Below are 144,179 nucleotides of genomic sequence, written 5' to 3'. Positions count from 1 at the left end.
TGGAGAGGGTACAGCAAAGGGCCACAAAGATGATTAGGGGCCTGGAGGATCTCTCTTACAAGGAAAGGCTGAGAGACTTGGGTCTTTTTAGTCTTGAGAAGAGAAGACTTAGGCGGGATCTAATCAATGCATACAAATACTTAAAGGGAGGGTGTCAGGAGGATGGGGCTGGTCTTTTCTCGGTAGTGCCCAGTGACAGAACTGGAGGAAATGGGCACAAACTTGAGTGTAAGAAGTTCCACCTAAACATGGGGAGGAACTTCTTTACTGTGAGAGTGGTAGAGCACTGGAACAGGCTGCCCAGAGAGGTTGTGGAGTCTCCCTTCTCTGGAGACATTCAAAACCCGCCTGGAAAAGTTCCTGTGCAACCTGCTCTAGGTGTACCCACTTTGGTGGGGGGGGTGGACTAGGTGATCTCCAGAGGTCACTTCCAACCCCATATGATTCTATGATTTTATGATTCTATCTCAAACTGAGAAAATTGTAATCTGCTGTCTTCATCCTCCACATTTCTCCCTCTCAATTTACCTTCTACAGTCACATAATACAAAACACACCCCTGAAAAGAATCATCCACTGACTTCAGAAATCTTCATAATGGGCTTAACCTTCCAAGATTTGAAAATTACAACAGGGTTTAAAGATAATCTTGACCACAATGTAAGTTTTCGTAGGAGAAATATCCTTTATTTTCTTCACTGCTGTGGTTTAACCCCAGCCAGCAGCTAAGCACCACACAGCCACTTGATCACTCCCCCTAGCTGGGATGGGGAAGAGAATCAGAAGAGTGAAAGTGGTGAAAAACTCGTGGGCTGAGATAAAGACAGTTTAATAGGTAGAGAAAAAGCTGTGCACACAAGCAAAGCAAAACAAGGAATTCATTCACTACATCAAGCAGTGATATGTTAGTTTGGAGGATTAATCAAAGATTGATTTTCCAAGTTCATCACAAAACTGGAAAAAAAGTTTATGGTGGTTTTTTTTTTTCTTCATTTCGATGGTAATCACTTTCTGGATAGTTCTGAATCATCTCTGCTCAAGGCTGACTTTTAAAATGAAAAATCACATGGCACAAGAGCATCATCCTGGAGGTGGCTTTCTGAATCATCTGGCCCCATTTCCCTGCTACTGCTAAATAACACATTGGTGTGAAAGTGCGACAACGGCAAAACATCTTTGTCCCTGTGATGACTGAGTATTCACTTTCCCCTCTGTTTTGAAAGGAATAGGGGAGGAATGAGCATACCTAAGGAATACCAGAAACAGCAACACCAATGATTTTTCTTAAGAACCACTTTTTTTGTAGTAATCATTTGAATATACAGGTTGAACATGTGGGTACCATGTCCACAGAAAAGAAAAGCTGACAGGCAGTTGCCTTTCTTTCTATAGAAACAGGTAACATGAGTTTTAGATTCAGTGGATCTTTTTGTATGTGTTTGTTACAGTCCAGGAAAATGTCCTTTATCAACTACTAGCTTTTAAAGAAAGGAAGTAAATATACTGGTTTCTCAACAAATAAAATATTTTCCTCTTTATCATCCAAAAAAAACAACTCAGATTGAAGACATGAAGGCATTTGACTCAGACCTTTTTTTCTTCCTGATGACTTTTGGTTTTTACAGGTTACTTAATCTGCTACAACCTGAAAAATCAATATCTTCATATTTTACCTTAGCTACCCAGTGCTTTCCTCTATATATCTTCCTGTCAGATAGAAGGCTGAGAAGGTGATAAAGAATCTTGAACTTGGATTAGTACATTTCACAATGTAGACGTGTTATAGAAAAAATGACACACCAGGTCAATCACTCTCCTGCAGAGAATTGAACTGCATTTAATTTTGAATTTGGCAAGATCTTGAGCTGACCAGTGTGGTGGTAGAAACTACAGCGTTCCCACTTTTGTACTTGAATGAAAAAAGTTAACCAAAATAAGAAAACTGTTTATTGAACTTCATTGCAGATAGATTTATATTTTAAGTAATTGAACAGAGATTCAGAAGTAATGGAAAAGTAATGATCACAGTATGTGATCTGGCCCATGTGATTGTGCAAGAGTTTCCTTTGTCTTTCCATCCCTCCTCCTAAATTACAAAAGCAGTAACAATAGCCACTGAAGGGAAAGCGTGCCAGAACATCTTCTCAGACTACTCTGTGCTTTTTGTACAGGTTTTATCTGTGTCTGGTAACCTAATGACATTGTCTGTTATATTTTGAAAGTGCAAGTGCTGTGTTCCAGAGAATATATATGATCGCCACAATCTTAGGATCAACAAGAAGAGATCTGAATGTTTAAACTTATGTAGTTTCAAGAATCTATCAAACGGGCCATAATTTTAAGTGATGAGGGAACTTATGTTCAATGCTAGCACATAAAATAATAGCAGGTATGGGTATCTAAAGAATATCACAGAATACATTAATATGGTGTATTACTATAGCTATGTTGCTATAAAGTGTATTAAGGACCAAAACAATCTATTAAAGCTTGATAGAAATAATTATTTAGGTTCACTTCCTGTCACTTAGCTCAACAATGTTTGAGGTGAGGATTGGATATAAATCCAAGTTATTTGCTTGTTACTTACTTTCCCAGTTTGTATAGAATCTACCAGTAGGACTGCTATTTCCCAAAAGTATTTTCATTCTAATGAATTTTATTTTTGTTCTCATCACTGCAGTAAATCTTTCCTTATTTTCAATAGCAGTCAGTGATCTGTTCCAAAACCTTTTTTCCTGAAATGTGAGAGCTTTTTAATATCTTTGCTATGTCTTTCTCAGCCTCTGTGATTTAGTAAATACAGAACTCCTCTTAGCAAATTAAGCACCTCTGAATAGTCATTTTCAATCATAGGAATCACCATTTTTTCATGGATATATAAAGGTTATACACAGTTCTTACTGTGGAAGCCTGAAGTAGAGGCCACACATAGTAGAGAAGTTAAGATGTTCATGCTTGGTTATCTTAACATTAATAGTCACTGAAATATTTGTTAATGTTCAGCCCTTCTGAAATCTGGTCACTTTTATTAATTGCCTGACTATTGATTTAGTTTACTATAGATTTGGTATTGATTTTAGTTGAGCGTCGCCCCTGAAGTGGGTTATTCATACCAACTGGCTTAAAGATGACATGCCTACCTGTGGCAAATTTTGCATTGGCTGAAACTGCCTACAACTTCAAATCTAAATCTGTAAATCTAGAAGTACTCCCATAACAGGTAATTACTCACAGTACTTATTTGGACAAACAGCTACTGTTATTTTTCTTTCTGAGGCTTTTCTTTGTTTTTAAAAATATTCAGCATTTTAAATGCTTCAGTGAATATTCTAGGGAAATGATTGACAACTCTGTGTTAGTCCTGTGTTAATCTATAGATGTTAATAATTAGTATTCAGAATTTACAAAGTGGTTTTGTGGCATGTACAGGAGAGAAGGCAATTGATTCCTTTGCTGGGTGATCAGAGATTTCTAGTAACTGCTAGATGAACTCTATGCATATGGTAACACTTCAAATATTCAATTTTAGCCATCCAGCTTCCATGTGCAATCTCATACCCACAAATAGTCACAAACTGGAACTCAACTGTAGTATTGTTTTGCTCTTTTTAATGTCTAGAAATTTTAAGTAGGATTTATCAAAATTACAAAATTAAAAATATTTCCTGTAATCTGCAGTACATTCACACATTGATAGCATATTTCAGATAAAAATACGCTTATGTAATTAGTATTTAAAAATTATCTCTGGAGAGAGTTTATTGCCTTTTAGCAACTGCTGACCTCTCCAGAAGATTTGTGCATAGTTATATTTGTATCTCTGTGTAGGTAGCAATCTTGAAAAAGCCTACAAGATTTTAATGAGTAATTTTAGAAGCAATGGAGAAAAATTATGTTCTAAAGATTTTTTAATCCTGTGAATCACAACTATAATCAGTACCTGTAACTTATTTATTGTGCCAAAGTTCTTTTTTAAAAAAGATTATGTATTTTCCTTCCATTTGTATAAATTTTTTTATCTCTATTCTTTATACTCAAATATCATGGCTTGGCTTTTTTCTACATCCCCAAACTAAAATTAGAATTGCCACCTTTGTGGTCCAGCCAAGTGACCAAGAGCTTTGTAGAATCATCCATCACCTAAAAACATTGAAAAATATTTTTAAAAAATGTTCAGGTTGTATCATAAACCTGCTTTAACAGGATATTGCTTTGTTAATACTTTTGAAAGAAATTGTTTTTCTTATGTAATTTTAGATGCAGCTCCACACTATAGAGATGCTGCACTTTTGCCTTCCTCTGAAATGCAAGTTTGAAGGCTCTTTATTTTTTAAGTATTTTTAGTTTTTTTTAAAGAAGAATATCTCTTTCCTACGAAGCAATCAATAAGTGCTACTGTGGAAATGCAGCCAAATGAGGTTACTTCTGTTTTAAGGACTTTTTTTATGTTTTACAGGTATATTGTGCCTTTTCATGACATAATCAGTTGTTCTAAATGACATTTTTATAGCTGTTTATTTGGATTCTATGTTTATATTTTTATGCATTTAATTTTTTTCCATATTTTGTTTTTCTCTTTCAATTATAAATGATTGTCATTTTAATATAATTTGAGACAGAAAAATATCAAAATGTTAACATCTTTTATCTAACAATCTCAAACTTTTTTTTAAGTATTAATGAATGCTACTTCACAACATTTTTCTGGTATTGGTAATCCTTGTCATTTCAAAGCATTTAACAGACTGGAAAATAGATGTACAGTAGTATTAAGCAACTTGCTGAAGATTAAACAATGACTTGCAAAGCTACTTTTATGTGAGTAGGAGGAGCACAGCTAGATATACTTCCTCTGTGTGTGTGAAGGGAGCAATTTATGTGTCAGATGGGTACAGGATTGACAGTGTGCTTTTTTTGTCTGTAGTCTTTAATGGGTGTCTGTAAACCACAGGTGGTTGGTAGACTGCAGCCTGGCATCCATGAATTCAGGGTATGTTTACACCACAGGCACTGGAATGACTGAAGCTTGCATTTGCAGATGTAAATTTGAATTACCTGGCTGGGACACTAAACAGCAGTATAGCCATGGCAACAAGGAGCTCAGCACAACTGTCTATGCAGATGCTGAGCAGGTTTATAGATGGTGCTCTGTCCTGTGGTGTGGACAGCTGGAAAATGTGAAGATTTGACCAAAACTATTGCATTTCTATCTACATTGGGAGCAGTCCTTTCCTGGACTGCAGACAAAAGGACCTTTGGGGACTGTCCTCTAGCTCTTAGACTTTTTGCTCTGGAGAGACCCAGAAGCTGCACCCTTCTGAAACTCCCACCTAGCTACAATGAACTGTAGCAAGACTACAACAAAGTGTTCTGGTTTACCTTGCCCACCACTTTCATATTTAGACATCACCATGAGCAATATTATAAAGATACTCCACTGAACAAGTGCTAAATATACTGACACTAAGTCAAGAAGCAGCACCATGGTGCATCAGCATAGATACAAGCTATTTCTTGAATCATTTTCTTGTCTTTCCCTCTACATGTAAATTTTTCATTTTGAGATCCAATTGTAATGCTAAAATGTTTTCTTCTCTTGATTTTAAGAGTATTTGAATCAAGTCTGAATCAAAGTAAGAATAACGATCATTGTAGTTTCAACAAGAAATACACTGAGAAGCAAACAGCAGCACACGGATGGGTGGACATCCATGTTCTTATTATGACTTCTGATGTCTGGCAAACTGTAATTATGGAGGACATGCTAATTATTTCGATAGGAGGAATTATCTTATTTCTGTTTGTTATACAACTTTCCAGAGATCCATGGTCTGACATTCTCTTACGTGCTGAAATCAAGATCCAACCTTGACACTGTGAAATCTAAATACTGGAGGTTTTGCCATTCATTTTTACAATTGTTCTGAAGAGAGAAACATACAAAAGTAACAAATATGTTTGTTCAGAAAGACTTAAAAGAGGATACAGATCATTGGGAAATACTGCCTTGTGATTCAGTACATAATTATGATGCTGTCCTACAGAAATGGATGGTGATGGAAGTGAAAAAGTGGCTGTAGGACAAAGTAGTCATGTACTGAAATGAAGATTTATGGCTCCCATTCACCTATACTTATTTTCTGGCAGAACTGCTCTAGCTGCAGCACCTGTTTGCCTAGGACAGGTACACATTCAGGTGGAAGTGCATGCTGTCTTCTCAAACTCTTCCCTTTACACCACTTTCCTGCATCTAAAATTTGTGCCTGCTGTTAAAGGAAGAAAAAAATATCTGTTTGCACAAGGATCTTTCCTCTTAACAGCATATGGATACTAATTCCGACTTTTGCTCCTTATTTTCATATTAAAAGCAGGCTAGTATGTCTCTTAGTACTTGATCAACAGCAGCTGGAGCAGCTATCAATACACTGAAAATCTATAAAAGAAAAATTCCTCTGAAAGGCTTTCATCATTACCCTGGTCTTAATTTTTGTGTTTTTGCAGAGTTGTTAGCATATTTATCTGTGAGAGACTGCAAGTCAAGTCAATTAAGAAATTGAACAACAGTTCAAAACCCAGAGGTTTTCTTGAAAGAAAAGTTGAATTATTTCTGCCTTCTGGTCCTGTAAATGGGATGTCTAGGGATGACTGAAAGGATGGGCGACTAGACACAGGCACTGCAATGGACAGACTCTGTTATGTAAACCAGGGAGACTGCTCCACAAAGGTAGGAATTCATGGCATGTTGCCATGAACCCTTTGAGCATTATGCATTGGTAGTGCAGGGAGAGTAGAGCTGTGAAAATAAGTTAATTTTTTATTTTTGAATCATCAGAATATTCTAATGCTAGTCTAAAGGACTGCATAAATGTTGCACATTTCTTAAATATACAGTGTATATTATATGAGTTGCTCAGTGAATTAAGAACAGATAAAGCTGCTTCAGGCTTTAATATAAATTCTGTTTAAAACTTAAACCTCAGATGCAGTCAATCTAACTTTATGTATTAAGTGAAGTACTTCACAAAGGACCCTCATCACCCTAGGCTATCCCTCTAATCAGTGCACTTCCACATGATGAGTGTGATGGCCTGAATTACCTGGAGGAAGTGCTTTCTTCTCTCCACTGACTCTAGAGAGACCCTGTGGGAGCCAAGCATCTCAATTAAGTGCCTACAGTTAGATGAGAGCAACTTAAACTTGAATGTACCAAAAATTTGCATATGTCTTGGATGCTTAGTGGATAACTGATTTCCGCATCCTCTTCAGACATCTTTTTAAGACAGGGACAGGGTAAACTTCCCATACCTTTATATAGAGCAAAACAAGATGCCTCCTCAGATTTCACAATGATAATCTATTTTTGTCCTGGAGCCAGTCAGTACCAGGTAATGAAATTCTAAATGGTGGAGGTAGATGCGTTTTCCATTTTCATGGTATGATGTAGTATCGGTTAAAACTGCATTACACATGGCTTTTGATGAAGACTTTCATATGGCAATATTTCCCCATTTTGTGTTTCTCAAGCTTTGCAGTTCCAACATTTTTCTTCCAATAATTGCATTTCCTTGATGGGAGGATTTGTGATCTACATCTGCTACTGTAAATGGGATGTCTAGGGATGACTGAAAGGATGGGCGACTAGACACAGGCACTGCAATGGACAGACTCTGTTATGTAAACCAGGGAGACTGCTCCACAAAGGTAGGAATTCATGGCATGTTGCCATGAACCCTTTGAGCATTATGCATTGGTAGTGCAGGGAGAGTAGAGCTGTGAAAATAAGTTAATTTTTTATTTTTGAATCATCAGAATATTCTAATGCTAGTCTAAAGGACTGCATAAATGTTGCACATTTCTTAAATATACAGTGTATATTATATGAGTTGCTCAGTGAATTAAGAACAGATAAAGCTGCTTCAGGCTTTAATATAAATTCTGTTTAAAACTTAAACCTCAGATGCAGTCAATCTAACTTTATGTATTAAGTGAAGTACTTCACAAAGGACCCTCATCACCCTAGGCTATCCCTCTAATCAGTGCACTTCCACATGATGAGTGTGATGGCCTGAATTACCTGGAGGAAGTGCTTTCTTCTCTCCACTGACTCTAGAGAGACCCTGTGGGAGCCAAGCATCTCAATTAAGTGCCTACAGTTAGATGAGAGCAACTTAAACTTGAATGTACCAAAAATTTGCATATGTCTTGGATGCTTAGTGGATAACTGATTTCCGCATCCTCTTCAGACATCTTTTTAAGACAGGGACAGGGTAAACTTCCCATACCTTTATATAGAGCAAAACAAGATGCCTCCTCAGATTTCTATTTTTGTCCTGGAGCCAGTCAGTACCAGGTAATGAAATTCTAAATGGTGGAGGTAGATGCGTTTTCCATTTTCATGGTATGATGTAGTATCGGTTAAAACTGCATTACACATGGCTTTTGATGAAGACTTTCATATGGCAATATTTCCCCATTTTGTGTTTCTCAAGCTTTGCAGTTCCAACATTTTTCTTCCAATAATTGCATTTCCTTGATGGGAGGATTTGTGATCTACATCTGCTATCAGTATTTTCCACTGTACTAGGTAGTTTCTGCCTTTGTCTTCAAGAATTCAAAGAACAGCTTAATCTATGTCCTATTTTGGGAGGGCTTATTCCATTTTTGATAGTTCCTTGATGAACTGTTAGACAGTGCATGTGGTACTGGCCAGAAGTACATCAACTAATTATTTTATTTTAATTATCTAATTTCAGCACTTTGAGCTCCAGTTCAACCCTAAAATTAGAAATTTGAGGGGAAATATCTTAATTGGCTGGTTCAAAACTAAATTATATGTTCAGTTGGCCCTAATTAGTTTCCAAATTTGACAAAGCTTCAGGTTTCTTTCTATTTTAGCTGAAATAATTTAGTCTTTCCTGTATTCTGGAGGCAAAAGCTTTTCCTTATTCTACTTTTTAAACAATATGTGTGTGCATCTGCACAGCTGTGTTCTCCTACAGCCAAAAAGTGCGAGCATTGCTTTCTATATGATTTCTCCCACTTCTTGGGTCATTCTTTGACTATTTGTACCAAGCTTCACTCACCTTCTGTGGAAGCATTTCTGAACATACATGCATATGCACTGAAAACACTGCTAAAAACACACTCAGAGTTCCATAAGTACAAGGGGCAAGCCAGGTGGGGTGCATAATTCCACAGAAATATCAACAATGAAACACAGTTTGTGGACAAACAGTCATATCGTCCTGTAATTTCTGTTTTGTTCAATAAAATTCTACTCTGTGCTCTGTGTTCTTGGAGACTTGAGTATCTAGAGAAATGCTGATGATACCCTTACTGAATTAAGTTTCTCAAAGCTGAAGCAAGTTTGTTTTAATGTGAAGAATGAACAGATTTTTAGCTAATTGTTGTTTCACTAGAACTATTTTTTCATCATATCTTTTCATCATTTTTTCAAGGAAATAAGAATTATGGAATTAGCCTTATTTTTTTTTAGATTCAAGGCACTCTCTTCCATTGGAAATTAGGGGAAAATAGGAAATATATTATAACCTGGATAATATAAAGAGTCTGTTTCAATTAAATAGATTAAAAGAGTAATTTTTAACAACTCCTAGGGCAGACTGTAGTGTGTTTGCAGTTCATCTAAATAAGCCTTGATCTGGTAAACATGGTACATTTTTTTTCCCATTGAATTCAGTGCTTATAAATAAGAAATTATTCCTGTCATCTAATTGAAGTTTATAAAAATCATATCACTTTCTACTGAATTAATCTTGTCAAGCTTTTTATTTTTCTTCCCAAAAACTCAGTTTCTAGGGTTTCTATCAAAATTAGAAAATAATGATCATTATGTAGCAGAAGTAACAACGAAAGGCAACAGAGAGGGAGAAGAAATTAAATTCACTTAAATAACTATTAAAATCAAAGAATGTCCCATTTGCTGTGGAAACACTCACAGGCCAGGAGCTTCTAAAGGCAAGTCAGATACTTGAACCCAAACATAAGAAATTTATACACATATGTGAACGGGATAAACTCTGTTCAGAACAGACTTGCAACCAAGTCCTGATCCAGACTTCTCCTACCATTTGTGTTAAAACACTCGAGCAGATTTTTCAGCTCTAACACATGGCTACATAAAATACTCATTTACACTAAGTTCATGTTTCTATAATCATTTGAGATCAACTCCCAGCCCATCTTCCAGCCATCATCACAGGCATAAAGGGAGAAAAGCCACTTTTTTTGTCTTGAGTAAATAGATTTTCCCAGAATGCAGAAGAGCCATGAAGGTTAGTCCTGGAAATAACTAAGCAATATGGAAAGTGAAATACAGTGATACAAAATCTCATAGGAGATGAAGAACTTCTCTTGCTTACTGCAGTTGATAAGTGCCCAGAGAGTAAGATGATAAATACAAAACAAGAACCTAAACAATAGAGTAAATATACATGTAATATCATTCAAATGTGATGGATTTAGTAATTAACAACATATACTTCATTTATTTTAAATCATGTAGTAAAATTCTGAGGAAGCATATTTGAATAAAGCATACCATTTTGGCTCTGTGATTAATCAATGTAGTCAGTTTTGTGTATTTGGTAAAAAGGATATTGGTAAAATATTCACAGCCAAAATGAAATCAAATATCTTTGAATCCTTTTGTTTTGCTTACATATGCTATAACAGAAAGCTCATGTAAGATAGGAAAACAATTGATTTTAGAGAATAGCTCGACATCTTTCAAAGGATGCTTAGATAAGAGAAATTAAATATCATGTTTTGGAGGAATATAGTGATCAGCGCAGAAACACTAAATGGGGAGAAATCCTTATTTATCTTTATCTGTAAAGATTTTGAACATTTGCCGGGACCTTAGTCTTGGGAGCTAAGTACTCTCTCAGAGCTGAAATAACATGCTTCAGACCTGATCCAAGCCTGACTGAAAATAGCTGCTATTGAATTTGTATAGAACTTTTAAATAAGGTACATGTTGAAAAGAAGGTGAATACAGTGATTACTCTTTCTTTATTCATTGACTACCAGTCTTTCCACCTCTTGCAGATGTAGATATTTGCTCTTTTCAGTGGATAATATTCTGCCAAACAAACCTCAGTATCAGAATTCCCGCTTCTTTTCCTCTACCAAAAATACTGGGAAGACTTTTAAAAGCAGTGAAAATGGGATCTGTGTGCTCAGTGTTGGACTGCAGTCCATGTCTGAAGAAACTAGTCTCTGAAAGTGCCAAAAAAGCACAAAGTTTCTGCGCTTCTCCATATGAAATATGGATTTTAATATGTATTTTAGACATATAGTTAAGTTCAATGAGGTTCAGAGAGGTGATTTGTCCTGAGTTATATCAATAGGTAAGACAAAATAAATCCTTAATATTTTGATCTTGTAACTCCTCCCTTTTGCTACTCTGTTGTGGCAAAACATGGAGTTAGATAATGAAAGTAGGAATGGAGACAGAGCAATAAAATCCAGGGAAGCCGCTATTGGACTATTTGTTTTCCAGAGGCACATAAATTCTTTCAAGAGCTGCCTTAAGCAAGTTAAAATAAAATGCAAGTAGTTGAGTCCTAACGGTGAAGGATTCTTAAATCTGTGTCCTATGTACTGGCAGTATGGGACCCTGGAGACAGGTATTTTCACTAAGGCCATTTTCCATACTTTTTTCTCTCGAAAAGACACTTTGAAAGTTCTTAAATATTTACAGTGTTTTGACAATGTAGATTTCATCTTCTGTTATATTTACACACATATTACGGAGTAGTATAACTACTATAGACTGGACTGTAACTAGTATAAACTAGAGCTGACTGGAAACAGTCAAGGTTTGCTTATTGTATGTGGAAGCAGAGACACACCCTAATTAGATTAAATTTTAAGTAGAAACTTTATTGTTTGGTTTCTTTAAAAGGTTTGAAAATGTCTGCATATGGAAGGACTAAGACAAGAAGTATCAATAATTATAACTATTTAGCAGAGGAGGCCTGGTTTTGATATGAAAAATAGGAATGTGGAGAAAAGGAGAGGAAGAGAAAAGAAGTCATCAAAGGAAAGACAATTTAAAAATAATCCCTCAAATTTTATGTTTTCCAGACTATCAGAATATTTTCTGAAAAACCACGTTTGAAAAAGACAATGTAGTTCTGCAGCAGAGAGCAATAAAGACTCTGTACTTTCTATGCGAACATCACTCAAAGCTTGTTCCCAATCACATAATTAGGTAGTTGCCATGAAAGCGTTCTGACCCTTATTTGCATTACCAGCCCTTGAGACTTATTTAGCTTCATTTTGAAATTTATGTGTTCGCACTCAAATCAATTAGTTGGATTATTGCAAGATTTTCTAATTAGAAAAAGACCTTGGAAACTTTTCTTTTTAAGCTGCTTTCTTAGATATTGCTTGGATACCTCTTCAAAGAACTTTTTAGACTCTAAAAATAAAATAAAAAATTAAGAAATAGAAGGATAAGAACTCTGAAAGTTTTTATTCAAAGCAGTAAGTGAACTCCTCAATCAATGCAGGACACAGACAAGAAGAATAGCATGAAACACACTGGGGAGTACTGCTGCTAATTGTCTAGAGATCTAGTACTACAATGAGCCAAGACTGCTTGAAGAGAACTGAGAAAAATATCTGAGCCATTAGCTGTGTATAGAAGAAAAGAAAAATTACATGATACATGAAACTGAAACTGAAATTTCTCAATGTTAGCTTGCCCAAAATGTGTGAAAGGAGAGAAAAAAACTTAGCCAGAAACCTGAGCTTTTTATGTTATGGTATAATTCGATTCTCCTGCAAAGTTATCTCACAGAGATTTTTTTGCAAATGGGTTTGTTCACTGTTCTGCTCTATTGGTGCAAATGTCACTTTCATTGAGCCTCCTTTAGACCACATAGTCACTGTACAGGGTTGCTTAGAAACATGGCCATGTACAGTTATATTCAAAATAAGTAGTTGAAACACTAAATGAGATCAGAATTTTGTTGCAGTAATATCAACATCTCGTATCAATTACTAGCAAAAATCTGCAATTTTTGACACAGTTATTGTAGGTTATGTTGCATAAAATGTAAAGGAAATGTTCACTTTTATTGACAAAAATATTTTAAAAATAGTTATCTTCAAAAATATTAGTGAAAACTTCCATTTACCAAACTATGATTTTCATTAAATCAGTACTTTTCTGACAAAAATAAAAAATAAATTATACCATTTTAAATCCCTTCACCAGCTGTTTTTTCAGATAGTCTTCATGTGTTTCAATATCATAGGCCCTGATTTGCAGATGTTGCAGCCTACTAAAATGAATGTTTTCTGTCTCAGAAAAAAAGTGAAAAGAGTAGTGAAGACAGAGGGGAACTCCAAAATGTATAAGTTAAAAAGGCATGGACTAAGGACTAGACATGTTCTTTTACAACAGTGGCTTCTGGTACAACAGATTGTATCACTAATATTGGAGAGATACCTACAACATGCATCATCAATTGTGATTAAGTTACTAAAACTAGAGACAATTATCTCAGTCACTTTCCTGTGGCTACTTTTAGAATTATCCATTGACAGTAGTTTAATTAGAGCGGTGCGCTAGACTTCTAGGAATGTCTGATTTTAGGGAGATACCACATTTCATGTGTAAACTTCTCTGTCAGTAGAGAATAAAATATTTGAGCTAGGGTTTTATTCTTTTCTGCCAGTGACAGTGATATAATCTTTCAAATTAATGAAAACTTATAAAGGAAGCATATGAAGATATTTGCCTTTAGTCAACCATAACTGTAGTACTAATCTGGATAAAATATTAGAAACGTTACAGATATTTTACTATAGTAAATAAACACATCTCTTGTGTTTCATTTGTGCCTCCTGTTCACTCTATGGTGTGCATGGTTAAGATCAGGCCAGAAAGAAATACCGAAAGGTCTTTGGACAGTGTCTGTAATTTAGACATTGCATTTCCAAGCTTAGGAGTAATCTAAGTCAAATCAGATGAAAAAGGTTTTTAGTGAAAAGACAACATTATGAACCTTATTTGTGTACCTCCAAAACAGCAAACTGCAGACAAAAACATAGTGCTAATTCTAATGATACAATCTTCCAGCAACAGATTGCCAGATACATCTGTAAATCCATGTGGGAATTTTGTTTCAAATGACAACATGCTTGAGATTTTCTTTTTCTTTTATTCTTTATAAATATTTCCTGTTTTAAGCTTCTATTGCATCATGATGTGGGATAAGGAAGTAGATGCCACTTAAATGAGATATTAATGGCAGATTTCAGTCGGCTATATGTATTAGAGAACTAAACATAGCCTAGAAGGCACAAGGAACATTGCTTTAAGTCACTGCCAGACTTAAATGACAGGGATAAATTTGCTGCACATATTCAGTCATGAATCAGTAGAGTGCCAGCATTCAAACTGGAAAGACTTATGAGCTTTTTTCCCAATAGTAGAAAGTTTATGAGAAATGAAAGTTTTCCTGTTGAGGCTCATTAATTTCTCTCTTTTTAAACATTCAGCAATCACCTTGGTGATGTTGATAGTTAACTAAAGATCTACTGGTTTGCCTCAAGATTTTTGGTCTTTCCTTGGAAATTTTAAGTAATTCCTGGAGTTTATTACAGAGGTTTCCCTTGTTAACACACATTTACCACAATATTTGTAATATGGGGAAGGGGTTGCCAGTCCTAAGATATTTCTGAAGAATCAGTCAAATCTAAAAGGGGTGTATACAAGGGAGAGTTCAAAACTTCCATCTATATTAGATGAGGATAGTAATAAAGTTCGCAGAAGAAGTTAAAAAAAAAGCAGTTTATGGCAAAAGTGGATGTTCCTATTAAGCAGAGTGCTAGCACTGAAACCCCGTGGAAACAAGCTTGTATTCGACTTTGGAAACAGAATAGACCTAAGACTGCAGAACAACGCTGGAATTGTTTCTTGGGGAGGTAGTGAGAAGACTCTCTTCCAGTGCAGTTCTAAGTTAAAAGACTTGGAATGCTTCTAGGTCCATTTTTTAATTTGTGTTTCCAGCTTTGCCTTGTCTGTGGAAAGCATGCAAATTAACTATTATGAATAACATGTTATAAACTTTTGTAGAAGAATATAAACATAATCCAGTTATTTGCAAAGCTGACATTAATACGATACTGTTGTTTAGTGTTCTTCAGTGTAGCATATGAAGAGTCAGCCATGTTGTCAGGTTCAGGCACATATGGGTTAATGGCCAAATGCTGATGTGTGTGGGAAGGCAATAAAAGATGACTTCTTTTTGTGTATAGCATAACTGTTATTTTAAATACCGGACTGGTAGTTGCATTGTACAAGGTAAATGCTCTCAAGTTTTCCTTGCCCATTTTAGCAGTCTCCTTCTCCAGAAGATAATCTGATTGGATTTTATTCATCTGAAGTATTTCTTAACCCTTCTGGGAGAGGACAGGGGTGCAGTTTTTTTATAAAATCATACAGAAAGGACAGACTCTGATTCACTCAAAGACATCACTGGAGAAAGCTTGCCCCAGTTGGTGCCAATGGCCCTTGTAATGGAGATGGTCCATCTGGTCCAGTGTTCATCTAGTTCAGAAAACGTTGGTAAGAATCAAGAACATGGCAACCCCAGGCACAGATACATGTTGGGCACAAATACAGAATGGCTAGAGAGAAGCCCTGAGGAGAAGGACGTGGGAGTGCTCATGGATGAGAAGCTCAACATGAGCCGTCAGTGCACACTGGCAGCCCAGAAAGCCAACCGCATCCTGGCCTGCATCAAGAGAAGCGTGGCCAGCAGGTCGTGAGAGGTGATTCTGCCCCTCTACTCTGCGCTTGTGAGACCCCACCTGGAGTACTGTGTCCGGCTTTGGAGTCCTCAACACAGGAAGGACATGGTTCCAACAGGAATGTGTCCAGCGGAGGGCCACGGAGATGATCAGAGGGATGGAGCACCTCTCCTATGAAGACAGGCTGAGAGACCTGGGTTTGTTGAGCCTGACTAGTCTGGTTTTAAGGGATGTGAGGTATTTGACCTAGCTGCTGCTCCAAAATGCAAAGTTCTTCTGGTACTTCTGTATCTTATCTCTCAGCCCCATACCAATACCTCAGACACTTTGGGGCATCTCAAGTGACACCAGATGTTAAGCAATTGAATCTCACCTCATTGTAGGTTTTTTCTGTTGTATGCATTTATCAATCCAAACTTTATTTAACCTTGAATGAAACAAGCTTTTCAACTTAAGTTTTTTTTCATAATCAATATTTTGCATGGCAAATATTGAATCTATTAATAGAAGGGTAATGCAGCAATGTTTATGAAATCCATGCATAGATTGATTAATACATTAACATTTTTACAAAAAGGTGATGAAAAGAAGGGAAGATAATAAATGTCTGATGAAAATGCTCAGCTGCAAAAATCAGTGTGATTATTTCAACTTCATTAGATTATTGTTTTTCTTCGTTTGCTTAGTACCCATATACCCAAATAATTTAAGTGCAAATTTTGTTTCTGATTAATAAGTGAAGTATTTAAATAGCTTAAATTATATTCTTTGCTTGCCTCTTATGAAAGCAAGGTAGAAAGAAAGGTCATCTGAAAGAACTATTTTTTTTTTTTCTTTTAGGGAAACTTAAAATGTGGTAAAACATTTGAACTTTGAGAGAAAAGAGAGAACTGAAAAGTTTTGGGAAAATACCATAGAAAGAAAAATATCATACACTGTGTGGACTGTATAGAAAATTAATATCTGCACTCAGTGTATTTGTCATTAACAGTACAGCTCCAGAGGTAGATGGATCTCTCGGCTGGATCTTGCCTAATAAATTCTGCTGTAGTAAAAAAACTTTAGAAAATAACATGTGTATTTGACCTATACCGAATGTTCTTCTTTTTTATTAGCTAAACAATCTTAAGGCCCTCAAGGTTTGCTTTGCAGCTGTAGGTACCTGTATACTTTTATTTGTGTTCATGGTCTCATTAAAGTTAAGTCATAATTTAGCTTCAGAAAAGCCACTGAAATGGGTGATGTTACACCTTAAATTGTTATGATCACAGTCTAAAATAAACTCACAGAAAACAACTGGGATTATAGCTTTCATTTTCTAATCAAAGAAATTTGACACATCTGGTGCTGATTATTATATCAGCAAATATAATTATATTTTCTTAAAGTTAAGTGAAAAACAGTACCAGAATTATAATGCCACAGTCATAAAAATGTACTTTTCCATTTTCTTAATGAAAGTCACCTTGTACTAGGTAAGAATAGGAGTAAGCTACCAATTGATACTTGAGTTGTTTCTACTAAAAAGAGACTCATTATGTAAAATCATCTGCCGGGAACTGCATAGCACAGTGGCTGCACTTAAAATGTTGCTCTTGAACTGAAAGATTTTACTGTTTTGAGAAATATTTCCTCAATTCTCTCAATTTGCCAAGGCCCAAATGTGGAGAAGAATGTGTAATAAAAAATGAAAGTGAGACATATAAAACAATTAGAAACACAAGAAACATAAAACACTGAGAATTGTTAGCTTTGTACAAATAACACCATCTTGTCACCTCAGTCTCATGAAGCTTTATTTCTGCTGTGAAGAATTCTCTGCAGTGAATGTTAAGGGACATCAAATTGGCCAAGACCAGAATAATTTTGAGAATGCAATGGGAGATGTGATATGTGTAAGACATTTTTTCATTAAGTTGAAAAAAATAATAGAGATAAAACTGCTTAGACCAGATAAATAAAGAACTTATATGTCCACTTTTAAAAAAAATAATCTCTCTTGTTTTCCTCAGAATTGTTCCAAAGATGTGGCAGTCCAGCCTCCTTTCATGGCTTCAGTGTTTGAAGAAAAAGCCCAGTCTAAATAATGCACTACCATGTATCAGCCACAGAAAATTCTTTGATCTGACAATGTAATTTTTAAGATAAAGATTATTCAGAACTTCTGCATGCTTCCACATTCTTGGCTCTGAAGGATGATCACAATGCTACAAATAAAAGTACAACATTAATGCAATTTAATATAAACTTCTCTGGAAAGTTATCAAAGAGCCATGCTGTGGATGCTGTGAAATGTATGTCACTCTAATTAGATTTGTCAAATATTGAAGTTTGACTCAAACAGTTTGCAAGTATTGTCAAGTGTCCAGGCTAGAGAGTAACTCAGAGCAGTGAAAGGCAGATGAGAGCCAGCATCAAGCAGCTGCAGCCTGGCTTACATGCAAGCAGGATGCTCAGATCTACTAATAGAATTGGACCACCAGGTCGGTTTGCTGGTCACTTCCATCCCTATCCGATGAGAAGGCGCATGTGCTGTACTGCAGGGACCTACTCATTTGTCGTGACACAGACTTTCCACATCAGCAGTTCATCCATATTTGGGCAGGACTAATGCTGTTTGTGTTTCAGTCCAGGCGGAACTGGTAAACATAACTTTGCCAGATTTGAGGAGAGCTTGCTACCCTGAAGATGTCTCCACCACACCAATAATCATTCCAATTCAGAAATATGTCCCTAAAGACCAAAAAATCAGTCTGATTGGTATAAAGTTTTCTTTGACTTTGAAATAGTGTTGAAAGAACAGGGGAATGAATTCTTTCAGTAGGAAATGAACCATGCACTTATCAATAGTTGATCACTCCATTATAGGAAAGGGAAAGTATTTTACTCAAGGAAATAAGGTGCTGTTGTCATGAAAATTTGTGGTTTTGATAACCATTTTACTTGTCTAAAAAGGGAGCACTAGACCATGTACCCTGAGTTACTGTGCCCATTTTATAAAGTAAATGCATCCTCATTGGATGTAATGATGTAAATGTATGAAAGAACAGAAACGGAGAAGAAAATATCTTCAACTTTACAAGCATGAGAGATCCCAATTTGGATGTTCAAGATAAGGGTTTATGAAGCCTAAAAAGCTAAGTGCTAAGTGTGTAAGGAAATAAAGTGGCACAGCTGCATGAACACCTCAAATAACTTGAGGAAATGTCCTTAATTACCGGTGTTGAAGAGAGACAGTTATAACCCAAGGATTTTGGCATTCTTTCACTTGGATGTAGAAGAATATTGGCTGTTGGTATTTTTTGCCTTGATTTTAATTGTGTGTAATGGTTTGTGGCCACAGAACTATTTTTTAATGTAGTAGTAACAACTGTTTGAGCTGTCCAAAGTACTTCGGAACAGTTCTGTTTTCTTCTCTTCACTCTGTGGAGATACATACATACACACACACTTTCATACATGTATATACGTATGGATATAGATACATACCAACATATACTTTTTTTTACTGGAACACAGATGTTGTACAAAACTTGGAAAGTGTGATATCGTCAGGAAGGAAAAAGCTTCTAAGTTGATTGAGAACCCAAGATACAGCAAAAATAGCAGAACATGTTGTGAGTAGGCACAATGTATCCTTATACATATATATAGTAAATATCAGTAAATACTAGAACAGTGAATACTAGAACAGCTTGCAATAGCTATAAGAAAACCTCAAAACTTCAACTCCTAAACTTTCTTCATATGTAGCCTTTTACTGTGGTCTGTGCGTGCTGTGTTGTAACTTTAACCTTCTATAATACATTTTCTATTTGTAACACATGGGCTTCCTGATAGAATTGTTCCTGACTTCTGATTTTACTGTGAGCCATAATGTGTCTGGTGCTTCTTCAGAGATGTCAATGATATAGTTATGGGACTTTATGAATCTCATTCTCTGGAGGTATTCAAAACCCACCTGGATGCATTCCTGTCCAGCCTGCTCTAGGTGAACCTGCTTTGGCAGGGAGATTGGACTAGATGATCTCTGAAGGTCCCTTCCCCTTCAGCCCCTACAATTCTGTGATTCTGTGACTTATTTCTTCCAGTAAAAACAGATTCTTCATTCCCTCCACAAAACATAAAGTTTCTGGACCCTCCTGAATGCATTGTCTAAATATGTGGCAGAACCAATCAACTAAGAAACCTAAGGGAATATATTCCCTTTTCCATAGATTTTCTTGTCAATAGGGAAGTGTGTGTGCATGTGTACAGTTGCAAGTTTCAGAAGATCACCAATAATCATGGCCATAAGGCTGTCCCTGTATGCTAGACAGCTTTAATGATATGATTTGAAGTCATCTTCTAGTGACTTCTCTAGCATTCATTCAGTTTCTTATCAGAACCTCAAGAGTAAACTCTGCCTACAGAAAGGTAGCTTACATTGCTATGGAAAATCTATCTGCATGTATCTCAGTGCATGTGTCAGTATCTACTTGCCCATGTACCTCTCTTTGTTCTGCAGGCATTATCTACTTAGAAAATAAGTATTGGGAGGGTTTGCACCAAGGATCAACAAAGTCAATAAGAGGCAACCCATAATTTTAATGGTATCCTTTATGTTACATATACATAATAATTATTTATTCACTAATTGGAAACCATTTAAACTTGTTAAACAGCAAAGAATTCTAGAGGACTGCAATACTGCTGATGATGGAGTTTGTTGATGCCTTGATCCCTGTGTTGATGTTTAATCAATGAAGTCTTATAAGCCTTTCATGCACCGAAGACTGCTGTTCATGCTCTTCAGGTTTCTTATGACATCTTACCATTTCACTGATTTACAGAAAATCAGCGCATCAAGCCCTCAATCCATATGCAGTTGTGAGCATCCCATATTTAGTCAGCTTTCTGGGTGAGAATATACCCCTCCACATCCTTTTTTGGGGATTTGTATCATCATTATTGATTCCTTACTTGGGATTATAATATGATATAAAATTATATTTCATATTGGTGTATCAGTAAGAAATATTGACAAATAATTCTTAACATTTTTTCTGATTTACATCATGCCATGAAAGGAAAAGGAGGATGTTTTTATTTCCATTTCTTTGTATCCTCCTCATCGACATCAAAACACCTTGTCAAAGGAACTGGAATAGGAAAGAGTACAGCAAAGCTTTTAGTTCTTGATGCCTTAAGGAGAGTGGATTAAGTGAATTTTCCCTTGCCACCTCATTATCATCACAACCCCTTTTAGACCCTGGCTGTCAGCTACTTGTGATGTGCATCGGTTGTCCTATGCTGAAGCTAGTCCTTATCTTCTAACGTAGCATTAGGTTTAATTTTATCAGATGTTTGGAATTTCAGATCTCTCTTTGATCTCTAAAACAACTTTTTGAAGAGGTGATAAAACTAATGAATTGCAAATCACCTTTGATAGTTCTGAGATTTTAGTACAGGTATTAGGAAGGATAACACAATACTCCACAGGAAGTTGAAGCTTTTTGAAAACCACTACAAAGCTTCTTATTAAGAGTAAAGTTCCCAGAGAAGACCTGGGAAACTAATGTTTACATTCAGTTGCTCTTGGAAATGGTATGAAGAGACATAGATTTCTAACATTACAATGTTTTTATCATGAACGTATACTTCTGGGCCCTGAGGGCATTTCAGGACCAACTATCCCTGTCCCCTTTCCCCTGGAGCTTCGCAAATCCTGCCCATGAACCAGGACCCCATCTCAGCCCTCTGAGGATGTGAGTCCCTGCCCCTGTGATGCCACATCTGGTCCAGTCTCCAGCTCCCCACAGCTCTGCCCCGCCCAGCTGTGGGCCCCACTGAGCCAGGCCCACCTGTGGGCCCACATCCCAGCCTGAGCTTGGCCTGGCCCCATCCCCAGGGAGATGCCCAGTGCTTGGAGCTGCAGCTGTCCCAGTGCCCTCTGGGTTCCCTGCTCCTGCCTAGGGTGGTGGGAAATATATTTTCAATGGCTTTAAAATTTGTCAGTTGGTCAAGTTTTTAGATCAACAGCTGAAAAAGCTATGAGAGAAGTGCGTAAAAGCAGAGCTAACATGTCCAAGGGGAGAGGAGAAAACTTTTCTAATTCTTGCATTGTTGCCAGACTGACAAAAACATCTTGGAAAAATCAATATTAAAACCTGAGGTTTCTGCAGGGAGGGGACACTGCACAGCACAGAGAGAGTTCTGCAGAGATCTTTTGGAAGGAAACAAACTGTTCTGTCATACAGCAGGTGGCTTTAGCTCAGTAATCTTTTGGACATGTTAACACAAAATTTTACTGATCTATTATATTCTCTCTCCAGAGACTGCTTTCCAAATTATCTCTTCTTTACAGTGTTTTCTCCAGGTCATTTATGCTTTTTCCTCAGCTACTTGAGCATCATCTGCAAAGCTTGGACTGATTGTATTGATGTTTGTCAATTAAACTTAGGATGATCCCAGAGTATATTTTTTTTCATTTGGTGACATGGTAAGGCCTTCGTGCCTTCATCATTATCTTGAAATAAAATTTAAATTACAGAACAGTACCCTAGATTTGGCATTTCCTGGTTTTGATGTTCAACACCTCAACACTTTTTTTGTATTCAGTTTGAATTTCACACCGCGTTTTATACTAACCCAGTGATTCAGTCTACTAAATTTGTTTCCAGTTTTTAATTATGTGTGTTCTAGATCAGTCCAAACATTGTTCAGCTAATTTTTACAAAGAAAAGTATATTTTTTTCTCACTTTTAGCTTTCTGTTTTCATTATTTTTTCTTAGTATGAGAAAAGTAGTTCTTGAGTACTTAAGCCTGTCATCTAATCCACAGTAAATAGAGAAAATATTCTTAGAGCTAATCAAAAGCAATAGAGAGACACACCTGGCTTTTTAGAGGCCTTTTATTGTAGTCCTGTGTTTCTCCCCCCTTGAATATGTTTAGACTTACAGCCATAGGTCCCCAAGTAGCATTTCAGTCTTGCAGATCAAACACTGTGATGTTCAGACCAAACTAACTAAAGATGAACATCTTATTGAGGTGAGACACATCTGTCTGTGCAGACTTGGACTGTTAATCTCCCTGCTACCTCTTGTGTACCTAGGGCATCACCCACCCCTCAGACAGAGCTCAAAGAGAGCCTGTGATGAACATTTTTCAGCCGACCTGGCTGCTATAATTTAATTTGCATCTTCTAAGGACTTCATATCTCTTAGAAGTGGCTGTTGGCATTGGAGAGAAGTGGAAAGTGGAAGCAGGAGGTTTGATGAGCAGATTGACCAGTTCCATCATCGCAATAAGTGCTTTACAAATGTACTTAGCAACTCCAGTGGTGCTGCAGAGAGCCACAGGAAAAGGATGTTCACCTTGGAAGAACAGAAAAGTATCTATAAATATCTAATGAGCTCACATGTGGTTTCTCAGACCATAGGATATCATGCTGCTCCTCAGCAGTCCTTTAGCCTTCAAAGTTTTTACTCTGTTCAGTTCAGAGGTGCAAACAATATCTCTTCAAAAGCTCTGGTTTGTCTTGCAAGAGCAGAAACAATAGAGATAGAGGGCTCTACAGCTGACACTACTTCAGGAATAGACAGAAAACTCCGACTCACAGGGAAGCACTGGCCCCTTGGAGAAGACAGTGTCCTCTACAGTCTTACAAGCAACTCCTGTCCAACAGTCAACGTCTTTTTCCTCTGACTGCAAAGGGGTCCGTAAAGAGCAGTATCTATTTTATTTGCTGGTTCCTCCCTTGTGTGCCATGTTTCTTAAAGAGAAACAGGTCAAGTGGACTGCTATAGGCAGAGGTGCAGATGGGAGTTGTTCTCCCATGGGACCAACCAAGGATGCAAAAGGGAAAGAACATTCCAGGGATGCTCTAGAAGAGATGCACACCTTCTCCCAAGGAACCAGAGGGATTTTGTGGGGTTTGGTGCCACACAGAAAACTATTAAACAGACTGAAATTGCTCCTGGAAGGAAAAAAAGTCTTCATTGACACAGTGAATGTTATAAAACATTTTTATTTCTGTTTCATGTGACATAGTCATTTTGGAATTTCTCTGTCTAAAGAGTGAAGTGTTCTATTTATATTTCAAGAACTCCAGTCTTTTTTTAAGTTTAAAGGCCTCTTGCTCTTTTGGAGTGGGTTGTGGTGTTTTTGTATTAGAAGTACTAGAAATATCGACCTCAAAGCTTTGACTGACTAAAAATCCTGTTAAAGTTACCAAGGCAGAAATGGAGCTGTGACCCCAGTGCAAGACTACTGGGAGTGAACCTGGCCTCTTTTTGCCCTTTTTTTTTGAAATGGTAGTGGCACAGAAGGGGACAGCTTCTGCCACTAGATCAGAACCAAAGGATAGATGTTACACACTTGACATTTCCAGAGCACAAAGAACCTTTAAAAAAAATCCATTTTGCACCATTTATTTTTCATGCTTTTCTATTTTTGCAATATATCCCTTGTTTTCTGCTAATATTGCCCACCAGCCTCGTCCTTCAGAAGTCTATGCATTGGTCACCTCTTTCTTAGATATATGAATAGCTACTCAATTAGCAGCTCCTGCCTCTGGTGAGCTTAGTGGGCCGGTGGGCTATTTCTTATATACCTGCATTTTATACTTGGGAAAACTAGGTCTTAGGGCTGTTTGAAGTTAGCTATCCCTGGTGAAGGCCCCAGTGGGATTCCTAACTTTCACTAATGCCTGCTTCTTCCTCCTGGCTGAGTGTTTGTACCTCTTCCTTGTCTGGATCTTCGAGAGTGGTAGATTTTAAAAGTTATATATTTTGGAAAATGAAGAAGGATAACAGGTCTTGCAGGAGATATCCCAAAGGGTTCCTAGACTGAAAGGTTTTGCCATTGGAGTTTGAGGTCTCCAGAGACCTGATGTCTTAGAGGTACCTGCCTACCTCTACCTGCAGTACCTTGGAGGTGCTGATTGAAGGACTCATTTTCAGGTATCTTGGAGGCGCTTGACAGAAATGAGGAGTGAGCATGAAGGGAGATGATGGCAGTCTCCTGTGAACAGAAGAGAGAAAATGCTTTTCACAGCATTCAGGAACGCAGAAGAGGCACAAAGGGGAATGTGTATGTACAGGAGGACAGGTGGGACACACTCCATTTGCTGAATCCAGACAATTTTGAATAGTGGTTGCAAAAACAGCTGCTGAACAATTTGTTTTGGCTGAGACATGAGCTGAAGTTGTGCTAGTACATGACTTTGGTGCTTGTCAAGGGTGTCAATCAATCCTGCATTAGTGTTACAGATGACCATCAAATTCATGGGATAGATCTGTCAGCTGACACTTATGTACAGTGTCCCGTTAGCTATGCAGAGCCTGCTAGAAATTCTGTATTTTCAGTTTAATTAATGTCTGGCCCAGCTCTTGGCTTACTGCTCTGTGGGGAAAATAAGTACCATCTCTGTTCAGTTGCAGACTACCTTCATGAATTTGCACATGGTCTGGTTTGTGTGGACAGGCTGTTCGTCCATGGAGAGTGACTAAGGTGGGAACTCAAGACAGTGGTCATGAGTCTCCTCTGCTTCCCATATGTTTGTGGCTCCTCCCTGATCCCTAGCCTATGCTCCAGCTTTTTCCTGCATCTGCATAGTTGCTAGCTCTCTATTCTAATGTCCCTGTCCCCCATCCTGATTATCTAGCCTCATCTCAACACCTGTCGTAATATTAATAGCTATTGTAGAACAAACTAAAAACTCAAGAACTCTCTCAAGAACAAGTGACAAGGGACTAAAGGCTTTTATATAGACATGTGAGTGCTACCCTGTGCATTACAGACCTGCCTCTAGGTTCAAACATGTTGCTGCAGGCTTTCTGCACTCTCATTTAGGACATCTGGCTCTTGGTGGTCATGGTATTTTTCTATTTTCACCAAGACAGGAAACTGAGATTATGACCAATGCATTACGTATATCTCACTGAATTTCACTGAATTTCACAGAATTTTTAGAGTTGGAAGGGACCATAGAGATCATCCAGTCTGACTCCCCTGCTGAAGCAGGATTGCCTAGAGCATGTCAGAGCATGTTACTCAGGACTGCATCCAGGTGGGTCTTGAAAATCTCCAAAGAAGGGGACTCCACAACATCCCTGGGCAGCCTGTTTCAGGGCTCTGTTGCCCTCACCGTGAAGATTTTTCTCATATTTGAGTGGTACCTCCTATGTTCCAACTTGTGCCCGTTGCCCCTCGTCCTCTCATTGGCAGCCACTGAAAAGAGTCTGGTTCCCTCCCCCTTCAAACTACCCTTCAGATACTATTAAGCATTGTTAAGGTCTCCCCTCAGCCTTCTCTTCTCCAGACTAAAGAGTCCCAGCTCTCTCAGCCTTTCTTCATAAGGGAGATGTTCCAATCCTTGAATCATCTTCGTTGCCCTTTGCTGGACTCTTTCCAGTAGTTCCCTGTCCCTCTTGAATTGGAGAGTCCAGAACTGGACACAGTATTCCAGTTGTGGCCTCACCAGTGCAGAGTAGAGGGGGAGAATGACTTCCCTCGCCCTACTGGCCACACTCTTCCCTATGCAGCCTGGGACTCTGTTGGATCTCATTAGAAGTTCAAAGAGCCAAAGTACATTATTGTCTGCGAAGAAAACTGCTTATGACTACCAAAATGCAAATGTGCCAAAACTCTCTCCAGCTCTTATTGAACCAAGTCTGTGTTTTAGATTTGTCAGGAATGGCTTATCTGCAAGCACAGACTGTACCTAGTGATTTTACCCACTCAGCTGGAGGCAATTATATTTAGTGGAAAGAATAATGTTTGGAACAGCGCTCTTTACAAGTGCTTTATTTTCATACATTTCAGCTCTCTGATCTTATTGTTTAGTCCTTGAAATCAAACAATGAGAAGCTTGAGAGGCCAAGTCAAAACAAATCGGTGATGACAGAACATTAGTCTCTGTCAGTGTACACAGGTGGGACAGAAAATCAGAAAACTGAGAGCTTTCAGAGACAAGAGAAGCTTATGCAATAAAGGGCACTTTCAGAGTCTACTGTCACCACCTTTATAAAGTTTTGTAGGTCGTATTCATTACCAGCTTGGAAATGAGAGAAGTAGCAAGATTACATATTCCTATGTAATAACCAATGAGTGTGTTAGGTGTAAAAGAGTTGCTATGCAAAGGACTGCATAGTCTAGCCTTTTGCTGAAATTTCTGTGACATAATTTTACACTCTTCTGTCTTTCCATCTATTCAGTTACTCATCCACTATTTTGCATAGTTTTGCCAAATATATCTTGTAGTTATTCCATAATGACTGATGTAATGATTTATACATCTATATCTATGTAAATATAGATCTGTCACTTGCCTTCAAAAGGATGATTTGCAGAAAGAAGAGAATCTCTTGTTTAGCCAGTTGTCAGTTGGTTTTTTTTTTACTTAAACCCAATTTGTATTGTGGTGATCTGAATCTGGATTTCTGTTGGGGTGCACTACTTTACCCACAGAGGTTAGATTGTGACTTCTCAAACATGAGACAGTAATTTAAACTATTGAACTAACTGCTTGGTTCTCAGCGTACAACTTCAGTATTCATTTAGGGATGATCAAAACCACATCTGAATTTATTTTAGATAAAGTCTTCTGTATATATTTACTACCTAAGAAAATGGGTGAAGTATTTGAAATCTGTCAGCTGATGATGCTTGAATATGACTGTGTTATGCACCAAAATGCCAAATATGCAGTGCACATACAATTTTCTGATAGTCTGTAACAAAACATCATTCTTTTGGTGAACTTAAAAACTTGCATTGCCAAAATACATTGCCATTGAAGTGACATTCAGGTCTATCACATAACTTCAAAGACAAGTCTAACTGGAGGATATATTTGACTGTACAGTAAGGAAGAACAGATATGGTAAAATAAACAAGCCTTGTCACATTACATTTTCCAGAAGTAAATCATGATAATGAAGGCTTGCCTTTCCTGTGCTCATTCACAGGAAATAGTTCACTTGGAGAGGTAGTCATCAACTGTGAATACCTAAATATATAAATGAATAAACAATTTCTTTTTGATCTGTGTAAGATAAAGGAGGATTTTCCATACCTGCTATTGCTACTTTCACTGTTAATAAAAGTCTCTCTGACTCACTGTTGAGGTGGAAAGAGTAAATGTTCAGGACACGATTTCAGCTAATAGTCTTAGAAAACGTTCTGTTTCTTTGATAGAAAAAGAGCTGGATGATGCTACTCATTTTGTACTTATGCAGCAATAGGTAAGCTCTACAAGAATTGGTAAGATCTCTCTGCTCTGAGCTGTCAGATACGAGTTTTACAGTCACATGTTTTCCCCTATGTTTAAACTATAGTCTGCAGTAGGACATTAATATGACTTGCACTGAATTCCCTCTATCTTTTTTTTATTTGCAAAACTGTTTGTTTCTTTAAAAAGCTAATTTTCGGGGTGTGGTTTAGCCACAAATGTACTGAAGTTAACCTAATTCTACTCTCACCCACATCAGTGTTAAATCATTTAAAAAAGAAAAAAACGTGCCCATATTTTAAGTTTTTCTTCTTAGATAATATTCCTATTCATGAAGATCAGTGCATGTTATATCAGTTAATAAATCAAAGATGTCTGACCAAATGGGATCCATGACTTAACCTTATTTTCTGCAAGATGTTTTTGCCAAACCTCTAAATTCAGTTGAGAAAGGGACATGCCACATTTTGTCTATAAGTGCCCAGGATTATCCTGGGCAATTAATCTAATTTTCTGGAGATGGCATAGCGCCTCTTCCCTGTGGTCATGTACCATACCAACAGAAGTAGATGGCCCTCACCTTCCAGCCATGAACACAGCACAGGGAAATTAAAACCAATATGAGGTGCTTGCCCACATGACTAAATATACTTGCATTGGCTGTTTTTCTGGACTTTTTCCTTTCATAAATAGTTTTTGATTTAAAAAAGAAAAAGTTTTGAAAAATGTCCCACTATTGGATTCTTTTGCTGTAGTCTTTTTCTCATTTTGGCCTAATCAAGATGAGAATAAAAGGTGTACATTTAATTTTTACAATCTGACAAAACAAAGTTCAGTAATAGATTCCAGAAAAGCTGCATATATTTGAAGTTGCCAAACCCACCATTTTTAACAGTAATCTTGGGGTTTTCTTTTTTTTGGTGTTTTTAATTTTGAGGTGGATTATCTATTTTGTTGGGTTGTTTAAATGGAAGAAGATGGAGCTTAACAGAAAACATACATTCTGAGTACTCAGTTATCATATGGTCAACATTAGTCTCCCCTTGAATACAGCTCTGGAAACAACAGAACATGCAAATATTTTCTGATTTCTGTTGCTGCATATCTATACTAATGGCCAGCATCCTGGATGATGGTTTTAAAATAGATATCCTTATAGCGTGTACATTCTTGTTTATTCAATTTTTGAAGTGACCTTAAATACGAATGGAAGTGATCAACTTTATTAGGACAGATAAAAAACGAGATCTGTACACCACAGTGCATCAATATACAAGTCACAGATCTGTAATCGCCAAGAGGAAGACCAATATAGCTCTCAGCAAAAAGATAAATAAGTTAGATCTGAGCAGAGAAAATGCAGTCTGTGAAAGTCACAGAAGTTTCAGAACTATTCTGTATGTTTTCAGGGACAGCACCTGGCACCTGAAGTGCTCTGCCACTGCTGCTGATACAGCATCACAGCAGCAACACATTGCTTTCCTTCGTTTCCAAATATATTTATGGGAGAGCCCTGGAAGTCCCATAATTGGTAATGTGGTGTTTCTGTAGAGATAACAATGTTCTCATATTTAGAGAAGAGATCCACTTATATTTACCCAGTAATACCTACCCAGTATGGTAATCTATTAGGTAGGCTAGTCCTTTTAACTAACATACTTCATCCTGTGCTGAACCAGTGACAGAAAAATGATGGAACAGAGAAAGGTACTTGCAGAAGAAAGTAATGAAAAGAGCTGTTTCACAAGAGAAAGGACTTGTATACAGTAGCAGACAGAAATGAAGAGACAACAGCAGTAGCAGAACTGTTTGTTCATTATTATAATACCTCATGCCAGTACTGTGGAAAATAGAAAGTCATGGAAGAATAGAAATAATAATCCAAAAGATACAGAAAATCAGCCATTGCTCTACTAGAAAACAGAATTGAGAGGATTTTTTATTAAATTACCTTTTGTTGGTAATTTAATTGGTAAATTTTGTTGGTTTGGTGGAGACTGCTAATGCAGAAGTCAGATTATTAGCTGTGGAGAACACACAGAAAGTGTGAAATTATTGACTTTAAGTAAAATTTCACTTTAATATTAAACTTTTAAGAAGATTAGTCAAATGTACAGCTATTGCCATTGCTTCAATTAAAAGCATACATTAGAATAATTAAATTAATGCTTCACTAAAATAAGTTACAGTAAGGACAGGCATTCCACATTGAAAGAACAGTTAACACCACATTTGCTAAAAGCCATATGTGGGGAAAATCATATGCACTTAGATACTGTATTTAGTTGTTATGTATCACAGTTTATGTAAGCAATATAGCCTCTCAGTGTTAGGCCAACAACAGATATATGTTTATTTATATCACTGTTGGAGCCAGAATCTTTTCACATAATGAATTAATCTTTTTTTTTCTTTTTAATCAATAGTGGAGTGAAAACAAAACTTGAAACCTCAACAGTGATGTAAATTGAAACTGTCTTGGGCCAGCTTTTGTGATAATCAAACAGTAACAGGGTACACATGCTACAACTTTAGAAACAAGTGATGAAAACACTTCAGCATTTAGAAACTTTAAGATTCTTATTAAATCCTAGGTGCCAAATCAATAACATGAAGGAGATTAATGGGGATTAGATTAATGAGGAAGAGGAAGCAGAAATGTGTTAAAATGAAAAAAAAATGAAATTTCTACCTAAAATGTAGTTGTTCTTTTGGAACTTATCGATGACAGAACAGGCTCAGCCAAGGGATGTGTTCATTATCAGCTCCACTTCTTTGTTAAACATAGAAAGTATTGCCATCTTTCTACGCTGCTTGTGATAAAATTCTTTACTGATACAGTGACGATGACCTTAGGTACTCTTTTTAAAGAGGACATAAGTTTCATTAGTATCACTGAACAACTGCAGGAGTCTTAATTTTCGGTCACCTGTAACTGCACACTTTTTATAGGTAAAACATCCTATCAGTATTGTCCTGCTTTGACATAAAACAGAGCCAATTTTCTGTTCAGCAATTTTAATTTTTAGCTAAGCCTCTTCTAACTAATGAAACTCTCTGAAATTAACAGCATATTGTCCAGGCACTGTTCTTTCTCAAATTAAGGGCAGGAAAGATTTGAGTTGTTGAGTTGGGTGGGGTTTTTTTGTTGTCGTTTGGAGGGAGGGTGAAGAAGTTGTCCTTCTTTTGTCTTGAGAGGGAAATAGTCTAATGATTAATAACAGTATTCTAAATTTCTTTCACTCTTACTCTGGCATGTTTACTTTGGAGAAGAGGAGGTTGAGGGGAGACCTCATTGCCCTCTACATCTACCGGAAAGGAGGTTGTAGAGAGGTGGGTGTTGGCCTGTTCTCTCAAGTGAATAATGACAGAGCCAGAGGAAATGGTCTGAAGTTGCAGCAGGGGAGGTTTAGATTAGAAATTAGGAAGAATTACTTTACTGAGAGAGTGGTCAGGCACTGGAACAGCCTGCCCAGGGAGGTGGTGGAGTCACCATCCCTGGAGAAACGTGTAGATGTGGCACTTCAGGGGATGCTCTAATGCCTGAGGTTGTTGGGTTTTGTCTGTCTGTGGGTGGGTGTGGTGTGGTGGGGGTTTTTGGTGGTTTTTTTTGTTGTGGTTTTGGGGTGTTTGTGATTTGGTGGGGGTTTTTTTGTGGTTGGACTCGATGATCTCAAAGGTCACTTCTAACCATGAATATTCTGTGATTCTGTGATTCATGGTTATGTATCCTTTTGATGACCGTCCATATGATTTAATAGTTCCCTTCCTTCCCTGGTACTCACTTCAGGAGATATTTATAGTTAGGAATGATTCCTCATTCAGTTTTCTTCCAAATAATTTAAGCAGCTCAAACCCTCTGGACTCTTCCTGCAAGAGTCAATGAATAATACATTTAAGTTTTAAGATTTTTTTTTACATGTAAGTGGGATTTTTTCATACATATAAGGTCCTATAGAAATAATAAGTAGAAATGCTTGAGCTCTTTTAAGTTTGCAAGCTGCAATGAGTTAATTTTAATCTTTTCTGCTTTGGAATATAAAAATAATGTTTGTGTTCTCTTTTGACTTTTTTTTTAAATATATGCTCCTTTTTTTGGAGGGGTTCAATATATGTTTCCCCCTGGAATTCAGGCAATGTTATAAGGTGTAGAGATCTGATTGGAAGGGTAGCATGGGAAAAAGAACTGGAGGGGAGAGGGGCCCAAGAAAGCTGGTTAGTATTCAAGGAGATGGACGTCAGACAAAATAGCCAGAAGGCCTGCGTGGATGAACAAGGAACTGCTGGACAAGCTCAGGACCAAAAATGAGGCCTATAGAGAGTGGAAACAGGGATGGATAGACTGGGCAGATTATAGAGAAACTGTCTGAGTGGTTGGGAACCAGATCAGGCAAGCGAAAGCTTAGACAGAACTAAATCTAGCTAGGGGCATCAAAGACAATAAGAAAAACTTCTATAGATATGTCAGGGATAAAGGCAAGATAAGGGAAGTTGTGGGCCCTCTCCAGAAGGAAATGGGAGACTTGGCCACCCAGGATATGGATAAGGCTGAGCTACTGAATGACTTTTTCACCTCAGTCTTCACCAGCAAGGGCTCCAACCACACCACCCAAGTCACTGAAGGCAAAAACAGGAGCTCTGAGAATGAAGAACTGCCCACAGGAGAAGATCAGGTTCGTGACCTCTTAAGGAACCTGAAGGTGCATAAGTCCAAGGGACCTGACAAAATCCATCCACGGGTCCTGAGGGAGCTGGTGGACGAAGTTGCTAAGCCTCTTTCTATCATATTTGAGAAATCGTGGCAGTCGGAGCGAAGTTCCCGCTGACTGGAAATAGGGGAACATAACTCCGACATTAAAGAAAAGGAAAAAAAGAAGACCGAGGGAACTATAGGCTAGTCAGTCTCACCTTTGTGCCTGGCATCTCTCCAGGATTCTCCTCCTGGAATCTCTGCTGAGGCACATGGGAAATAAGGACGTGATTGGAGACAGCCAACATGGCTTCACCAAGGGCAAATTGTGGCCTTGACAAATTTGGTGGCCTTTTATGATACTGCCACAGACCTGGTGGACAAGGGCAGAGCAACAGACGTCATCTACCTGGACTGATGCAAAGCATTTGACACTATTGGCACGACATCCTGGTCTCAAAATTGGAAACTCATGGATTCGATGGATCAACCACTCGGTGGATAAGGAAATGGCTGGATTGTGAGACCCCACCTGGAGTACTGTGTCCAGCTTTGGAGTCCTCAACATAGAAAGGACATGGATCTGTTGGAACGGGTCCAGTGGAGGGCCACGAAGATGATCATAGGGATGGAGCACCTCTCCTATGAAGGCAGGCTGAGAGAGCTGGGGTTGTTGAGCCTGGAGAAGAGAAGGCTCCGGGGAGATCTCATAGCAGCCTACCAATATCTGAAGGGGGCCTACAGGAGAGCTGGAGAGGGACTCTTTGTCAGCAAGTGTAGTGACAGCAAGTGTTCAAGGCCAGGCTGGATGGGGCTTTGAGCAACGTGCTCTAGTGGGAGGTGTCTGCCCATGACAGGGGGATTGGAACTAGATGATCTTTAAGGTCCCTTCCAACCCAAACCATTCTATGATTCTATGGTTCTATGAAATAAACAAAATGAACCTTTTAAAAAGATTGAAATTCAAACAAATGCACATGGGTGATTTCTGCTGGAGCAGATGAAAACAATTCTCTGTGCATGAGTTACTCGGCTATTGAAGAAGGTCTTTTGCTAGTATTTGGATATATTATGACTTACAAATTGTTTGTTTCTTTTCTTTTGAAGTGGATGCAATAAAAATTATCCTTGAATTTTGCCTGGGGCTTTCATATTTCTGGCACAGGGTTTGTCCAGCTACAGCTGTAATAAAAAGGAAAGCCTATTAGTATTTTTCTTGCAACCGAAGATCAATTGCTAATTACTAAAGATTACACTATCAGCTGCCTTAATTGCCATATTGATTTTTTTGAAAGGTACTTAATAAGAAATATAAATGTATAGGTTATCTAAATAAGTGTTTACACTCCCAAACTAGCAATTCCCAGATGCTGATGTTTAATAATTGCAAACATTAATCTAGATTGCCTGTGAAATCACCACAGTAATAAGATTAATTTTAAATGTCTCAGAAATGATGGAGGCAAAACAACACAAAACAACCTACTCAAAATTACTCTTATTCCTAATATTTGGAAGCTTTATTATTTTTAGTTCTGCAAATGCATTAGCTGTTACTGAATCTATTTTTAAAGATGCACACTGGATTAGAAATATCTAATACTTACTACAAGTAGGACAACACCTGTGTTCTTCCATAGAATTTGATTTACTTATTATCTCTGGAGTAGTGTAGCTCAGCCTAACTGTCCCAATCTTCTTTCAAATGTGAAATTCAGATGAAAACATTTTTAAGCCCTTAATTTACTTTGATTATAGAGGAATATTCATGGTTTGGAAGTAGTATTTCTCTTCTAGCATGTCAATAGGGAATGAATTACTTTGGAAAGTGATCCCTTTGAATTCTTGTTAGAAGGGGAGGTAGCCCTCAAGGCCCTAATTTAAACTACAGTATCACTAAACTAAATGCTGCACAAAATATTTAGTCACAAATAGCACTGTCCCAGAGAACTGGCACTTTATGAGCCTTGTTACATATTTTTATCTTTTAAAAAAAATTCTGTCTCTACAGGATCTCATTGCTTCCAATGGGTGTTCAATAAAATGATGAACAGCAATAAGAAATGTATGATAGAAACCTGCTATTTCAGTATTATTTAGTTCAGCTGACTCATCTGAACTTTAATTACCATTGGCTCCATTGCTATTGCAAGCAGGTAAACTCGAAAGTGTATTTCAAGTTATACATAACTTTTTCTTTTGTCTTATTCTAAAATACATATTTTTCAGTTAGAAAAAAACCCCTTCAGTACTATACTAAGAAAAAACTCCAAGCCACTAGTAATCATCCCATTAGAATAACACAAAATTAATTAGTCTAAAAAATGGTACAAACATGAAAGATTTGGATTAGTGTAGGTTTTTTTTTGCTTCTGAGACAGAAAGTTTCATTTTCTTAGCCTTTTTTGTATTACTGTGTAAGGCTGACTATATCTGTATTGTCTTTGTTTAATTTATTATTTGATTTAATTAATTTTGTTAATATGGATTTAAAGAACTGCCCAAACACTTTGAGCCTGTATACACAAAAGAACAGATAAATATAAAATAATTAAGAAAGACTGCATTTTTTCCCCAGTAACCCATTACTGAAAGATAGGTTGTCTGACCATATACTGTGGAAGTGTTAATAACATAAGCAACATGCAAAAAATAAAGAAAATGTTTGCCTATTCCTTGGTAACTAGCACCAGTCAGAATGTAGTCTCTTGCCAGCAATTTGTCAAGGAGTTCTGATGCTCATTAAATCATATAAATAACAGGGTACATTGGAATATTTTTTCTTTCATAGTAGAATCAAACAAAAGGGAATAGGTTTTTTGGTGCAAAGATTTCAAACAGCTCTGCAAGTACTTGGATTTTTATGTGCCATTGTAGTATTCCACTGGGAACTATAGTTTGTGTATCTTGCCCAATTATTTTCTACAGGCCTGGTTTTCCATGAGTGTATTTTCTGTGCTATACCATGGCACCTCTCTCCATGAAAGCAGGCAATAATTTCAAAAGCCACAGCGTGTCATGAAAAATAATGATTCAGTGCAGAGAAAAGATGGCAATAAGGTCTGTGTGGTTCCCATAAAGTAAGTAAATGAGGTTTACGATTTGAAGATTATGTCAATATTTTCCATGGAAAGAAGACAGTGATCCACACCAGCAAAAGCAATTCTGAGAAAGCCAGCTTTTGTGTGGAGGAACAAAACACCAAGCCAAACCAGAGAAATCCAGAGAGGACTCATGAAAAACTTCAACCACTCCAAGAAAACAAAGAGGACACTTGACCATTCACTGTTTTCTGGGATTAGAAACAGTTCATTGTCTCAGTTCTATTTAAGCAGCTTAATTTAATGTGGCATAAAAACGTTGAGCCAAAAGCAAGACACTTAAAAGAAGCATACACTAAGCTTTGATGGCTGCACTAAGAAAGAAAGTGCTGTATTTCTGCAGGAGACCTAGAACAACCTTGGAGTGACTGGGGAAAAGCTGTCCATCACAGTTATTTGAGTAGACAGGTATAGGGAGTTACAGTAAGAAAGTACATCAAAACAAATAAGAGACTTCTGTTTTATTGTCCACAAGTGATTTCATTCTCACCTGTATTTTGGGAAGATTCCTTTGCTATAAGATTTATGAAACAAGCACAAATATAACCTTCTGCATGCACATGAGTTATAGTAGAACAGAAAGGTAAAGACTCTAGTAGCGACTTCTAGTACTTCAAATTAAGAAACTTCTTTCTACTGTAACAACACATTCAGTAGATGGCCTGCTACAAAGACTCAAAGACACCTCCCACTAGAGCAGGTTGCTCAAAGCCCCATCCAGCCTGGCCTTAAACACTTGCAGGGATGGGGCATCCACAACTTCCCTGGGCAACCTGTTCCAGTGTCTCACCACTCTCACAGTAAAGAATTTCTTCCTAATATCTTCCTAATATTCTTCCTAATATTTCTTCCGAATCTAAATCTCCCCTAAATCAGCTTCTTTTAGCATCACATTTTAGCTTGGAGTCTTATCTGAAACAAGTCTTGCACCCGCTAACGCTGAAGCGAGTGCCACTTTTAAAATAGCCATAAAGAAAACCAGATTCTCCTACTGAATTGCCAATTCCCATGCCTTTTGTATAGCAGGCAGGTTGTAGCTCTGTCTCAGTTCCCTTTTCTTTTTTGTTTAATGACTAGTATGCTTTTTACTCCTTAGAAAATTGATCTTAGTCCAAACAAGCATGAGAGTAGAACAGCTTCTCTGTGCAATCCACAAAAAATTAAGGCTATTTTAAGGGAAAAGGTGAATAGCATCTTGCCTTGCCTTCGTAGTTTATCATCAGTGATAGAGAGAACTTCATTTTCAGGCTCCTTATAGAAGAAACCTAGCTCCGTCTTCATGGAGCAGGAGTCAAGGTTTGGTGAATATACTCATCAGCACTTTGGACTGTTGATGATCAGCGGGCTAGGGAGCACTCTGGGGGTGCCACAGAAGAATGTCAAACTTTGAAAATGACATGTATAGCAATAATATTCGCAGGGAAAATTACAAACACATAACTACCATATTCAACATATTAGAAAAAGATCCACAGGTACGATGAACTAACTCTTGCCTACTAAAATGTGGGCTTCTACCTGTTTTTTTTCTTCATTTGCCCTTTAAATACTTGGGGCAAACAAACCCTTTTCTAAAATATGTTTGAACAGCCTATGTAAAACAGTAACGACCATAACAACCAACTGAAGTTAAAACAATGGAAGAGAAATATATGTTCATGTTGGTTTGACTGACTTTATGCAAAGTCTATTTTTGTGTCAACAACTTAGGTACCCAGAAAAAAAAAAAAAGTGAGCTGTAGTTTTCTGGCTTGGCTGGACAGGAGTGTAGAAAATTTAAATTAAGGCTCTTTGTAATGCATTCTGCCACATGTGTGTTTTTTAGAACAGGAAATAACACTTACTGATAAGCCAAGAAAAGATTTTTCTGTTTTGGCTTTTATTTTGCTTTTGTTCTGTGTTAAAAGTAGATTCTGGGGAATGTCCTACATTGGATAGCAAGAATTAGACAAACAACTGCCGTTAGAAAGAGAGGTGATTAGCTTATCCCCTTGTGTGAAAGGCTGATAATATGACTTTAAGCAGGACTTAAAGTAGCTTTAAAAGTTTACTGCACTTACTAAAAGGAATAAAGCACTTATTATGGGCAATACCTTCTCAGAAAGGTCCTGCTTTCCCAGTAATAAGAGAATTTCTGAATAATATCTGTATGATTCTTGAATAACATCTGGTAGAAGGCAGGAAAGATGTTGGAGGTTGGAACCCCATATTCTCTTCCAGATAGAGGTGTTGAGAAGCTGCAGTAGCTCTTCACATAAAGACATCTAAAAAAGCAGAGTTAAATCCAGATGAAAACTACAACTGGAAAGAACCAGTGACTAACTTAGAGAGGCGTTTAGATGCTTTCTCTCTCATTTGTTTCTTAGCACTGTAAATGCATTGCACATATTCCACCATATTAGTGGATAGCTTGATCCTTGGTACTGTGTCTATAATGCTATTAATAGCGATAGTGACAATTATTGCAATAATTACCTTATTATCACACTGATAGTTTAATTACAGCAGTCATAGAAAACTGTTTTATGGGTCACAAGAACACCATTTAGAGTTACAAACTTGGGGAAGAGCGACTAGAGAGCTGCCTGGCAGAAAAGAACCTAAGGCTGAATACAAGCCAGCAGTGTGCCCAGGTGGCCAAGAAGGCCAACAGCATCCTGGCCTGTATCAGGAACAGTGTGGTGAGTAGGGCTAGGGAAGTGACCATCCCCTTGTACTCGGCACTGGTGAGGCCCCACCTCGAGTACTGTATCCACTTTTGGGCCCCTCACTACAAGACAGAAAATTGAGGTGCTGTAGCAGGTCCAGAGAAGGACAATGAAGCTGGTGAGGGGTCTGGAGAACAAGTCTTTTGAGGAGAGGCTGAGGGAGCTGGGATTGTTTAGCCTAGAGAAAAGAAGGCAGAGGGGACAGCTTTTTTGCTCTCTACAGCTACCTGAAAGGAGGTGGTAGAGAGGTGGGGATTGATCTCTTCTCCCAAGTAACAAGTGATAGGATGAGGAAATAGCTTCAAGTTGCTTCAGGGGAGGTTTAGATTGGATATTAGGAAAAAATTTTAGACTGAAAGTGTTATTAAACATGCGGGAGATGGTTGAGTCACCATCCCTGGTGATATTTAAAAGACAAGTAGACATAGTGCTTAGAGACACTGTATAGTGATGCTTTTTGTCGGTTATAGGTTGATGGCTGGACTAGATGATTTGAAAGCTCCCTTCCAACCTAGACAATTCTATGATTTTATGGAACAACTCATCCTCTTTCTTGGAACTTGTATGACTGACTTAGCCTGGATGTCTGACATTAAAATAAGTAAGACTAGTTAAATGGAATTCTTTGTTTATGGACTACAGTCTTGTTGTGGAAGACTTTCTCTATACATCTTGCATATAAATAGAAATAGACCCACTGTTTCTAATGTAGCCCATTATCCCCTGCAAATATTAGTGATTGATTATTAGTGCATGCTTAAATAGTATCACTGGTTACAAATTTTGCCACTCAATGTCAAAAAAATCATAGTTTTCGAACTTTTGTTTTCATCCATTTGTCTCTTGTAATAAACAAATATTCTAAATCTTAAATATGTGGTTTGTTTTCTCTTCAAAAGCACATCAGGAGTCAAAACCAGAACACATAATTGTCTAGACTGTACCATTACGAAGTTGAGTGTAGTATGTCTAACCAAAGGTAACCTACGTTTTCGTAAATGAAGAGCAGAGCCTTGTTGACAAAACCTTAACTTTTCAATGTGGGTGACAGCACTGGCATGTGTTCTAGACCCATGTGCCAGGTAAGGAGCATGAACTGCCACTGCTATGGCTTTTCATTCAAAAGTCTTTACCTGACATTCTCAACCTCATGCAGTACATTCATTGAATGTTTGTGTCTATATCTGACAATTTGTGAGTAAAGGTGGCTTGTAGAGCTTCTTAATGGGTCTAGCCCCTAGAATTATCTTCTATCCTAGGGTTAGAACAGTGCTCAGTGACAGATCTGAGACACTTAGAGGAATACAGAGTGTCAGAAAATCCTAAAACCAACATTAAATAGTCCTGACAGAGTAATGAAAAATTATTTTATAAGCTATAAATGAAAATTACCTTTTAAAAACGAAGTATCAAAGTGAAAACTGTGATCAATAGCAAATCAGAACACTTCGTAATTAATCATATTTTCCAATGCTCTGTACTGTGATACAGCCATGAGTCCTATTAAAACATTGAAATGGTTTAGAAACTGACCCAATAGCAGTTGATAATGTTTGTTTTTAAAAGATGGATTCCAGAATTACTGACTTGAAAAGTTTTCTAAATTAAAGTCACTCATAAACTATATAAATGACAATATGAGAAACAGTAGATGTATATTTTATCCTACATATTTTTGCTGATTCCAACACATTAATTCAGTATTATCAGCAACATTTCTTTTGGCCTTCTACTCATTTTATCTGATTTGATAGAAGTGCCTTTGAATTCATTTATGGCTATTGTTGAGAGTGAATTAATCACCTCGATAACATTAAATTTATTTGGACATTCAGTAGAAAAGGTTTTTAAAGTTAATATCCCTTGAATAATTTGCTAAGGCAATTCGTATATGATATAGCATATCAGATGCCATAGCTAGTAAGTACCTTTGCTTTTTCTTTATGATGTGTGCAAACTAGAACTGTGTCAAATCACTTGCAAGAGAGTAGAGTTAATTTCTCCATGAGACTTCCTAAGGACACCCAGGTAGTAAAGTTGTCATATCCTTTATTTATGGATAAATTCAGCAAAGCCTCTAGGAAGAATTAAACTTACTTTGCAAAATCTTTGTGACCCACATCTTATTCAAATAAAAGATAAGCTCAGACACCACTGAAAATCATAGCTCATTGAGTTGGCCATCCTACATTGTAAAGTTCCCTTGAGATCTCCTGCTTCTAGTTACCAGACTTTCTGTGTAAAGCAGGTTGTGATGTGGTGTCAAACACCTTAGCTCCGTTATATTAGTGTTTAATCTTCACAACATTTACTTGACTTAGTTCAATGAAGGGCATTAACTTACCAGCACTGGTCACAACAATGCCTACATTCCAGGATACAAAATCATAAGCAGTACACTAGAAACAAGCCAGCATACAGTTGGCCTTACAAGGTCTTTTTCATTTGCTGTAGTGCAGTCTCATCATAACAGCTCTGGGACCTTAGGAGCTAGCTTGTGTATTTTTACAACCTATTGCATTTGAAAATAAAAAGCTCTGTTGGGAATGGACTAGTGTGTAAGCTGAGCACTGAAAAATCAGAACAGTTTCCCTGGAGAAAGGAAGAGGGCAGAAGACATCAGCCAATAGCACAGCTGAAAAGTCTGACAAGCTTCAAGTTTCTTTTACTGACTATGATGTATTTTTGTTCAATAACTAAAAATTGAAAAGATTTTACATACTAAAGGCATTCTGGATTAACAAAGCAGAAAGCAAAATCCACAGTATATTGCATTTCTATCTAAAGTTCCTGACCAAGAAGGTTGCAGTATATAAAAAAATGAATGACATTTTCACTAATAATATATTGTATTTGGTCAGTGTGTTCAACTCACCAAATCCTGTTTGTACTCCTTTATAAAATCACAGTGTCTTCTGCTGCCAGACCAGCCCTACTTCTACTCCCTATGCAGACTGTTCTTTACATGAGTTAATCTATGCATGCTCTTCTGCCTTGTAACAAAAAAACAAGTATGTTAGGCTGAATGGTTAAGAAGCTGCTGTCATTTATTTCCCTTTCATTTTTTTCCTGCAGTTTCCCACTAATTTCCTATATATGTCTACATCCACAAGGAAGTATTTCTGGCTTATATTTGGCTTTGACGTTTTATCTCCAGCATAAAAACAAGGCAGAATAAGACTAATATTAATTCATATTTTAAATAAAAATGTCTAAGCACAGTTTTAGAGTTAGGTGGCAACCTCAGACATGTGTTAGAGATCTTCACCAACCAGATAACTGAGTCAATATTCTCCATTTTAGGTTGAAACAATCTTCGGCAGGCATGGATAATCACAGAATCACAGAATTGTGGTGGTTGGAAGGGACCTCAGAGATCATCGAGTCCAACCACAAAAAAAAAAAACAAACAAACAAAAAAAAAACCAACCACCACACCACCTAAACACACAACAACAACCAAACCAAAAATCCATCACCCACCCACTCAGCAGCCCACGACAAACCAATAATCTTGGGCACTAGAGCATGCCCTGAAGAACCATGTCTACACGTTTCTTAAATACCTCCAGGGATGGTGACTCCACCACGTCCCTGGGCAGCCCATTCCAATGCCTGACAACCCTTTCAGTAAAGAAATGTTTCCTAATATCTAACCTGAATTTCCCCTGGCATAATTTGAAGCCATTGCCCCTTGTCCTATCATCTGTAACTTGGGAGAAGAGACCGACCCCCGTCTCTCTACAGCTTCCTTTCAGGTACTTGTACAGAGCCCTTTTCTTCTGGGCAGCTCTCCAGCCGCTCTTCCCCAAGTCTGTAGCGCTGCCTGGGGTTGTTGTGACCAAAGTGCAAGACCCTGCACTTGGCCTTATTGAACCTCATCCCGTTGGTCTCAGCCCATCCATCCAGCCTGTCGAGATCCCTCTGCAGAGCCTCTCTACCCTCCAGCAGATCAACACTCCCACCCAATTTGGTGTCATCTGCAAATTTGCTGAGGGTGCACTCGAACCCCTCTTCCAGATCATTGATAAAGATGTTGAAGAGAACCGGCCCCAGTACTGAGCCCTGTGGGACACCACTCGTGACCGGTCGCCAACTGGACTTCGCTCCATTTACCACCACTCTCTGGGCCCGGCCCTCCAGCCAGTTTTTAACCCAGCGGAGAGTATACCCATCTAAGCCATGAGCAGCCAGTTTCTCCAGAAGAATCCTGTGGGACACTGTATCAAAGGCCTTGCTAAAGTCTAGGTAAATAACATCCACAGTCTTTCCTTCATCCACCAAGTGAGTCACTTTGTCATAGAAGGAGATCAGGTTTGTCAAGCAGGACCTGCCCCTCGTGAACCCGTGCTGGCTGGGCCTCATCACCTGGGTGTCCTTCATGCGTTGCATGATGACACTCAGGATGATCTGTTCCATGACCTTCCCAGGCACCGAGGTCAGACTGACAGGCCTGTAGTTCCCTGGATCATCCTTCCGACCCTTCTTGTGGATGGGCGTCACATTTGCAAGGCGCCAATCGGCTGGGACCTCCCCAGATTGCCACGACTGTTGGTAGAGGATGGAAAGTGGCTCTGCAAGCACTTCTGACAGTTCCCTCAGAACCCGTGGGTGAATCCCATCTTGGCCCATAGACTTGTTTATGTCAAGGTTTTGGAGCAAGTCCCTCACCATCTCCCTTAGAATTTTGGGGGCTTCATCCTGCTCCCCGCCCCTAACTGCTATTTCAGGGGGCTGGGCACTTGGGGTGGACCCTAGTCCACTGCTAAAGACTGAGGCAAAGAAGGCATTTAGTACCTCAGCCTTCTCCTCATCCTTTGTCACTATGTTACCTTCCATATCGAGGAGAGAGTGGAGGTTCTCCCGAGTCCTCCTCTTGCTATTAATATATTTATAGAAATTCTTTTTATTATTTTTAACATCCAGGGCCAGGTTTAGTTCTAGCTGAGCTCTGGCTTTTCTAATCTTTTCCCTGCATAACTTTGCTACTTCTTTGTAATCTTCCTGAGTAGCCTGTCCCTTTTTCCAAAGGACATAAACTTTCCTTTTTTCCCTGAGCTGTGATCTTATTTCTTTGTTCAGCCAGGCCGGTCTCTTCCCTCGACAGCTCGCTTTCCTGCGTTCAGGGATGGCCTGCGCCTGTGCTTTTAAGACTTCCTCCTTAAAAAGTGTCCAGCCTTCCTGGACTCCTTTGCCCTTCAGGGCTTCCTCCCAAGGGACTCTGTCAAGCAGACTCTTGAAGAGACCAAAGTCTGCCCTCCGGAAGTCCATGACGGCAGTCCTGCTGCCTCCCTTTCTTGCTTCCCTGAGGTCACTGCACCGAGACGGCCTCTAACCATTACATCCTCCACAAGTTCCTCTCTGTTTACAAACAGCAGGTCTAGCAGTGCTCCTCCCCTAGTTGGCTCACTCACCAGCTGTGTCAAGAAGTTATCCCCGACACACTCCAGAATCTGAGAAGATATTTTGTATACCAGAATAAAATAGTGAATACCAAAACTGACAAAAAAATTTTCAGCATAGCTTTAAGTTTGAGATTAATTTTGATAAACAGAATGTCATGGTGAGCAGGACCATCACAGTCAGGAAAGTTGCCCACTTTAGCGTTTAAGAAACAAAAGAACAGTATAGCAGTACAGTTGATGCCATAACTTGCCAAGGTCAGCTCCAGCCACGCCTTGGCTTTACTGACCCCATCCCTACACAACTGGGCAGCGTCCCTATACTCTTCACAGGATACCTGTCCTTGCTTTCACTGCCTTTACTTTCATTTTAGTCCTCCCCTGACCCATATCCCTCAGGACTGCAAACTCTACCAGTGCATGATCACTGCAGCCCAGGGTGCCTCCAATCTTGACATCACCAATTAGCTCACTTGTGTTGGTGACCAGGTCCAGTATCGCACACCCTCTAGTAGGGCTATCTATTACCTGGCTTAAGAAGTTATCCTCAGTGGACTCCAGGAGTCTCATGGACTGCCTACATCTCCCTGTGCTACTTTTCCAGCAGATGTCAGGGTAGTTGAAGTCCTCCAGCAGGATAAGAGCCTGTGAGTGCCCCTGTAGCTAGAGTAAGAAGGCTTTGTCAATAGGCTGCCCTTGATCAGGTGGCCTGTAGTGGACACCAACCACAAGGTTCCCTGTGTTGCCTTGGTCTCAAGATCTTGGCCATAAGCTTTCAACCTGTTTGTGGCTGTTCTTCAGAGACAGCTCTTCACACTGTATCCACTTCTCGATGTAGAGGGCAACACCTCTGCCCCTCCTTCCTCACCTGTCCTTTCTGAACAGGCTTTAGCCACTGATAGCCACACTGCAGTCATGGGACTCAGCCCATCAAGTTTCAGTACATTGATACTGTGAAGAACCATCCTTGAAATTGAGCCCAGTCGCATATTAACTTCATTCCTTGCTAGTCTATAAACTACTGTGGTAGGTTTGGGGTATGCAAGAGGCAGGGTGAGATTGGGTTGAAGAAATTAAAACTCACTTGGAAGCATTGTTTGCCTTCGCTGAACTGTTTTTGGTACAGTGTTGCAAAACCAGGATGAAATTAAACTTGTTCGGACAAATAAAATACTTACTCTCTTTTTACCCGGAGGTAAAGATGAAGATTTTCAACCTCAGTAAGAGCTGAGTTAATAAGGAGCCTGCTTACTCTCTGTATTCCTGGAGGCATTTCAGCCTCCACTCAAACACTTTCCATTCTACTTTATTCATGTCACTGATGAACTATTTAGTGTCAGGGAGTTCAGCCAGAGATTCGGAAGCTAAGGGGAGATTGTTTAGCTTCTTGCTGCAACTACAGCGGTTTATAGGCTCACTGCCATTGGTGCTCTCAGTGCCATAGCCCTATTGGCTTGGACACTCCAAATGCAAAGAGATTTTCACATTGCTTTCTCACAAAAGCTGTTGATTTCCCTCCTTTTTCTGCATGACCATTAATAGAAAAATCTCAAAATCAACAGATCCTATTTTAAAACCTGTGAAAAAATATATTTCTGAACTGTTACTTGTCAGTGTCCCATTTAATTTCTATCCTATGTTGGATCGATGCCATATATCTAAACAGCTCCAAATATTTTAAAGCAAAAGCTTTACTGAAACAAGCTTTACCAGACAAGTTCTGCTTACCAGAGACTCAAAAATTTGTAGTGGTTTACCCTTCAGACTGTAAAGATCTGTACAATTGAGGGAACCATCATATAACTAAAACCAATATGTCCTGTTCTTGTGATACTAAATGATTACTGTGTCTGTTCTTTCTGCTTAGAAAACTAAACTAACATTTTCAGTTTTGACATTAACTTCCAGGATCAGCAAGCATTGAAATTACAATGAACTGCACATCCCTCCCTTAGTCATGTGGGTGCTTGCTGCAGAGTCAGAAAACTATTTTATCATGTTATACTTCGATTCTAATATACATGTTCGTAACTGTACAAGGTAGAAACATGCTGTAAAAAAAGACAGAGACTGGTTCCCTAAGCTGCTGATAACTGCCACATTTTCCCTCTTGCTATTGTAGCACCATTAATTTACAATGTTTTTCAAACGTTCTCTGACACAAAAGAGGTAATTAAAAAAATGCTCAGGTTTGAACTGGTAGACAATACCATCATGATATACTGTGTAATGCAATGCCCCCAGGCTGGGGACTCTGGACAAAATAAGAAATATTAAAAAAAGGAGGATTTTTAAAGCTGTAATATAATCAAATAATAATTTGAATGCTGAATGTATTTTGCTTGAGACTGGAAAAATACTAAAAAAGGGAATTGTGTGTTTTTCAAGTCTCATGTTTCTTAAAAAAAAAAAGAAAATCTGCAAATATCAGGACACCAAGACTTTTGGTTGCTAATTTTTCCAATGCAAATTAAACATAATGGATTCAGTAACTTTCTTGCTATGGTCTTTCCATGATAAAGACATAAAACATATGTGCTGATGACTTGAACATTTCCAGGTAAAGCTCACTTTAATACAAGCACAGAGTATGACAAACGATGCTTTAAAACTTGTCAAAGGATTATATTGAACAATGGGCTGAATAAAAGAATGCCAATTCCACAGGATTTTAAAAGGCCCTCTTTCTTATTTTCCATCACTCCCCGAGATGGTGTTTGTATCATCATCAGTCTCCCACCTTAGGAAGCGCAGAAATACCTATTTTGTGTTTTGTTTAGCAGCACTCACTGTTTACACCGCACCAAGCAGTCTCTGTCTCTTCCTGCTGCCGTTCTGCAAAGGCCAGACAAATACTTTTGGACTCTTAGGCTGACTCAAACTGCAGATAAAGTTTACAGACATCTGGGAGTAGGTAATCACTTGGACTTCCCCTGCTTATGTGGCTATCCTGATCCCTGATTCTGTCAGAATCAGTTTAATAGCCTGACAGCTGGCTGAAATTTTCATTTATTTTAGCAGCTTGAGAACTGATTGCCTGTATTGTGCGAGAAAGGCCAACAGCTTGTCCTAGTATTTTTTATGCAACCATGTCATTTATTCATTTTTAGCAACTTTATTCTAAACTTCAGTGCATTTGAAAGTTGTCAGCTCCTTGTACTTCCATGTAAGAAAAAAAAAGGTAATGGCCAAGGAACATTGAAAACAGGTGCTATAAATGCATATTTAAACAAGCCAACAAATGTAGTTATCCAATGTATAGAAGGATCTTCATCAGCATAAATGTTCTTGAAAACAAAATGTGATTATTTTTCTAGTATATTCATGAGAGGCTGTTATTTTGACACATCTTAGCACTTGTCAGCCTCCATATGTGTATTTTGCTTATTTTTAATTCATTTTTAATCACTTGGGTACCTAACTGCAGGAGCTTTAAGTTGATGTGGAAGGTGTGTCTTTTGTTTTGAGAGCCCACTGTTCACAATTGCATAGGAAAAGTCTTTGAAGCCTGGTGTAAGGAACACATCATTACCCTCATTAAACAGTATCCTTCAGAAATGTTGGTCTTTGCCAACTACCTGTGTGACTTCCAGCATCTCAACCCCCAACATGTAACACCAGGTCTTCTTCCTCTGTAGGCTGCAGCTGCAAAATGTTTTGGATAGAGTCAGCAAGCTTCAGCAGTGCCTTAGGGGAAAACTCTTGCAGAAAGTTAAACATTAGGTAGAAACTGTTAGACAATCGCTCATGACAAAACAATTAAGTGAAGTCTATTTGTTAATGGTCAAGACAAGTGCAGCAAAGATGCATGAAGGTAAAACTGAAGAGTCAGAAATAGCTTTGGGAAAAAAAATTTCAAAGACAGAAGGAAAACAGTGACACAGAACAGGTCCCTGGCTCTGCTGCAGCTTATCACTTGGCCTATAAATCGAACCTTAACACTTAACATCCACCCTACCTCTGCTGGTTAAGTGTTAAGGAGTCCTCTTGCAAGCTGCAAAGCTACAGCCTTCAAGACTGCCAATCGTAGGTGTACTGAATGCCTCTCAGCCCACCTGCAGGCTGGCAATTAATGCTAAGAGAGCACTGATAATATTGACATGCACACAGTCTGTCAGAAATTTACCATACCTGACCATATTAGGTTAGAAAGTAATTTTAATCTTGATGAAAAAAAAGCATATATATATTCTGATGGGGGAATATTTTATCTCAATATTACTAACCAACTCTAAGGCTTAAATAAACCAGTGTTAAATTGGAAATGGAAATCTATAAGACTTTAAAGTTGGCTTACACAAGTTAGAATTACCTCAGAAGATTATAGCTCAACTTAAACCAATATAACAAGAAGTAAGTGGCTGTAGCCAAGACTACAGAGCTATGCCTTTAGATCGAGATTGAACATCTCAAATCTGCTGCTCACCTTATCGCTAAACTCACATTAAATTTGACCAGATGGGCTGGTAGTATTTTAATAGTAACACTCTGTTTCCATTTCTTTTTTGTTGTTGTTGTTTTAACACCACATTGCAGAATAATCTCTTAAAAGTAGATGCTATAAAGTTTATATAGCAGATATTTTAAAATAACATGTCTGCATATAAACAAAAAATTAAAAACAACAAAAGTTGCAGAACTTGGATTCAATTGAGGTAATTTTGTGCTATCTGCACAGCTGGGCCCAGACCTTAGGCCAGCTGCTGAAGGGCCAATTACACCAAGAACTTTTGCTTGTGAAGAACCAAGTGACACCATCTTTTTGTTTGTTTGCTTGTATTGTTTGGGTTTTTTTCCAATTAGTTTTCATAATTTGGGATTTAAATTTTGGTAACTTGTACCAAAGACACTGACTTCGACCATTGGCCTGGTATTCCTAGAAGGTCAATGCTTGAACACTAGGCTGAAGTTCTGTGAGAACTAGAATTTTTATTATGTCGGAACATGAGCTATTTTAATGCTCTCATTTAAGTTCAAGAGCAGGTTAAATGAGTAGAATTAATTCATATGTCACCATTTAGGGCCATGAGACTGAGATATACAAGACCTGCCATACCAGATGAGACCAAAAGTTCAGCTAGCTCAGCAACCCATCTCTGGTGGAAGCCAATAGCAGCTGATTAGGGAAAGAGTAGAAAACACCAGGCGTGTGTAGGGTAATCCTTTCTCTGGTTATATATTCTCAGCTTTTGGCAGTCAGTGATTTAGGGACTTCCTGAGCCAGAGATTACATGCAGACCAGAAAGCTTAATAGCCATGAATGGACCTGTTTTCTATCCAGTTGCCTAATCCCTTTTAATCTCATTTACACTTTTGGCTTCCAAAGTTGTCTGATGCAGTGAGTTCTACCATTACTGTGTTATTAAAAGCACTTCTCTTTTGCTTCAGTTTAAATGTTTTGCCTGATAATTTTACCAGCTTCTCAGAAGCTGGAAGGAAGAGCAAATATTATATCTCTGTATGATAATTGTTGTCTCTTTACCTCTTGCTACAGCTCATGATTTTGTAGACCTCTCTCATATGTGTCTTCTTTATTTTCCAAGCTAAAAATCCCAGTCTATTACATATTGATGGCTGTTGTTTCATGTAGTTAAGTTTCCTCTCTTTCTCTTCTTGATTTGGTTAATTTGTTATTTTCTAATTACCAGGAGGGATGAGAACTACATAATGAATTAGTGATGTAGGCTCACCATGTATTTACCCATGCGAATTATGTTCTGTTTCTGATTTGTTCCTTTCCAAATAATTCCCAATATAGTCTGTTGTTGCCATTTTTACTGCCACTAATCCAATGAACTCAAAATCGTCTCCTCAACTGAATCTAAATTTATTTTTTCTTTTTTTTTTTTTCTGTGCATCCAAGGCAATAATTACATTTCAATCTCAATTCAGACATGTACAAATATTATCTCCAGTGACAGAAATCTTACCCTGTAATTTTGGTATCAATAAATGTGTCTTAACATCTAAACTTTTCTAAAAATAAAATTTCTACAAAGATATGAAATACAAAATATGCTTATGGAAGAATTGAATTAATAAACTGTAAATTAGATTTATGTGTTAGAAAAATTTTATTTAGAAATTGCTAGAAGTACATGTCCCAAACATCATAGAGTATTTTGAATAAAATTGTTTGGATTGGAAGGGACCTCCAAAGATCATCTAGTCCAACCTCTCCTGCAATGAGCAGAAATATCTTCAACTAGATTAGGTTGCTCAGAGCCCTATTCAACCTGACCTTGAATATTTCCAGGGATGGCATATCTACCACCTTTTTGGGCAACCTGTTCCAGTGTTTTACCACACTCATTGTAAAAAATTTTTTCCTTATATCTAGCTTAAATGTACCCTTCTTCAGTTTAAAGCCATTACCTATTGTAACAGGCCCTGCTTAAAAAGTTTGTTCCCATCTTTCTTATAAGTTTTCTTTAGGTACTGGAAGGGCACTATTAAGTGTTCTCAGAGCCTTCTCTTCTCCAGGCTGAACAATCCCAACTCTCTCAGCCCTTCTCCATAGGAGAGGTGCTCCATCCTTTTTATCATTTTGTGGCTCTCCTCTGGACTCGTTGCCACATATCCATGTCTTTCCTTTGCTGAGGAACACAGATTTGAACATAGGTGGTATCTCACCAGATCGTTGAAAACCTATCTATCTTCTGAAATAAACTTTTCTTTGGCTCCTATTAAGAGTCTTTCACTGCTACGAAATAACTTTGAAAACCTTAGTATTGCTAAATATAATTAAATGCTATCTATGGGCTGAATCTATTACTTCAACATACTTTTTTTAGTTGAATCACAGCAATATATTCTAAGATATGAAGTCCAGTTGGGAGGAGTTTACAGGGCCCAGGAAGAGTCAGTTGTGTGTCATTAAAGCAATTCGGTAGATAGTTTTGCAGTTCTCAAAAAATCTGTAATAATTCACATTCAGTAAGATGAAGTGCAACAAACTACTGACATCTCTTTCACAAAGAGGCAATAGGTGATAGAACAGATAAGGTGGCGTCATTAAACAGACTGACCTCAAAAGGCCCACAACTGGTAAGACCCCTTCAGCTGACTGATGCACATCGTACCTACTGTAAGTGTAGAGATGCTGTATGGACATGAGAGCTGGGAAGGGCTTGGAAAAGCACAATCTGGTCAGTTTGGTCTGCAGCTTGTCCAAGGAGAGTCGGTTCTGAGACATGGTCTATAGTTGAACAATAATGTGCTGTTTTAGCCCAGAGCAAGTGCACTGAAGAGAGTCAGCATACTTCCCCGCAGTTGCTGATTCATCAAATTAAGTGTGCTAAAAACTTTTCCAACATTGTGTGCAAAAAAAAATTTGTAAAATTACTGGGGGGAATTCAGAGTGCTTTAATTTACTAATGTGTTTGTTTTTAAGTCTCCAGGTTTTCCTTCCTCATGATTTCACTAAGCAATTTAATGAAAAATATTTACATTCCAGCTGGGAAAATAACTTCATGTTCTGGAATCAAGTTGTTGCACTGAAAAGTCAGGAGTTAAAGCATAACATTTTTTGTGAAATAAAAGAGATTTAAAAGAAAGAAAAAAACCCCTAAATTTACTCTGATATGAAGGCAAATGACTAATCCTTTTTAGATTAACACATATTTAAGTATCTTTTGTAAATTCAGTCCTGTTCTTTAAAACAATGAAATGTAACAAAATCAAATAGGCCAACAAACTGATCTATTGCCTTTTCAGGGTGGGGTAAACTTCCCCAAAACTCTGATTATGAGAAGTTTAAAGATCCTGGTTGACTGTGTAGTTCAGTCTACAGAAAGAGAGCTCAGGTGAGCTGGGAGAGGGATGAGTGGGTGGAAGACTTATTTGGACTCTCTGGTGAGAAGGAGCAGTGGTTTTACAATGAAGAGATGCTGCTGTTTTGGGAGATAAAGAGCTGGGGAATATGACCTTTTGGAAGAATTAAGGCTGCATGAGTTGCTCCTGTGAAAAGAAACAAGGTAAATTGTTCTCCTTTCCATGGTTGTCACACTCACAGAAGGGGAGATGGACTGACAGGTGAGAGAGAGCGGGAAGCTGCTGGGGTATAGTTGCAGGTGGAATATCTTTCCTTAAATAACCCGTAGTACTTCTGTAGCCAGCCTGATATTTCACGTTGTTTTATTAGTCTCCTGATGAAATGATGTACAAAATGCTGTGCTACAGAATTAATGCCCTAGGGTGGGCTATTATCAGGAATTATCAAGAATGCTGCGTGTTGTCAGGTTTGCCTGAAAAAAAGTATTCTCATCTCAAAAGGTCTACTGGGAGTTTATGCAAGTAAATAAATGCACTTTTAGACCTGTTGATAATTTATTTTCCTTGCAACTGCAGATATCAAGGAAGACTGAATGAAACAAGTTAAATTTGGAAACAAAGGTGTTTGAAAGCTGTCCCCCTTATTGGAATGACTATAATATCTTTTTATGGCATACTGTTAGTGCAATATCAACAGTAACATCTCTACTTGTAAGATTTAACTTTGTACCTCTGTGGTCATACCTATGTTTGTTCTTCATGGGGATAGGTTTTCTACAACCACCTTCCCTGCTAGTGAGAAGTGAGGGAAATCAGAGTCAAGACAAGCTTTCTCTCTCCTGTTTCAATGGTGTTACCTTCCTGAACTGTATTAAATTAGAGTTACATTACCTTTGGGATCATAAGATGGGAAAGGAATGTCTAAAAGGTGGTTTATTAGGATTGTGAAGCTCATCTCAAGAGTAATATTTCATTTGGTATTGTTTAGACTTGGAACGCTTATCACCAGTGTATAGCTAGACAATAGAGGCGTTATTCCTTTGATGACAAAGGCAGTATTAAAATGTCCTCTTCAGTCTTTCTTCTCCTGCCTTTTATTTCTTTCTATTAGTTTTTTCTCATTCCTCCTCCCCCCACCAAAACTGGGATATTGAGATAATAGTTTAAAATAACACAGTATCCTCTGTGAATTTTCATTACTGTTATCAGTTTAAGCCATGACAATACCAGGTGCTAGATGAAAAATCACTGGCAGAGTTGATTTCTTTTTTTTCCCATTTCTTTGTTTTTCTACTGTTTGCTTCTTAAATGAAAGGAATGAGAACCGTACAGAGACTGTCTTACAATCGATAAACGATTTAAAAACACAATGTGTAATGCCTCACTTCCCAAGAGGCAGAAAGTATCCATATGGTACAATTAAGATGTGTTATTACTTTGTTGTTCCCTCCTATCTGCTCTCTTCTTCCTCGCCATCCCCCTCTTTTCTTTTTCTTTATGTCTTACTACAGTAGTAGTTAGAGCCTGCTTTGGCCTAATGCAGAAAGAAGAAATTTTTTTCCACTAGCTTTAATTATGTTACTTCTGCAGCATTCAGTTAAATTATTTGTTCTTGTTAATTTTAGCAAGAAAACCATTTGTCACCAACAGTTCTTCATGGTTGTGTATTTTTTTCTGCCTATATTTGAATTTAAAAAGGCAGTCACTTTTAAAACTGACCCTGCAATAACTATGCACTGAGATACCATGTTTTCATATTTGCAACTTCCCTTAACGGTAAGAGGGGGCATGATTCTGAGCTGTTGGTACAATTTGTGTTTTCACTCCTGTGGGCCTTTAGGCAATAACTGGCAGGTCCAACGAAACTCTACATATAACTGGTTTCGTAAGATATTGCAGCACGTCAGCAGTCAGTCCAATACCCTTCTGCTTAAGAGGCCTTTGAATAGAGCATTGATCCTTAACCTATGTAACGTTAGGAAAATAGGAATTTTAATAAACAGCATGTCCTTGAGAAAACACCCTGAGGAAGCTAGGGCATAAGTATTACTAAAATAGATGTAGCTCCTCACTATTCTCTTTCACTATTAATAGATAAAGAATAGTCAACATAATATTGCATTTGAAAGGACAGAAGAAATTTATAATATACATTCAACATGAAAACTCTGTATTTTATCAGTTAGCAACGCATAAAAAGACATTTAACTCAGGACATGTTGTCTGAACTGTGATTGGGCAAGAGAACTTACCTATTTAGTGGTGGTGGTGTTTTTCTTCTGGGACAAGAGAGTAAAATAGATTGATTTAAAGGATAAAAAAACATATAAAGCAATTAGCAATTACTATAATGTTTTTCCATTTTGTAGAACTGGTTTGGTTGCCTTATACAAAATAGGAAAAGGAAAGAAAACTCTATAGCTGTTGTATGTGTTGGTTTGTGTTTATTTTTTTTTCTTCTCCAGGATTTTGCATAAACAAACCAGAAGTATATCACTATATCAGTCTTTTGGGATTCTTTCTTGCATATTTGTGCAGAAGAGTAATTATTTCTTTTTCTGTGGCTTCACTGGAACATTGTGATTGTTCTTTTTTTTTTTAATATTTTTTTTTCCATTTTCTGTTGTTTTGGGTTTTTTTTTTTTTCAGAAATGCAAGGAATCTTCAGCATTAAATTAATTTCTAAAGGAAATGCACAACATATGAGTGAATTAATTCAATATGAAAGTCAGGACCTCTGCAAACCACATCCTTAAACAGAACATGTGCTCACAAGTAATTAAACTCAATCCTAATTTTCTTAAATGTAATTGAATCTCATGGTGCGTGGAGTATTGTGGCGTTACCTACCAGGGTTTTCGATAAGCTTTGGCAGCATTAGAGACAGCATGTTTATAGCATCACAGTGGGAAGTTTAAAAAGTCACTGATTCCCTAAATGCTAAAACACCCAGCAAGCTTTTTTTGTTTTGTTTCTTTTGAACAGTCAATTCACGTCTGAATATCTTGTGTTTGCTAAAGGGAAAAAAGTGACAATTTTACTTCTGTGGAGTGGCATTCTTCTTACAACTGGTCTCATCAGCACGTCAGCAGGTGAGAATTCTTTATGGATTTAAGTGTCCTTTCTCCTGTTGAGTCTCTGGATTTGTAACTGTTCCTCAAAAGCCATTTGAAAGCTGACCATTTCACAGCTTAGATCGTACTGATGAACTCCTATTTGGGGTGAAAAAAACATGCAAAGGACTGTATCATCCTTTGCTTTTACAAGATAATTTCATAGCTGTAAGGCTTAAAAATGCTGTGACACAAAATACATGTGCTTGGGAGTATGTTTATTTGTTGCAATGTATTTAAGATGTTGTATTTTCCACGGTTCCTTTTTTCCTCCCCCTCGCTTCATAGGACAGTAGATTGTGATAGTCAGACTTCAGATATGGTAGTCAGACTTCAGAAGTAAAGTCTCATCTGAGAAATGGGATAAGAGAGAGATGAGAAAAGAGGATCACCAGCTTCTACTTCCACTACAAATAGTAGTGATCTTTTGGCTACTTTTGCTGCAGGCTTCAGTGGATGTGATTTGTGCATCACAGGACATAGAAGGCCAAAAGCAACAGTGTGAAATATGGCAATACTGCTAACGTGCCAAACCTCATGCCCAATTCATTAATAATTCTCATGATGTTATTTATGTCCAACTATAACAATACATATCATATTAAGCTCCCAAAGTGGAAAGAAAAATATAGGAATATAAATGGCTAAATACGTTATATCAATATCAGCAATATCTGAAATTGTAGATATTTCTTCCACCTGTGACAGCTCAAAGAATTACTTTCTTCAGATAATTCTGAATCCTGAATTATCTGAAACTAGAGCATGAAATTTGTGCAGGAAAAATACAAAGTATTTTTATTTTGAGTACTGTCATTTATAAGAGGACAATGTATACTTGTTTTGAAGGCTGTTGCTGTGATGCAACAAGATTTCACATGTGGAGAGGTTTAGGTAAATGGTTTTTTTGAGCCTAAAATAGTTTCTTCATGTTCATCATCAACTAGGAATGAGGAAAACATTCATAAGAACGATTAAAATGTAAGAAATTCTTGGCAGCTGAAGAAAATCCCCGTACACTGATATCTGTGAAAGACTGTTTGATTTTGAATAGGCACAATAGAGCAATCCTATCCTCACCGGACCATTTGCAGCACAAAGATGTTCTGTATACTTCATATGGTACCTGCTTTACAGCTTGCATCGTGGTGTTTTTTCATAGGCTATGGAAAGATTTGAAAACAGGCTTTTCTGGGGAGACGAGGAGGAAAGAACTGTTCCTGAAAGAAACTTTTTCACTTCTATGCTAAAGAAGACAACCTCAGTTATCTAAACAATTAAAATTTAATTTGGATTTCTTAGGCTATTTTCTATCAGTAGGAAAAGTTCCTTCAGTCAGTGTGTGAATTTGAGGCGGTAATTCAGAAGAAAGGTAACCTTTATGTACCACAAGTGCCTATAGAGAAGAGCAGGGCTGAAGCTCCTAGAGGGAAGGCAGGGAAATTAAAATGTACTTTTGGACACAAAAGCATAAGAATTTCAAATTACAGTATTTTTGGTAGCTTCTCAGTCCTATAATTTCTGTCATATGATAATGTCAAAAAACTTACTGTCCAACAACCAGTGTGTGTTATCCAAGAGAAACAGTAATCAAAATCTGCTTCCATTTTATCTGCAGGTTCATGTCTGCTGAGGCTTAGACTACTTTTCTCCTCTTTTCTTCTGCTTTTCTTTCTATTTCTGGTTTTTTTGGTTGGTTGTTTTTTTGTGAGTTTTTTTTTTTTCTCTCAATCATAAGTTCATTCAGTTCCTGTTTCGGAACCGTCCTGAGATTTTGTTCATGAAATGTTTTTCACCTCTTAGATCAGAACACAATACCTAAATACTTTATTGGGAAATTTCCTCATGCAACTGTGCTCAGGACAGGGGTTTTCTTATTGCTTCTCCTTCAGAATGATCATTATTTTTTAAAAAAATACCTCTTCGTCTGTAGCATAAAAATGTTTGCCTCAGCCTTACAGATAAAGGAAACATAAGTCATACAGAAAATTTGAAATTTATTGTAATCATAAGATAATACATACTTTTTTAATGGTTTAGATGTTTGGAATTAAACAACTGTGTTTAACAGCAATATTATTTCCTTAAGCTTTTAATGCTCACAAATGGAATGAGTACGTGGTCATCAAAATAGAATTGGTGTTTCTGCACTTCAATGTCTTTGAATAGAGCTTCTAATTAACAAAGTATTATGAATTACACTGGACAGTAATGTCTATACTTATAAATCAGAACCACACATCCTATAAAACCTAATGGCAAATCTTGCAGATAAAAACCTGTGCAATAACTCAAATACTTACAGGTTCAAGTCTTCCATAAATTACATGTTTAAATTTTTCGCCCTGTTGAGAAGAAGAAACTAGTTTAATGTAGACACTTCTGTGGATATCAAAATCTTGGATCACAAAACAGGGAAAAGATTTTACACCAGCTTTGACTTTTTTTTTTTTTTTTAAAGAAGATATTAATTGCATTATATTAATTGAAGACCAAATAAATGTGTGATGTGGGTTTTTTGGGGGGTGAAAGGAGGTGGGAGAGGAGCAACTATTTCAACTTCTTGATAAATTGAAGTAATCATGTGATGTTGTTGATTATATATGTCTGTTAAAGATGAAAGAACTTTTCAGGTAGCTCAGTTTGCTGTTCAGACACAAGACTGTCAATCAATAAAACCATGTATACATCCTTAGTACTATGCACTGCAATTCCTCAACTGGAGTGTGTATTTCTGTGCAGCAATAGGAGTCACACAGTGAGAAAAGTAACAGTTATGGTGAAAGCTTCAGAATTAAATGCCATTTATGTTTGAAGTGAAAGCATTTTACATAACATACAGGACATGTTTAAGATAGCACGGCAAGTTTGTCTGTCGATCCAAAATGGGAAACTTAAAAGTGATGAAGGTTTTTTAAAAAAAGAAAATAACTGTATACAGTCCCTAATGAAACAGTATGTTGAGATATTTTATGAATGAAAGACAACAAGTCTTTCAAAAAGGAAACAAAGCTGACAAACTTTTATACCCTGACCTTCTTATTCTAATTAAATATTCCATAAAAGACATTGTGATTAGACAGTACTTTTTAATTGAAATATTTCCAGGTGCCATACCAGTTATAATGAAATAATCATTACAACACCCAGGCAAATTAAATATATTTCAGAGAAACTCAAGCACAACCTGACTAAAAGCAATCCATTCCGAGACATTTGCTAATATTCAAAATCTCATTTTAGCCCCACTTGACATAGTAAGTATGTCCTGTGAGGACCTGGAAACAAGATTCAGAATCATCAAGTGTGCTTTTAAAAATGGTGAGAGCAAAACTACTTAAGTAACTTAATAACACTGACTTTTTAGGAAACTTTTCCAAAAGTAACTTGTAAGCTTGTAAATCAGTCTCCCTAAAAGTAAATTTAGCTTAGCTTTTAAATTAAGTACATTAATGAAATTCACCTGGAGATTGCGGGCCATCCAGTAAAAGATATCCATATCCCTATAAACATGCCTATAAATTACATCACCTGAGTGTAACTCAGTAGACTAAGTTACAAGAAACTGACCCACCCCTGTGAAACAAAAAAGCAGCAAGAAGTATCTCGCACTCCAGAAGTACCTGTCTTTATCTTATGTGGTTTTTGAAGACTTGATCTTCCTGAGTGGCTTTAGTAAACTTCAATGCTCAAAACATTCCTTGCTGTGTTTGGGAAAAGCAGTGTGGATTTACACCCTGTGCGTTGCACCTCAATAACTGAGTTTTCTCCAACATGCAGCTTCATTCCTCTCTCCAGTTTTAAGCCCCTGAGCAGGACACATTAGGTCAACAGGGTAAATACCTGCTAAAACCTTTCTTTGCAACACTTACAATTCTTTTTCTTTCTGAATTGAGCTCTATGTTATCTTGGGGAATCTGTCGTTAGCCTGCTGCAGCTCTTTGGTGTGCATTTGCCACAGAAGCTCTGACCATCTGCAAAGTGTTTTTCTTGAAACCTGTTAATCTCTGGATGCCACAATCCTGGCCAATGAAGTAAGGTCAGGAAGCAAATGTCCGAGGCTTTATGCTGTATAGCATCTTGCAAAGAACTGTTGGTTTTTTTGAAAGGACTTTTTTTTGTGTGTTTGAAAAATGTATGATCTGTTTAGGTACTCTGGACTACAACACTTCTTGCTACATGAGAGACAGCTGACAATATCAGTAGATTGTGAAGGCTTTGTAGAAAGGCAGAAAGATCCAAGATTGTGCTTTCATGTAGTATCTGATAAGCTACAAACACAATATATTATGCAATAGTAAAGGATGAACAAATATTCTTAAGAAATCTCAAAATAACCTGAGTTTTCACAAAGAACAGAAATGTTTTCTTTTGTTTATTTAGTAGTAATTTATTTATTCTAGACAATGGAACTCTTTATGTCTTCAAAAACTGGGTAACAAATGATAAAGGTGTCCAATGTAATTGCACACATACTTGCTACTTGCAGAAAGCCACTAATTTATTGTAATGGGGACTGATCTGGAGACTGTCAGGACAAATAATAGTAGGAGTCTTCATGGTATAAGGCGAAGATAAATTCCTGTACTGCAAAGCTGTAGAAAAATATCTTGTCTGAGTCAGGAATAAAAGTTATGACATTCTGCACCTTGAGTAGAGTTAGTGCTAGACTGCGTGTGATCTGATTATGCCAACTGGCAGAGGGTAAGAAATGGTAGTGTGGAGTTTCCAGGAGGTGGTGCGGGTGATCCAGAAATTTATTCATGAGGTGCAAAAGAGAAATAGCTTATTTGTAGCAGGTTCAGAAATAGCAATGTTATATAATACACCTTCCTCCATGATAAACTTTCTCCAAAAGAAAGGAGAAGCATTGTGCTTCTTGTCTACATCCTCAGCTAATAGATTGTGTGATCTTTTCTCGGTGTCTACTTCTTCCAAACCATAAACAGGAATTGGCCAAAACATGAGCCATTAGGCATGAAGAAAATAACTTTTTCACAAAGCAAACATGTTCAGCATGCGATTCTTTATTGTACCATATACACTTATATTGCTATAATGGATTTTATTTTTTTCTTGAACTCCACTGTTAGAGCTTGTTCTCTTTGTGACTGGATGTGCTCTGGCTGGGAACGTTGCCATTTGTTGCTATGGAAATTGATGCCAGAGGTTGCAGGGCTAGTGAGAGTGTGCTGGGTAAATCACTTAATGGAACATGACATTGTCAGACATCCATTATCTTTCATTTATAGCAGTTTAATTTTCTCTCTTACTTTTCCAGGCTGCTACTGCTTACTGATTAATAGCCCTGGTACAATGGGTATTTTTTTACGTATTGTGACTTTATTGCAAACTTTTATCCCTGTATTATCCAGATGCTTGTTACCCAGGTTTAAAATAAGTGGATATAACAAGGAATGGAATCCTATTCTCTGAGACTCTACAAGCTTTGTATCAGCTTAATTTTCTTATAAATCTGTAGGAAGATGGTAGACATACTCCAGAAGAATAGGTAACTAATGTGTGTTGTTTATGTCATGTAAACTGAGTTAGGCTAGGGTAGTGATTACATCATTAGAGAAATTTAATTCAAATTTTCAATTGCCCTTCAATTCCACATATAATACAATAAAAAGAGGCTAAAGGTTAGTCATGAGAGTGTATGGTACCAGGAAAAAAGGCATGGGCTTTTAAGTTCAATGGACAAAGTTGTAAGTGATATTTGAAGATGCTTCCTGTTTAATGCAAAGTGGAAAAAATCTGAACTGGAGAAACAAGACATGTGCAATTTTAATAATATTTGTACATTTGTTGTTGAGAGGAGAATCAACTCTTTTTCTAGCAGAAGCTAGAAAACCAACCTTAGATGTGTGAGAGACCTGAGAAGAGTTCTTAATGAACCAGGAGCTTTTCTTTTTGCTCCTTTTCTAGTTCATGCTTCCATCTTCAAGACCATGTTCTCCATGGGGAAAAGTGCTGGAGTGACAATAAAATAAGCTCTTCTGATATGCTTCACAGCTAAGGGTCTGACCACTACTAATCTTTTGAATTCAAAACAAGAATCAGCTACACCTGCTGTCAAATACCCAGTACAAAGGCATGGCATTAACAGAAGTACAGAATTTCCTGGGCTTAATAAAAAAAATAAGAAAATACTTGCACAGTATATTGGTAAGCATATATATGTTGTTGGTGTCTGCTTCTAGGTGCTGAGCAGTCACTAATGCAACTTCACTAGTCGACCACTATATCATCTGGAATAAAGATATTTATTTTTTTTAAATTTGTGTGATAAGTCATGTTCAGTATTTCTCTATACTATCTATTAACTTCACCTCAGTCTCCTAATATAATGAGCAATAAAAGGCTCATTAATCCCAATATACATAGAAATAAGTGGAATCAACAATGGGAACTTCATAAAATAATTGTTCTCCAGCAAATAGATTTGATAAAAGGAAACAAGGAAAACTATTTTACCAAGATGATACATTTCAGCTCTTGAAATGAAATACTTCATGTTTTCAACTAAAATTTATTATCTGAGCCAAGCTTTACAACAACTTAATGAAGTAATCATAAAAATAAAGTGAATGAAATATTCTCTCCCCAAATTTTTGCTTAGTACAGATCCCAAAATAAATGATTCTTGCAGTTCTGGCCTAAATGTAGGCTGAGACTAATTTGGTAATGCAGGAAGTAATCAAATATCTACTGCTTCCACGTGTTGTGTTTTTTAAATCAAACAACAACAACAAAAACCCCTTTTATTGATTTAGTATTTGAATTACCAACCTTTAACTTTTCTTGGATGTGTATTTGTTTTGCTGTTAAAGGAAGACAGAAGCCTTTGATTGCCCTATACGTGTCAGTGGATGCCTCTTTTATCAGAAACATTGTTTGACAATCAGGACCTTTTTTGTTACTTCAGTTAAAAAAAGAAAAAAACAAGAAAGGAAACTAAAATGTAACAGACTGCAATATGGCTATAAAGCAAAAGAAAAAGATGAGCCCTCAAAGAATGATAAAGTGAAAAGTGGAGTGAAAGCAGTAGTCAGAAGATGGGCTGCTTATCTTGGTTTTCTGTGTGAGTAGGCATCAGAGTTCTGTTTTTCTGTAGGCTAAATGCGAAGGTGAGTTTTAGTGGTAAAACTGGAAGCAATCACTGAAGTATCTTTGTAAGGATAACTCTCAAGCATATGTTGAAATTTCAAAATGGAGACTGGAGTTTCAAAGAATCATGGAATTGTCTAGGTTGGAAGGGACTTTCGGATTGAGCTCAACCATTAGCCTAACACTTAAAAACCATCACTAAACCTTGTTCTGAGCACCAAGTCTACACATCTTTTAAATACCACCAGGAATGGTGACTCAACCACTTCCCTGGGCAGCCCATTCCAACACTTAATAACACTTTCAGTGTAAACATTTTTCCTAATATCCATTCTAAACCTCCCCTGATGAAACTTGAGGCCATTTCCTCTTGTCCTATCACCTGTGACTTGGAAGAAGAGGCCAATACCCACTTCGCTACAACCTCCTTTCAGGTAGTTGTAGCGAGCAGTGAGGTCTTCCTGCAGCCTCCTTTTCTCCAGGCTAACGGATCCCAGCTCCCTCAGGAGGGAAACACTTATTGTGATCAGCTGCCAGTTTTTTACCCAGCCATGGGCAAAAAACAATGAGCAGACAGTTTCTCCAGGGAAATGCTGTGAGAAATGGTGTCAAAGGCTTTACTAAAGTCCAGGTAAACAACATCCACTGAGCCTGTCACCTTGTCATAGAAGGCGATCAGGTTAGTCAAGCAGGACCTGCATTTCATAAACCCATGCTGACTGGTTGTCCTGCATGTGTCCTGTAATGGCACTCAAGATGATCTGTTCCATGACCTTTCCAGGCACCGAAATCAGATTTACAGGCTTGTAGTTCCCTGGATCCTGCTTCCAGCCCTTCTTTTAGCCAGGTGTCTCATTTGCTAACCTCCAGTCAACTGGGAAGGTGACATATCTAAAAGTTGCAGAGAGTTTCTTCCCAGACTTCCTCCTTTTTTCCAGAGTAAGAGGGAAAGAGCAGATATTAGTAAAGCTATGGTTGAAACAGTGTCCTGCAATGAGAAATAAGGGTGAAAGAGGCAATGATATTGAAGAATGAAGTTTGTGGACATTCATCTACTGCAGCAACTGTCAGTCTCCTTCATCCAGTTTCGAGCAGTGTTATCGCTTGCTCCTCCAAAATCTTAGTAATTCTGCTGAAGGATGTGGTTTTGATTAAACAAACATGCTTCCTAGTGGTGGTTCATAGAACTTACTTTCAATAATTATCTTCCACATCTAAAGCATACATTTTTGTGAGTCTGTTGGATGTGGTCACAATGAAGATTGTTAGTTCTTGTTCAATAAAGCAGAAATATAAATAAAACAAGTAACTGGAGAGTTTTTTGGGCATTCAGGACTCCATGCTAAAAGATTGTCTGTTTGTCTTTCCAGCAAGGATAAAGGAAAACACGATTGTTTAGTTTTCAAAACAGAACTAAGTTCAAAATCAGTTTCCAGCTCTGTTTTCTCTTAAAGCTTGGAAGTATTTGTTTTCCAGTGTTTTGATGTAATTGTTTTTCCAATGTTTTGGTACAATTGCATTTCTATATGTTCTATCTTCCCTAGTGAAAGTGTGATCCAAACAACACAAACAAATCTAACACACTGAAGAATGAGGTTTTAGTATAGTTTCTTCAGTCTAGCATCATACCTTTGTGGTTAAATCAGCAGTTGAGGATGGCTTCCTTCAAGAAACAATCTTTGGGTTTACATAAAGCAGTGCTTTCCAACTAGAAAATTATGGTTTATGTTTTGTCAGTTGTAACTGGCTTCTGAATTCATGGCAAATGGGAAAATGGGAAATCTGGAAGAAAGAAATAAGGAGTTTGGATTTTTTTTTTTTTTTTTTTTTTTCCGCAGACATTCCAATTTGTTACTCATAAGACTGCAAAGAACATGTTCATGTTAGAAGAAAAAGAGCAAATGGAATAAAGGCAATTTAATGGCTAAAACATAGGTGCTCCTAATCCTATCTCTCTGTGGCACCTGCTGCCAGCAGCAGTTATTGGAGCTGGAGCTAGGATTTAAAGTTATATGAGTCATTTGAGTCATTCAAGCCAGTTATATGCCAAAAAATTTTATTACTAAAATATAACCATAAGGAAGTTTCAAAGGCATAAATAGTTGCAATCAATGCAAAAAAAAAAAAAAAAAAGGGTTTTGGTTTTTTTTTTTTTTTTTTTTTTTTGCCAGCAGATCTCAGAATTAAGTACTTCATGTATCATCTTTAAACCAGAGGTAAATATTTCATTATCAGAAAACCTGAGTGTCTTCCCCCTACCTTCCCCTATTAAAATTATCTGCTTCTGACCACCTTTATTAATGGCAGGTTATTCTCTGTTTTGTGAGTAGTTTCTCTTCTGAGAGGTCTCTCAATAAAACAGTGAATCACAATGTTTACTAGAAGGGGAAAAACGGCATTTGGTGGACTTTGAAATTTATCTCCATACATTCTTTGCAAAGAGAAACTGGTAAGAACATAAATAGGGCTAGTATTCTCAGTACAACTTTAGTATATGCATCCAGTTTGTATTCTTATACTATCTCTATTCTTTTCCTTTTGTTCCATTCATTCTTGGAACTCTGAGGATGAAGACCAGGCTTCTGTTCTATCAAAAATAAAACAAACATTTTCACAAATTTTATCAACAACAGGTGTTTATACTACAAATACTTCAGAAACTAGATATTTCCTATTTTGTTTTGTGAGTGTGTTGGGGTTTTTTGTGGGGTTGTTTTTGTTGGGTTTTACATTCTTTCCAGAGTTTGGGGTGGGTTTCTTTTCATTTTTTTCTTTTTGTTATCTATGCCAATAGTTCCAAGAGAGACACACTTTCTGTTTTCAGAAAGTAGTTTAAAGGGAATCCATTAAGCACTGTATGAAAATTACCACTTCACAATAGGCAATAATTGAAGTGGCTGTATTTGATATCAGAAATATAAAGAAAGTACTGTTAATTCTCTCTGTCTCCGTGTATATTACATGAGGTTGAGGGATAAGCCCTTGAGATATAGTGTTACTCTTACACAAGGTACTAAGTTATTTTTTATTATTTCTTAAATAAGCTATCCAGGAATAAAATAATGCTCAATATTGCAACTTTATACCTTGTTTTATAACACTAAAAGAACATGTGTACTTTTGCTTGAAAAATATGTCTGTGGATTATTATACTGTAGACATACACTTGTAAGGACATAAAAAGAATGAGCCATTCTCTCCAGGTAGAGGAGGCCCAGAAAAGCCAAAGATAACTGTTCTTACATAGCATGAAGACAATCAAGGTGCTGGAAAAATTGACTTGAGAAGAAACACTGAAGTAGCTAAATATGAATGTGGTCTTGGCTGAGGGATGACTAACAGAAGATCAGGAACAGAAACATCTGAGAAACATAAACACTGTATAGAGGAATTATATAGTGCAACCTTTTCTTTCCCCCACCCTAACCCCCTAAATGCATAACTAAGAGCTATGAGATAAAATTGAGAGCACATCATAGGCTCCAAAATAATCTCAAGAAAAAATATGGAAATTAATTGTATATGATATACAAATAGTGGATAAAAGAAAAGGATTATTTAAAGTAGAGTTATAGGGAAATAATCCTATATGCAATAGAGGATGAGAAGCAGAACAGATTTTTTAGCTTTTGCTTGGGGTTGTCAGTCTATGTGCATTTGATAATACAATTCTGCAAGCTTACTATATGACGTAAGAACTGTTTGCAAATGAAGAAATTCAGGTGCTCCTTGTTTTCAAAGAACAGACTTTACCTATAATAATCTTAAAGTATTGTCTGGGAAAACTGTTTTGACTTGATTAAGACTAATTGTAAAGGGGAACTGAGTGAAGCACTGGCTTATATAGTGACTTTTTGTGTGTGTGTGTTAGTACAACATTTCTAAAACATGTAAAAAGCTACATAGTTGCTGGTATTTAAGGTATTATTTTATTATTACTCAGGACATGGGAGTCTTTTATGGTTGATGTGATTTTTAAATTTGAAAAATTTGATAACACCTAATTTTCATAGCTTTTGTAACCCTTTTGTGGAACTCCGTAGTTAGATTTCCTGGAAATTCTCCTGCAAGTCTTTTTTTTTCCCACCTCAGTTGAAGTTCAAATTGGAAAGCTTAACAGAAATTTTCAGGGGAAGGAAACTCAAAATACTTTGCTGATACCATGTCCATTTAAAATACTTATGTATGGTCTTGCACCGATTGATAAAGAACAGCTCAAAGTCAAAATAAAAATGAGTTACTTTAATTTTCTGAGATAAGAACTTTTAAGACACTTTTTAAATATTTTGCTGCAAATAATTTTGTTTTCCAAGCATATATGGCTTCTTCTGATACATTCTGTTGCTCTAGTCTGTGATATCAGAGTAGGAAAGACTGTGAACTCTGTGTGCTTTAGGTATCAGAAACAGCTGATATGCAGAACCAACTCCAAACAGTTTTCTGTACAATGGGATGTGGATTGTCTAATAAAGCCTCTTTTTTGCCTATTTTCCCCCCGTTTGAACCCAAATATGTGTACAAGTGTTTGGGGTTACAAAGGAGTGCTGGTGAATAAATTATTTGAAATTTTAAAAGATTTCCTCAGATTAACATCTGAAGGGCTGTTATCTGTAACTTGTGGATGGTATATTTTGCTCAGCCTGGAATAATTCAATTTAATTGTCACTGTCCCCACCAATAAATTGGTTTCAGATTTGTTATATGTAGACTGTATACACAAGACTGCTATAGAAATCTTACTGAATTTATTCTGGAAAGTTCAAGGCTTAAGAAGTGTTTGCAGACTCATTTAGTTGTAAGAAGTAAAGGCAGCTATTGTGTTTCCATGCTGCGTAGTTCCCTGTTTACATTTACTCTGGATGAGTTTACTCGTGCTGACCATACACAGCTGTTGTAGCTCCTGAAGGGTATTTTGGGATTGATTAACCATCTGCTGGTTCTCACTGTAACAGCTCAGTGACAACAGCATGAGGGAATTTGCTTTAGATAATCTGCAAAAACGTGGGCAGTACAAATATTCCTTTTCCAGCAGCTGCTCTAATTGGTATTCTTGCTACTGCCATTGTATAATAGGATTTGGATTTGATCTGATCTTTGCAAGTTTGTCTATATTGGTTCTGTGTAGAACACCTAATTTGCAGCTTTAAAAAAAGAGCTCTTGATTTTTTGCAGTGTCAGAATTTATTGCTTCTTTAGGCAGCATTATCAACATAAACATTGATTAAAATGTGTGAACATTAATATAAGAAAATGGTATATTTAGGACTTAGTAGGGCATGTGCAAAATTGTGACTCCATAATTTAATGGGTAAGGCCAAGACAGAAACTGCAAGGAGGTTTTTCTAACTGAAGCACAGTCAGAGTGTTATTTTGGAAGGAAAAGAAAAAACCCAACACCCAAAGTTAGTTGGTGTTCTACCAGATAATTGGGGACCAGATAATTTTCATGGTTGCTAATCCAAATAATATAAATATCCATTCTAAATGAGATCTGGGCATATGGTACAAAGTTTCTGATGTTGAGTGGAAAATAGTTGGCCAAAATCTGCAATGTGTTACAAAGCTAGAAATAGGTTGGGTTTTTCAAATGTTTTTTGACCTGTTTTGACCATTCTCTCTCTATTTTAAAAACATAGTATTTTGACAGGAATCATAAGATGTGAAATAATATTTTTAAATGCACTTTACTCTTTCTAGTATGTATATATAAATATTTCAGAAACATGAAATTAGTTATGATTGTACCAAAATAACATAAATAACGTGTTGAGGGAAGGTTATTGATGACTGAAGACTGTATACTAGGTAACATATTGTATGTAACATAATAGATAAGAACTAAGTCTGTTCTAAAATAAATAAATATTTACATGAACTGACCAGTATGATCTTTAACTTCTGGCATTTATCATGCAAAAGGGGTTTAAAGAGATATATAGCATTTGGATAAAATACATATGGGATAAGAGAATTTTAAAAATAAAGCTCACCAAACTCTCAGTCCAAAGGAGTAATAATTAAAACCCCTGGATGCTCTGATTGTCTTTGATGCCATTAATAGCACTCTGTCAGCAGTCATTCCAGTTCCCCAGATAATAACCATTAAATAATACCATTATCTTCTAATGTTTTTAGGGCTTCTCTGATCATATGCCTTCTCGCTTACTATGATGCTGGGGTATCTACAAATACACAACTTAGATATCTTAGTATGAATTGTGAACTCAATGTCTAACAGGAGATGGAGCAGCACAGTTCTATTTTATTGAAATGGCACTTAGAATGGATGGGGTAAGGAAGCATTAAGAAAATTATTCTCCTGTAGCTGGGTTTCTGCCAGGGAATTTGTTATGTCACAATGTGATCCAGTCTGAAATCTGACTGTACCTTATGATAGACTACAGCACGCATTTGGAAAAGAGCAATGGCAATATTTCTGTCAGTTTATTCCAACACTGTTACTCCTGTAGAGTCAAGAAGTAACTCTACTTCTTGATTTGTTATGTCTCTTCATCTAGAAGCTGCTGCCAAATCACCTTTTGCCTGACTTACTCTCTTAGAGGCAGAGAAAATTTCTTAACAAACCAATTACATTTAAAAATGTATCTTTTTTTTCCCTGTACTATAATTTAAAACCATGTTTTCTTACTTCTAACAAGCTTCATCTCCTACTTTGCATTTCATTTTCTTAAGTATATTTTCCAAAATGAGATTCTGTAGTTAGATATTCAAAATGTGGTAGGTTTTGATTGCCCTATCACAAGTGCTTCTTAGCTTGATTTAAATTCTAGTAAGGGCTAGTTGTAAAGAATAATCCTTATTTCTCACTTGTGTTTATATGAGCAAGATATGCTGCTTCAATAAGTCTCCATATAGTTGCATATCATCCATCCAGTTTGTAGGTCATGAAAAATTATTGCCATCACACAATCTAACCTCTTTCATGGCACGGTCAAAGTTGAGAGAAGGGTACAAATATCACTCCTTTAGAAATATACAATAATTCAGTATCTCAGGTTAGAAGAGACTCATAAGGATCATTGAGTCAAACTCCCTGCTTCTTGCAGGAATGCCTGAAACTAAACCACATGACTAAGAGCACCATCCAGATGTTTCTTGAACTCTGACGGGCTTGGTGCTGTGACCACTTCCTTGGGGAGCCTGTTCCAGTGACTGAGCACCCTCTCAGTGAAGAACTTTTTCCTAATGTCTAATCTGAACTTCCACTGATGCAGCATCATTCCATTTCCTCAAGTCCTATTGCTGGTCACCAGAAAGAGGAGATCAGCACCTCCTCCTCCACTGCCCACCTTAAAGGAAGCTGTAGACTGCGATGAGGTCACCCCTCAGCCTTCTCCAAGCTGAGCAAATCAGGTGGCCTCAGCTGTTCCTCAGAAGTCTTGCCCTCAAGGCCTTTCACCATCTTGGTCATCCTCTTCTGGACTCACTCTAATAGTTTGATGCTCTTCTTATATTAAGGCACCCAAAACTGCACACAGTAGTTGAAGTGGGGCCACACCAGCCCAGTGTAGGGTGGAACGATTACCTTCTTTGATTGGCTAGCTATGCTGTGCGTGATGCACAGAACTGACCCTTTAGGTGCCAAGGCAAGCTGTTAACTCATATTCAGTTTGCCATCATCTCAAACCCCAGATCACTTTCTGTGGGCTTGCTCTCCAGACTCTCATCCCCCAGTTTGTACATATAACCCCATCCCTGGTGTAGAACCAAGTTCATACAGCTGGTGATCACCTAGCAATCTGGTCTATTCAGATGTTTCTGTAAGGCCTCTCTGCCCTTCAGATGGGCTATTATTCTCATCATTGTTTAGTTCCACTCTGTAATACTACTTTTACTATTATTACTTTTACCATCTAACTCTTCTCATAGAAGTAATATGTTCTGCATTTTTTTCCTCCCTCAGTTGGACTACATCTCAGTTTAAAATCTGTAGAATGTTCCATAGCTCTTTTGGAAAGAGAAGGAGGAAATTTTGTGAAACTTAATAATATTTTTGCCATTTGAATGATGGCAACCTATCAAAATAGTTCATGCCTCGTACTGTTCTGCTGAATTTGCTTTTGGGAAATTATGTAGTGTGGTCCTAAAATTCTGTTTTCTTGTGTAAAATATGTTTACAGCAATGAATTTTTTGATATAGTAAATATTTAAAACAAAGTAGCCCCCGATTCTCCAGAAAGCTGAGAGATAACCAATAAGCTGTTATATAAATTGATTTCTTTCCCTTCTGTCTTCTCAGTATCACAAAGGCTGTAAGTGATAGGAAAATTTTAATAGATCAAAACTTTGTAAGTGATATTTAGTATACTGGAATTTCTACAGCCAGTCCCTGCTTCTGCTGTATATTTTAAAAATAGAAGGGTTTGTATTGATTTTTGTTGTTCTTGTTGAAGGCATAAATGATTTTGAAAGCGGCAATGGTAGCAATGGGGAAAGGTTACATTCACAGTAGAAAGATCACTCCCGCTACAGTTTGGGAGCTTTTGCTGAAAGATTTTGCTACTGGAATTAGACATGACAAATTCTCAGAGTTTAGTGGTTTAGTTTCAAAACATAAATGGCTAGTTCAAATGCAGCCAAGAAACTCTAAGCTTTAATTTTACTCAGTGCTGGAGACTGAAATACACATCTTAGATGGCTGACTTTTGTCAAGCTGTGGTAGTGTAAAAGTCTCTCTTCTCAGTAAAACTGCGTGCAATAAGATAGTACAGCACAGAAGACTTTAAAAGTCTTTCTTCTAGAAAAGTACTGACAGCTGATCTAAGTTGGCATTTTCTGAAAACAGTGGGAGCTTTTCAATAGGAATGGGGTTAGCTGCATATAGAATAACTTTGAAAACCCCTACAGTTGGTCTTACACTACGTTAACTGTTTCTATACTTGAGAGGGAATGTGACATATTAAAGCACAGTATTTTTGTATTGGTGCAGCTGTATGCAAGTAAGAGATTATTCATATTAGTACTCAAGTGATATAATTTGTCTTCTGTTTTCCTCAAGTTGTACATGCCAAAGAGTTATATTAGGATAAATACTTATTAACTGAAACTTTAAGGAAGTAATTGATAGCAAATTTGCTGTTCCATGTCCTGCATCTAAGCAGCAAAGGTCTTTCATAAGTGATTTCAGAATTCAATTGCAAGAACACATACCTGAGGTTTTTTAGTATTTCTATATACTAAAATCTGGTGTCCAAATCACACTTGCATACGCTTACAGAGTAATACTTGTATCCAAAGTGTATCTAAACAAACCTAAATGTCCACTTGCTTTCCTCTCTCTGCATTCTCTTTTGTTTCTTCAAAACCAATCCCTTTTTCTAAGTTTTCTAATTTCTCTTTTAATTCATATTTTCATTTTCATTTCCATCAGTGTTAAGCAATCTTGTTAGCCTTTTTTGTATTGTTAGCATGGCACTGTTTTCTACACATACTCCAGGACACATGCCAAAACAATTTCATCAGCAGCCTGATGCTCCAGGAGTACATGCACCTGCCTCTGCCATGGAGTAGCTGTGTCCAAGTTGAGCCCAGCAGCTCTATTGCAGTTTCTAATGGCACTTGGCTTTTTGGAGTTTCATAAACACACTGGGTTAGTTAATATGTGAGACTTCTAAGTGGGAGATTCAGGCTGAGAGAACCTGTGAATAACTCCAGTTCTCTGTTGCCACTGGTCTGATCTTCCATCTCTGATTATTTCCCAGAAAAGTGGTCTGGTTCAGTAACCCAGTCTTGACCAACTTGTGACATTCTTTTGGAAATTTCAGTTGCCTTTGGTTGTCTCTTTTCTTCTTTTCCTGCAGAGAGTTCTCACAGAATCCACACTGGATGGCGGTCTGGGTCATTAATTATTTTTTTCTGATCACTTGTGCTAGCAACAGATACTTCATGCAGGAGCAAATAGAGGAGTAAAGAACACACTGAAATGAATGCTCATTTACTAACTCAGTAGAGAGAGGACCTAAAAAATTGAGCCATATTTTTATGTTCTATGACAGTTCACATTGCTGTGCTCAGTTCATCATGTATTATAATATAATCTGAAGCAAAACAGCCCTGGGGTTTCCATTAATGTTTTAACCATAATACACCAGATAGAGCATAATGATGGTTTTTTTTCTCCTCTGTTAGAACTATATCAATAGGTTCTGTACGACACACAGGAAGGTTATTGGTCACTTTTGTTTGTTGTCTTAAGATCTGAAAACTTATGTGGTTATACAGACTTGTAAAAGCAAACTGCTTGAATAAGCTGTATGGAGCTTCTGGTGTTTGCCTCTGTGTCTCCTCACTGCATTATCATTCTGTAGCAGCACAGTAACAGCACAAGATCTGTCATGCTGTAGCCAGTGGGACCACTATTTCTAAGGAGGGATCTTACTGTATATTTCATTAATTATTTGCTGTTGTTACACGGCAGCTCTATTTTACTAGGAATAGGTTCTTCTTTAAGCATTGCTTAAAATAAAATTTAAATAAATATTAATTCTGTAGGTTTATAGGGCTTTCAGATTCTTTATGATAAGAGATTTTTCAAATAGTTGATAGTTTTAACTTAAAACTGGATTTAACTTGAAATGTATGATTCATGTCAGGACTTTGCATGCTAGCATATAGATGCTGTTTTCTTTCTCTCTACCACCTCAAGATATCATGACTTGAACAGGGGTTGACAGAGGACAGGAATTGCTGAAGGGATGGACATCTCTACAGGATGTCAGAGTCTGTATCCAGGAGTCTACACTTGACAGAGCAGTTGAGTTTAGAGAAGCATTAGGGTTGGTATGTGCAAGTAAAAAATATTATTAAAGGAGAACACCAAGCATAAATGTAGGTATTTAAAGGTAAATGTAGGTGTTACAATGCTGGACAAAGTATGCTTCAGAAACAGGAACAGAGCATAGTGGTAGTCTTTATTCCTCTTATCTAGTAGCATGCTTTGTTTTCTCATCATCAATGCAGGTTTCCATGAAATAATATCATATCTGACCTTTTTAATCACTTAAAAGTGATTTAACCAGTTGGGCAAGCTTAATTTCAAGAGTTTAGCAAGATTTCTAGTGTCAAGTACCCCTCTGTATGTGTTCAGCATACTCAATGCAAAATTTAAAAAAAAATGTGTCTTTCCCCCTGCCCCTTTTTCCTTCATGTCACTTTTTTTGAAACATTTAAAGAAAACTTTTGAGTGTTTTCCTTTCTTTCTAATGCATTCCTTCATGATCATGTTATCTGGGTTTGGTCCTACTTTGATGTAGTAGTCTCGAATCCTGAATTTTACTTTCCCTTTTTCTTAAGCACTAAATATACTTCTCACTAAAAGGTTTGATACATTCCAACCTTTCTTGGATTTTTGTTCAGATGTTTTATTTGCAGGTGTTCAAAGACTCTCAAGCTCCTGGTTACAACAGGAATTTTTGATCCATTTTATTGCCTAGCTATTGAATGTTGTGGATGCCTGCTGAAAATCTTTGCAGATAGTTTTAATTTTTTCTTTCAAAGTAGTGAAAAACCTTAACAAAATTCAGCTACTCTGTGATCATCTTTGTCTCAATTTTATCATAGATTAAATATGCTGAACAGCTCAAATCCCAATACAAATTTCCATGGCATTTAGATGCAATCATCTGTGAGCTTTATTGGGGTTTATGTGCTCCTCGTGACTTCCAGCACATGAAGTCATGTGAAGATTCACTGTGCTTCTGAATTTCATCTTGATTTCTACATCCTTTCAGTGTCTGCAGCCGTCTTATATGCATTTGTTCCAAATAAATTTTGAACTTGAATTTTCTTTCCAATAACTTAACTTCCAGTTCCAATATGTCTTTATTTCTTTGTAGAAAAAGTGTCAGTTTGTCTCACTGTCACAGGCTTTATGTTTCAGCAGGCTATTGAGCAGTTATCTAACAGATACTCTCTATAATTCTGACCTTATATTAGAGAAAATTCCTTAATGTAAGAGAAATGACGACTCTTTCCTGAAACTATTTAAAAGACTCAGGAGTTAAGTTGCTCCCACTCTTTGTCCTTTAGGAAGAAATATGTTAAATGCACCTTTGTAGAGCCTTTGTAACTTGACTTGTGTTTGATGTATGGTCAGCTCTGAAATTGTCAGATTAGGAGCCACAATTCAATTAATTTTCTCTCTGTAGTGTTTTATGCAGCAAAAGTTAAATTCCAGCATTCAGAGGAAAACCAGGTAAGTTTTTGTTTAATTGTGGGAAAATGTAATGTAGTTTTTAATATTTCATCATAAAAAAATGAAATATTTTTAAACTTTACTTTCACACACTTTAGAATATGCTTGCTTCTATTCCAGAGCATTTTTCATCTTTCTCATCTTTCATCGGAAGAAACTGAAGTGTCACAACTGACAAAAAATAAAAGCTATAATTATGACAAATAGTGATTGATATAATGCTATGTGCTTTCCTAGCAGGACAAGTCATTTTGAATTTCAGAATAGGCAGTATTCTCTGTTTTGCATCCCAGATTAAAGTAAGGCTTGAGTCACGTTTCCTTTATAACTGATATTTTTTTCACCTTTCTTAGTAGGTAGAGCAATATAAAATTTAATCTTGCATAAAATACAAATTTTCTAGAAATCATTTACTTCAGTGACTGTACTGACTTCTCCTTAAGAAAGCAGCAAACATTATTATTTTTTTTTTGCAAATGTACAAGATGTTATTTTTCAATTCTACTACCCTATGGTGATACAAGTAGATTTTTATTATGCCTTTTTCCCCCTTACCTTTAAAGAAATAGAGCCAATGTATGTATTCTTCAGGGATAATGAAAAAAATGAGAGTGTTCAGTTCTGACTATAAGAAGATTCAGGAACTCTTGAAGTTAGCATCTTATCAAGTAATTTCCTGATCACACCTGTTTGTATGCTAAATATGCTTAAATATCTTGCATAATAAAGCTCACATAGATAAAATTGTAGAAATACTTAATTACTCTACCGAATAGAAAATTCATTATTTTAACTTGACAGGAAGGGTAACTACGAAAAACATATTTCAGCATTAGATAAATGTAGCTGAAAGTAATAAAAAGCCAAAGAATACTGTAAACTTTCTTTGCCTTACCACTAGAATAATTGATAATAAGCCATAATATATGAATTGCTACACACAGGGATAAAATATACGTAAGTTTCGCAACAACCAACTTGAAGTTAAAGACTTCAGGGCCAACATCAAAAACTGTTTCAGATGTTTTGTAGGAACTGGTTAGATATATACACCTCTCAACCTCTGTAATCCCAATCAATTTGCTTTTGCTCATATAATCTAGACTACCTTGAGATTTTTGATAAGGTTTGTCCCTGTTTGTTGTGGGATAGAAGCCCATGAGCAGGTAGCTATCAGGGTTAGCTAATGTGTAGGGAGACATAACTTGCAAGGGAGTGTTTTTGGTACTAGCCCAACAGACTGCAAGTTTGCTGAAACTTGAGATGCTTTATCTTACCCCACGCATATTACATGTGTATCTTTTTTTATTTCGCTGAGCAATAAAACATCTAAGGGTGCGAACTTGTCAATTGTGTCTAAGCAATAGTCTAATAATCATGCTATTCTCATTTGACTAACATCCCCATTGGTTCAATGGTTTGCTTTTCCCAAAGTATAGGGCTGCAGATTCTTATCTCACTTTCCAACTTTAGACTAATACTCTTGATCTTTGGTCTCCTCCTCTCTCTCATTGTGACATACACACTTGCAAACTGTTTCTTTAGTAAACTCATACAAAGTTTGTTTTACAAAATTGAAACAGTATAAACCTTTAACAAAATCATTGTATTGTTTCCAAAGTGCTCCAAGCAGTGACAGTTTAAAAGCTTTTATAGGCACAAAATAGTCCTGTGGGTAAGCTTTCTTACAGGATAAAAATAGCTATAATGAGAAGTCATGTATTACAAATGTAAAATATCAGCTATGGACAGGCTGTGATTATTTCACTTCCAATATTTAATCTAATAATAGGATGATATTTACATAAGTAAAACAGTGGTTATACAGCATTGTCTTTTTTCATAGAAAATACCAACTAAAGTATATGAAAGATAAGGGACAACCAAGAAATCTAGGCATGTAGCTTATTAGCTCTTATATGGGAAATACTTCTATTTTTAAGGTCACAACAAATATATAAATATCTATCTAAATTTAAATAAGTGTTTTTTACAATTTTTTTTTCTTCTGTAGCAGTGATGATTTCCCTGAAACCATACTATGGTTTTCAACTCTTTATGGCTGGTTTATGTTTTATATGAAACTCGGGGCAAAAAGAAAGGCCAAGTTATCAGTGTTCTTGACATATACGGGTATGAAATAGACGGTTGTTTGAGAAGAATAAGGAAACTGTCTTACGGTTTATTCTATTTCTCTCATGATTTATAAATTGTCTTCTGGTGAATCAGATCCTTCATTAGTTTAAATAAAATTTGCAAATCAGGCTGATTATGTAGTTTTCAAAAAAAAAAGATGATAAAGCTAATCACTTTTGAAAACTCAGCTCTGTGCCTCTCACTTTCAGTACCAGAGGGACTAAGTTTAACAGAGTATGTCTATGAATGTATGGACCTTTCATGTGCTATTATACCTTTCACACACATACACCTCAAATTATCCCCATAGTCAATGAACGCTGTAGGCAGGTAATGAATACATATTTATTGTCAGAGGTGCAGATAAGTTCCTAGTATTATCTTCATTAGAGAGACTAAATAACATTAGTAATCATGCATGACAAACCTGAAAGAAGCCCCCAGAATGCAAATATATAGACAAAAGTTTTCTAGAGGTTAAATTGATCAATGGGAACATGTTAAAATAGACATCAATGTTAGGGGGAGCAGCATAATGCATTAGAATATAAATTTTCCCTACAGAGAATAATTTTGACAGTGTAATAGTTCAGCAAGCAGGCTTACTGAAGCAAACACAATGCATTATTAAAGAACATTTAGATGGTATTAAGTAGGTAAATAGTCCAGTCACAGAATGCATAAGCCTAGTACATGACCTTTATTAGAAAATTTAAAAACACTTGGTAAGATGTATTTCTAGAACTGAATGAACCTAATTTGGAAAACCAAGAATAATTCATACTAGACAAATTCCATTTTCCTCCTCCACTCCTGCAACAGTATAAAATGCGATATCTTTCTTTTTCTTTGAAAGTTGATATTGATATATCTCAGGGACTCTGGACATTTCAGTGTATTTTAGACGCAAATGAAATCTAGAAGTGTCAGATAGGTGAACTCCCATCTTACTTTATATGTCAAATTTAACTGTCCTTGTACTGATAATATTCAATATAGACTGCTATTGTTCTATATATGCCATAAAAAGTGAGCAAACTACCCTCGAGGGCTTTATGACATTTAACTATGTAACCAAGCATATTCTATCATAATTTAAAAACTTACATAGCTAATGCATGTGCAGTGCAGTCTTTATTTTGTAAATACCTGTCTGCAGCAAAAATTTGCATGCCTATATGACCTTGCACATAGCAATTGAGAATATAATTTTTCTTTTTGGTTTCTTTTTTCTGTTTGTTCAGGTTTTTTTCTGAAAAAAAAATTAAAAAAAGCTTAAAAGGATTCTGAAGCAATCTGTGAAGTTTTTTTTCAGAAATGGAAGGAAAAAACACCACCTCCCACCCAGAACACATCAAAGAAAAACAAAGTTTAACCAACACCCTTGAAACTTTTCTATGTTTTATTACAAATGACCATTACATGTATTAAAAAAATTATTTTCTTCTTAATATACTTCAGAACTTTGGAGTAACAGCACCTTCAAAGGTAGTCAAATGTTTTTATAATAATGATAATTAGACAATATTTGAATTTGTGTAAGTCTTCTGTGTCAGTGTATGCATGTGCATGTATATATATTATACATGAAAGAAAGAAACTATGCTATCTCCACCACCCTCCCCCAATGAGCAAAATGGGAGATGTGGAAACAACTGACATGGAGTAGGCTAAGGTATTCAACAACTTTTTGCCTTGATCTTCACTGCTCTGGCCACACTGCCCAATTCACAGAATCCAAATGCTGGGACTAGGAGAATGAAGTACTGCCCACTATAGGAGAAGATCAAGTTTGAGACCATCTGTGGAACCTGAATGAATGTGCAGAAGTCCATGGGAACTCACAAGATGCATCTGAGGGTCATGAGGAAACTGGCAGATGAAGTTGCTAAGCCACTCTTCATTATATTTGAAAAGTTATGGCAGACTGGTGAAGTTCATAGATCACGATCTAAGAATTGGGAGCTGAAAAGGTAAAGCGGTCTTTCAGGGAGAAGTTCTACTTCCTATAAAATTGATAGAAAAATACTGACAAGCCAGGGAAGACTGAAAAACAAAAAGGAGAGGAAGCTGTTCAGTAGAAATTGCTCTTCAGGGCAAGGAATTCTTTTTCAGAAGACTGAACCTAGGAAAATAAGAATGTTTGTATAGACGAACTGCAGAAAAAGAAGAAAGAAAAAAGGGGCTACTTCTCTAATGGATAAATCTATACAGACATATAGCAGTTAATGACTCTATAGCAATTTATTGCAGCTCCAGACTTCACCTATTATGACCTGCTGATGGAACTTGTGTTACAGAAGGCTAGCATGAGACCAAAAGGCAGACATAAGACAGTGTATTCCATATCATTAATATATGAGCCAATAACAGAGACAGAAGCAGAGGGTTTGCCCATGTAGGTGCCTAAAGGCTTCTCCATATGTGACAGTTTTGTTATCTCAAGTGTAACAGCTTAAGTAATAAAAATAATAAAGCTGTGGATACAGTTGTAACTGTGTAATATCTCAGTTTAAGAAATAAAAGTCATAGATAAGGATAATACAATTTTATTCCCATGTAGCCTCTATGTAAGAGTGGAGAAATGATAAAATAAATACATAAATAAATGATAAAATCAACTGTATTGATAATATAGTATTATAATAATAAAATCTACTATATACTATGTTTAGACAAGAAAGTCTTAAGAGCTAGGCCTGTCTATGGTAAGTACAGAACCTGGTATTCAAACAAAATGGGTAGAATTAAGCATAATATTAATTGCTTGAATGATTTGAGTATGTGGAAAGAGGCAAGAGGAATAAAATGAAATATTTTTATATTCTAGAGGATTGCCCTCAACTTGTGCCCATTGCAACATCTCATGTCAATTCTGCATATGGTGAGATAAAATGGGATATTACAATAGTTGTCATAAGCGTTCTGCCAGCAATGTCAGTTTTCACTGAGGAGATAGATACTAAAAACCAGTATTTGAAGCATGGTTCATTCTGCATTTAAAATGTATAACATATGTGTGTACATATATACATATATATCTGACCAAAATGCCACTTGTCCTGACCTCACAAATGTGATCTTTACTTGCTAGATAATCATAGATGAAGAAATTTATAAGCATGTGAAAGAGAGAAAGAAAGAAGTAAAGAAGGAAAACAAGAAGGAAGGAAATTTTTGCAAAACACATACTCTTCATAATTTCTGTCTCACAATTAATGAAGCTTTTATTGAATTTTATCATCATGAATAAAGTTTTATTTTATATGATATGGTTACCTGGCAAAACATGCAGAGATTTCTGATTGAGATTTCCAAGGAAAAAAAATTATATGATCACACTATAATCATACAGACCTTAGCCTGTGTGGTCTCACTCTGTGCTTCATTCTCCACCTATTTGCAAAAAAATATTTGAATACACTGACTGAGTTAAAGAAATCCCAAGAAAAACTATGTTCATACAGGTTTGTTTAGGATTGATAGTTGGGTAAAGATAAAACTACTGAGTTATGGCTGGGCTGCATTTGTACTATGTTTTATTTAGAAGTTGCGAGGTAGTCAACCTGTATACATACAATTCTAGAATAGACATAGCATCTTCTGTCATTTCCTAGCAAAGATGAGAAAGGGACATGATGAAGAGGAATGTGATGAATGTGTTGACAGGGCTGTTGATTCCAGAAACAAATGGAACAATTTGATTTTACTTAAAGTGTCTGTGAGACACTGTGACGAAACGGGAGAAAGGACTTCACTGAGAGGTTCAAATTAACAATTTATTTGGACTTCACTCACAGGTCCAATACGTCACTATTGCAGGGTCTATGTGTACAATGGGGATTACACTATTGCAATTTAAAAGCAATTTGTGGAATACACTATTGCAGCCTACAAATGACTCTGACAAGTAACACCACAAATTACCAGCGCGCTAGATATGAATACCTTAAAAGAGTGCACCAATCACAATCTTAATAGCATGCCATATACCATACGTATGTTTCTTAATCACTTACCCTCTTTCTCAGGTAAGGTCTCTCAATCCCTGGGAAGTTACCCTGCACAGCGTCCTCGACAAGGGGGGGATGAATCTCCTACAGGCCAGCTGTATCACTGGAAGATTCCCCACTTTTCTCCCCAAACCCTGTGGTTTATATTTCCTGATTTGGGGGGGGTGCAGGATTATGTCTGAGTGGATTACCCTACCTGGGATATTTACCTTTGGTGGTGTGATAGCTATATCTCTGTTGCCAATTTTGTGATGTCTAGCACTCAAAGTCACGGGAATAGTGGTGGGATGGGACTCAGGGCATTTTGTTTGCTAAGGTTTCCATTTGGTTTGGGTTCTTATTGTGATGCAATCTTGAGACAACACCCGGCTGAGCCGTTTTGCAGCTCCCCCCAATTTATCTCTGCATAGAGGAGGCAAGGCGGAGATGAAACTGAGTCGGGTGACAACTCCCTGCATCTCACCTGTTGTGCTCTGAAACCGGTTTGGCTGGGTGCTCCCATTCAGACACAAGCAAAAAGAGACACAATTTTGTTTGGCAGTATCTTTGAAGATGTGTAAAAGAGAAAAAAATAATGGAGGATTTACCACTTTTCTAAAAGGCTCTCCAACAGGTGCCCAACTGAGCTCTTTAAAGTCTAAGGCATTTTGCTTTTTAGTGCATTTGTTATATGAAAGCAGTGCATTCATTACGGTTTTTGGCATTAATTTGCATAACAACTGAATCCATCCACAAGAAATTTTGTGAAAAACATAATTATATAAAATAATTGAACCAGCAGGTATCCTGTATTCTTACTGACTATGTATAAAAGAAACAAAAAGTGTGTTTTGTAAAAATAATTTACTAACACACAATTTTCTGACAAGACTGGGGGCTGTGAAAGTAAACTAATAATAAAATAAGCTAGGAAGGAAACATTTGCATTTATAGCAATGAAGTTCTAATTTTATAATCATCTTAAATCAAGACTTATGAAAATGTAATGAAGTCCAATTTACTGTTAATAGTTGTTTCATTTCTCTGAGAATAAACTTTTTCTTTCATTTCAATAAAGAACACTGATAGTAAATAATTTAAGCAGCATGGTACAACAGATAGTGTTATATATATTCTAAATGAAGCTGTTTAAGGAAAAAAAAGAAGTAATGGCATGAAGAGCAAAGTGGTTTGGGAGGAAGGAAACAGTAAAAGCAGCCTTAGAGGAAAAATAAGCAAGTTTTCTAATGTTTTGTGAATAAAAAATAAGTTGCTCACAGTTTTATATAAACATTTTGTTCCCTTAAATGCCATTTTTGCTCTGAGGAAGCTCTGTGGCTGTACCACGACTGATGCACTGGCTGTGAGAGCAGTGCAGGAGCAGCTGTACCTGTTTCCCTGTTTTCCTCCACCCTTCCCATGGCCCAGGACCCCAGGTCGGCCCCTGGAGCTGTCAGCCCCAGCCCCACCAACACTGCAGCAGGGCTGGTTTCCAGCTTCCCATGGCCCAGCCCATACTTGGTGCATCCCTGTTTCCAGGGAGGTGCCCAATACCCAGAGCTGGGGCTGCCCTGGTATCTCCCCTGGCTTCCCAGCTCCTGGCAGGGATGGTGGGATGGGTTTTAGCTGTCAGACCCTGCTCTGACTGACCCAAGGGAACCTCCAGTGCTCCCAGCAGATGGGAAGCTGCTGGACCTTGTGGCACCCTATGCTTAGTAGACTAAAGTTAATGCAATAGCCATGGAAACCTGAATTAGAAATAGTATCTCTGTAGACTTTCATTCCTGCATTGTTACTAAGAATCGTTACTCTATTTGTTCTAGTTGCGAAGTGAAGACATTTCTGAAGCATTTATTTTTATCAGAGCTTAGCCCAGGAAAAAGTCTTCTGTTCTTCTTATAAAGATAAGCATTTTTGGTAACATTTGTTTTTGCATGCTTCTTCCAACTACTCTTATTTTTTCAGTTGCTAGGACGATGTCTTGAGATAGGTATTATCGATTTCCTTTCAGAGTGGAAATAGTATCTAAATGACCTCAGAAACCAGGATAAAATATAATCTTGAAAGTCGCCCTAACCACTGAAAAAATCCAAGATATCTGGAAAATTCAATGAATCCTTCATCCCACTGGAAATGCATCTTTAAAGACTTTCCTTGTAAATATCTTGCACCTGTTTCTACACAAGATGACATGCAGTTCAGTATGTCTAATTAAAAAATCTGCTTTTTTTTCGAGAGAAGAAAGTTGAATGGAAACATATACACTATGTTTAGGCCATACAAATCATGATTATACAACTTGGTTTTTTCTTCTTTGATTTAAGCAAAAAAATCGGGTTTTTTAATCATAAATGGTGCTCAAAAGGGTGTTTAAAGCCATATGTGACAACGCTCACAGTCTTATGTCAGAACCTTGTAACATTTTTTTATCAGATAGGTTCTTAATAAGTACAAATGTTGGTCACTGTCTCTTCGGCTGTTCACACATCAGTGCAGCTGGGCTCAGCCGATGCAAAATCATATGTAAAATTTCAGCTTTAAGAAGTGCAAGTGGTTTGAGGCTGGTCACAAGGCAAATATGGAATCAAGCTGTTGTTTTCATCATCAGAAAGCAACGCTTCTATTCCTGTAACCCTTTAGCTGGTCTGACATTACAGGAGCGTGTGGATGTTGCAGCATTGAAAGCTTTCTTCTGCATTGAAGTTATTTTCCAGTCATAGGCAGGACTATGTTTTGATCTGGACAAAATTCCTTTCTAAACTCTAGTGTTTCTCTGTATGTGTCTCCCAAAAATAAATGTGTAGTTATAGTCGGGGGGAGAAGGTCTATTTCTGTATGTTTGAATGCACGGCAAAAAAAAATTGATTTCCATGTGTAAGGCAGTGATCAAACCACTCAGGGCACAAATGATGTGGGTTTTGCTGTGTAAATTGGAGACATTCAAATGTGTCATCCTTAGTACCATTGGATATACGGCTGGTAGAGAGAAGACCACTGCTGCAGACTGCAAATGTGTTAATTTTTTTTTTATACTAAACAATTTTTGTCCCAGGCATAGTTCTGCTGCATCCTGTGGCACTTGGCTGTGAAACTATGTTTTGATGACAGCCATGAGTATAAATAAGGAGATCAGTGGGAAGACAATTGCATGCTGGCATAGGTTCCTTACATGAGTTTTTCTGGTAGCAGCAGTATCTTGGACTATGGATTTCTCTTCAGGAGAAATCATCACCTGAAAACATAGAGATACTTTTGAGGGTGTCAGTAAAGGTTTACATGTAGGAAAATGAATCAGCCAGGATCTTGTTAGTCTGTTTGTCCATGATTACTGGTAGCATAGCATTCATAAGGCCTATAGACTGTATAGATAAATCTTCAAGAAGGCAAATTCCGTACGTTTGGGACCAGTTCACAGAATTAAATCTCCTTCTTCACTTTCACTCCCCCTTTGCCCCTACACACATAAAACTTGTTTTTGCTGAACTGAATTACTTCTAAAACTAAGGAAAGAGTGGGGATACTCTTCTGGAAGGTGAGGAAAATCAGCTTAAATATTTTCAGACAGAGGAGAGAACTGAATCAAGTTTCATCCTGGAAGAGTTCTCCAACCATAAGGTGAATGGGCAAAAGAACACCAGTACTATGTTTTCTTCCTGTGACCACTGTTTTTAGCTCTGGATCAGATTCTGGTGTCCATAAAATCAGCAGTTTCTACCATAATTCAGATGGACCAGAATTAGGCTCTCTGAATACTTATGGATGAATAAGCAATTTTTCAGATATTTATTATGAAAAAATCAGCATGAAGACAAAGTTTTATTTTCACAAACATACCACAATGTACTTTTATTTATTTTCTGTAACATGAGTTTGGGATCTTTTCAGTCCCTCTGCAGCTCTGCTTGGCAGTTCAGCTTTATGAAGAGAACTTCCTTTAAAATTAAGCAGCTTCACCGAGACCATACACTGATTACAGCTGGGGAAGTTAATACTTAGAAAAACATAGCCTCTCATTTTTAAAAGCCAAAACACCTTCCATGCTTCTCCCAGGACATTAAGCAGGCTCTGTTAAACAGTTGATTGTTAGCATTCATCAAGTTTAGAAACTATTAGTTAGAATTCTTTATGCTACATTACAGAGCCCTCTTGATCACAATTAGAGGAGTGCATAAAAATTAAAATTCCTACTTTTTAAAAAAGAAGACAGGTCACAAAGGGAAATTTATATGTTCCTGATGGAAAAAAACAAAACAAAAACAAAAACAAAAACCAAACAAGGCTCAACACAGATTTGTAGTTTGTCTGTCTATCTTTCAGACAGAGACAGCTGTGCCTTCATCATGTTTGTATTAGTCTGGAAGTTTTCAGTATGCCTGTGAACTTAGTACATTTTATCTTGGCTGCTGTTTCTCAGACCCCTTTGCTTCCATCCACCTGGGAGCTTTCCACCAGAATATTAGCTGAGTGTGGCTGGGGAAGGAAAAACAGCGTATGTTACCACTGAAGTGAAATCCTCCAGCTGTGAAAGAACCCTTCTAAACCTGCCATTTTTACAAGTTAAACTGTATATTTAGAGGAACGTGTGGTTGCCCTTAAGAAGGACTCTTAATGAAGCCAGGAAAACTTGTCTTTCTCTAGTGAATATCATAAATTAGGGCTTAAGTTTTTCCTTGAATGTCCTTTCAGACATGATTTATTTTATTTTGCTTTAAACTTGCTTTTTTTCACACCTAATGACAGCTAAGTTGAAGAACGATTATATTTAAAATGGGCATAAAGCTATTGGATCCATATGTTAGGTGACATTCAGCTGAAGCAGGTAATAGTTTACATGACTTTGAATGCCAATAGCACAATAAAGACAATCCCTACGGCTAGTTTCCCTACACACTGCATTTGTTCTCTCCTGGAATTAGCTTACTATTCAAGTCTCAGCTCTCATAGTAAACTCTGAAAAACACAAAACTTTATCTTGTTTTTTGTTTTTTTAAAGAGGTTTAAACTAGTCACGGAGCTCTAGCTCAATCCTGGCATCTACAAAGTGGTCTGATGAAGGTTTTCTCAGTAAAACCTGTAAGAAAGCAGCACAGTATAGGTTTTGAAGACAACTGTTGGTCTAAAACTGATTGTAAAATCATTTTTAGATGGAGTATTGCTTTGTAATTACAGGTTGTTTTATTTTTAATTAAAAATATGCTTAAAAAATGAAGTTCTATAGATGTCTAATTTCAGAAAAATTGAATTACTAACATCACTGGAATATTTAATATTTTTCTTTATTAAATATGATGCTTACTGTTAATACTAGTTCATTTCTACTAAGAAGCAACTGCCTAACAGATGAGTTTGGCTAACAATTTTGTGCCTTCATCTAAAAATTTTTCTTTCTTTAAATGAGGAAGTAAACAAGGCTCTCTTAGGTACAGGAAAGTGGGCTAGAAGTTTTGCAATAATTTCATCTTTCATGAGGTGTCTACCATTACCAGTCAAAATGAAAAATAAAGCATTTCCAATATAAAAGAAAACAGAAGACTTGCTATGAGAAACTATAAAAGCACATGCAGTTTAGAACTTCAAGCAATAATAAGCAAAAGATTTCCAGAAACAGAAAGAGGCTTTGGATGATACAAATTCTATTTAGTACACTGAAGTTACCCATTGCTAACCTCCAGACAATTATGCAGTCTTAAATTAGAGATAAATCTTACCCAAAACAGAAATGAACCATGTCTATTTTTCCCATATTTTAGGCAGAGAACGAAGAATGAAGGACCTAATATCCCAAATGTAATATTATTGTTCTTGTAAGAATGCTATAGTTGGGATTGTTTACTGCATGAACATGGGTAAAGATAGAGTTTCTTATTTATTTTTAAATCTGGATTCAATTAAAAATACAATAGGCCACCACAAGGAAATAAGCATTGATTTTAACAATTGACTCATGCAAGTATTGCAGGAGGACTGTTAAGTAGGAAAAAATATTTTCACAGCATTGGAATTAGAGCCAAAATTCCCTCTGTGAAATGTACAGGAAATTCCTCTGAGTTTCTACTACTACTTGGAGCATGCTTATTAGCAAACACTGACAGAACCTTTGACTTAGGTTTTATTTCTCCGCAATTTCTTTCTTTGTTCCTTTGAGCTGTATTTGTGTACTGTTAAGTTTTTCTGTATGATAAAAATTACAGCCTTAGTTATGCAGTGTTCCTGAAACATGATGTTTATGGGCAGAGGACTACTGGTTAGTCAGGATAATTTGGTGTTACAAAAATGATATACCCAGAAATCCTCTAAAACCTCTGAAGAGACAGTTATTTCTAACTCAAAACTTGAGAAACATTATTTAAGAATATGCTACGATGGTAATTTTCTTGCCCATAAGAAGCATTTTCAGGTTCAGGGCCAAAGTTAATCCTCTTAGAAGCACATGAATAGAAAGCATATATAATAAAATAAGGCTTGTTACATATTACAGGCAAGCAAAACTGGACCAGCAAAACTAAAAGATTACCTGAAGACATAGCTTTATTATGGCTACTGTTTTAAAAAAAAAAAAATAATAAAAAAATTAAATATTTCAGTATTTTATCAATATTGTTATGATTTTTTTTGAAAGACATAGCTCTGGATAAAAATGTATATGTAAAAATCTTCAACTAAATATTAAGAAAAAAGAAAATCTCTTCCTGAAATGTTTCATTTATTAGCAATTTAATATAGTAGTTCACCTGCATGTGTAGGCTTGATATCTTTTTTCCAGGAGAATCTTTTTCCAGCAAAATATGCAACTCGGAGCTTTGTAAGAAGATAGGGATTTCTCTGTTAGCATTGAAGAAACACCAAACATTTGCAGATTTGATGACAGTAAACAGAAATCTTGCATTTATTAATAAAGTCCTCTAAAAATATAAAAAACCCCATTCTGTTCTATAAAATAATAACTTTTAGGGTCAACTCAGAAGAACTGGAAATCCTGCAGGAGAAAGCTAGAAATAAAACAGCACAAGTTCAACTGGAGAAGCTGTATGTTTTCTTAGTTTTGTTTTCCTAAGACGTGGTCAAATATACTCACATCATATATGTGAGTTTAACTCCATATATAACCTCTCTGAAAATCCCTGAAGCAAAATATTGGCAATAAGCTTCAAAATTCAGTTTGAAAGAGAAGGAAATAGTATGGAAGGCTACTCCTATCGATAATTTATCCCTCATAAGATTTTTTATTATTTAGTGGGAGGATAAAACTGTTTTCAAATGCTTCAAGATGTTTCTATCACTTATGAGGGATCAATTCTGCTTTTGTATTAAAAATATAGCAAGATTCTGACCTCTTTGACTCGGGATCAGAATAGAGCCATGGAGTTAGCAGGATCTGATTATACGTAAGATAGTTTCTCATTGTTTCACAGATGTGGAACTATAACATAACCCATACCAAATTCCATCACAATCAAACTCACAAAAAACTCAGCACAGATATTTTAAAAATAAAAATCAGGCCTTGCTTCAACTGCTGGGAGTAACTGTAGAAAATTAATACCCTTAGTTCTTTGCAAAACTGGAAAAGACTTTGTTTTTTCATTTTAGTAAACCAATGAGCTATGGAATCATAAACTTTAAACGACAACATAAATATAATGTACCAAGATAATACATGCAATATAATTGCCATAAATGTCTACCTAGTATCTCTGAATCAAAGTTTCAGTTTAATCATGACAGTTGCCTTTCTCAGTTACTAAAAAAAACACTATCTAGGAAAGTCATCCCGAAACTAGTTTACTTCATTGAAGAGCAAATGCATGGATTCTTTTCTTCCCTCCACTCTATTAAAAAAACAATACCTTAATTCAATTAAGTATTGTTGATGACAGTAGAAAGGAATAATTTAAAGTGGCATACCACCCGTGTTGCTAAACCAATACACAATGGAATGTTTTAAAGATGGAATTTTTTTCAAGTACAACTTTTTGTTAGTTTACTTTCGTGGGACTGTTCATGTTAAAGTTTTCTGTCTATACAAAACATGAGCAATTCCCACTGGTATAAATGGAAAACCAGGCATGTTAAGAGGTGATATAACAACATATATTTCATGTTCTTGCTTTGCATGCTTAAGCATTGGGTTTTTAAATCTTACTCTTAGACCTTCTTAGCGTCTTTCCTGTACTCTTTACCTTTAATCTTCAGAGTAAAATTTTTGTAAAACTCACGTACGTATAGAAAAGATGCCACATTCATCATAGAAGCATTCCTATTCTAAAGGGTTCTTAAGCACACTTTTATCTTCAGCATGTATTTCAATAAGCATATAATCATATATTTTTTTAATAAGGCAAATATAAGCACAGTATTTTTCAGTAGGAGATAATAAGATTTTTATAACTGTCAGATAGTCTTCTCTTGCTGGTCATCAATAGTAATAGCAACATCTTGAAAGTTGTAGGGGTACCTCCACTGGAGATATCACCTCTTGGAGCGTCTTTACTGTGGCCAAAGGTCCACCGCTTTTGAAATTTCACTACCTGTACAAGCAAAATGATTGAGTTTTCTGCTATGCTTTAGAAGGAGTGTTTTGTATCACTAAAATCCACATGCACACCACAACAGTAACCAGAAGGTACTTCGTGTTGGAAGAAAAAACAAAATATTAATGCTCACAGAATGACAGATTCAGCCAGTATCTGCCTCCCATTATGTCCAACAAGAGACAAATAATGTGAAGAACGATGATGATACTCAAAAACAACACAATGAAATTAGAATATTATGAAATTTAGCTCCTCTAACAATTACACGCGCAGGAGTTTTAAAGGATTTACTGTACTAAGATCATTTGAAATTGAGTTATTTTCACCTGCATCTAGCCACCCAAGGTGACATTTACTTTAAAATAATTGTCTAGGCATCCCCATCAATTAACAGAAAAAATAATTACCTCCAAAGGATCACTCATGCATCCAAAGATGGATTGCCTATCAGAAATGCTTATTAGAAAGCCTGAACTAAAAACCTTGACTGACAGCAGCTAGTCACTCTAATAATTGTTACAGATAACTTTTTCCACAGAATGTCACAGTGGAATATATTTTACCCACCTTTAACTACCTAAAAGTTAGGCGCTTAGTTTACCCTTTCAGTACAAGTCAGGTAGAATAAATTGCCTTGGAAGAGGTATCTGAGACTCTTTGAATGGGATTAATTACTCTCTGAAAGTATTCTTTTCCTTGACTATAGACAGATCCTAAACAACTTTCTTAAACTAGACATCTATTTGTTTATCTAATTGTTTGGTTTTGGGGTGCCATACTAGATTCTTCAAATAAAATATAAAAAATAAAAAACTACCAATTATTAGAGGAGCTAATTGTTAGAATCCTCAACACTTCTGCTTCCATTTTTCAAGCAGACAGTTTTTACTTATGCAAATGTTTGGTATTTCTTGTCTTCTACTCTCCTCCCATATAAACCACTCATTTCACTGAGTCTGAAAAATGAAATACTTTATTTACCATGCCTTCCAGGTGTTGTAAAGATAAGTACTTGATTATAATTTGAAATCTTGAAGTGGAAGCTGTCAGAGAAATAGAAGGTATTAACTTTCTTTTTGTTGAGAAACCATTTTTACACATGATTGGAGCATGCCTATTTGCATGTATTTTCTCTGTGTGCTTATCTATTTGCACCTCAATTTTGGTGCCATTTGAAGGTCTCCTGAAAATACTCTTTAGTTTTGTCTTGTAAGTATTTGTGCTGAGTTTGCTCCACATGCAAAAATTCTGGAATCCAAACTAAAACTTTTATAATTAATGAAATATGCTTCAAAACTATGTAACTGCAGTGACCATAAGTAACTTTAAAAATATTTGTCTGTGAATTTTCATAATTCTTGAATTAATTATTTTCGTAAGATAAAGCCAAGATATTTTTTTTCCCCTCATTTCTTTCATTAGTTAGATCAGCAAGTATAGCTGTTAGTCCCCTGTAACTAAACAGGTGAGGGACCATCATTGTATGCTTAACTTGCCCTGGGTATCAGAAAAAAAAAGCATCTGCTGCCTGTAAGGAACAATACCCCGCACTTGGCCTTGTTGAACCTCATCCTGTTGGTCTCAGCCCATCAATCCAGCCTGTTCAGATCCCTCTGCAAAGCCTCTCTACCCTCCAGCAGGTCGACACTGCCACCCAGCTTGGTGTCGTCTGCGAACTTACTGAGGGTGCACTCGATCCCCTCGTCCAGATCATTGATAAAGATATTAAAGAGAACGGGTCCCAGTACCGAGCCCTGTGGGACACCACTCGTGACTGGACGCCAGCTGGATTTAACTCCATTCACCACCACTCTCTGGGCCCGGCCCTCCAGCCAGTTTAACCCAGTGCAGAGTATACACATCCAAGCCATGAGCAGCCAGTTTCTCCAGGAGGATACTGTGGGAGACTGTATCAAAGGCTTTGCTAAAGTCCAGGTAAACAACATCCACAGCCTTTCTTTCATCCAGCAAGCGGATCACTTTGTCATAGAAGGAGATCAGGTTTGTCAAGCAGGACCTGCCCCTCATGAACCCATGCTGGCTGGGCCTGATCACCTGGGCGTCCTTCATGTGCTGCATAATGGCACTCAGGATGATCTGTTCCATGGCCTTCCCAGGCACCGAGGTCAGACTGACAGGCCTGTAGTTCCCCAGATCACCCTTCCGACTCTTCTTGTGGATGGACGTCACATTTGCTGGACACCTGTCAGCTAGGACCTCCCCAGTTTGCCAGGACTGCTGGTAAATGATGGCGAGTGGCTCTGTAAGCACTTCCGCCAGCTCCCTCAGTACCCTCGGGTGAATCCCATGTGGTCCCATAGACTTGTTTGCATCTAGGTATTGGAGCAGGTCCCTCACCATTTCCCTTTGGATTACAGGGGCTTCATTCTGCTCCCCGCCCCTGCCTGCTAGTTCAGTGGTCTGGATACTTAGGGAACCCCCTACTCTACATCTAAAGACTGAAGCAAAGAAGGCATTCAGGACTTCAGCCTTCTCCTCATCCTTTGTCACTATGTTACCTCCCTTATCCAGTAGAGGATGGAGGTTCTCCTGAGTCCTCTTCTTGCTATTAATATATTTATAGAAGTTATTTTGATTGTTTTTAACATCCAAGGCCAGGTTGAGTTCTAGTTGGGCTTTGGCCTTCCTAATCTTTTCCCTACATAATGATGTTCCCTACATTATGATGCTATAACTGGTTGGTTGGATGAGGGGAGGGCAGCAGATGTCATCTACCTTGACTTCAGCAAGGCTTTTGACACTGTCTCCCATAACATCCTCATTGGGAAACTAAGGCAGTATGGGCTGGATGAGGGGACAGTGAGGTGGACTGAGAAGTAGCTATGTGACATGACTCAAAGGGTAATGATTAATGGAGCAGGTTCAAGTTGGAAGCCTGTAACCAGTGGTGTCCCCCAGGGGTCAATATTTGGTCCAGTGCTGTTCAATATATTCACCAGTGACCTGGACGAGGGGACAGAGTGTATCCTCAGCAAGTTTGCTGATGATACCAAACTGGGAGGGGTGGCTGACACCCCGGAGGGCTGTGCTGCCATCCAGCGAGACTTGGACAGGCTGGAGGGCTGGGCAAGGAAGAACCTCATGAGGTTCAACAGGGAAAAGTGTAGGGTCCTGCACCTGGGGAAGAAAAATGTCAGGCACCAATACAGGTTAGGGATGGACCTGCTGGAGACAACTTCTGAAGAGAAAGATCTAGGGGTTGTGGTGGACAGCAAAATGACAATGAGCAAGCAGCGTGCTCTTGTGGCCAGGAAGGCCAACGGAATCCTGGGCTACATAGGGAAGAGTGTGGCCAGCAGGTCAAGGGAAGTCATTCTCCCCCTCTACTCTGCACTGGTGAGGCCACAACTGGAATACTGCGTCCATTTCTGGGCTCCCCAGTTCAAGAGGGACAGGAAACTACTGGAAAGAGTCCAGCGAAGGGCAACAAAGATGATTCAAGGATTGGAGCATCTCCCTTATGAAGAAAGACTGAGAGAGCTGGGACTCTTTAGTCTGGAGAAGAGAAGGCTGAGGGGAGACCTTATTAATGCTTACAAGTATCTCAAGGGAGGGTTGAAGGAGGAGGGAGCCAGACTCTTTTCAGTGGTTCCCAGTGAGAGGACGAGGGGCAACGGGCACAAGTTGGAACATAAGAGGTTCCACTCAAATATGAGGAAAAGCTTCTTCACAGTGAGGGTAACAGAGCCCTGGAACAGGCTGCCCAGGGAGGTTGTGGAGTCCCCTTCTTTGGAGATTTTCAAGACCCGCCTGGATGCAGTCCTGAGTAACATGCTCTGGCTCTAGGCAATCCTGCTTCAGCAGGGGAGTTGGACTAGATGATCTCTATGGTCCCTTCCAACTCTAGAAATTCAGTGAAATTCAGTGAAATAACTTTACTACGCCTTTGTAATCTTCCTGAGTGGCCTGCCCCTTTTTCCAAAGGCCATAAACTCCTTTTTTCCCGATCGAGACGGACGGGGGGGGGCTTCGCGGAGACAGAGAACCCGAAGGAGAGCGGAAAGGCCCGAAAGGACTCGGGAATCTCGTGAGGGAGCGCGAGGCCGACGTGCCTGGGGCTGGCCGGTCCAGCCGCGGCAAATTTAAAAGCGTCCATAGCCGCAGCACTGAAAGAGCGCGTGCCGGGCGCGGGCGCGCAGAGCCTGAAGGAAGCAGCCGAGAGGGGTTGGTCCCCTCGTGGCTCTAGGCAAAAATAAAGGCCCCAAGACGCGCAAAAGCCCGCGCGGGGAGCGGCAGCGCAGAGCGCCGTGGCCTTCACATCCTGGAGTAGGACGGAGAGGGGGCTTCCTGGAGACGCGGAGAGGAAGGAAGGAGGCAGGAACCTCTCGCGGGAAGTTGAGGCGGACGCGGCCCGGGGCATGCCGGGAGAGCGGCGGCACGTTTGAAAGGAGGTAGACGAGGTATTCTGTCAGTCAAATATGTCCTTGTGTACAGCGCGATACAAATATGACTATTTATTCTCTGAGGCTCTTAGGACTTAGTATAACTCATGATCCCTTCCACTATATCACTATAAGTGTGATACAAAGTCCTTGTCGAGGTTTTTTATTCACCTTAAGGAAGCATCTTTCCTATCTGAAGACAATAGAAAAAAAAATTAATAGGGTGAAAGAGCAAATATGGGGTGCCAAAGATTAATTGCACATATTTAAGAAAAGAAAATGCACATTATCAGAGTAAGGATTACTGTGAAAGTTTTGGTTTTCAACCTTCCAGAGGCTCTCATTTGCTTTCTTTCATTGAAGTCTTTGGGCAGTTGGACTTTCAGTCAGGAAGCACACCTTCTGTTTTGGTTTCCATTCTAGAGTAAGGTATGGACAAATCAATCCCACTGGTTCTTCTGTACGTGTCATCTTTCATCCTAAAATGCCCATTCTTCTTCTGAAGTGTTTGTCTGTTGTTATACAGTAGACAGCAACGGGTTGTGGTTTCTCAGAATTCAAGTGTTATGTCTCCATGAATGTTTCATTTGGGCACCATATTTCATTATTCTGGTAATACAATATTACAAGAAGAGGCCTTATTTCAAATGTAACAAGAGCAACACATGGCAAGTTCCTTGAAGGACGTAACTTCATATTTAGATACAATGGAACTGATGCCCCATGTTATCCCTCACCAAACACATCAGTATTAAGAAGATATTATAAGGGTGTCTCTGTGTATTAACTGAAATATGACTACATGTTTTAGAAAGAAAGGTAAGCATTAACTTCTTTGCAAATAAACCTCTTGACAAGATGGGACAGATAGCGGTGCAAGTAGAAGAGTTACAGTAGCAATCTTCTTTTCACTTCTTCACATCAGTTAAGCTGCTTTACTATTGTTTTATTAACCATGACATTTTGAATGAATGGTTGTTTAGACTTATAGATAGCTAAGAATGTTGCCAAGACACTGCTGTGCTTTTTTTCCTGTAACGTTTTCCTGCTTAAAGGTCTGCTACATTACCGTAGCTATATGCAGGAAAAGCATCTTTCCTCCACCCCTTCTTGCGTCTTTGTTTTAACAGAACTTTTACATGCGGGTTAGTTTGAAATACAAGATGCTTAACCCCACTTAGTAGTATTTGACAACCTCTCTGGTGTTCATTTTTGTAGGCAATTTACAAACTATCTTACAGAAATGGAGCAATCTGATTAGTCAACACATCAGCCATAAAAATATCTCACTGAAAACTGCATGCTTTAGCTCCTCTTTAACTAATCCCTGAGTTAACATTCCAATGCCTTCTAACAATGGCACACTGATTTACCAAGTGCATTTTATGGATTAGCTTAAATATTTTTTGTAAATTTTTTTCTCTTTTTATCAGAGGTGCTGCAATTTTATTTTCAGTTATCATAAAAAATGTCCAATATGTCCCTTGCTCTTCCAGTCATCAAAACTATTTATAGCTTTATGGGATACTGAACAAGTGTTTTTTCAGTGACTGCTCATGCTGTTAGCTAGTTCCCTACCATTTCTTAGAAAGCCTTGGAGCTATAATTCCACTTCTCTGTATTTAGTTGTGATGCTAGTGAGAAAACTTGGAGACATTTATAAAAATGGTAGACAGAGCTATGCAAAGTGTTATTGCAGGAGTTTACTGTGTAGTGCTTGACGCAAAAGCTCATGCAATGAAGAATGTCAACTATCAGGGCAGAGTTGCTACCATCCACATTCATGCATTAATTTCAAAGCTACTAGTAAGAAGTTCTCAGGAGGTCAGCCATTAAGGGAGAGAAAACTTTCCAGCAAACTTCCTAATTTATATTGAATGTTCATGGTATGAAATAATCCTGTTGGCCAGCTTAGGTCAAGTACCCAGGTCTCACTTCTCCTCATCCCTGCACCTAGCTAGGTCGAAAACACTGAAACCTTGAAACCTGCATACTGTAGCTGGGTATAAAGTAAGTATTTTCACAAATTCAGACACTAGAGTGTTCTAAAAGTACATTTTCCCAAGTATTAGAAGGTAAATTAGTCCTGTATCACTCAAACCAGGACATTAGAGGTAGTAAAAAGATTTGATTCTACACAGAAAGACTTATAGAAGACTGAAAAAGAAGAAAAATAAAAGATAAAAATAGAAGAAAAATATTTTTTTCTTATTTGCCTTTGATTTGGAAATAGTGAAGATCATAACAGCTGCCAAATTTTATTGTTTAAATATGAATTACTTAACTTAAAAGATAAAAATAACTTCTACTTTGGATTTCCTTGCTCTTGTCTTCAGGGTTTTTTCCTCATGTATGATAACTTTCCTCACATCAATAATATCCTTTATATAGCTTTTATTGTTTTAATAAGATTTCTCAAGGCTCTTTTAAGGAGCCATTCAGGAGCTGTTTTTCCCTTCTACCTGCCTTTATTTAGGAATGCTGATAGAAATTTAATTAAGTTCAATTAATGTAAAGAGTTAGTCTGCTGTCTGTTAAATTGAAATATCGTCTTTTAGCAGTGACTTTATTATCATCCACAAATCTTAGTTATTCTAATTCTATGTTAGAAATACAAAGATACTTGTATTGGTGTGATAATCACTTGGAAGTGAACATTTATGTGTTTTCATGCTGAGCTTTGCTTTAGATGCTTCCTCGAAACGGTAGTGAGGTGTCCTTATACATCAATTTATAAATACATCTTACAGTATATAAATGAGCAGTTGTTTTCTTTGTTGTATATATTCCAGTGTTGCTGTCTCACAAAGTAAATTATGTTGTCTCCATCATACGCAGGTTCTCTCATGGAATAAATATCTCAGTGAGATAGTCATTATGTACCACAGAGATTTCCTTTTAGTATCTCTGCCTTTTTTGTCTAATATAAAGTAACATTCAGCAAGCCTTGAATTTTTTGAATCAATATATACTTATGACTGTGCTAGCCTATGTTCCAGAAAACATTCCTTTTCCACACCATACCAGTTGATACTGACAGAGGAAAACATATCATGCCAGAACCAAGAGCCTGAGAGAGGCAAGGCTACTGTCTCTCCATGTCCCCAGGTCCAACCAGCAGTGAGATTGAAGATGTGTTCCCAGCAAGCACACATGTACACTACATGTATACAGATATGTATGGCTGACCACACACATCACAGAGAGACTCTCAGAGCACCCATATAGACACAGACAGCATTAATGGCTCATCCTGTTTGCCTCTTTGGCTGGGCAGGATGGAGGTTTACTGTTGAGATTGGTATACATATATATATATATATATACACACACACAGTCAGCTACCAGTATCCCCTCGTTCCTGTATTGTCCCATTCTTGTTTCTCCACTAATCACCTAATCCCCTCCCTTGTTCTCTCTTTGATTCCTCCCCTAAATATCCCATAAGTCCTGTGCAACCCCAAACTGCTTTTGCCCCACACCCCATAATATGTTCCACCCCTAGGCAGCAACTCCTCTTAGTCCAAAAGGTGACTGGACAGCTGCTCACCGTGACTCATGGGATGGGATTCACACCTGAACTGAGGCTGATACTTCTGCTGGGACAGCCCAGGGAGAGGTCTGGACAGGATTTTTGTTCCTTAGCAGTTCTTCCTTTGGGTTCCCACCTGTCACTGTGTGTTGCTGTTCTCCTCTGGGCTCGTGCCGATGGGCCTTTGCTGGGCTGATGGCCCCTGCGATGGGCCAGTGAGTAGCCCAGCAGGTGATTATTTAGGATCCCCCTCCTGCCGTTGTCCCTCTAAGCTCATTTGTGGCTGGGCAAGTGAGATTTGTCACATAACCTAGCTGATACAGTCTTGTGTTTGCTCAGTTTAGAGTCTAAATTTAAATCTGCTTGATTTGTTAAGATTCAGTAACAGAAAACGTATCTAACATTTGTTTAGCTACCATGAATATCACAAGAAATAGGAACGCTTAAGATTTAACATGGGATTTTTTCTTATGAAGTTTGGAATGCCTTGACTTTGTAATTTAAATATATTTTTTGTAGGATTTCCTTCCAAGCTCTGCCTTGTTATGTTGGTTCTTAGTTTCATCAGCTGTGAGTTTGACTCAATATTTAGTTATCACTCAAGTTCCCTTGGGCAGAATGGAAAAGACAAAAACACAATAATGGCATACTGCTAACAATCAAAGTCACAGAATCTAATTTTTCAGGCACAAAAATGAAAGTTTAACTTTTCTGACTTTTTGTCTGTCATTACATTGGTTTGCTAATGGATTACAAAACCTAATCTTGTTTTTGACTCACACTGACAGACCAGCTGACTCCTTTTCATGTTTTACACATGCCAGCCATGTGCCACCCGTGTTGTCTATTACTCATGTTATGCATCACTAAAATTACCTAATGCCATTTCTCATTACTTGCACTTCATAAAATTTTCTTTTTATGCTGCAGGTAGAAAATCCATCTCCTCCTTTTGTTGCAGTGTGAACTGGGCTCAGTAGGTCTTGAATGCTCTTACATTAAGTAGAAAGAAGATTGGTGGAAAATCTGCTGACTGTGGTTTGCCTGAGCAGTGTGAATCTACTTTCTGAAGCTAGAAATACGCTTCTACTAGTCTTTAAAACTAGTTTAGCAAGTTTGCTGCAGCCAAAACAGTGTCTTTAAATAACCTTTGAGTGTATGTTTAGCAATATAATTCACACTATTGTAAATTCACATATTTCAATAGGAAAACAGCTAGAGATTTCACTGTGACATTCTTTACAAGACTAATTTTTTTCTCCTTTAAAGGAAATGCAGAATAGTTTCAGTTTTAAATGTCTACACAAACACATTACATTGTATCCTGAGCACAAAAACCCAAATGAGCCATTTTTTCCCAGGCTTATAACACTCACAAATGATTAAATCTAAAGCATGTTTCATCTTTTAGTAGACTTTGCCTTTTTCATAGGTCATCTACACAGCAACCTACTAAGATGCTCTTAAGCCAGTGGATCATAATGTATTTGATTACAAATGCAGGAGCTTAGTCGAGAATTCAACATCCTTTAAATTTGGAAATACATTATTATAATGACTGAATTGAGGCACATTATGAAGATAGAGGAGTCTCAAGGAAGTCACCTTTATCAAGAAAGACAGAAAATAATTGCAAACTGAGCCCCATTTTCACAAATTAATGGCTTTTCTGCTAAGGCTCCACAGGCTGAGCAGTCTTGTGTTTAGCATGTCCTGATGCCTTTTTTGAACAAGGACTACTTATGAGTTTATAATATTGCAATTAAGTCAATGGCCACTCAGGCATAAATGAAACTTGACAATCGGTGATTAAAAATTAAGTGGTATTTGCATGCTTTGGATCTGCCAGTGCCTTAGCATTCTATTTAAATGAGCATTATCTCTTTTACAAACCTTTCTGAACAAACAATTATGTTAAATTCTGCTCTTCCTGATCAGTAAGTCTCCACAGCCTCATACACAGCTCGGTAGTACAGATTGTGAACTGAGTGACTGTACATACTGTGCTAGAGATAAATGACAGGACAAGTGTAAAAGGTATGTAAGAACTAGCTCCCCATTTTAACCACTTCTTTTTTATTTTTTTCCCCGAGAGCAATTCCTGAAAAAAAACTTTGGATATAGCCTTCAGTTAATTATAAGAAAATGAAAAATTAATAATCCTCAGTCACAAAATTAGTTAAAACCTAACCTGTCCATTTAGGCTTCTTAGAACAACCGATTATATTGATATATGATATCAATGTGGGGCATATATACGGGATATATACATGATATATTGACATTATGTACTTTTAAGCCAGCAGACTTTTTTGCACTACTCACAATACCTGTCAAATCATAAGAAATGTCTGCCAAATTACTTTGTTAATCTTTTCAGCTGGTCCGCTTATTTACAAAAGAGTCACATGAATTATACCATCAGACAGCAATGGATCTGGTCAGAAACTTCTTTTAACTGGAATACTAAACTTTGTCAGATAATAGTGAGGAAGTGCTTTGAAAATAAAAAATATAAAAAAGGAAGAAGAAAAAAGTAAAAAAAAAATAATATATATTTCTGGATATATGTATTTCTGGAAAGGGAGCCGTTTGTAGTTTATTATCTGGAATGCAAAAAAAACACCAAACCAAACCAAAAAACAGTTTCAGCTGCTTTATTTGCCTCAAATGTGAAAAGGTCCTGTCTTTCCAGTCCAGCTGTGTTAGGGGAAACAAACAGCACCTCCGGGCCAGGGTCACTTAGAAACAGTTTGAATCCCCAGCATATAGTTTTGTAGGAAAATATTTCAACAAGCAGCAACCAGTATTCTTCTGAGTCCTCACACTTGCGGACTTAGTTTATCTATTTGTTTTTTCTATTTTTCCTTTTTTCAGGTTATTCTTTTTTTGTACTAATTTCATGGACATGTTTACATTAAATTTGAATACTGCCAAAACAGACACATCTTTTGTGACCAATTCCTTGATAGAGAAACCCATGTGTAAGCTAGTCACTTGGTGAAGTTTAACATCAACTGGCACGTATTTGGCAATCATTTTTATTGGCTTCAAAAAAAGACAGTGACTCTTCTGTAAGCTGCTAGTTCAATTCTTCCTTGCCAGTGTTAGGCTTCTGCACTTCAGTGACCTTTCCATCTTTGAGACCTTTGCATATCTAGCTTGATGAATCTCTTTAAGACCATGCGTAATTTTGTTTCTGGGTTTCTAATCTACAGCCCCTTCCTCCTGACACTTGTTTCTTCAGGCAATCCTGAAGGAATTACTGCCATGCAAGAGTGTTTAAAAAAAAAAAAAAAAAAGTAAATCAAGCACTGACACAACCACTCACCCAGCTGTTCTCTTATTGATGCTCTCTTCAGTCATTACTGCCAAATGTCCTGTAGCAGCACAGCAACTAATGGTTGTCATCCCTTCTGACTGAGGCACCATCATGAACAGGGACATTATTCTGTTTTCTATTCACACTGCAATGATTGCTTCTTGCTGCAGACAGCATCTGAGTTGTTGTACTATATGGACGTTCTTACCAATTGGCATCTTCATCTGCAATGTAGTACAATGTAATTTGCTAAGGAACTAGTGGGAGAATACCTTACTAGGCCAGTTAAAATTGTCTACTGTGATAGTGAAGACATCAAGAAACTGTATAATTCTGTCTTTCTTATGTTTCCATACATCTTGAGGGTGCTTAAGTAATCTATTTTGCATCATTTTTCAACATGTTTATTCAGAGAGGTCTACCTGGAAGGTGAAGGTCTTTCAGCAGTCAAAATTTTTTCTAGTATCTTGATGATATGAGCAGGCTTGGTGAGCTCCAGATGAATCAACCTTTTCTCTTTCTCTAAGGTAGCAGCGTTTGATATCTGAATGGATATAGGATACACAGCTTTATGGCAATAACTGATACAAATACCTGGGCTGTTTATCTTGTGCATTGTATTGTGTATTTTCCTGCTCTAGTGAAAAGTTCTTAAAAAGTTCTGAAAGATTTCCTAGCATCAGAAAAAATCATGTAGCATTTGTCTGTGGGTGGAATACTGCAAGGTTTTTAACCCTCAGTTTCTATAAGCACTGTCTGTAAACTGTTGAAACACTCAAAAAGAGAAGAAATATTACTCGATAGTCAAGTCCTTTATAGCAGGGAATTCATCATCCTGGCAAAGGATTGGTGTAACTCCATTTTCCTAAATCCACACATTTCTGTACATGACTCTTGTTGAAATTAGCATAGAATCCTGCAGGTTTACTTACTGTAATCTATTTGTTAACCCTGACCATAGTTTTTCATTAGTTTGGAGGACTACAAGGGTCAGAATTGCACAAAACTTAAGTTCATTAACCCTCCTTCCTCCACGCCCCCCACCTCCACCCTTTGTTATTTAAAAATATGCCTTTTGAAATTGTGGATCTTGTTACAACTACTTAGAATGTTGGTATCAATTTATATTTTGGGTTTGCTTTTTTTTTTTCTTTCTTTCCTTCTTTAAGGAAACACATCTCCTGTCACTGATTAACATGTTTGTGACTCCTGGAAACGCAAAGCCCCATTCACTTTCAGTAAATTCTAGCTGCTTTACAGCACCTCAGTGTCACAAAGTAGCTGTAAAGATGGCTAACCAGCTAATCAGACTGATTTTGCAGCTGCTTTGCGTCACTGAGGAACATGAAAGCAGTTGGTGCATAAACGGTAATCTGGCCCATGCTCCTTTATGCACAGTATTTGAGTAGAGGTCTTAAAAATCATGTTGCCCTCTGTTGTGAACTGTTGAATACGGTGATTGAAGCTTTGGCATGTTTGGCATGACTTTGAATGCTTTGGCAGGCTGTCACAAAGCATGTGTGCCTCTGTACATAAGTGTATGTTTATAGTGGCCCTGAAGGTTATTTCCAATGCTTTTGTTGCTGGTTTTGGTGGGGATTTTTTGTTTGTTTTTTTCACTTTAACATTGAGGTCAGACCTGAGAGTTTAGATTATCTTCGACAATGTATTGACTAGAAACAGTCTCTGACAGGCTTTTTCCACCTGGCTGATAACAGTATTTTTGCTTCTGGTTCCAGAAGTGTCATTAGGTTTGCAAAAAACAAATCAAGTTTTAGACTCTTTCTCATAACAGACTAGCTTGCCAATAGATTAATGTGTATTTGTCCAATCCAAAAAGAAACTAAAAAAGAAAACCCAAACCCACTTCAGATACTTAGAAAAGATTGTAGGTTGGCAGGTATTGAATTCCCCTGACAATAGTACAAAGCCTAGTTTATAACATACTGTAAACAAGCCTCACTGTCCCACAGCTTAAGTAATTACTCAAAGCTGAAAAGCACATATGTGCTCTGCTTGCAGGGCTCAAATTCTATATCCATGCCATTGAGATGCAACATGAAAAAATACAGAATTCAGCTCCAACTAACAAGGAAGTCAGTCACTCAGAGAAGCCAGAATTCAAGTGCCAAAACTGCACTTCAGAAATGCTCACAACCACTGCTCATTGAACTTTATTTGACAGTAATGCTCATTGGATGCTCAGTACACTCAGTCCTGCTTCTGAGCAAATGCAGAAGGAGGAGGAGCTCTTGGAATTTCTTTTTTCTCCTGAGGTCTGATTGCTATTTAGCACTCAAAGTCTTTTTTGTCCTTTTTTTTTTTTTATCTCTATCATGACCTTAAAGCAAATCTGTCTCATACAAATAATAGTATTGGGCTGTGACACACTAGCCTGAGCGCTAGATGAAGTGCCCTGGAAGCCACTTTCTTTCAAAACTGTTTAGTTTTTTGCCTAGGTCTTTATGGAAAAGGTGGCACCGGGCAGAGCAGGCGGAAGGGGATTTGCAGAGAGGGCAAAGCACTTGTACTGTGAGAAACCTGTAGATTCAAAACATCGTTTTCCACATTAAGTTAAAATCTGCTGTCCTGTGGGAGGGCATTGTCTCTCCTTCTCATTAAAGATGTGCCACTGTGAAGCAGGAAAGCAATATTTGTATTTACTGTTACAGATCTCAGGATCTAGGCTTGAAAGACATTTATTCATGCAGGAAAAGGGTCAAACAATAGGTATGAAGAATAAAGATTACAGAATGGAGAGTCTGTTTTATCATGGGTCTAAAGGAACCTGGCTTATTGAGTCTATCCAATGGAGGTTCAGTAGAACAACATTGCTATGCATAAATAACTAGAGAGAGTGGAATTCAGCATGAGGAAGAGAGAAATCTGGTTGAAGAAAAAGACAATGCCAGCATCACAACAAATAGGCGAGAATAAACTAATTATGAAAAACAAAATACACTTTCTGGTGATCTGAATAGTGAAGGTCTAGGGTTGTCTCCTAATAAGAAAATAACAGATGCTGAAAAGTTTCAAAAAGGAGCTTAGTTTCTTTTATTTACCTGTGAAGCCAAATTATTTGACTGGAGAATGTTAGAGAATTTGAAAATGTATTTCTCTCAGATGCAAAGCAAATACTTAATGAAAACCTGCTAACTTAAGTAGAGGGTATGATGCTTCCTGTCATTCATGATTTAAATAGACTTATTTGACTCTAATATGTGTCTGAAGTCAATGAGTTGTTATTAACATTTCATGATCATAAATTACATTTCTGATAAGACCAGAAGTTGATGAGTTCCATTATCTTTTGCTGTTAAGTAAATATTCTCAAGTGCACTATGGGGGGTGATACCCCCAAAAAATTTTACCTATATTTATGATCACTTAAAAAGTGGAATTTGTCGGTTACAGCTCTGTCCTCTCACTAATTATAAAGTGATTCTAAACTCAACAACATCTATACATATATTACATCTAGTAAGTGGATGCATATTTTTTTTGATACACATAAGGTTGTAAAGGCTGATGATTGGAGATAGTATCTGTGATTATGATACTATGTATTTGGGAAAGGGAAATTTGTGGGGGTTTTTGTTTTGATTTTTTTTTCCTTAAGCTATGTGAAATGCAGTTTACAACTGCTACTACAACTACTAATCTATTTAGTTGTAGTTGTGTGTATCTTTTTTTATTTGGTTTGTTTTTTCTGGGGGGATGTTTGGAATTTAGTTGTTCTTTTTTTTGTGGCATAATATTGATTTATGGGGCTGTGTTTTTTATCAGGGTAATGGTGTGGTCATGGGGGATTTTTTTTGCCTAAATTAAAAAGCAGTAAGTCATGTTTATGCAGTTATATGTTGTCTATGTGTTTTTAGGAGCAGTTGCTGTATTATATGGAAAGTGGGTGGGGTTGTTGTGGTAAGTTGCAGAATGTTTTGTGGAATAATTCTAAATTTCTGCATTTCCTCTAAGTATCTGGGCACAAACAGTGTTTCTCCTTTCTCACATTCCTGTAAAAGTACAGTTAGGGACAATTCCTGAATAGCCTTAGATCAACTGATGGTTTTAGGGAGTATGTGAACAAGTGCTATTTCTTGTTGGTCTCTTTCAGTTCTTTCCATCCATGTCCTATGACATCTGTCAATTGCAGGCAATTTCTACCTTACACTAGCCTGAAAAAAAGATGTTTGCTGAGTAGAGATCATACCAGCACAAGCTAAATAATTGAAGCTATGATATTTAGTTGAATATATTGAAAAGAAATCAAACAGGTGTCAAGTAAATTAGAAGGAATTATAGTATAACTTCAGCAGAAAGAGAAGTCCAAGTTTCATTGATACAACAACTTATTAAAAGAACCTGAACTGTATAGTTCTTTTTTTAATTAAAAACAGATTTGTGAGCATCAAGTTCAAGGGAAAGAACTCTCTTCTGTTTAGAAGAGTTATAGCTAAAGAGCAAAAAAAATCCTACCTTTTAAAATTAATAAATTGAATGGCTTAGATTTCAATTAGTGCTGGTCAGAAGAGCCTTGAAAGGACCTAGCTATCAGTACATTAGTCTTCAAAATTCTCTGAAGGCTCTAAGGATTGCATTTGAGTGCTGGAGAAAGCATTATCCTAATGTGTAGATTTTACAGTTGTAGATTGCATGTGTGTATGTATGTATAACCTCTGTAGGCTTCTGCGTTTGATACATGGAATCAAAGTAAGAAAGGAGCAAGTATGTATGGTGGTCTGTCTCCTCTTATCAGGTTAGGAAATGATCTACACCCCATTCCCAAGCAATGAGAATGAGGTGCTTGTTCTGACACCAACTGGTAATTGGGAAGGAAGAAGTGATTCTTTTGAAGCATTGCAGCAGCTCAGGGCATTGAATATAAGGATATGGACAAGGGTTGACTTAAATAGTAATAGTTTATTAAACTGTAAAAAAGCAAGCAGATGTGAACAGGTCACAAAGTAGAATATAGAGCGGCCACTGAAAATTCAGTAATGGCTAATATTGGATTATAATAAACAATATTTTTCAGATACTTTGAGGTTACTTACTCAGGAAAATAAAAAGATATGTACCCTATATTGTAAATTTTATGGAAAGCTCAGCATGTCATCATCTCGATGGTTTAAAGTATTTAATAATTTACTAATGAAGTATGCAATAACTTTAAAAATGCACATAGCCATATTTTACTTTATAGGTTAATGTACTATATTCTAAAATGCTTTCAAAGAAGCCATTATCTATCATGAATATATGAAAAGTCTATACATGCTATGATCTCGATTGCATATTCTGACAAGCAGTAATATATTTCATGTCAAAAAACACTTCTGAATGTCTCCTTATGCTGCAGTATATCCTAATGGCTCAAGTAAAAATGGTGTCAAAGAAGCATTTAAGAACGTTTCAATAATCTGTCCTGACTTCTGAGTTTTCGTGATTTAGCAGCATTTTTAAGAATATGTCAACTCATAGCACAGTTCAGTACTTCACAAAGTAGTATGGCTGTCTAGAACCATTTATCTTTTTTTTAATGCAGCCTTATTTATAACTAACTGCAGTGATTTCTTGACTAGCATTGCAAATACAGAAGAAATTAACTCACAAGAATATGAGTCTGAAGGGTAAAAAAAAAAGAGTTTGACTGAAATATACTAATATTGAGATGTGCCTACAGGATCAAAAATCAGCTAAAATATTTATTTTCATGTTAATTACAGACAGTATGCTTCTGAGGCTAAGTATTACTTCTGGTTAGTTTGGGCTCTAGGATTAATTTATTTTTTTTCCTTATATGCCATCACAACTCAAAGATTAATTAATGGTCAGTCAGAACAAACAAATGTCCCCACAATAACAAGTTTTTGGTACAGCCTTCTGCAAATTAGTTATTTAACTACTGCTTTGCAAACTTACTCATAAGCATGTCTTTTCTAGTTTGCTATTACATTATGAGAGGACTGAATTGGTTGATGAAGTTGGGGCTTTTTATCCAGTATACATTAAACAGTTGCTTTTAAGCAATGAAAACACTAAAACTAGATTAAATTTGTCTAGTTTTCTAAGTGAAACTAGGTGTTCTGCTGAATATCAGTGGCAGATTGTATGTTGGGTGAGATTCAAAATGAGGACAGCGTGTTGCTTCATTTGGATTCTGCACTGGATAGTGGTAAGGGAAGAACACGGAGAAACAGAGGGGAGAAAAGGGAAGCTGATGCTACAAAAATCTATTAAAATGCAATTTAATATGGACAAAAGTTCATTTATTATACAATTGGGCTATGGGATTAACAAATCTTGTATTAATGGCACAAAGAATCTGTGATATTAAGGTATATGTAGTATGTAGTAATTTCAATTGAAAACACGGGACATATTAGATGAAAACCTGCCATTTACAAAATCTAGTGTCCTGGAAGAGTGAAAGGGATTGAGGGACAGCTAGGAAGTCAATTTAATAAAAACTCTGTTTTGTCATTGAAGCTTTGTTAAGTAATCTACATAGTAAACATTCTAGGCCTAGGAAATTCTCTCACTTACTAGTCTTCTTCTAGAGATATACAAATCTAAAATGACTACTGAAATATTTAAAGAAAACTAGGGGAACTTGTTTTTTTTGGTGGTTTTATTGTTGATTTGTTTTTAATTTATGTTAAAACTACCTAGAGCATAAATGCTTAACTAAAATTGTCTATGATTATTAATTGTAATAACTGCCTTGACAGTGGAATTTATCATGAATTTTTGTTTCTCACTCATATTTCTACCCACTGATTCATCACTGCCATGATCACTACCAAATGTCTCAGTGCCGAAACTCCTACACAGTTATATGATAAATATTCTGTCTTTCCATTCAACAATTGTGCTATAGCTGTGACATAGCACAAGTGTGAGATGTGTAGATACAGAGGTTTATACTGTCAATTGCATGCAAATACAGCCCATCAGGTGATTTTGCAGCTGAACACTTATCTATTGAGATGCCATGAATAATGTCATGTATGTTGTGATGCTATCCTTATGATAAATCAGTCATAGTGTAACTATTTCAGTACATTTACTGTGCAGTCATGTACCTTCATCAGAGTTGCATTTAATAGCCAAAACTTTCCTTAGTAGCTTCAGACACAAACGTGCAACGTCTTTAAAAAAAAAAATAGTTTGCAGCAAAAGATTTTTGTCTTTGTCTTTTGTATGTGAATTTTTCCCCCCTAAATTCGACTGTCACCCTGACCTCCTCATCTGTATTTTATACAGATATTTCAAAGTATGAAGGACGTGCTTGGAGATTTGTAGATTATAGTTGATTTCATACTTGGCCATAGTTCAATTGACATTTATTTTATCATATAATACAAAAAACGTAACTGCTAATCATGTGGGAAAATTGAATGAAGTTAAACTTTTTACTACTCTTTGTAACAACCAGTATTTAAATCAGTACCTGGTCTGATATCCCTCTGCTTTATTATTCATTTGTTTACTAAGGAACAATGTGAAAATGTAGATCATACTGCCCCATGACAATATCTTTCAGGTGCATGTAGATGTAAAGGATGGCCAGTTTCATAAAACGAAAATAAAGGTCTTGGACTTTTTTCCAAGTTCTATTAAAACATTTATTTATCTGTCAGTGGTGATGCCTATTCTATCCAGCATAATTAATACTGAAGCACATTATTATTATTATTGGTGTATTTCTGCAAGTTCCTGTGTACCCAAAAATAGTATACATTGAAAGACAACCAGAAAAACTGTACTCTTAATGTTTATTATATTAAGAAAGTTGGAAAGATCACTTGACCCAATTATGGAATTCAGAGCTAAGGTGCCCTGAAAGTGCAAGTCAGTGCTGTCTTCTTGATGTACAACAGAGGGGAACGGGCACAAGCCAGGAAATGGATCATCAAGGAAAAAACTACATTTTCATATATTTGAAAAGGGAGAAATCCAAAAGTAAGCAGTATATGTATATCTATGTATAAGTATATCTATGAGACATTTTTCTAGCCTTAACTGTCTTCCACAAAACAGCTGCCTTTTAATCTGAAAAGTGATTTAGCATTCCAGATGCTAAATCTGCCAGATACATCTTCCTGGTGTTGATTACCTCATGTTACTTGGATTTGTGCTCTACACCCTAGGTTGACAGGCAGGAACAGCTAGATAAAATTGATTTTATTCTTGTCATGTTATAGATTATTTTTTAGTGCAGTGCAATGTAACTTTATGAAAAGTTTACCAAAGATTACCAAAGATTATTTTAGGGCTTAGTAATGCAATTTATAATTCTGATGAATCGTTAAGTAATTGATTATTCTTATTACCACTGTTCTTTTGTTTAAATGAAAATTCTGTTGGCAATTTATACCACTGAGAAAATTTTATCTTGGGCTGGAGATATTGTTAGTTGCAAGTCATTGAATATATATTTTTTTCTGAAACAGAGTTAACTGGTAACTTATGAGAGCTAAGACGGGAACAGATAGAGTGGAATGACATAAAAATGTTAAAAATAATAAACATTTACATTAGGTTCTTATCGTTACTAGAGGGAAACATAGCTTTAAGACTTCAACCACATGACAGCTTCCTAACCTAGAGTACATTTGACACTCGCTTGCATTGAAAGAGGGTTAAAAATCTTCAAAAACAATAAAAAATTAAATTTCCATTACAGCTAAAGAACTGTAAGATCTCCCTGTAGGTATTTACCAGGCTGTGGTATAGAGTCTGAACTTGAGATCCCAGGCTGTGGTTGGGATTATTACATCATTTTACTCTCCAAGCCAGGGGTGCTAGCAGTACTTCTCAATGCTGGTCTTTGTGTTGCTCTTTGTTTTTTAGGTATTCAGAAACAGAGAAACCTCACATGCTATCATTATATCGTCTTTTCTTCTGTGTTGTATCTTTTGTATTGGCTCTATAAGGATACTTCAGATAGAGTATTTCAGGCAGCTTTATAGTATTTATGGTTCCTGTCTGCCGTGATCACACAAGGATCCAAGCAACCACACACATGTCCAGGCAGTTTCTTAAAATATATCAGAATGCAGCAAACATTTGTACATCCAAGACCAGTACTGCCCACAACGACATTGCACAATCTATGAACATGTAGTGAAACAGCTGATGAACACAGAATAAAGCCTTGAAATTACTCTATTGTGAGAGATCTTCTGGAAGGAGACTGGGGCATGTTTTTTTTTTTTTTCAATTTCTGAAAATTGTAAGTAGAAGACCACAAAGCAAAAAACTAGACTCCCCTTACTTGTTGTAATCCATCCAGTGCTATGTGGCACAAAGCTGTGTTGCAAATATACTGGATTTTAACCTGCTGTACTGTACATCAAGTCTTTAACTTTCAGTATTTTTGTCTGCTTTTTCTCAGGATAGCAAGGCCCTTGACATGAACAGAGATGATGTTTATCCAAAAAAACCCACAAATATTTCAGATCAAACATTTAATCTGCAAAGCAGCTTTAACTTTTATGTTATTTAATATTTTATATCATGCTTATTAAAACCAGAAGTGTTGCTGTTTTATTTTTCCATTTGATTTTTATGTTTCGGAGGACAACTTGTTCATCAATATTTCAATTCACAGAATCACAGATTTAAGATTAAAATAATATTAATAAGATTGTGGAAAAGAAGGAAAAAAGAGAAGGTGGAATGCACTGCACACCTTTACTGTTCAAAGCAGCATGAGGGTTTGTCTCAGTAGTACTGCTCTATGTCAGCATGTGAAGGTAGCAGGTATATTAGAAAACAGCATATTGCATGCTGAATCTACACCTTATTTTCAATAAGATGCAGATAATACCTATGGTTCTTTCTGCCTGTTATCTATAGGTTTCTCCTTTAAAAACAGCATTTCTACTGATGTTATAAATTTATTGGAGCAAAAAGTAAAAACTCTATGACTGTATTCTTATGGCTTGTGATTACTAATTTAGCCTTAATTAATGGGAGTTCTCTTACTGCTCAATTCTATGTGGTGGTAAGAAGTTTCAATGTGCAACACTATCGTAAATAATAATTTCTTGCCAACCACAAAAAGAAGAAACTGATACATGTGGCTTAAACTTGCCTAGTTAAAGTGACGTGTATCATCAGAAATCTCCTTTTCAAGGTACGTGGTCTTCCTAGTAAAGAAATGTAAAAAATTAATTCAAACCGAGTTATACCAACTTTTTTTTTTCTCTGATAATTGCCAGGCTTTCCATGCTGTGCTGTCTTCAGATCTTCTAAGTTGTCTTTCATATCAGTCACGTTTCTCCTTGGGTTCATTATCCCTGTTATTAGTCAGGTTTTCAGTTACTCTTTTAAATGAAAATAGTAAAGAAAGAAAATGTAAAATATCAGAATAAAAGCCTTCTGGCTCCTTCTGTTCCTTTCACGACTGTTTTCTACAGCAGTTCATACTCTAAATCTTCCAATTCCTGAGAAAGCCCTCTCTGCTCTGTTGTTCCTCCTTGGCCTTTTGCTCATCAGTCAACAACATCTGAATCATCAGAACAGACATCATAATCCTGTTGTTAAATGACAGAGCTGTTAAAAGAGCTAGGTAATCACCTCTGCGGTGTTCATTTGGCATGAATCAGAATGGGAGACTTGGAGAACTACTGTATTACAAGAATGCCACAGGGCTTCCTGGTAATGGAGGACCACTGCTGCAGTTTGCCTTGACTTCCTAGTGATCGCAAGAGCTCCTTCACTTCTGGAGATAAACTCATTAGCTTACTTTGTAAACAAAATCTCTTTAGCTTCATCTGCTATTTCTTCACAACAAAGGAAAGGCGGCCATCCTTAAGTAACTGTAAGGACAATTTACTTGTCAGAGAGGGGAAATGCATGAGCTGGTGGGTGCCGTACCGTCCTTACTCTCCAATTATTATTAGATACTTCATGAGCAGTCTTTTTTCCAGTGTAATCAATGACTCAATATCTTTCTGCAATAACAGGAAAAGTAAAGACAACACAAAACTTTTACTTATTCTTCAAGGTAACTGTGCAATTTTATTAATAAGAAAAGAAGTATCAGTGAAGAATAACACTTGAAAGTCTAAGATAAATGATGAATCTTCCCCCCTACTCCACCCCACACTTCAGATTAAGTTCTTAAAAGCTCATTACTCTGTCATCTGTGCTGACTCTATAAACTGCCAGGATGTCTAAAGCTTGGGAGGAATTTATTGCTTTAGGTTATTTTACTGTAAATTTGCCTTCTTATAAGCTGTGACAGCTTCAGAAGCATAAATATGAGGAATGTTTTGTTTGACTGGCAGAAAACTTAGTAGTTAATGCATGTGTTCAAAGTTTTTGCCACTAAATATTTAAAGTTAACTTTTTTGCATGCATTTTTGAAAGATGTCCCATTTTTCTCTGTGCTTTTGGAAGAAATAGGCATTATAAAAAACTCTTTACATTCTTTACTATGTTAAGAGTTCAATGTATTATCATTTAGCTCTCAGATACTTCCATCTCAAATAGTCGTTATGATGCAGTTAATCTGGTTTAATTTGTACCATTCAATATGATACCACACCCTATCAGATTGTTTACATCAAGTAGGCTCCTGCTTCAACCGCATGGATAAGCCTGATTCTTGAATCATCATTCTTTAAAACTAAGCAGAAATTACTGTTTCTCCCTAAATACAGAAGCCTTTCATTGTCAATTTTTAGATGTTTTTATATGTACTTAGTATTTTCCTTACATTTTTGCATATATTTTTTAAAATACATGGCTGTACAAAAATTGCAAGAAAGATGATAGCATTGTTTCTTACAATCAAAACATAGCTACCTAGGGAGCTGTTGCTTATCATAACTAAAGTTTTTGTGCTACATAAAAAAAAAAACAAGCCAACCCTTATGATTATTAGCCACTTACAAATATGCTCACCCTCCCATTGTTTGCTGTGGGAACACAGCCAATTAGCTTTCTGAAAAGAGGCCAATCTTGTTTGCTGCCTGGCTGTCAACTGTGCCATGGCCAAGCAAACACTGGAGGACGTTGGATACACAATGTGGGAAGCAGACAGCTGCTAGAGCTAGTGGAACTCACCAGGTAATGCATTTGTTATTGAAGTCCACTGTATTTATTCCAAAAACTAGCTACAACAACGTCAGTGTGTAAATTAATCAGTTTTAGCCCATTCCTCTAGAAGATCACACCTTACAGTACTGGAGTCTGTGCTTTACAAAACACTTCTGTTATTAAATCTAAGCTGTGTTTGTTTCAAACATCTTTTTATTAAGAAACGTAGGAATATCTGACTGCTGGTCAGGTTAATTCTACATAATAAATCTCAGCTAAATGCTGTGAATGATGGAAAACAAAGGTTGTGTCTTAGTTCTGTGTCGGTAAGTGAAGAAGATTTTTTCTTTTCAGCATACCATGTCGTCACTTATATGAATATACTAGTTACATGAATAATTTTTTTGTCCGCTTTCAGAACTCATGACAATGTAATCTCCAGACATGAACGGTTTATAGTTTCTTTTGGCTTTAGGTGTGTTAAATACCAGTGTAAGACTGTGTTATGCTACTTAAAATGCTGGAGGATGCAGTTAGGTATTTGAAGAACAATATTCATGTCTAGCAGCAACCATTGGACCAGGAGCATATGCACTTTTCAAGAATGATATCTAGTTGAAATGGGTCTCTCAGCCTTGAATTTTTCTTTAAAGAGAAACATGCTTTTCTCTCGCTTTTCTCTCAAGCATGCAGGTCTTTCGCTGTCTTTTGTGCTGCATATAATTACAGCACTTGTTGAACAGATTGTTATGCATGATAAGGATGAAGTAGTTACCTATTGACTGTTTGAAACCATTCTTTTATTTTTTTTGTTCAATACAGTTGAGACTAAAAGTTATTTGATCCTGAATTAAGGCTTTCATTTCTATTAGTCTAACACATGTCTGTGGCTGCTGAAAATTTAGTAGTGCTATAGTCATGAGGCTTTCGTATGGCTGGTTCAACATCCAACTTGTATGTCAGCTCTTGCTCTGATTTTACATGTGCTTTGTAATGTTTAACTTTTGAAAACAACTCATGTTTTGGAGTATTTTGATACCTGTTGTTTTGCTCTAGTTAATACACTGCACATCGTGTCCACTGGACTACACTGGAAGAGCTACTTACAAAGTTTGTAACAAACAGTGCTTCATTTTCTACTTTCAGCTTGGTTAACTAAGGTATTCTTTCTTTAAAATGAAGACTGGTTTTCTCTAACTGACCTGGAACAACCTGGCATGAACAAGTGACTATCAAATGTTGACCTGTAACTTATCATACAACTATTCATCATACAATACCAGTCCATGTTTTCTCTGGATCATCTATCTACACATTGAGCTATATTGAGCTTTTCTATCAAATCTGGGTGATAGAGTGATCAGTGGAAAAAAAATCATATGTTTAGCTCCAAAGATAAAATTAACTGAATATTACGTATCTTGTGCTTGTACTTTATTCACTATTGAAGTAGAAAGACATTCTTGAAGTAGAATTAGATCTGTATTTAAAAAGAGTAGAGCTGTCATAGAGTAAGTGTCTCTAGCTATCAGTCTGAAGGTCCTCATTAAAGAAAAAAAACAACCACGACTTTGCACTTTTCTGGGAGCTGTTCAGTAAAAGAAATATTTTTTCTTAAGAATATATTTGTTACCTAGCTTTTCTGCTTATGTCTGCTTTTGTAGAAGCCCACAAAGAAACAGAGGCCTGGTGGTCACAAATGCTACTACTATTTACATCTCTTTTCCGGGTGCCTTCACAAATAGTCCTCTTTTTCCCCACAATACAATGTGTTCTTGATGTTTGGGAGATATGTAGTAGTTATAGAAAAGCCTCCAGACCAAAACAACTGCCTGTTAAGGGCCACCGTCACCTGTTATGAAGATGCTTTTTGGAGCTTCCATAGAGGTAACATCAACAGTGCTTTCTAGAGATAAAATCGTCTGAGCCTCTTGATAAGTGTGTGCTGTATGAGCAGGGTTGCCTGCCTTAAGGCAGGCAGCTGTCAGCTATCCTGCTGCACTTCCACCAAGGACCCCTGGTAACAAAGGTGCCATAAAGGCAGACAGGTTTTCCAGATATTAACCTGATTTCAAATGGCCCATGAGTGGCAGTATGGACCCTAAGTGTTGGACACAGGGAAACCTCTAGAAAGATTTACAAATCCTTTTCAGTGCTGTCCTAACAAGTACAATTTGGATGCACCTCTTATGAGTTCATACTAAACAGTGTCTGAGGACCTAAGAGGTTTTAAAGCTGTGCCTGCCTTGGAATCCAAAAGTAAACCATTTAGTAAACACAAGCTATCTTTCATCAATTAGTTTTGGCTACAGCTCCAGAGCTTCATCAGAAGAGGTGGAAGTACACCCTATGTGCTCTGGTTGAACTGAACACTGCTGTGTCTTCAGAGCTATCAGTACCTGAGGAGGAATGACTGAAGATGGTTGTGTCTACATGAAGAAATTATGATCTCCAGTTACAAAGTAGACAATCTGAAAGTAAAAAATGTTTAACAAGGCAGATGTTAGGCCAAAAAACCTTTTGCATATATTTTCTTCCTATGTTATTTGCTATGAATGTTCTATTCTGCCACCATCACTTCTCTGTGTCTGAATGAAACCTTTATTTTTGATAAATAACAAAAATCCCCATCAGAATCTGCGTGGAAACTGTATCTGAGCACACCAAACCTTGGGAAGAATGTGGTATGAGAAGAGCTTCTCTAGGAGCTTGTACAGGACATGCTCAGAAAAGCTTGGCCCGCACTGTATACTGTAGATTACTCTGAGACTGGATGGAGTTTATCACATCTGCATCTTAGAAAAAGATGAATTAATAATGTATTATTTAACAACTAATTAATAATATATTAGGAATTCATAATGAAGATTCCCATTCCTGTATCACACAAATTTTGCTTCAGCTTTGTAACATTGAATTACATGCTTAGAAGGGATAACGGAAATAGAAGATGTGCTCTAAGACTTTCTATGTTGCTTTCCACAACCTTGAACTTGGTCTCTGCTGCATCAACCCTGCTACCCAACCTCTGCTGCATTGCCAGTGGGAAGCCTTCAAGATAACTCCATAAGCACGTTCTAATTTTAATTCATTGAGCCTTCACAGACTGTCATAGGTTGACAGAAGTGATAGCAGGGTAGCTAGCTCACAGTTACCCAAGCTAGTTTAATAACATCTGAACAAGGCAAGCTGAACACTGCCCTAAATTAAAAGGAACATTGCCTGCTGATCAAAGGCACTATTTTGTTTTGTGTTGGTGAGGCTGAACATGGAATGCACTGCACATAGACTGCAATTTTTAAAACAATGCTGATGCTCTCCCCACCCCACTTTCACTCTCTGTAGTGATGATACCTATTAAGGACTAGAACATGCAGCTTTACTAATTCATGTACACACAGGTATACCTGCTGCTTTTAATCTACCTAAATAGTTTCTTCCTTAGAGGAAAGTCCTGAACTGTTTTATTCATGGGCTGTGTAGGATTTTAATATAACATCTTGAAAGAAAAGACTTGTAAAGACAACACAAGAAATATCGTTACAGAAATACAATGGTTGCTCAAATATCGCTGTGTTCAAAAAGTGGGATAGCCTGTATTTGTGTTTATTAATTACAGTTGTGCTGGTAAAAGGCAGTATGGGATAAAAAACACACAGAGAACATGAGAGGAGGAGTTTGTAGTCTCAGCATTATTTTTGACTGGGTGCGTGTCCATTGTAAATATGGACATATGAAGTTTTACAGTGTTTGAACTGCTTGATAAACAAAGATAATAGGTGTCCATTAGCTGCTGTAAGTTGAAGTGAAATTGAAATAATTATCAAGGAAGATTCTGTTGAAATTGGACAGCTATTAACATTATACATAAAAGTCAAACACATAACTTTAATTTTCACTTTATTTGCTAATCTGGATTGGAGGTGTATTGTATATTATCTGAACATAGTAATGGAAATCGCATCACAGTGTTATTAAAAGCATGGTTCTAATTTTGTCTTGGTAAAAAAAGTGATTAAGAGAGGCTCAAGTGATCTGGAAGAAAATAAATATTGCCTTAAAACCTTAGTGGAAGTCAGATTTATCTAAATCTATTGGTACTGTGCTTTTCAAGTCCTGATAAATTATTTTTCTTGCAATGCTTCCTGACATTAGTCTTCTTTATAGGAGGTACAGTGTTATATCATTAAAATATCAGCTCCTGCTGGGAGATGCATTCAAAGCCTAGGAACGATGTAAGAAATAGGTGTTTTTTAAAAGCTGTTTTTAGTCAGTTATTTACTAAGTAAGAATAAGCGTCAATTAATCATTGAAGTTTTTTTGCTTTTAATTAAAGCTCACACTTTAAAACACTAAATCAAGACAAGTCATTCTGAAGAGGAACTTTGTCCCTCACATTTCCTACCAGGCACAGATATTTTCAAGACTCTCCAAACAGCAGGCAGTCTTTCTTCTAATCTGTTGACTTCATGCACTTCAACATCAAAGCACCACATGTGGGCTATGGACTAAACTGATGTCACTTATGGCACTAAAATTACTAGGCTTTGTATATTTTGGGTTAGACCTCATTTTATTTATTTATTTATTTTTAAAAGATGTTTATTTCCCATTTGGAGGTAGTATAAGTCAACAAAATATCTGCCATGGAATTGAACTGACTGTAAATCAGCTCAAAAAGGAAAACTCCTTTTAAGCCATTGTTATTTATAATTAACTACATATTTGAACAGTCATGAAATTTCATGATTTACCCAGTAGAACATAAAGGACTTGGAAAGAGTCTTTTGAAGGAAGCAAAAGAAAATTTTTCTTTATCATTTTTATGGAAATCTGAAAATAAAATAAAAGAATGCTGGAAACTACTTTATTGGAAGACTGCCACATACTTGAGCAGATGTCAAATACTTGCCACTATTAGAGGGCTTGGATCTTCTTCAGTGACTTGTACCATCCACAAGGTATTTACCTGTTTTCACTTAGAGCAGCCAGAATCTTCAGTTCAGAAAAAGAACAAAAAATTTCAGGTCTTTCAACTGGGATACTAGAACTTTCTGGAATCACTGTCCTCAGATCAGTCTTACCTGCAAGAGAGAATAGAAGATTTTTCCAACAAAGAGTAATGGAAATTTTTCATTGCCTTTTGGCAAATTATGTCTATCCTATACGGCAAAAACTGATATATTTTTAAAAGTGATTATTTTCTAATTGGAATAAAAATAACATTAAAAAATAAGATGAAGTGCTTCTAAACCTTTTGTTTTGTATTTCAACAGCTGGCCTCTCATATTAGGAAAAAAAAATTCCAAATTTCATTGGTAGAAATTAGATAATTTTATATCTTGATTTTACTTTTTTTCTACCTAGATGCAAAGCAAAATCTTTGCAAAAGCTTTCTAGAAAATGCAAAGCCAAAAATGTGCAAAATCTAAGGTAAGCTAACAAAAAAACCCCCAACTACTGCAAGTAGTGAAAGGATAAAATCAAATAACTTTAGTGAGAATATAGGTGTAACATTGAATTAATTGTATTTAGTTTTCAAAAAATGCAAATGTCAATATCATAGGAAGAATATTCAGTGAACATAAATGCTGAGAATAATCCTCCTTTAGTGGACACTTGACCCATCATTCAAATGCCACATTTAGCTTTTGTGTCTCTTTACTACTTAATTTTTTTTTTCTTTGACATAAGTTCCTTGAATGTAAGAAAGGTTAAAGAAGAAGATGAATAAATGAGAAGGTGAGGTTTAGTGGTGAGTTTTTTGGTTTGTATTTTTTGTTTGTTGGCTGTTTTTATTCTTCCACTGAGGACTAGGGAATTGAGATTGGTCTTCTAGTAAGAGCACATTCAATATCAAGATGAGCATATGGCTGAGGAATGAAAAAGAAATAAAAGTAGTTTGGGGAAAAAAGAAGCACACACATAACTTCAATCTAATGGACTGTTCAAAGTTGTGATTAAGTAACTATAAATGAGGGTATCATCTGCTTTCATGCTAGAGAATACCTAAGTTGTATAATCAATTTTTATTGTACAGAAAGTAAACTAATATTGCCTCTCATTCTTAAGAACCATGGACTTGTATTTTCAAGAGAGTATTTAAGGTTAGTAAATATTGTTTCTCTAGGAACCATTAGCTGCATAACACCCCTCAGTCACACTCTGAGAAATATTTCTTGAGTAAAACTGTCAAAAAATTGCAACAAAGTAGCAACACATTTTCTAATATTCCTCGTTTTCTAAACCATGCCTGTATTTATGACAGTAAATGCATGAATTTTTCAAATTGGCAGGCACTGAAAGTACTTTAAAAGAATATTCTCTCTCATACTTTATGAAAGCTTCAAAGTGATCTGTAATAGCTGGATGTGCAGTTAGTCAAATGAACAATAATAGAGTTGTTGCTGTAGTGCATCTGGAGGGAAAAAGCAGCAAATCGGTAGGAATATGTTAATCACTGTAAGGAATTCAAACATTGAATTTTATGTTTTGAAAACCATTTATTAAAAAGTGGCAAAGGTGCCACTAAATTCTATGGTTTATTCCTGTGAGACCATAAGAACTGCACTCTCTTTATTTAGTAATGGTAGTATCATCTGCATACATTTTTAGTCTTAATTAAGTTTTATTTTGTTGACATGCTATTAGGAGAGTCAGCTGAGTAGAACTGGACTTTTTGGTGTTGGTTGGTATCCCCCTGGATAGGGTCACTTTATTTTTTGTAATTCATCCCAGATGGCTGATCTCTAGAACCAGTGTTAAAAACCACATTGAAATTAGAAGTCCACAGATTTCAAAATAGAAGCAGCATGAAAAAGTGAAAGAAGCTGATATTTTGGTAAAAACTTTGAAATTTGTCAGTTATATTAAAGGTCTAGTTGCTGTAATTTAGATCCGATGCAAGGGGAATATGGGTTTATACCTAGAAACAGTTGGAATATGTCTGTACTTCATAACAGAACACCCTGTAAAGATATTGCTGGTTGAAGCTGGTATATGTACGTGATTCATTGAGCACTATGCAAACATCCTGGCTTAATCTGGAAATTAAACCATTAAACCAGTTAAATTAAATTAAGTATTTTCACAGATTCGCATCTGATTTAATATATCCTTTTGCTGCAAGACAACTAAGAACATTCTAGACTACCGTAGACAAAGTATTTTTAGTACAGAGAGGAAGTGATATTATTGTACCGGCTAATTTAGGGAGGAAGATCAAAAAGTCTTCCCTTCCTAAGATATTAGACAGAGGTTTGGTACTATTTTATAAGTACCTAAGTATCAAAGGAACCAAAAGGATGTGTTACTACAGGATCACGTTGTTATAAATCAAGGCAACCGGAACTGAAAATTAGAAAAATAATCATCCAAATAATGAACATATGAATAGTCTGTCAATTAAAATAGTAGGGCAAGGAACCTTAATTGTATTAAGGAAAGGCTTGACATTTTTACCAGCAGGACTGCAGAAATGGAATACTATGCCTGCATTGTGAGTGCTTGGGTGTTTTATATGTTGATATCTCCATGGGGCATCAAAACCAGAATGACGTGGATATAATTCCATTTTCACCGGTTTTATATTAACCCTATGCTTTGGAGCTTTTATGGGTCACAAACTAAAGTTAGGAAAGATATTTTTCTCCCTTCGTGCATAATTTAATTTCAAGTTATGGATTGTGCAACTCACAAGACTGCCTATACTAAAATCCAGATATGACACGGAAAAATTTGTATATGTTCAGAGTGATATTTGAATCTCTCAGGCATCTGATACATTCTAGGAAATACATTCGGGTCATTGATTTATGGTGCACAGTTTGGAAATACAGCAATGAAAAAACAACAAAGATGTCTATTGCTACGGTGCCTGAGTTTGTGGATAAGTGAGGTTTTCTGAGTTTTGCATTGTCAAATCAGATCTAATACTGAGTGGTTTTACTGTTTTTAGGTCTGGAGCAAGCATCGTCATGCTACGTTGAACATTTCTGTGGTGTTTTCTTTAGCTCAGTATATGCTCCTCAGAGAGCTAACAGTGACACTCCCAAAATACTCAGAGCTGTTGTATAGTCTTGTAGATGCCCAAATCTCCCTCATGGTGTGAGCTCTCCCACTCTGGTGTCCTGCTCATCTGCTGAGGCAACCTCATTTTATGGTGTCATTTTTCCTGCTCAAAAGCCTTGGCTTTATTTTGATAAAAACTAACAGGGTAAGAAGATGTGTACAGTGGGAAACCAATAGGATATACTTCAGATTCTAAACTTCTAAGTCCTATAGTATGGGTATAGGAGTCACGTGCATCTGTGTCCAGTCACTAAGTCTTAAAATTGCATACAGTTTCAAGTCATATGGTGACTACAGAAACTCTTAAACTTAGGATTTTTTCTGCCTATCTCAGGAGGGATTCCTGAAGTCTGAAAACAGCCATAAAACTAACAAAGAATTCAGTTTTTCAGGACTTGGTTATAAGACCATTTTTTGCTCATTCTGTCATCAGTTTAGATGCCTTTTTTGGGATGCAAAAAATTTGTTTTAATTTCCCCTCCAATAGGCTTCAAGCAAGATCTTGAAACCAGAACTCATACTGTGGTGCAGTGTTTTAAATTATCAAGAGTTTGGATATTCTTAGATGTGTGTCAGTCCTTTAGAAGGCATTATGAAGTAGTAACTCAAGCAGTTATTTTAAACAGTTTCTTCTGGTTCCAGAGCAAGAAAAATAGATCGTAGAATCATAGAATGGTTTATGTTGGAAGGAACCTTAAAGATCATCTAGTTCCAACTCCCTTCCACTGGTAGGGACGCCTTCCATTAGACCAGGTTGCTCAAAGCCCCATCTTCCAGGGATGGGGCTTTCCTGGGCAACCTGTTGCAGTGCCTACCACCCTCAAGTGCTGGTCTATAGAAAATAGTTTGGCTGTACTGTCATTACAGAGGCCTTCAGAATACGATACTGGAAGAACTGAATGATGAAAAAGAACCAGTCTTTTAAATACTGAGGGATGGATGCTACATTTTCAGAAAAGACACACATATTAACATTTCAGATGTTGACAAGCATGCACTTCATTGCGTTTGTTCTGCTACTGTATTGGTCAGCACAGTCTAAAGACTGGAACTGTTCTTGTCTGCAAGTACTCCAGGTGGTTCTCAAATGAAAGTGAGTTATACTTGATAAAAATGTGCATATGATTGCTAAATTTTAGAATACGATTATTTTCTAAAATTGGAAAGCACTTAGTTACTACTAAGGATTGGGAATGCTTTGCCAAAATCTAAATCTACCACTGTTAAAATGGTGACTTTTGTTGTAGTATTTTTGTTTCTTTAAATACATGCTTATATTATCCTAATGGCTAGATATCTCGATTGTCAGAATAGATTCATGTTGCTTCAGAATATTAACTCTTCACTAGAACCAAGAAAAAATGGGTGTCTGACCGAAGAAACCTTCTCATGAGGTGAAAAAAAAATTGGAATAAAATAGATGGGATTAAATATATAAAATTTCAGTTTTCCTAGTATTTGTAGTTTTCATTGTTGAATTGCGTTGAAAAAATGACGTAATGGATGGTAGAATTGTTTGGTGAACTTAAACATTAACTAATGTAGATATTTTTATTTTGAGTTTTTATAAATTTATCAAGGAAAGTAAAAACTATGTTAAGTGAATGATCAAAGGAAACATGAGAGCCTTAAAAAGGAAGCTGATTTAGTTGCTAATCAGGGACATTCTTCTGTCAAATTAGCATACTTCAGGTCTCTAGTCTTGATAATAGAAGTCTTCCAAATATATGACAGATGTATACTTGCAGCTATGCTTTCTTCAGCGGTACATGTTTTGAACTAAATAAATCTAGGGAATGAGACAATACTTTCTTTTTGTTTTGTTGTTTGTTTTTTTTTTTTCTTTCCATTGCTGGAAAACATTATCATAACTCATGCAAAATGTTATAAATAAGCATTCAATAAGGTAATGTAGGCTGCTGAAGAACATGCTTTCATTAAAAGGCAGAGCACCCTGTGGATCCAATCCCAGGAAACTTCAAACACTTCTTTTTTCTAAAGTAACTTTAGGCAATATTGAGAAAAGACCCCCATAAAGTTCAAAGGAACTTTGCTTATACGTTTTAGACTGAGTGAAACTGAAATAATCCATTGATCTCAGCAACAGATAAAAACAATGATGTTATCAGCTTTTTTATAGTTACAGAACAGAACTGATAACATTCTTATTTCATTTATTTCTTGACAAAAAGCATGAAAAAATTTTCTTTGGGCACAGTTTTCTAGCAAGATGAGTCCAGAAAATGGATGTTGAAGACTCCATTTACTATTCACAATAAGTTATTTAGTTTCCTGGTTCCTAAAGGGGACCCTGTTATATGTACTTGGTTAACCTTGGCTAAAGGACAACTCCTACCCAGCTGCTCTCTCTCTCCTCAACAGGACAGGAAGAGAAAATATGATGGGAAACCTTGTGGATCAAGATAAAGGCAGGAAGATCACTTAACAGTTACTGCAACAGGCAGACTTGACCTGGGGAAAATTAATTTGATTTATTGCCAACGGAAATACTTTTTGGTTGTGAAAATCAAAGATCAGCATTAAAATACTATCTTTCCTCCCCCTTTCTCAGGCTTATGTTCACACCTTCATTCTCAATCTCTCTTTGCACTCCCTCCACCTGCCTGTCCCTGGTGCCTCACAGAGTGATGAGGGCTGCAGTCAGTCCATAACAGCTATGCTCTGCTGCCCCTCTCTCCCACTTTTTCCCTGCTCCAGCATGGGTCCTTCCAGGGGCCTTCAGGAAATATCCACCTGCTCTGGCATGGGGTCAGGAATCTCTGCTCCAGAGGCTGGAGCCTCTCCTTCTTTTCTGACCTTGGGGTTTGAAAGGTTGTTTTTCACTCTTCTTGTTGTCTCCTTCTCTCAGCCTGTGCCACTTTCTGCCCTATTTTACATAGGATTTTTTCTTTTTTTTTTCTCCAGGATACGCTGCCGGGGCTGATGGGCTCAGCCATATCCTGCAGTGGGTCCATTGCAGAGCTGGCTGGAATTGGCTGTGTCCAGCATGGGGCAGGCCCAGCCTCTCCTTACACAGGTAACCCCTGCAGCCCTCCACTGCCAACACCTAGACACCTGCACCCAGGCCATGTACAAAACTGGGGTTTTAGTAAATAAGAATGTACTAATTTATCCAAGTGAAAAAAAAAAAAAAAACCCAAAACCTCATAAATGTATTCTTTTAGGATTTGTAATGCCAAACATAACCACAGGCTGCATTAGATCGTAGTATTAGAAGCAAGAATTGTTTATGCAGATGGCAAATTCAGGTCATTAATCCAGTATTATTAAGAAGTTTGAAGTATTTTCTTTCATCTGTACATCTGTTTTCACGTGACAATTCTATCTGAAGCATCTACTTGCTCTGCTAAGATTGTGGGTTTGTGTCTGTTTGTGGGTGTGGTTGGTTTTGTGTTGGGTTTTTGTTTTGGTTGGACTCCATGATCTCAAAGGTCCCTTCCAACCATGAAGGTTCTGTGATTCTGAGTGCTGAGAGGTCAAACCAGGTAAATGCTAGAAACTTGCAAAAAGCTTTCAAGCAATCAGTCTGTATAACTCTTTCATAGTTAGTAACTCATATCTATACATTTGGACTATCTGTCTGAATTAAACCCACTGAACTAAGTCAAGATTGGATCCTCACCTAGGAAAGAATGCTAAAGCTGAGACACTGTGGAAATATCATAGCTTGCTGGACAGCAAATCAGACTGTTAGTGCAATGGTCTTTTCTGAATTAATCTTTGAAGTATGTGACAAGTAATGATAGTTTTTCCAGAAGCAACTCTCCAATGACTTCAGTGGAATTACTCATGACTGAAGTAGACACTGTGTTTTGTGGGTAGAATTTATGTATCTGTGCTTTTGCTCTTCTTTTATCTTAAGTTAGAACCCTGAAACTTCATTGACACGTTAATTATAGTTTAGGTGTTACTCACCTGAAATAATTCTTCTATTTGTAGTACATTATCACAATTAAATCAAAGACATTAGGGCTAGAAGAAATGATGTTCTGTTACATTTTTCTGTTCCCCTCAAAATTATAAAAGAGTTCTGTCTAAGCTTTAATGCCTAACTTTAAACAGGAAGGATTGATTGTTACTCCCAGTAAAAAACAAATTCTTATGATACTTGCTAATAAAATCATTCCCAGACTACAGCCGGGAGATCTAGGCAAAAAGTGAGCCCAGGAAGCCCATTCCAAAGAGATTAGACAATCATAGGGTAAGATTGTAAAAAAATTATTATATTAAGCACATGGTACTGTGAGTAGGAATGCCATCCACAAAAATTTAGGTTCTCTACCAGAATAACACTGTTCAGGAGCAAAATACGTCTTTAAAAGCAAAAATATTACTGTTTTTAAATACTTTAAGCTATTAAAAATATTCTGGTAATGTTTTCCCACCAGCATATGATAGGTAAGTACATGTGGGCTAGTTTGCAATAACACCAAGATGGAAGTGCAAACAAGTGTCTGAAATCTTTACTCATCTGTTAAATTGCTAATCCTCTATTATCTTGCTCTCATTTTTAAGCACATCTCATACTTAACTCATACATAAAAATATTATCTTATGGTACTAGCAGATCTACAGATGTTTTCTTGAAAGACCATTTCCATCTCTCCATCCATCCATGGAGAAGGATACTTCGAACATTCTCAGGACTTTACATATAGAAATGAACTGAATAGAGTGCAAAGCTTTTCCTCTTTGTGACCTATTTAAAGTGATGAAAACTACAGAAATGCTAAAAATTAATTAAAAAGTTGTCAGACTTGGTGTTTGGGTGTTTTCTTGTAATGTAGGACATAAGATCATTTTGCCAAACAAATACGTGCAATACCAAGGAAGTCTTCTGGGCATTGAGATGTGAACATGGTTGGGTTTTTTTTTGAACATGTATGAATTATGCGTGTTAAAAAACTAGAGGAGAAAAACACACAAAATTTTCATTCGAAAACTTATCTTTCCACATTCTGTGAGAAAACAGTATTTTGTTTTAGTGTTTGATATTTGTGATATTTTTTTGAATCACTGAAATCCCTACATGTGCACTGGAATTGCAATTTCTGGAAGTTAATCCTCTGAAGAAGAACCTTATTAATATATCACATGACTCAGTAATAGTATCATTTAATCTAGCTGTACTATTTTAAATAGAGAAAACTCTTTAATTTTTCTTTGAGGTATAGTAGTTCTGAATGATGAGCAGCATACCAACATTTTTAGCTGGTATTGTAGGGGATGCTAAAAGTTGTGCAAGGAAGCATCATGATATATCTAACCAGAATACAAGGCAAGTGTTGATTAGGGTTATTTAGGGCTCTTTAGCCTCATTCTGTATGGTCAAAGTTTTGATGTGAATGGTAAGATGGAAATGTGTGGAAACAAATTTACCTCTGAGAGCAGGACAGAATGGGATTGGTAAATCTGTAACAATGTACAGGCTAAAATAAGGTAAAATACCCATGGGAAGCTGTAGCAAGGCCTTTGATCATAAGTATTAGAAAGTTGATGGTTCGGTCAGCTTATTAAATGCTTGTATATGTATGACTTGTACTGGTACTAGTAATGCAATAATTTCTTAGCCTGGTTCTGAATATTATACATTTGAGTTTACTAGACTTCTGTTAAAACAAAATTTACTATCTTATTCATGAATATATTTAAAATATGAACTAGACAGTGTCCTAAATTAAATGTCTTTTTATCTCATAGGTGTTGCAAAGATGTCTTCTTAAATCCAGTGGGGATTTTCTGGTTCATTCACATTCTACTTGCAGCAGAAATCAGGCCAGTGTTTGCCTATTTCCAATATAAAGGTAAGTGACTAAAACCTGTGTGCGTATGTTCAATCCTCAGAATCTCATTTCTGCTTTTATTTAGTTTCATCTTGTGATAATGGGTGTTTATTCCCTTGGATTTTGAAGCAGATTTGAATATAACCCAACACTAACCATATTAGTCTGTGACTCAATGTGTTGGATTAAAATTAAATTAACAGCAAGTTTCAGCAGTATCTGCCCCTAGGAAGGAAAACTTTGTGTAGTTCTTCAGCATTCAAAGAAAAAATGTTTTGATCTATAAAGAAATGTGGTGTGGCACCTAATTATTTAAAAAAAAAAATATTTTTTTACCTTGTCTCAGTTTGTTTAGATTTTGTTTCTTAATCTGTATCATGGGATGTATTAGTTCATTTACCTTCCAGAGATGTTATGAATGTTTTAATTAAAAATATTAGAGAAACATGCTGAAAGCCTTGGGTAATAATTGGTGGGAATGAAATATCAGATGTTTTGGGTTTTGTTTTAACGGATATCCCATAACTAAAAGAAATAGGAAAACTTTCCAGAGATGTCTGGTAAAAGAAAAATGGCATTTAATAACTTCTAAAGCCAAATCACTTTGGAAGAGAAAGCAAGCTGTGAGCTATATACAGTGATTTAAAGTAGCATTTAAGCTTTCATAGAATATAGAAGAATTTGGATTTTCCATGTTAGCAAATTCTATTCTATGATCTACATGCTATTTTAAGATGAGAGCAAGCATGAATCTGGGTTGTCTCTTGCAGAGCTAGTTTCATCCGTGGTGGTGTTCACTGCCTCCAGCTATTTATTCGACACCACTAAATTAACCTCTAGGAACAGCAAGATTAGTTAGACTAACAATGACTGGTGCAGGGGGTAGCTTCATGCTCAACTATGATTTAACTAAGGGCTTTGTTCATCAGCTAATTAATCACCATTTGGACACATTTCCTGCAGCTGTGTTTTTAAAAGTAGTGCAGAATAAATTTTTATTCTGTTGCTGTTTGTTGTTCCCATCTATTTGCTTATGTCACCCATTTTAGAAACTGCCTCAACCCAGGTTCTGAGATGGTATTAAGAGGATGCAATTACACTACATCTCTGCAGATCAGGATCAGAAAGCCACTTGTGCTTAAGATGCACTTGATTTTAGTGTTGTGAAGACTAGGATTTTTTGTTCTTCCTACTTCTTTTCTAAAGCTGTCTGTATAATGCATTTTCAAGTGCCATAATTGTTTGTGTTGCATTTATTCACCTTTAAAAGGATCCTATGGTGCAACCAGCAAAGGCAGGAAAGGGAAAGGCTGAGGAGACAGGGAACACTAGGATCTGCAGTAACTTGAAAGACAAGTATTGGGTGTGGTGGCTCTTTCTAGGTTACAAAATCCACAGAAAGTAGCATATATTGCTTTGAGAGAAGGCTAGATTCTGCCCAGAAGGCAATTAATATAGTCCAGTGAGTCCCTGCCTCCTGCTGAAGTAGTTTACCCCGACTCTGGTATTTGGCACTAAAGGGTCTCTTCCAGTGGTGGTACTCACCAGTTCTAAGCATTATCAAAGGAGGTCATTGTGTTCAGTTAGGGACAGAGAAATACTGTTTTTTAACAGGGATCAGTGACTAACTCAGACAAAACAAAGATTTAGGTGCTGACTGTGTGTATATTCAGAAGTAGATTAGTGAAAAAACAATCCATGTGAAGATGTATGAATCAAGCAGAAGCTTGGATTATACCTCCAGATAGTGAGAATGGTGCCAAATAACGGAAAAAAATAGAAAGTCACTCTGACTACAATTTTAGTTGCTGTAATTTAGGTACAGAAATGTGAAAACACTGTGTTTAGGATGAGTACTAAGCTCAAAGTACACACAGTAGACAGGACACTATGCTCAACAGGACTGACAGAGAACAAAATGACCAGGACTTTTTAGGAAGAAAATGTGAAATTAAAATTTGCACTATTCAGCCCCAGGAAATAGCTTTGCCTACAATCTTTAGTGAAACTTCATACAGAGGTAAGACTGTTAAGGTCTGCATTGCCTGATGATGTACCCTGAGCTAGAGATATTTGTTTATAGTGCCTGGCACAATATGAGAACCGTGTTGGGAAGGTAGATAGCCTAGTTAAGGGGAAAAAAGAAAAATTGGCAGTAATTCCAGGTAAACCAAACAAACTGAGCAGCAGCCTAGATCCATCAGAGCATTTGTCTAAAACTCGCAACTCTTCCCATACTTAGGTTAGGCACGACCCAAATCTGAGCTATTGCCATTTTAACAGGAGAAACAGTTAAAAAAAAAAAAGAAAAAGTTTCATTTGTAGTTTAGGAAGGTGTTTAAACATCCTTTCAATGACAGTTGGGAATGCATAGCAGAATATGAAGCAGGTTAGGTAGATGAGTAGACAAAAGCCTGTATTTGTTGTTTAATGGGGGACATGCACTTCTGAATAGATAGGTCACTATAAATCTGGATTGTGTAATTTGTGACAATCAAACTAGCATTGGTTTTGTTGCCTCCAGATTTAAAAGTTCTACATTCAGTAAAAATGTTTTCATACTGCGAAGGTGTTTTCAAAATATTATATGGAAAAAAGTTACCAGTCTGGTTGTTTTCTTTTCATCTTCAGTAATAATGAAAGTTTTAGAGGTATGTGGAAAAGTATCAAGTTGACAGAAACATGAAATATATTTATTATAGGAGTGAGTACAGAATCTGAAGGCCTTTCCATAGGAAGAGGACTATGCACGATACCCTGTAGCTCCAAAGAGACAGGCTGATGTTTTTCACATATGCATCTTCTGTCAAGGCAGTGGGAGGAAAAACATGTAACTGAAGCAAGAATGTAAACATTTTGCTAATGCTTGTTTCTTTCTCTTGCCTAATCTACTTTACCAAGTTCTAGGTAGTGAAAATAAATTAACTGCTTATCTGCCTTCCATTCTGAAAATGAATGTATGGCTTGCACAGTGTGTGTTGTGTGCATTTGTAGAGAGGTAGAGATGGGATCTAGGCAACTGCAGGTTATAGTTGGAGGTTAAAGCTGAAGCTCAGTGGCCCTGCTGTTCTTTTATTTCCATATGTCAATGGGAAAAATCACGGCCATACTATTTTTCTTATATTCTGTTAATTTAAAAGCTCCCTTGCTTTTTGTGAACTGCAGCATTCTTGTTTTTGTATAGTATGTTCCATAGTCTTCAAAATACTAAGGCTGCTTTTCCTAATTTATCTCTCTCCTTTGTTTTCTCACTGCTAAATATATGCCAGAATTATTGTCCCACAATAATGATAGTCATAAAATCATGCCATCCTAAAGTAATGTAGTTTATTAATAAAAATCTTCTGAGCTGCAATGCCATTGGTAATGCAATGCATATACTAAAACAAAATGGAACTGGGTGCCAGTAAAGGATTCAAAAATTTAGAGCATGCATTTTTTGTAGGTCAATGGACTGTCGTTTGCTAAGTGTAATAGGAAGAAGTTTAGTAAAAGTTAATATTGAGCTGAGTTAGGAAAAGAGCACATGCAGCTGCTGATAGAACAAACATTCCAGAAGAGTGGAGTATATGTCTGTCAAACTTTAAGAAAAAAATAAATATCTGAGAAAGAAGATCCTGCTTTTGGATCCTGCACTTAGGTCACAACAACCCCATGCAGCGCTACAGGCTGGGGGCAGAGTAGCTGGAGCTGCCGGGCAGAAAAGGACCTGGGGGTGTTGGTCGACTGTCGGCTGAACATGAGCCAGCAGTGTGCCCAGGTGGCCAAGAAAGCCAACAGCATCCTGGCCTGTATCAGGAACAGCGTGGTGAGTAGGACCCGAGAGGTGATCGTTCCCATGTACTCGGCACTGGTGAGGCCCCACCTTGAGTATTGTGTTCAGTTTGGGGCCCCATACCACAAAAAAAGACATTGAGGTGCTGGAGCAGGTCCAGAGAAGGGCAACGAAGCTGGTGAGCGGCCTGGAGAGTAGGTCTTAGGAGGGGAGGCTGAGGGAGCTGGGGTTATTCAGTCTGGAGAAGAGGAGGCTGAGGGGAGACCTTATGGCACTCTACAACTACCTGAAGAGGGGGTGTAGAGAGGTGGGGGCTGGTCTCATCTCCCAAGTCACAGGAGACAGGACAAGGGGAAATGGCCACAAGTTGCACCAGGGGAGGTTTAGATTGGATATAAGGAAACATTTCTTCACCGAAAGGGTTATCCAGCATTAGAATAGGCTGCCCAGGGAAGTGGTTGAGGCACCATCCCTGGAGGTGTTCAAAAGGCAGGTAGACATGGTCCTCAGGAATATGGTTTAGTAATTTTTATTTCCTATTTCTTATTTATTTTTTTATCAGAGATAGGTTGATGGTTGGACTAGATGATCTTTAAGATCCCTTCCAACCCAGACGATTCTATGATTCTAAGCATTCTGAGAAAATATGCACATGACAGGACAAACTAGCTGAAAATGTTAGCAAAACCTAGGCAGTAACCATGAAAGCAGCTCTAGAGGGAATGTGAGGGTGCTTCTCCTCAGCATCTGAAGTGGTATACTGTATGTGAAGCAGTTGCAAATATTTTCCTCTTTATTGGAAGTATTTGTACTAAAAAACCCAACCAAAAAGTAAAACCCCAAACCCTAACCAAAAATTAGACATTTTTTCCACTGTAGTATAGACATAAATTACTTTGGAGCTGGATGTTATCATGTAACTCTACCAGATGGAAATGGAAATTAATTGGGGAAGGTAGGATGCATGGAAGAGACCTATTAGTTTAAGAGATGCCATAGAACATGAGAGATATCCAGCATCCCCAACATAAACAGACTTTTCAGAATGAAGCATAAATATCAAAAATTATTATATAATAAGAACGAGAAATCTGATATTCATATGATATGGGTGGTATGTTTATTAATTAGAAGTGCAACCAGAGCTATGTTCAAATGCTATGAACTGTGGTTACTGCACCTGGAGAACCTTGTACTTCAGAAATCAAAATTCTTGCAAGTGGTATTGGCTGAAAATGGGTTTGAGATCAGTTCTGAACCTGAAAAATAAATAAGCTCGATACAGCTTTTTGATTAATAGATCCTTTGGCTACACTTACTGATATATGTGTTAGCTGACCTAATTAAAGTAACTGTATTGAATTACAAGAATGTATAATTAGCTTATTGGACTTTTAGGAAACACACAATCAAAACTGTAAAAGCAAAATCATGCCGTGTAAAATGCCATATTTTTCTTCTTCCTTCTCAATTTCATTTATGCATCTGTCACCTGTATTGTACCACCTGGAGGGTTTTAGTTAATTTTTCTACCTTTATGTTAAAATGTCGACATGCATCAGTTAAAATATTTATCAAGTTACTGGAATAAATGTGCCTACTAAAGTTTATAAAAGAGATAAGCAAGAGTTTTGCACAACAAAAGCATATGGATGGAGACAGACAGAGTTACACAGAGTAACCTATCATGATATGATTAAAATAAAACATTTCATTAGATTTTTAATGAATTAAAACTTTGCCTGGTTTTCAAAGAACTATGGGGAGAAAAAACTTATCAAACTAACTTCCCTTTATTATTCTTTAGCAAAAATTACTGAGGCTCTGTGGGACTTCACAACAAAAGCAGCTTGTGGAGCTACAATAAGAAGAAATCTATGATGCATCCAATATATCTAGACAGAGAAGATGACCTGATTTTCTCTACTAGATGACAGTGATTAATACATGAAGCTCCTCGGAAAGGAATCACACAGTGTGCTATAAAACTGAAATGATGTACAGACTGAAAGTCACATAGCGCCCTGAGGTGCAGGATGCTGAGAATGCTGAAGTCCTCTTTCTTTTCTAGGAGACCTCTAGCACCAGTGTCAGCATTCAGTCAACAGGTTAAATCAGGTTACAAAAGGACAAGGAAGGGAGAGGGAGCATCAGATTATGTGAACTTAATTTAAAACAGTTACTTTGGGACTCTGCCCACAGTGGAGAGGAGTCAATGTTTTGTGTTGAAACATTTTAGACGTGAAGCAAAAGAGGGCATTTTGCCTTGTTTGTGAAGTCAAATGCCGGAGCAACTTTTGGGGCACATGATACTTTTGTTATCAAGTTGGGACATAATTCAACCTATAGGAATCAGAGAATTTGAGTGAATGTCCTTCTGTAATTTTTTTCATGCAAATGTGATCTGTGAAAAGCATGGATAAGAGTCTGGAACCAGTAAACCTAGAAAAACTTGTCAGATTTACTCTGGCATACTGAAAGTCAGAATTATCACATAGTTTAAGACTTTTTTTAAAACAAACAAACTCACAGTAGTACCACAACTGTCCTTTAAGCTGCCCTGTGCATATAAAGCATTGTTTCATTACAGTTATTCTGAGCAGGGAATGGCATCTAGCCATTTCTGGGCATCTAGCCAGAAATCTGTTCCCTCTTGTGATTTCTGGCCAGTGTCAGTTATATTAAGGGAAGTTAACTTTTCTAGTATAACCCTTTGTCTGCTTTTCCTATTTTGGTCAGAGTTGTCCTACTCACTCTATAACTTGGAGACATCCTCTCTGAATTCTGTGTGGTATAGCAATCACCTGCAGGTATAGAAGAAAGCAAACAAAATCTGAGATCTGTATCCCAATTGAGAGAGCTGTAAGTGATCAAGATGCAAGCTATTTGGAAGTTTGAGGTATTTTTATAGCCAAAGTTTTGCTTAACTCTTATTTGAGCATGCGCATCTGAGGGCAGAATACAGAAGCTCAAGGAGAGCTAAACTACTCCTAAGGTTCTTACAGTAAGCAGCTTAGAATGTCAAAGAGAAAGTTTGGATGAGGTAGGTTTTGTTAATCCTCTCCCACTGTGCTACTTCAGAGTAGTGAGCAAAGAAAGGGACTCATGATTCAACCTTTAACGGCTCTTTCCTCCATCCCACAGTTCACTCAAGACTCCCTCTTTGAGGGCAGTTCTGTAATACTCATGGGAACATGCTTTTACTCTTTATAAGAAAGAGATCATTGGCACAATGGGTGTAATAAATTTTAGCTTAAACCCATGGATAAGCATGAAGGAGCAGAGTTGGGTTTTTTCTAAGATTAGAAGTAGCTTGGTTGTTAAGTGCTACCTTCAATTAGTCTAATCTTCCGTTTTCATAGAAAGCATTGCATTCTGGGTAATAAAGCTTAACATCTTGTTGTTTGTCAGCTGGCCTTTGCAGAAACCTGTTTTTACAGCTTTGCTGATGATGGGCAAACCAAATATAATAGAACTTGTTGGGTGTTTATAAGTATAGGGCAATGCTCCCTGACAGCTACATTTAGCAAGTATTTAAGAAATGAGGTCTTGGTAATTAAAATGAGAAGGGTTCTAGGATGGAGGACACACAGTAACAGTACCCTTGGCATAGCAGAAGTATTGGAAGGAACAAATATAATGATACAAACTAGATTATGTTGCTTGGTAGGTAGGAAATACTATCTTGCTTGTGAATACCTGAACAAGTACCCAACACATATGAGAAGGCTTGAGTGACCTAGATTTTCAAAAGAGTGCAAGTTCCCTCTTCTTACAGACTTTCACCCATCACTTAATTGAGTAGAACTGTATGATTTATTATTTATTCAGACCTGATTTATACATTTACTGTGTTCATGAGATTTTGTTTGGTTGCTGACAGACCTGAAAGAAAGGCTGATGATCCAATGTTTTCCCATGAGTATAATGAATCATTAGAATGAATTTAAAAAAAAAAAAAAAAAGCCCAGCTAATGGACACAAATTAAAATTAAGCCATAACAACTCTGGTTCATCAGTTACTTAATTAAATGATTAAAACAGCAAAGTGTTTTTTCCTTTCTCTTGGGAATAAAAATCCAGTCTACTGGTATCTGTGTTATTCACAAAAGTGGTGTTGGATTGTTGTTGGGTTTTTTTTAAACAAAACCAAAAAACACAAACAAAACAACTACCTACAAGCAAACTACCAAACTATAATTCTGTGCTTTGATCAATAGAAATCGTTTAGAACTTCAACAACAATTACAAGGCTAGACTTCAGAGACTGTAGAAGCAAACTTCAGCTGATGCTGTAAGTACAAGCGCTTGTCTCATTATTGCATCTTTATTTTAACAGCCATTTGCTTATTTTGCAGACTAGCATTATTTAATGCAAATAGTGATCTTCTATTGATCTCAAAAAGGAGAAAACAAAGAATCTTGATGGTTCGGGTTATAGTACAGTTACTACACAAAGTAAATTTGAATTTTGAGGGCGAGGAATTTAAAGAAAAAAATTATTAATTCAGATTTTTTTTTCTGGCTTCAAATTTCAAATGCACAAATGTTATTTTAATTAAGGACACCTTTCAGTGCATTTTTTGTGATTTTAGATATTTGTAGTTGTATGTTACCCAAGTTTTGCATATGGGGAAATGGGTGTGAATAGAATTTAATGCATCAACAAAAAGATTTGTTTTAATATATTTTCTCTGGACTATGTATTGTGCAGAATGAGATCCATTGGAACTACTCCCTAGTATAAAGTTATATGATTAAGAAAAAGCTTTACAGGCCATATTTACAAAATATAGGTGTGAATATTTAAAAAACATCAACTCTGGTTTGAAGAGGATCAGATTTTTAGTAGAACACTAGTTTGTGCTGTGAAAGAGTTACTTAAAAAATCCAATGCAACCTCTAGTGATCAATACTCAAGAATGCTAGGAAATGCTGTGTATGTTATGGAAATATTCTGGATTTTTCTGTCTGTATTCACATAAAGTTTCTGAAAATTTAGAAGGTACAGAGAAGAGGCACGAATTACAAAGAACAGAAAAATAAACACAGTGAGCTCAAACGGAGTGATTTTTTAAAAAAACACTGCAGGGTGATCAGTTTACAGGTAGCTCAGTATGAACAGATGAAACAGTTCTTTGGATAGCCAGTAAAATATGGTAAGATCCCATGTTTGGAAGTTAAAGTTAGCACAATAGAAAGTAGAATTAAAATATAAGTATGACGAAATACATTTTAACTATGAATCACCAGTTAAGTATCATTTTGGTGGATTCTCCATCACTGGAATTCTTGACTTGAAGGCATGATGTTCCTCTACTATATAACATTTAGTCCAAAGAGGAATTACTTCTGGTTTATTTCTGCTAGAGAAACTGTACTGTCTATAAAATCATAGAATCATAGGGTTGCAAGGGACCTTTAAGATCATCTAGTCCAACCATCAACCTAACTCTGATAAAAAAACATCACTAAACTATATCAACCCGTCTTTTAAATACCTCTGTGGATGGTGCCTCAACCACTTCCCTGGGCAGCCCATTCCAATACTTAATAACTCTTTCAGTGTAAAAATTTTTACTAGTATCTAACCTGAACCTCCCCTGGTGCAACTTGAGGCCATTTCTTCTTGTCCTATTACCTGTGACTTGGGAAAAGAGACCAACCAATGCCTCTCTACAACCTCCTTTCACGTATTTGTAGAGAGTGATGAGGTCTCCCCTCAACCTCCTTTTCTCCAGGCTGAACAACCCCAGCTCCCTCAGCCGCTCCTCATAAGACTCTCCAGACCTCTCACCTTTTCTGTCTACTAAAACAATATTAGCAGTTTCTTACAACTATCTACAGTGAAAAGCAGCTACTGAAACAGGACCAGGTATTATTGAGTTCAACTAAGCTTAAATATCTCCAGATCAATATTTATATTTGTCCTGGTTTGAGGAAAAACAGAACTAATTTTCTGTTCAGTAATTTTACTTTTTTAGCTGGGCCTCTTGTAACTAACTAACCTCTGAAATTAACAGCATATTGTTCAGAAACTCTTCACTCTCACAGTGATAATTTATCTTGCTGATTAACTTCATATGAATTTATTTTACTATATTGTCCTGAACACTTTTTGTATGTTATGCTGATGCCAAGAATGGAAATGTGAAAACGTAAGTAGTCAGGGTTTCTTGTGCCAACATTTTAAATTAAAATTCTTACAGAATTTTATAGGAATAAAGCAGACAGCTGTTTTTTACCTAGAAGGATGCTCTTCATATAGATAGAGGTGACAAGTGGACTTTGTCATTACATCTGCTTTGACACTGGGTCTAAAAGGGCTCTGTAAACACAGACACACAGAACAGCTTTTAACACAGATTTTCTGTGTTAAAAGCTCTATTAGAGTGCTGCTCAAGTGCATTTTAAGAAGAAAAAATAAATCACAAAAGAATCAGTCTTCTGCTTAAAAAAATTATTGTGCTGGGTTTTCTGAAGAAATTTGAGTGGCTTATTTTGCAAAACTGGCTAATTTCCAAGGAGCAGCTATCACAGGGGGAAAGGCTGTAAGTTGGAACTATAATATCTTTACAGGCATGATAAATGTATCTGTGATTGGACCAATTGGGATTTCATGGTCTGAAGCATTATGAATTTGTCAGTTCTGTTCAATTGTTTCCAGCAAAGTGACTCTATCATATTGTTCATGTTATTTGAAAAAAAAAAAAAAAAAAAAAAAAAAAAAAATCAAAATGAAAGGGTTTAAAATTAGATTGTGTAACGACTCCAGGCAATTGGTCCTTGTCCAGAATCATTTTCCTATCTGTTGATAGGTTCTTGTTGTAATATTTGCAATCCATTTGTGGCTAGTCACAACCCATTAACTATCTGTTCCTTTATTAAACAACTTTCTTTTTATAATGTAAGTACTTAATTTTAACAAACTTTATCCGCTAAGCTTTTATCTTACACATAATAAGGAACTGTTTCAGAGATAGTCACTGGGCCATATAAAAGTAAAAATATTTTTGATAGAATTCCTTGAATATAAAGGGAAAGACACTATTAGAATAGTTGGAAAATCTGAAAGTATTTAAAATAGAGATTATTTTAAATAACTATTTATTTAAAGTATCATATGAACAAAAAGTTCTACAAGCTGAAATATTTGCCTCATTTCACAACACATGAATAGAAAGTGAGCTGTAGAGTGTAGTTTTGATTTTATAGATTGCCCTGTACAGCGATGGTAAGATCTGCTAACAGCAATATTTATGAAACACTTCAAACATGAGGTATAGATGTCTAGTGTGTTTTTAAAAATCCATTTACCTGTGTTGTTTGTCTAAGATGATTTGGTAAACATGATGAAAAATATCAACCAGCAGCCATGAAATTATGTCTATGAAGTTTGAAAAGCATAGCATGCAAGGCGCAGAAAATAACAGACTTAAGATTGCTGGAGTGACCTTCAGTTTCAAAATATACATATGGGTATTATGATAATTGTTAATTATCTAATCATAATTTATTTCTGACAAGTTTCTGAATGAGACAGAACTCCCACAGGAATTCAAGTATGTGCTAACTAGTAAGGTGATGGAGGAACACTTGGGCTTGTAGTATTTGAATATTCCACTATCAACAAAAATACTAGTTTTCTTTTGTAGCACACTATGTTTTTTTCATTAATTTAGTTATACAGAATAACAATAGAACTCACTTGGGCAGTTAATTTCAGTTAACAGAAAACTGCCCTGCTCTGATCAGTTTGGGGGGAGCTCTGTCTTATTTGCCTGTCACTTTAAGCCAGCATTTTTTCTGTTTTTCTCAGTTATTAAGTGTTCATATACTTACAAATCATCCTGAAGGAAAAAACAAAGAAACAAATACTGTTTTTCCTACTCTTTTATTCCTTTGTGTTTTGGTTTCCTTTTTTTCCCACTTACTTTGTTTCTTGGCTCTTCATTCCTTCATTTAGTTTCTTGTTTAAGGATGTTCTCCTGCAGCTTCAGCTGCAGTTGGTCTGGTTAGCATAAATCTAAATATTGTCTACACTCCAGGAAAATGTTTGACTTCCTATTTTGAATTCTACAAGAAGTAGTAAGGCTATAGAGATGAATTTCTTGTTACTTTCTTATGTATAGAATAATAAAATTTACATTAATGAGGTCTACTTTAAAGACAAACAATTTGGTTTAAGTAAAACAATGTCTAGCAGGATTGCTGTAGCAACACACAAGAATCAAGGCTTGTAGAAAGGACTGTGGAAAATATAGCGTTCGTATTCCCTAACACAAATATATTTTTTAAAATTTTCTCTTGAAATAGAAAATTTTTCCAGGGGATGAAATTTCAGATCTTCCATGTTTAAAAGTGAGAGCGCAGTGACCTTGTGGTTTTAAGTATTTGAACACATCTAGGAAAAAAAGTTCCTTGAATCTTGTTCTACTCCCTTTGTGGCATGGACCTTATCCTTCTGTAACTTCTGAATTTGTGTATCCAGTCTGGCTGAGACTGATCAAAGGCTAAAGGTCTCAAAGACTAATTTCCACCACTTTTTATTAAAATAAAGGGCTGTAAGAGCAGCTTCCACAAAGATGTTGCTAAAGGAGCTTAGTCCTTATCAAAAATTAAATTATATGGAAGTTTAGCCTTATTGCCACAGAGGAAGCCAATTTTAATTTGTTTGTGGCTCATGGAATTATTAGATTAATTCAGCTAAATTTTTTATTGTTAGCATTTGCAGTGCCTTCAGAAAGTCATAGCACAGAAATCAGATGGAATATTTAATGGTTTTGATTCTTTAGCTTCTAAAATTTTATCTTGTGTGTAACTGAACTTTCAGAACAAAATCCTTGTAGTTTAATGCTGAATTATATTTATTTTTTTTTGCTCCTATAGGATTCCAGTAGTGAGACATTGGTGTAGTCTGATTTAAAGGTTTAATAGCAGCCAGAAAATTCTAGGTTAATAACTGTACTGGAAGAAACCAATAATACACTGGGAAAAGCACTATACATGTTCTACATTTTTGAATGCATTTTCTCATTCTATTGTTTCTGACCCCATTGTATTGTGCTTTTTGGTTTATTAGTATTTCATGTCACCCGCTTTGTCTTCTTCATATATATAGATTTAGGAATGTGAAACATTCTTCTTCCTAATTGGCTGTTTTGGGAACTTTCAGCTCTCTATTTTGGTGACCAAGTATTTGGCACCAATTTCTCACTAAAGGAGAAAATATATTGCTAATGAAGTTTTAAAGCTGTGTAACAATTTCAGCTTTGTTTTTCTTTGACACTGTTTCTAAAAGAAATATCACCTCTCAGCTATGTTTAGGTCAAGCCAATACATGAAGAAGGTTCATGATAAAAATGGAGACAAATATCGCAAATAATTTCAGGCAGAAGAATGAAGTTAGAAGAACTCCTGAGTACCCTCCCAGCTCTCTTTTTGTATTACTTTAGATTTCATACCATAAGTTCAAAGAGGGGAAAAAACTAAAAATTAAAAAATCAGAGAGCACACAGAATCTGGCCTAACTGCTTTCCATCGCTGTAGATATACGTATCTGCTTCTAGTTTCCTTGGCCAGTGAAGGTGGTCTTAGAAAGCTCTGCATTGGAGTTGGGATGTTGGGCTGTGTAGTTTGGAAATATATCCCAAATCTGTAATTGAAGTGCTGTGTGTTTGCAATAAAAAACCATTGCTGATACTGAAGCCCACTTCCTACACGGATTTTGGTTCAGAAGAAAGATGTTTTAGTAGCAAGACAAAAATGCCTCATAGTAGCAGTTAGGAAGAATGTAGGTTCCAGCCTAAATATAGTCAAGTCAAAATAAAATGTCAAATGTGTAAGTTCTTTCCTTAAAAAAAAAAAAAAAAGGAGTTTATTCAACAATAGCTCTTGGCATCAAGTATTTTAGGCCACACTGAAAACTGAGTACATAGACATGCATTTATCAATGTCAGAACAAGAACTTCATCCTGAACATTCAATGGAAAAGTGCTATGAACCAAATTCAATTTTACTTGTGTTAATATTGATTTAAACGTTTGCCATCTTCTTGCTTTCAGATTTGCCCATTCACTTCAGAGAGAATGATCAAAAAGTTCTCTCATCCTGAATGAAAGTACTATTCATCTCATACAATACTAAGGGCCTCGGCAGGTGTAAATTGGCTTTGCTCCATTGAATTCAGTGAAACTGTGTCAGTTTTCCATGGCTGGCAATGTGGCCATTTTAACTTACAGAATAGGTTAAGTTCAAAGAGGTCTTCAGTCACAAAGTTTAATGAAGAATTAATCTTTCATCTGAACATTGCCCTAACTCCAACCTTGGCTGTCCTTCCGCTGAGGTCTATAGGCAGCATCAATCTCATGATACAAACAGCCATCTTCTATTGTTTTATATAGCTGTTAAAATCAGGTATTTAACAGCTAAAGAGAGAAGAGTGGTTTTTTCTTCATTTATAGAATGTTTATAAATTAAGTAGAGTTGATTTTTGTTGAAGGCTGCTTAACACACTTTCCCTGGGAGTTGCTATAGTAACATAGTGCAATAATTGAACTTTAAAGGTGATGTCTCATTTATGTTGAAAGATAATGCATGCAAAGGGAGACAGTATAGAAACCCTTTTACTAAATCATTTAAGGTATGTTTAAGAAGGGGCATTAAAAGTGGCAAAATTGCTGGGGTTTTTTTTCAGGTTCTATTTAAGCAAAATGTGCAAGATAAAGGCTTTTTAAATCTTTTTTTTTTTTTTTTTTCTCTCAGCTGCTCACGTGAAAAAGGAACACAAATGCTCCTAGACTCCAATAAAGAATTTTAAATTTATATTTAACCTGTGAATGCAATCCAAATTTGCCTCCCGAAGATTGAAGTCTGCTTTGTCAGGAAGTGCTGTCACTCCAAAGGGCTGCACTTACATGAAGAAATTCATAGTCATTCACTTGGACACAACATCATGAAACAAAGAGCTCTGTTGCATACAGTGATGTTCAGAAATAGTTCGACTTTAGCATAGTTGGTATCAGTGACAAAACTTGAACATCAGTTGTGTCTCAGCTAGGATAGAGTCGAAGTGAAAAAGTATATATTTTTCAGGCTTCACTTCTAAGGGTTGCACTGTGTATTATCATTAATATCAAAACTAGGTACCAGGTAAATGACAAATTGCACTGTCAGATATTTTTCACCCATCTGAATTATTGTCATCTATGCATCTTGGCAAATTTCTTTCATATTCAGCAATTCTTGTGCAAACCATTAGTTGATCTGTTTCCATATTCTTCAGTGTATAGCGGTAACCAACAATACTAAACCATATTAAAGGAAACTATGTTGTTTAACTTTACAGTCTTTTCTAGAAACAGGGCTCTTCTCATGATATTTCATATTCTTGAAATCTGTCTGGCTTTAGTCGAGGTTCTGGTTAAAAACATTCTTGTGAACTTCGCAGACATGACCAAAAAAAATAATAATATAAAGAAGTCTGACTTTGTAGACATCATAAACCACTGAAATTTTAGCAGAAGAATGTTCCCCAGGATAAAAGGTTAGGATTGTAAGTATTTCAGTGTATAATCCAGGGCTAATGGATACAATAAACAGAAGATTAAGTGGAGCTTGTTTACTGAAATGTCACTTGCTTGAGCCATTGCTGAGATAGAAATTGCAAATTTGGTTTCATTTAGCTGTAGTTCAGAAGTGATGTTATGGATCTGGTGTGTGCTAAAGGACATGGCTATAGGGTACGCCTAATTTAGGAGCACAGTCAGAGCAGTGGGCTTTTCTATCCTTGCAAGCTATGGAACCAAAAATACAAATTTAGTGGTATGCCAGGTCACAGCTGGAAGGAAGAGTAGAGCTGAGATACATTGGATGTTATTAAAGTTGTGAGAAACATGAAGTATGAGGCATCACTTTAGATCATTCTGAGTCTCTTTTTGCATTCCAAATTCAGTCACCCATATTCAAGAAAGAATCATGATGTTATAACTTGTAAAAATGGAAGATATACAGGTATTCTAAGACAAAAATCACAGTGTTTTACCGTACTGTTTCGTAGAATATGGGTATGGGTGGATTCTGCAAAGGCGGCACAGGAAATAGAAGAAACAAAAATATATCTGCTGACAGAATAATAACTGAAAATTAATATTCTTAGGTTAAATCTTTATCATTCCGTAATATTATTTTATATGCCGAGTCCTATACTTGATTGGATTTTTAAATGAATACAGGAAGATACGGGACTTTTAATAAGGCTGATGTTACAGTGCAATGATGCACACTGGTTTTCAGCTTCATTTAAGATTCTTAAAACTCATCCTTAATAATGTGACAAAATGCTCAGGTTTCGTACAGCATGACAAAAGGATGATAACGTATTTTGCTTTGGAATTGGCTTTGATGGATGCTGCCACAATACAGAGAATATTTTCCTCTTCAGGAGAAGTCTGCAAATAATTTTCTGATTTTTCTGAGTTATATTTGCTTGTCACAATTTGTAAATAAATCTCATTTAACATTAGGAGCTCACTACAAGAGTCTGGCATTTAAAATGTTGCCATTTAAATTTATGGCTTCGGTGGAATTGTCTCATTTCATAGAATTTAGGTTCTTGCAGTTTTCTGTCCAAAAGATCAGCCTTAGAAATGTCTACAATTGTAAGGTGTAGTGATACACAATAAAGGGAAAAGGAACGTTCCTTTAGCATTTAAGTCTACCACTGATTCTGTTCAGTGGTCAGTGGAAATTACTTGAGTTTATTCCTTCTTAATCCTATAAAATCCAAATTAGTTTCTGTTGTTCAGGTTCTTTTAATGAGCATCAGAATACTATGGCACATAAGACACCAGATCTATCAGGGTCCATAACCCGAGATACAGATATGTTCTATGGCTGAAACAGAACCCAAACCATAATGCTGATCCTTGGCATGGGCAGAAAGAGAAGCATAAAATGAGCACTAACTTCGTCTCTGGTAGTGGAACCCTGTTTCTAGTAGGGAATATGTGGTACCTGGGGGCAAAGGGATAGTGATCTCTTCCCCTAACATAAGTAATGGCTCCCACTGCCTTTTTAGCAGGGCTTTTAGTAGTCCAGCTGACGTTGTAGCTTGGGCCCCTGGCAAACACCCCAAAACTAGTATGTCTGGCAAAGCCTTTGATCTGAAGGTATCTATCTATGTGCCTTAATTTTGAAAGACAGAGCATGTTAAGCTTCAGTGTGATTCAATATTTTTTATTTCTGTTGTCCATTTTTGATCAGTTTGGCTTCTGTTAAGTTAGATAAATTGACAATCAAAGCTGCTTAGCAAGAATTTAGTTGCCAGGGGTATTTAGGTGCCTGTCTTCTAGTTAGAGTTTGGTTACTATTGATTTTCAGTGAGATCTGGGGACGAAAATTGGAGTTAATTCCTCCCAAGAATGTGGTATAGTGCATAGCAGAGTACTTCAGCACTAAGTAGATGCTACAGGCATCAGGGCTGTGTCAGTGAAGTCTGTGATATATGTAGTAATTGAAATGCAATGAAATATCAATGTATTTATTTTGAACACCCAGGTATGGGACACAGCAACACTTCCTGGTTGGCTGCTCTGACAGCACCATAGGTCTTCTGTACAGACACCAAGAGAAATTTAGCCAGATGTTTTAAAATGTGCATGAGGAGGAAAAAATGAGGTGTTTTGTGTATGTGGTTTGCTTTTGTTTGGGATTTTTTAAATGTACATTTGTCTTAATATATGCACAACAACAGGCTGAGTAGGGCACTGGAAACCTCACGTCGGTCAATAAGAAGAAATGCAAAGTTCTACACCTCAGGTAGAATAACCCTGTGCACCTGTAGAGGCTGGGACCAACTGGTGAGTTAGCAATCCTGCTGAAAAGTACTTCAGGTCAAACTGAATACGAGTGAACAGTGTACCTACATCACGAAGGTGGCAGACTGCATACTGAGCTACGTTGAGTTAGCAATCCTGCTGAAAAGTACTTCAGGTCAAACTGAATACGAGTGAACAGTGTACCTACATCACGAAGGTGGCAGACTGCATACTGTGGCTAACAGATTAAAAGAAGCTATTCTCTCTTTTTGTTCAGTGTTACTGAGGTTGCATATGCAATGCTTCCTATACCTTTTAATCTCCCAGTTCAAGAAAGCTAGTGAGACACTGGAGAGGATCTAGTGGTGGGTTATCAAGATAATCAGAACCAAGAAAACAAGAATAAGAGGCTGAGAAGGATGGGGTTATTTAAGCTGATGCAGGTTTATTTGAGGGTAATTGACAGCTACTTGAAGGGGAGTTACAAAGGTCACAGAGACAAACCTTTCTCTGTAGCAGCAGGAGATGTGGTGGGATGATGTCCATGAGTTGCAGCTTGGAATCAGATATTAGAAAAGACTAATTTGCTAGCCAGGATTGGAGGGGGGTGGTGTGT

This window comes from Calidris pugnax, unplaced genomic scaffold, assembly GCF_001431845.1.
Source record: "Calidris pugnax isolate Ruff unplaced genomic scaffold, ASM143184v1 scaffold13, whole genome shotgun sequence".
NCBI classification, from domain to species: domain Eukaryota; kingdom Metazoa; phylum Chordata; class Aves; order Charadriiformes; family Scolopacidae; genus Calidris; species Calidris pugnax.
Note: the sequence above shows the minus strand (reverse complement) of the source record.